Below are 120,003 nucleotides of genomic sequence, written 5' to 3' on the forward strand. Positions count from 1 at the left end.
TTTTAGCCTTCAGGCCTGCCTTCCTTCCTACCTACCTTCCTTCCTTCTGTCAAGTATGTATAAGATAACAGATATAAGTATAAACATGATTATAAATACAGGAAATGGCTACGAATAAATGGGGAGCAGTAAGACAGGGATGGCTGGTGTGCTTAAGCACCAATAAATTAATCATCTTAAATCTTAAATAATTTAATAATCTTAACTGCTCTTCTTGGCACTTCCCCACCCACCCCAAAGTCTCAACCTCTTTTTTCATTGATGGCTGGGTGGCTAAGACACTGAGCTTGTCGATGAGAAAAGTCGGCGGTTCGAATCCCCCTAAGCACGGGTTTCCCTGCCTGAGCAGGGGGTTGGACTAGATGACCTCCGAGGCCCCTTTCCAACTCTTGTTACCCATTCCCCTTCCTCCCCACCCTGGGGTTCAAGGATAGGGCCAGTCACCTCCTCCTGGCTGCCATCTAGGGGCGGTGGGGATATTTGCAACCCGGATCAAGGTCGGTGGGGGGGGCTGGATAAGAAGTCTTCGTCGGCGTCCGCCCCCCCCCATCTCCCTCCCCCATCGCCTTCAGGGAGCTGCTGGGCGGCCCCCCGGGAGCCGCTGCGCAAGGCGGCTGGGGCGTCGCTGCAGCGCGGTCGGCGGGGCCGGAGTTGGCCGACGCTCCCTGGGTTGCTGACAGCTCGGAGCCGCAGCCTGCCTGCCTCTTTCTCTCCACTCTCTCTCCCCCCTCCGCCTTTCTTCCAGGCTGCCAGCCGTGCGCCAAGGCGAGAGCGTGCGCGTTGCGCAGGGCGTCCCCGGACCGGCTCTCTCGCTCCTTCTCCTCTCCTCCAGCTCCGGTCCCTTTTTTTTTTTTGGGCTCGCTGCGGCTCCGGAGCGCGCGGGGGTTTGGAGATGCGCCTGCCCGGCTTGTGAAGCGGCCTCTCGCTCGGCTCTTTTTTTTTTCCTTTCCTTTCCCCCCCATCCCTTCTTCCCTTACCCTCCCCATCCCTCTCTTCCCTTTCCCCGACGGCCAAGATGACGGTGGAATTCGAGGAGTGCATTAAGGATTCGCCCCGATTCCGGTAAGCAAACCGGAGCCGCATCGGAGGGCGCCCGGGGAGGTGGTGGTGGTGATGATAGGGTGGAGAGGAGAAGGCGTTTTCTCGCCTGCATCGCCGGGTTTGGGCTGGCGGGGTTCAAGGTGGAAGGGGTTTTTTTTGGGGGGGGGGAAGGGGGGCGTTGGCAAGGTTCCTTGGGTGGGTGGAGGGGGAGGAGAGAGGGAGGGGGGGGGAGAAAGGGCTGCGGGTTACAGGCGCAACCACACACACTCTCGCACCCGCAGCGCGCTCGCCTATTGTTAAAGGATTCCGTCCCCGGGTCTCGGACGAGCTTGCCTGCCGCCGCGTATTAGCCAACGCAGAGGAGGCGAAATGGGGATGGTGAAAAAAACAACAACCACAAATTCTCCCTCCTCCCCCGCTTTGGCTACCCTTCAACCTGAGCTGGTGTGGGTGGGTGGGGGGATAGATAAGGCATCCTTTAGGGCTCCCACCCCCCTCCATAGTCTTCCCTCTACATCAAGGAAGCTAGTGTGCAGTTGTCTTACAACCTACCCTTGATTTCCCTGGGGAGGGGGGGTGGTAGGTGGATAACCTGTATGCCTCATGAGGTCTAGTCACCTGGCTGGCGTTTTTTGTGTGTGTGTGTGTTTTTTTTGCAGGGGGGCCTGCAGGCCTGCAAAGCTTGGTTACATTGACTTTGCTGGGGAAGGAGGGGGGAGGAGAGAGTGGCTTGCAGGAGCCCCCACGGCCAGATGGATGGATGGATGGATGGATGGACGGAGGGATGGACGGATGGATGGTGATGGACCAGGGGCCTCCGTGTGTCTGTTTCTGTCTCTCTCTGCAGCCGAACCAGCGCCGGCTCTCTTGCCTGGTGGTGGGAGAAACAAATCAAAGGCAGCACGGGAGGGGAAAAATGGGTGGCGCGCGGAAGCATCCCTCGAAAGCCAAATTGGACCCTGTCCAGTGTGTGGTGGTGGGGTGTGTGTGTTTCTGTGTGTGTGTTTCTGTGTGGGAGAATAAGGGGGAGCAGCTTGGGAATCGACACCACCGCTAGTTACAGGTGGGTTTTTGACCCTCTGGCCCTGAGACCTGAGACCTGCGGTAGTGGTGGTGACTTAGCAGTCAGGAAGGAAAGGAAGGAAGGGAGAAATGGGAAGGAAAGAAGGAAGGAAGGAAAGAAGGAAGGAAGGAAGGAAGGAAGGAAGGAAGGAAGGAAGGAAGGAAGGAAAGAAGGAAGGAAAGAAGGGAAGGAAGGAAGAAAGGAAGGAAGGAAGGAAGGGACTGCTGCAATCTTTCCCTCCCCTCCCTTGGTCACATCAAGGTCGTCCGTGGCCGTGCGTGTGTGTGTGTGTGTGTGTGTGTGTGTTAGAAGGGTGGAGGCTGGGAGGGGGCTACAGAGAGGGCCTGCCTGCCATCGTGATACACATGGGCTACTACATGCACAGGCCAGGACGCGCTGGCTCAAAATCCCTTCGAAGGGCAGGGTGGCGCAGAGAAGGGGGGAGCCAGCCCTGTTCCCGAAGCTTGGAAGGGAGCAGTGTGTGTGTGTCAAACGCTTGCTGGCGGATGTGTGAGTGTGCTAATATGTGTGTGTGTGTGTGTGAGAGAGAGGATCGGTACTGTATTGCTATCTATTATTTATTAGGTATTGATTTGAAGCATGACGTCTGCTCCACTTTTCAGCCTGAAACGTTCCCAGAAAGGAATTAGAGGCCTTGGGCTGACGCTGGGAAAAGACACAGCATAGTAAGAGGATAAAAGGAGAGGGCGGGGGGGCGGGGGGGGGGAAGAAAAGGAAGTCCCTGAGCCCCCCTTTCTTCAGAAGGGAAGGGAAGGCCGCTGGGTCACAAGAGAGCTGTAATTTGCTGCTTCTTTCGCGCGCCCCCAACACCCACATACACACACCTGTTAATTTCCTCCGAGAACCTGAAAAGCAGGGGAAGCAAGTGGCCATGTAGTCTCTGAGCATGCGCCGAAGGCTACCAGAGCTGGGCTTGCTAGCTTGTCCAGATGGCTCTTGGATGGCAACGGAAAGCTGCCGTAGGGATGGCGTGTGTTTTTGTGTGTGTGTGTGTGTTGTTGTTTTTTTGCATCTCTGTTTTGGTGCAAGGTGGTAAAAAGAGGTTGGGGAGGGGGAAAGGTTTTTGCTTCGGGGCCCTGCCATCTGGATCGAATTTTCTTTTTCCTCTCGGCGGTGGCTTCCCCTGCCATCCTCCAGGATTAAGATTAGATATTAAAGGACTGGAAGCAACGTTTGCTTATTCAGGGGTTTAGGCGCTTCTGCGTTCTCTTTGGTACCTTGAAAAGGTACCGGATTAGGTAAGATTTGAACGCTTTAATCCCAGGGCTTTGCTGTGCTCTTGATTCTTGTCGGTTCCTTCGACAGAGGATGTTTCTTTTCTCTTTGTACGTCCTCTGCTTGCATCGCGAGCCCAAACCTATATGAGTTTCCAGGACGGGGATGGGCAACTACGGCCTCTTTACGACCAGTGGACCCCAACTCCCAGAATCCTGAGATGGCCGTTCCCGATGAGCCGCTCGGGAATCCTGGAAGTCCACAGGTTGTTGCCTACCCCTGTTCCGGATCCCGTTATTGAAGGACAACTTCTCTCTGGCTGTCGCTGTCCATGGTACTTGGGGTAACCTCCTTTGGATCCCAAGAATTTGGAGAGGTTGCCCCTTTCTTTCTCTTCAGGTGTGGCCGGCTTTCCCAGCCGCACCTTAAACCATGTGAGTACGTAGAAGGAAGAGGATGGTTTGATTTTTTTTGGGGTGGGTTTGTTGTGATCCAACCCCGCTTTTTCAATAAGGTCATACCGAATTTATTTTGCATACTTCCGCACATCCTGAACTTTTCCATCCTCCGTAGATGAGCTTGGGTGCAGGCCGAATTTTTTTCCTAGCCTTATCTGGAGGTATATATCTGTATCTATATATTCCAAACTGCCAGGGACCTTTTGCAAAATAAAATTGTCGAAGCTCACCTTTGCAGCGTGACCTGAGGTTCTTGTGGGTGTGCAAATATGCATTTCCTCCACGAGACAAATGTGGTTTTTGTTTTTGTTTTTTATTTACATTTATATCCCGCCCTTCTCCGAAGACTCAGGGCGGCTTACAGTGTGTAAGGCAATAGTCTCATTCTATTTGTATATTTACAAAGTCAACTTATTGCCCCCCCAACAATCTGGGTCCTCATTTTATCTACCTTATAAAGGATGGAAGGCTGAGTCAACCTTGGGCCTGGTGGGACTAGAACCTGCAGTAATTGCAGGCAGCTGTGTTTTAATAACAGGCTATCTTACAGCCTGAGCCACCACGGCCCTAAGTCAGTTTAAGTTTAAAGTTTAAGTTTAAGGCCCTAAGTCAGTTTAAGTCAGTTCTCAGTTGTCTCTGAGCCCGAGTTACATTTGAGTGGCTTGGAGCCTCCGTTTTGCTCTGTTGGCTTGGAACAGCGAGCCAAAATGACGGGAGGGCTAGAAAAACTGCATTATACTTGTGAAGGATTGGATGAGACCAGGAATGGCCTTATGGACGGAAGGCAACGTATCTGGTGGGATTGTACTGAGACGAACTAATTTGACACAACCTGCTGAGGTGCGGTGTGGTTTTTCCTTTCTGGTTATTCGACGTAGCCGTGCGTTGTTACTCGTTCTTTTTTCCCCCCTTGACGTTCAGTTCTTTGAATATCGGTTTGGGAAGTTGCACTTCACAAGCATCCAACAACAACAACGAAAAAAAATAAAAATAAATAGGCCTGGATTGGGAAAACTGCATTCCGTCGGGATTTACAGAGGCATCTTGGCGCTCTGGATGTAAGTTAGAGACTGTTGCTGGGCCCTGATGAAATCTGGAACTTTTAGAGGGGGGGAGGTGAATCCTCCCTCGGCTTGTGGGGGTTGATTTGCTAAAGCTCGTGGATCTTGCTTTAAGCCCCCTGCCTTTGCTCTGCTTGGGAAAGGAAGTGCTCCGGCTGGGGGGGGGTGTATTTTTTTGGCAGCTGAGCTACTCGGAAACAAGAGACACTCTTCTACCTTGACCTTTGCACATTTCTAAGTTGGCTGGGTGGTTAGCGACGAGAGGCGAAGGAAGCCAAGGGTTCCCCCCCCCCAGACGTTACGAGAAAAGCGTGCAACCGTATAAGACTAGAAAAGGCGAGGGCAAACCGGGGTGGCAGGGGATGTGCAAAAACGAGGCAGGAATTGGAGAGATGGCCTCGCATAATGCTGCTTTTGCACGCAGGGCTCGTTTGAAATTCGGAGGGGAGATCGACACAAGGGGTGTGTGAAACGGGGAGAGGGGGGGAGCAAATTTGGGCGGAGTTTTGACCTTCCCCCCCCTTCTCTTTGTGACCTTCGATAATCTAACCTCGCCAGATCAGTTCCGTAGCACAGAGGAGAGGGGTGGGTGGGTGGGTGGGCTGGAAACGCATCCTTGGCCTTGAGCCAAATCGATGACCTCACTGATCAGATAGCCTCCCCCCTCCCCCCCCGTGGCCGTGTCTCTTTGTGGTGGGACTCCATGGGGGTGTGTGTGGAGGCTTTGGTGTGTGTTTGTTTAACACATCGGCTGTGGGGTTCGCCATCTTTGCGGGGATTGGCTCTTTCCAAAAAAACCCAGGCGCCTGGCGGTGTGTGGTGGCAGCGACCTAGAGTTTGCACTGAGCTCTTCGCGACCTTGGCTGAGTTCGAAAGAGCACGGCCAGGTTGGGGGCTGCTTTAGAAATTGGGTGGGAGATCGACAGGAAAAAAAACACGGGGCAGCCAGGTTGGCCAGGAAGTTGAGAAGACATCCTTAGGAAAAAGGGCAGCAGGAAACGGCTTAACACAACACGGTCCAGAAAAAATAGAGGGACGGGTCTATACCGTAAAGCCGCCAAGAATTAAACTGCTTGCTTGCCATGGGCCGAGACAGATTCAAAATGGACATCGGGTTTTCTTGGTTCAGGATTTGTGGATCTTTTGTTTCTTAAACTTATCCGACGATGGGCAGAAGGAAGAGTTATTTTTTTAAAAACAAACAAACATGGAATGGTTGCTTCTTTTTTTAAAAAAAAAAAAAACAATTGGGGGAGTAACCGGAATACTGAAAGAAAACAAGTTTGAATGATACTCTGGGTTTTTTTCCTAGCTTTAACGCACCGATGATAAATTTCAATAGAATGAATGAGTGTGTGTGTGATGGGTCATTTCTTCTTGTGAGCTGTCCAAGGGATAATGGTGGTGGGGGGATTGTTATAGTTTATGGATCGTTTGGCCCATCGGAAAGTTGGTTTAAAATGTATTGTGCTTGGAAAGCTTTTCAAACTTAGAAGTCGGCTGTTTTGTTAGCAGGCCTCTGGAAACATGGCTTTGGGAAAGGGAGTGTGTCTATTTTTAAGCAGAACTAATATAATATAGGAAGTCCTTGACTTATAACTACGGGCTTCCCCGTTGACTTTGCTCATCCGAAGGTCGCCACCCGGGGACGCTGCAACCGTCATAAATATGAATCAGCTGCCAAGCGTCCGAATCGGAGGTGGTATTGACTTACCTTCGCTACCGGTTTGCAAATGTGAGCCCCTCGAATGCGCAGGGCCTTCCGCGCATGCACAGATCGTCAAAAAAATGGGACGGGATGACGTCCGGGCGGGTGAGCAGGAGCTTCCTGACGCTGCTACGGGTTCGCCCGAACCGGGTAGAACCGGCTGAATGCCACCACTGCTCTGAATTCTGATCAGGTGACGACCACGGAGATGTTGCAATGGATAGAAGTGTGACAAACGGCCTTACTTTTTTTTCAGCGCCGTTGTCACTTTGAACGGTCACTAAGCGAGTAAGTCGAGGACTACCCGGAATGATTCGCTTTCGAGGCCCTATTTAAGCGTTCGTGGAGTGTGAAACTTGCCAGCAGCTTGTAAAATGCCCAACCTCCTTTTTGAATTTAAAAAAAACAGAGCCTTTTTTGCATACTATGTTTCTGGTTTTTCTGCATATTGTTTGTACTTCTTTGTGCAGATCTGTTACTTTGGAGGAAAACAAAAAGCCGTATCCGTAATAGTTGAATTTTATTGGAAATTTGGAAATTTATTTTCAAGGTTTTGTGGGGTTTTTTGGGGGGGGAATCCTTCCCCAAATGGCCTCAACAACTGAAGCCCAAATGAAGATGTTTTGAATGAAGAATGCCTTTTTTTTTAAATTGAACAAAATCAAGGTGTTTTTTTTTCCCCTTTAACTTTCCTGGGTGTCTGATTTATCCTTTGCTTCCTAAAGCATCGCTTTGAAAATGGGCCTTTTTAATTTAACTTTTTCGGTAGAGCAGGAAATGGTTTGGACCCTTCCGTGTTCTCCCATTTGGCAGAGCAGCGGTTTTGGCAGAAAGCTGCTCCTCCTTCACCAGGTCCCCGGCTTTTGAATCGGGCCCTTATTTCCTCTGAGCTTTTCACTGGGCTGGGAGTCGATTTGCAGACCTGATGCCAACAACAACGGACTGATTGGAGCTCAGAAAGAAAAATGGTTTGCTTTGGGGATGGTTGGCTTGCTGGCTGCAGAAAATCATGGCTTTGGAGGGATGCCTCCCTCCGTCTCATCCTATCTATCTATCTATCTATCTATCTATCTATCTATCTATCTATCTATCTATCTATCTATCTATCTATCCATACATCCCTCCATACATCCATAACATGCATGCATACATTCTCTCCTTCCTTCCTTTCCTCCCTTCTTCTGCCTCCCTCTTCCATGACTTTCCTTCTCTCCTCCCTCCCTCCCTCCCTCCCTCCCACCCACCCTATCTATCCAAACATCTATCCTCCTTCCCTCTTTCTTTCCTCCCTCCCACGCTATCTATCTATCTATTTATCTATCTATCTATCTATCTATCTATCTATCTATCTATCCATACATACATCCTCTCCTTCCTTCCTTCCTCCCTCCCCCCTCTCACTATCTATCTATCTATCTATCTATCTATCTATCTATCTATCTATCTATCTATCTATCTGTCTATCCATACATACATCCTCTCCTTCCTTCCTTCCTTCCTTCCTCCCTCCCCCCTATCTATCTATCTATCTATCTATCTATCTATCTATCTATCTATCTATCTATCTATCTATCCATACATACATCCTCTCCTTCCTCCCTCCCTCTCTCCCTCTCACTATCTATCTATCTATCTATCTATCTATCTATCTATCTATCTATCTATCTATCTATCTATCTATCTATCCATACATACATCCTCTCCTTCCTCCCTCCCTCTCTCCCTCCCTCTATCTATCTATCTATCTATCTATCTATCTATCTATCTATCTATCTATCTATCTATCTATCATTTATCTATACATACATACATACATCCTCTCCTTTCTTCCTTCCCTCCCTTCTTCTCCCTCCCTCTTCCATGACCTTCTTTCTCTCCTCCCTCCCTCCCTCCCTCCCTCCCTCCCTATCTATCTATCTATCTTCCTTCCTTCCTTCCTTCCTTCCTTCCTTCCTTCCTTCCTTCCTTCCTTCCATCCATCCATCCATCCATCCATTTACACCAGCCAGGATCTGTGGCAGGCACAGTTCTGCAAAATATCCAGCTGAGGAAGGCTGTTGGGTCAATCTGAAGATAAACAAATCAAAGTCCTATAAACGGCATATTTCCAATTCAGGGCCTTCCCTGCAGCATCCAGGTCTCATCCCTCTCTCCTAATCCTCTTTCTTTTGTAAATTGGTTTTTCAAAACGTGTATTAAAATGTGAACGACAACGGGATTTGGTTAGGAAAGGGAAGGGAGGCCCAGATCCCTAATATTGGACTGGGAATACACGATATGAGTGTGAAGTAACATTTGTGGGGTTGGTTTGTTCATAAAAAAAAAACGTGGGTTGCATAGCTACTTTGAGTGTCGATCTCGATAAGAACAGATAAAACAGAAGAAGGGCAAACAAGTACTTAAAGGCTGATGGGAATTGTAGTCCAGTCCATTTTCTAACCAGGCTGGAAAAAGCTGATGTTTTTGAGGAGGCATATAAAAGTGAATTGAATTCTGTTTAGTTTAAAAAAAAAAAACGACAGAGAAGAATTGACTTAAATCTTGTTGATCCTACTCGGCTTCTCCGCCTGGTTGGTGCAACGTGGACCTTGTAGAGGCAAGTCTTAATTTCTGGAAAACAAACTTTAATTACCTGGAAAGACCTGTTTGGAGTGCATTTTTTCCCCCTATGGTTCTGCTGGCTGCGCTCACCCAATTGGCATTTCTGGTGTCGCCTGGCTGAGGAGTCACAGCCCTGACTGACGTCAGCAGCCCCCCGTGGAGCGGTTTGGCTGACTCACTATCACTATCACCTGTAATCGGGGATGCCCCTCAGATCTACCTTAAGGGAAAGCGGGGAGTTGGGTTTGTATGTATGTATGGATAGATAGATAGGGAGGGAGGGAGGGAGGGAGGGAGGGAGGAAGGAAGGAAGGAAGGAAGGAAGGAAGGAGAGGATGTATGTATGTATAGATAGATAGGGAGGGAGGGAAGGAGGAAGGAAGGAAAGAGAGGAGAGGATGTACGTATGGATAGATAGACAGGAGGGAGGGAGGGAGGGAGGGAGGAGAGGATGTATATATGGATAGATAGATAGGGAGGGAGGAACGAAAGAAGGAAGGGAGGAATGGGGATGTAGGTATGGATAGATAGATAGATAGATAGATAGATAGATAGATAGATAGGGAGGGAGAGGGAGAGGGAGGGAGGGAGGAAGGAGAGGATGTATGTATGGATAGAAAGATAGGGAGGGAGGGAGGAACAAAAGACGGAAGGAAGGAGGATGCATGTATGTATGTATGGATGGATAGATAGATAGATAGGGAGGCAGGGAGGAAGGAAGGAAGGAAGGAAGGAAAGAGGATGTATGTATGGATAGATAGATAGGGAGGGAGGAACAAAAGACGGAAGGAAGGAGGATGCATGTATGTATGTATGGATGGATAGATAGATAGATAGATAGGGAGGCAGGGAGGAAGGAAGGAAGGAAGGAAGGAAAGAGGATGTATGTATGGATAGATAGATAGGGAGGGAGGAACAAAAGAAGGAAGGAAGGAGGATGCATGTATGGATAGATAGATAGGAAGGAAGGAAGGAGAGGATGTATGTATGGATAGATAGATAGGGAGGGAGGGAGGAACAAAAGAAGGAAGGAAGGAGGATGGATGGATGGATAGATAGGGAGGGAGGGAGGGAGGGAGGGAGGGAGGGAGGGAAGGAGGAAGGAAGGAAGGAAGGAAGGTTTGTCCTTCGGAATCCCCTATCACACCAAGCCACCACTTGTTTCCTTTTGGGCTGGTCCTGAAGCCCATTAAAAAAAAAGACACCCAGCATTTTAATTATGTTTTTCAACGGGGACGTGTCCGGAGCGAAACATAGTCAGAGCCTGGCTAGTTGGGCTCAGGGGCTAAGACGCTGAGCTTGTCGGTCAGAAAGGTCGGCGGTTCGGCGGGTTCGAATCCCTAGGGCGTGAGCAGTGGGTTGGGCTAGATGACTTCCAAGGTCCCTTCCAATTCTTGTCACTGTAGCTAATTTCAGTTTTGGAAGCATGCAATTCCCAGGATGGCTCCTGCGTGTCGTCCCTCCCCCACCCCCTTCAAAACAAGGGATGAAAAAGTGACGGCTTCAAATCGAATTAAATCCCTCCCTGCCCTTTGATAGGATTAGCTTGAGGAGGTGAAAATCCTGGTGCCCAGAGTTACATTTTGCAGTGATGTCCAGTGAGGTCTTGTTCTAAACTGTATCTAGTTATAGGGTTAGTTGTGGTTTCTTTTTTCTTTTTTCTTTTTGGTGGGGTGTTGTTATGTTTGGGTCCACATTCTGTAATTTGCTTCTTTCTATAAGGGTTTAATTTCCTTGGGCGAATGGTTTTTCCTATGGTGTTTGCCAACCGATCTTGTATTTCGTTTACTGTACATTCTCTTAGCCAAGAGGGAAAATAATGTCTTCTTTTGACTTCAACAGTCCATGCGAGAGTAGAGTAGATAGAACAGAGCCGAGCCGAGCCGAGCCGGACCGAACCGAACCTTCTTTATTGGCCAAGTATGATTGGACACACAAGGAATTTGTCTCCGGTACGCGACAAGACAAATTAAAGGCCAGTTTGGTCTAGTGGTTAGGACACCAGACTAAGTCACCCAGCTGGCTTTCCTGGCTAAGACGGCATTCGAACTCGCCTCCCACCTTAGCCATGAAAGCCAAGCTGGGTGACTTTTGAGCCAGTCACTTTCTCTCAGCCCAACCTACCTCACAGGGATGTTGTTTAGGGGGGAAAATAGGAGGAGGAAGGCGTGTTGGATAGGTTCATCACCCTGAGGTGGTGATACAAATGAAATAAATAAATAAATAAATAAATAAATAAATAAATAATAATAATAATAATAATAATAATAATAATAAAGGATTCCTATCCCATGGATTTAAAGCATTCAAGAAAGGAATGAGGATGAAATTTATAGCTCTTAAGGGTCCTGGAGGAGGTGTGAGTGTGGGGAATTCTGGGAGTTGAAGCCCCCCACATCAAATGGTTTTTCCACCTAGGGAGGCGCAAAATTGGCTGGCAAAATAGGGAGTTGGGGGGGGTGTTGAAGTGGGGGGGGAGGCTGTGGATTTGTCGGATTGAATTCTCAGCTGCCAATCCCTGCTTCTTTAGCTAGGCCGCCTCCTGAATTCCTGGCTGGGGGATTCTGGGAGTTGGAAGTTTTCAAGCTGCTAAGGTTGAGAAGCTTCCATGCAAACCACAGGAAGCTAGACAGAAGTTACCCGTCTTCCTACTTAACTCGGTTCTCTATTCCGAGAGTCATGAGGACTGGAACCTTCGCTTCAATTTTAGAGACATTGAAAGAGGCAAAAAGTTTCCGTGCTTTGTCCGCGTTACGTCACTTTTTTTTTTTTTAAGTTAGTCTCCGCGCTGCCAAAAGTTTTTTTTTTTCTGGAACTGAGCCAGGCTCAAAACTTTAAGCCCTTTCTGTCAAAACTGATTGGATGGATTTAATTCTTGGGAAAATAAACACAAAAGGTGTCTCTCCCTCCCTCCCTACCCCCCCCCCGTGTGTGTGTGTGTGTTTGTGTGTGTGTGTACATTTGTTCCCCTGGTTTGGATCCCATTTTCAAGCTGGTCTGTTGAAAGGAAAAAAGTCTGTGCGAAAGGAAGGAAGGTGGGCAAACAGTGGATGACGATGGACGGTTGTCTGAATTCAGAGGTGGGCAGCCCCAGGCGGAAACAATTGCTTGGCTATTAAATAAGCAGCCGGTTTTAGCTTAGCCCTAAACAAGATTTGTGCAGTGTTGGTTGGTGAGATAATGTCCCTTCCCCAAAGGTTTCTGTAAGAAAGGATGCAGGTCTGGTGCGAATGACTAACCAAAAGGCAATACTGGGGAACTTTGAGGGAAGGAGAAAGAGCTATTCTCAGTACTTTATATATTGATTTAATTGTTATAATGCAACAGAGAAGAGAAGAGAAGAGAAGAGAAGAGAAGAGAAGAGAAGAGAAGAGAAGAGAAGAGAGGAAAGAAGGCGGAAGGGGAGGAAGGACGGAAGGAAAGGAGGGAAGGAAAGAAAGAAGGAAGGCAAGGAAGGAAGGAAAGGCAAGCAAGGAAGGAAAGGAAAGGAAAGGAAGGAAAGAAAGAAGGAAGGAATGAAAGGCCAGGAAGGAAGGAAGGAAGGAAGGAAAGGCAAGCAAGGAAAGAAGGAAGGAAGGGAAGGAAAGGAGGGAAAGAAAGAAGGAAGGAAGGAAAGGAAGGAAGGAATGTAGGAGAGGCAAGGAAGGAGGGAGGGAAGGAAGGAAGGAAGGAAGGAAAGGCAAGGAGGGAGAGAGGGAAGGAAAGAAGGATTGATGGATGGATCTGGATCAGTGTTAGTATAGTGCAACGGCAATGATACTGTGTGAATCCAGAGAATGGGTTCATTCCATGAGCAGGTTGTTCCCTTGAAGCAGCCTAGAACTACTCATCTCTGACAGGTGGATGCTCCCACCTGACTCTTCAGAAAACAGTTCTTTAAAACTACCCCTGGCTGGGCCGATGCATTGCTGTAGTTCTATAAAACATGGTTTGCGGAGCCAATGACGAACTGGCTACCTGCTTCATCACAGGGTGTTTTAACCACGTTCCGTCGACCGCCCTCGTGCATTCAGAGGCATGGCTTGTCTCTTAAACATGGTTTAAGATAGGGGATAATTTGCAGTCCAACGAATTCAGGGTCGTAAAAAGGGAGTTTCGGGTTCACGCTGCGAAGGCCGGCCAATCAATCACGTCCGGAGGCATTACGGTGTGTGTGTGCGAACTGAACTTGCTAGTCCCCGGACGCCGTTTTCCTTAACCGGCAGCGGCTCTTCGGGCCTATGGCAAGAAGCCTTTCCCATGTAACAGAAACAGAGTTGGAAGGGACCTTGGAGGTCATCTAGCCCAAACCCCTTCTCATGCAGGAAACCTGTACTAGGGATTCGAACCACTGAACTGCCGGCCTTTTGGACCGACAAGCTCAGTGTCTTTCTAGCAGGAACAGACACAGCAGCTGCTTTGTTCTCTCCCTGGGAATCTCTGGGGCCGGCAGGAAGTGGGGGGCCTCGCTCCTCCACCATGGCCGTATCCTGAGGGTGCATGAAGCGGCCTTTTGTAAGCGTCTGGCCAGAAAGGAGAGGCTGGCTCTTTAATCCCTGCCTCTTGCTACGGGGCTGGCTGAATTGTTGTGGTCCGCCAGCTGCCTGCGGAGCTGGCAACGGAGTCGGACGGCGATGAGGCTGAGGAAGAGCGTGGGCCAGTCCTGGAGGCTGGGGAAGGCCCGGATGAGGGCTCTGCGTCGGAGGCAGAGATGGGGGCCCGGGCCATCAGGGAGTGAGGTGCAGACTCCAGAGGCGGACAGTAGTGAGGCAGAGGAACAGGAGGAGCCTGTTCCTAATGCACGCATGAGAAGAGCTGCCAGAAGGCAAGAGCAGCTCAAGCAAAGAGGACGACTCAGGAGTAAGGCCAAGAGATGATTGGCCCCTCCCATAAGGCTTAAAACAGACCAGCAGCAGCGTTTGGGCTCTTTGCCGGAAAACAATGTTGATAGCTTTGTTTTGTTGCATTTGTTTTGTATCAGTGTCTTCTGAACTTTTGCCGAGAAAGGCCTTTGGCAGTTTGCCTAATTGGACCAAGGTTGGTGATAGGACTGAGGAATTTGTGTTGGGAGTGCAGGAGGCCGAGTGCTGCCTGTCACACACCCTGGCCACGCCCACGATGGCCACGCCCATCAGCTGGTCATTAGGGCAGAGAACTGGTTGTTAAATTATTTGAATCCCACCGCTGCGAGTAGCGCTACGGGGAAGGGGAGAGGGGTCCCAAACCGGTGTGAATCCTGATTGGCCGTTTGGGATTTCTGCAACGGAAGTGTACGCGTTTACAGCCGTCCGTTGCCCTTCTACGGATCCCGTATTTCCCGAAAAAAAAAAAAAGGCACATTAAAAACATCCCTTTGCAATATTCAGCCCCGCTCAGCTTGGAGACGGCCCTGCCATTACAGAGAGGGGCCGGGGAGGAGAGTCGATTCGGGGTTGTGTTGTGTTGTGTTGACCCCCTCCGGTTTTCCTCCACATACCACAACCGTCCTCAAAGGCTCCCCTTGTTTGCCATGACCCCGGGAAGCCCCGGGGGCTGCTGATGTGCCTTGGGAGAGGCTGCGCCATTCACTCCTCTCTTTGCCACTCTCTTAATTTTCTTTACGATATTTGGCTTTGCGTCTCCCTCCCACCGGCCGCCGCAAATTCCTGCTGTTTTTTTTTTTTTTTTGGGCCTCCTGATCGGATCCGGGATTTGGATCATCTGGTTGGGTTGTTGGGGGAACTTGTGCGGTTGCTGAGTCTCCCCGGATGCCCTCTCTGACCGCCCCAGGACGAGAACTGGGCATTTTCAAAAGCAGGAAACGAGAGAACGGCGGTTCCAGATACCTCCCCAAAAAAGCCTCTCATTTCCACATCTTTGACAGCCCTCCGGTTCACATGTGACCATCCATAGAACAACTCATTCTTTCTCTTTCGCCTGCCTGCCTCCTTCCCTTCCTTCTCTTTGTGTGTGTGTGTGTGTGTGTGTGTGTGTGTTTTCCGTATTAAACTATACTTTCAAAGTGCCTTGCCAGGAAGGGTACCCTCCCTGCTGGTTTTCAAAAAACAAAAAAACAAAAAAAACCACACAACACACTAGCCTGCTGGATGACACGGCTTATCAAGCAATGCATTATTCCTTTGGCTAGAGAGGGTATGTTTTTGGAAATGTTGCCTATTCAAGTTTCTAGTCCCTGAGTTTTGCATTGTTTGAAACCTAATCCTATTTGAGAAGGGGTTTTTTGGTCCTTCCTTCTGCAATTATATTGGCTTTGTAGCGGTGGCTTTATTCGATGACCGATCGCATTTTCTGTTGGGTTTTATTTATTTATTTATTTTATATTATTTTGGGGTATCTTCGGAACTGACCCTATGGGATGGAAACTCCCACACGGCCTGATGACAGGGCCCTGCAGTTTTGTGCGCAGGCAACAGCACCAGAATGGTTTGTGCCTCTATGTGCTGTGTTTTTCCGTTTCTCGGTTTGGCCTATCACCCTGGGATTTCCGGAGGTCAGAAATGGGCCCGTTTCTGGATTGCCGGAATTTACAGTAGGCCCGTTTTTCACACTCCTAGAGCCTACGCCCGTGCCCTGCACTTACCTGGCATCCAAAATGGGCTGCGTGGAGACTCCTGGGAGGGGCAGGGCAGGGTGGGCGGGGTCAGCCAATCCTTGCAACAACCGGTTTGGCGAACCTGATTAAAATTAACATCCGGTTCGATTAAAATTAACATCCGGTTCGCCCGAACCGGTGCGAACCGGCTGAATTCTACTCCTGGGTTGAAGACGTCTCGCTCCAAGGGTCTGCGATCTTCCTCTCGCAGAAGGACCATTATGACATTAAGAGAACATGATGAGATGAAGAAGAAGAAGAAGACAAAAAATGAGGGATCAAGCCATCACAGAAGAGAACTGGGCTGTCACCCTGGGAGTTGTCAATATACAGGTTGCTTCCAGGAAAAGGAAGAAAATTAAAAAAAAAAATATGTGGGTGAAAAATCCTCCAGGCAAGATAATTGGTGATTTCTATTCCAGGATCATCTCATGATGAATGTCGGAATAATAATTATTATTGCGGGTGATTTTAGCCACGCGTCGGCAACTGAACGAGCCTTTGCAAAAAAATATTTTTTTTAATCCTGAAAACCCATAATTTGGAGCCTGATGCCTCCGCTGGAAACAGGGTACTGAGCTGGAGGAGTGTTGGGTGGGCTGCTGGGGGTTCGGGAGAACCTCTAGCTAAGATTCTGTGCAGTTCGGACAACCCCCAAATCCCACTCCTGGCTGGCCCCACCCACCCTGCCCTGCCCCTTCCCAGGAATCCCCATGCGGCCTGTTTTGGATGCAGGTAAGTGCAGGGTCTGTGTGGAGGCCTCCGGAGGGACTTCGGAGCCTGGGGAGGTCGTTTTTGTCCTCCCAGAGGCTCGAGGAAAGCCTCCAGAGCCTGGGGAGGGCAAAAGCGTCCCCCCCCCACACACAGTGGTGCAGGGGGTCAACTAGGCCAAGCCCACCATGGCCACGCCACCCAACAACTGGGCAGAGAACCCCTTGCTAAAATTTTTGAAGCCCACCCCTGGTAGGCGGCACAGCTCATCTTGTGTAGTCCGGTTGCAACTGGAGCCAACAACACAACTTTCATCTGTGCGTTGGTGGTCATTTGTTGTGAATTTGGAGGTTTGCTTTTGGGTTTTTAGGGTTGCGCAATGCTAGCTTGGCCAGACCGCTAGCCAAGCATGAGGAATTGATCAAGCAACCGTACAGGGCTACAGTTGAATCCTTGAGCCATCCGCTTCATGTCCCTGATTAGTTGGAACTTAATGTACCAAGAGTCCTCGACTTACGACGGTTCGTTTAGTGACCCTTAGAAGTTATAAGTGTTGAAAAAAAATGACTTAGGGGTGTTTTGTTGTTCTTGTTGTAGCATCTCTACAGTCTCATGATCAAAAATTCAGGCGCTTGGCAACTGGCATGTACTTAATGACGGTTGCAGTGTTCCCGGGGTCACATGATCCCCTTTTGCGAACTTCGGACAAGCAAAGGTTCGCTTAACAGCCGTGTCACTGACTTGACCATGGCAGCGATTCACTTAACAACTATGCCCCCCCAAAAAAAGGTTGTAAAATGGGTCAGAAATCACTTAACAAATCTCTCGTTTGACAGCAGAAATTGTTGGGCTCAACAGTGGTCGTAAGTCGAGGACCACCTGTATAGTTAGCGAGGAGCAAGGCCCTTAGCTTCATGGTTTTCCTCTTCCTGTGACTTCTTCTGCGGGAATTGTTTGCAAAGAGGCCGAACTTTGAAAAACGTTATCGTTTTCCTTCAGCAAGGAAAGTCTATAAACTGCCCTCGACTGTTGCCAGAGTAGGTGAGCCAAAATCTCTAGAAAGATTTCCTCAGCCTTTATTCCTGGTTCTTGGGTTGGATTAAACCCTCCATTGCCTTCAATGTGCCAGCACCTACTCTGCACCGAAAAAAAGGCCCTCCATGGCTGGAGACAAGGGAAAGAAAACGGCTTCAGCTTGGGTCCTTCCTAGGATGAACCGAGATAAAAGCCCAGGCGAGCCATTTTGCTTTCAGTGAAGTTACTGCTGTTTGGCCTTGATGGTTCAGGCCCAACACCCGTTTTTCTCAGCCTTGGCTGGGCTTGGCACGGCTTAAAAGGTCTGAGTCTTCTCAAAGCTGGTTTTGAAATTTGCCTCCAGCCTCGAGACTTTGTATCCGAAGCCACCTAACGGGCATAATGACGGCTTTGAATGGTGAGGAGAACGGCCAAGGGTGCGGGTGGATTTTGTTTTCCCCCCTCCGTCCATCCTTTGGTTAGAAGTTCTAAAATAAAAAAATCTAGGGGTGGGAAGATGTAGCTTCAAAACGATGTGCGTGGGCAAAGGAAGAGGGATGGTTTTCGTGTTCCATCACCTGTCTTCGGGTCAGAGAGAGAGAGAGAGAGACTTAGAAAGAGAGACTGAGAGAGAGAGAGAGAGACTAAGAGAGAGAGACACTAAGAAAGAGAAAAAGAGACTGAGAAAGAGAGAAAGAGACTAAGAAAGAGAGAGAGAGACTGAGAGAGACTAATAAAGAGAGAGAGAGAGAGAGAGAGACTGAGAGAGAGACAGAGAGAGGCCAAGAAAGAGAGAGACTGAGAGACTAAGAGAGAGAGAGAGAGACAGAGAGAGAGAGAGAAAGAGACTGAGAGAGAGAGAGAGAGACTGAGAGAGACTAATAAAGAGAGAGAGAGAAAGAGACTGAGAAAGAGAGAGAGACTGAGAGACTAATAAAGAGAGAGAGAGAAAGAGACTGAGAAAGAGAGAGAGACTGAGAGAGAGACAGAGAGAGGCCAAGAAAGAGAGAGACTGAGAGACTAAGAGAGAGAGAGAGAGACAGAGAGAGAGAGAGAAAGAGAGAGAGAGAGAGAGACTAAGAAAGAGAGACAGAGAGAGAAGGAGAGAGAGAGAGAGGCTGAGAGAGACAGAGACTAAGAAAGAGAGAGAGAGAGACAGAGAGAGAGAGAAAGAGACTGAGAAAAAGAGAGAGACAAAAAGAGAGAAAGAGAGAGAGAGGCTGAGAGAGACTGAGAAAGAGAGAGAGAGAGAGAGAGAGTGGGGTGGGTGGGCTGCCTGGCTTGACCCACATAGAGACTGGGCCAGCCCCCTGGCCTTTCTTTGCCCTTCTCTTCCACTCGCAAGGAAATCCCACCCCTTCTCCTCTTTTCAATGACCTGTCCTTGAATTTCCCAGGGAATAAATCCGATGAAATTACAGGAGATGGAAAAGGGGAGGGTGGAGGTAGGGAAGGTCTCCCCCGCCAATCTGTCAGGAGGAGGAGAGGGGTGTGTGTGTAATGTTGGTGGCTGGCCGTCCTCCTGGGAACCAGCCTTGTTTTTCCAAACGGCTTTCGCTCTCTGGAATCCAGGCGTGACGCAACGGCCTTTGGGAAAGGTTTCTCCTTTGCAGGAATTCCCACCGCGGTCCTCTGGTGTTTTTGAAGTCGAGAAACCTGCGGAGCCAGATTTCCTCAAAAGAGACCCGACCCGACAACAAAGCACGGACGCGTGCAAGACTTGGCCGGCATGCCGGCCAGCCTGCCTGCCCCTTTGCAGAGTCCCCATTCCGTGCTCCCCCCCACCCGACTCCCATAGGCTTTCCACCCACTCCCATCTTAATACTCAGCATTTTGGTTGCATTGTGAGGAATGGGAGCGAATAACCTAGGTCAGGGGCCTGCAAACTTGGCTCTTTGAAGACTTGTGGACTTTCAACTCCCAGAGTTCCTCAGCCAGCTTTGCTAAAGTTAAAGTCCACAAGTCTTCAAAGAGCCAAGTTTGCAGACCCCTGACCTGGCTCAGTGTTGGCGAACCTCAGGCGGGAGGGCCTGCCTGCATAAGCGCGGGTGCCAGGAACCGGAAGAGCAGCCGCCTGGTGCACATGCGGATGCCGGGAAGATGATCTTCCGGTTTCCAGCACGCACATGCCCACCGGCCGCCTGGTCTTCCGGTTTCTGCCGCGCTTGCCTCTGTGAAGACCGGCTGGCCAGTGTGCATGCGCGTGCTGGAAACCGGAAGATCATCTTCCCGGCATCCACATGCACATCGGGGGTGGGTGGGAAACTGTTCTTCCAGTTTCCAGCGCTCCTGCACATGTGAAGACCATCTGGCCAGCGCACCAGACCCCGGAAGAGCAACAGGCGACGGCTTGCTGCGTGCCACTTCCGGCACGTGTGCCATAGGTTTGCCATCATGGACCTAGGTTTTAGACTGCGGCAGCTGGCACTAAGCGGCCCAGCATTGAGATACGGAGAGAGAGGGAGAGAGAGAGAGAGAGAGGGAGGGAGGAAGAGAAACAGGGAGGGACGGAGGGAGAGAGAAAGAGAGAGAGAGAGAGGCTGAGAGAGACAGAGACTAAGAAAGAGAGAGAGAGAGAGAGAGAGAGAAAGAGACTGAGAAAGAGAGAGACAAAAGAGAGAAAGAGAGAGAGGCTGAGAGAGACTGAGAGAGAGAGAGAGAGAGAGTGGGGTGGGTGGGCTGCCTGGCTTGACCCACATAGAGACTGGGCCAGCCCCCTGGCCTTTCTTTGCCCTTCTCTTCCACTCGCAAGGAAATCCCACCCCTTCTCCTCTTTTCAATGACCTGTCCTTGAATTTCCCAGGGAATAAATCCGATGAAATTACAGGAGATGGAAAAGGGGAGGGTGGAGGTAGGGAAGGTCTCCCCCGCCAATCTGTCAGGAGGAGGAGAGGGGTGTGTGTGTAATGTTGGTGGCTGGCCGTCCTCCTGGGAACCAGCCTTGTTTTTCCAAACGGCTTTCGCTCTCTGGAATCCAGGCGTGACGCAACGGCCTTTGGGAAAGGTTTCTCCTTTGCAGGAATTCCCACCGCGGTCCTCTGGTGTTTTTGAAGTCGAGAAACCTGCGGAGCCAGATTTCCGCAAAAGAGCCCCGCCCCGACAACAAAGCACGGACGCGTGCAAGACTTGGCCGGCATGCCGGCCAGCCTGCCTGCCCCTTTGCAGAGTCCCCATTCCGTGCTCCCCCCCACCCGACTCCCATAGGCTTTCCACCCACTCCCATCTTAATACTCAGCATTTTGGTTGCATTGTGAGGAATGGGAGCGAATAACCTAGGTCAGGGGCCTGCAAACTTGGCTCTTTGAAGACTTGTGGACTTTCAACTCCCAGAGTTCCTCAGCCAGCTTTGCTAAAGTTAAAGTCCACAAGTCTTCAAAGAGCCAAGTTTGCAGACCCTGACCTGGCTCAGTGTTGGGGAACCTCAGGCGGGAGGGCCTGCCTGCATAAGCGCGGGTGCCAGGAACCGGAAGAGCAGCCGCCTGGTGCACATGCGGATGCCGGAAGATGATCTTCCAGTTTCCAGCACGCACATGCCCACCGCCGCCTGGTCTTCCGGTTTCTGCCGCGCTTGCCTCTGTGAAGACCGGCTGGCCAGTGTGCATGCGCGTGCTGGAAACCGAAGATCATCTTCCGCATCCACATGCACATCGGGGTGGGTAACTGTTCTTCCAGTTTCCAGCGCTCCTGCACATGTGAAGACCATCTGGCCAGCGCACCAGACCCCGGAAGAGCAACAGGCGACGGCTTGCTGCGTGCCACTTCCGGCACGTGTGCCATAGGTTTGCCATCATGGACCTAGGTTTTAGACTGCGGCAGCTGGCACTAAGCGGCCCAGCATTGAGATACGGAGAGAGAGGGAGAGAGAGAGAGAGAGAGGGAGGGAGGAAGAGAAACAGGGAGGGACGGAGGGAGAGAGAAAGAGAGAGAGAGGGAGACAGAGAGGGGGGAGAGAGAGGAGACAGAGAGAGAAGGAGAGAGAGAGGGAGGGAGAGAGAGAGAGAGGGAGGGAGAGAGGAAGGGAGGGAGAGAGGGAGGGAGAGAGGGAGAGAGAGAGAGGGAGACAGAGGGGGGAGAGAGGGAGACAGAGGGAGGGGGGAGAGAGAGGGAGGGAGGGGGAGGGAGACAGAGAGATGGAGGGAGGGGGAGAGAGGGAGAGGGAGAGAGAGAGAGAGAGAGAAAAGCTACCTAGCATTGATGACCTTCTACTACAGCGGCCCCCAACTTTTGGGGGACCAGGGACCGGTTCCGTGGAGAGGTTTTTCGTGGTTTCTTATCCTGCCTGCACCCCACGGGTCAGGGCTTTGCTTGTTTGCGCAGGCCAGTCTCTGGCTTGCCACGGATGGGGTTCCGGTCCACGGACCGTGGATCGGGGACCCCCTGTTCTACTGCGCCCAGTTTGGGGAGGTCCCCGCGGGGCCCACGCTGTGTGAAACCTGGCTTGGATGGGGTGCCACAGGCAAGGAAAACCCTTGCAGAGAAAGGAGGCTTGTTGGAGGACACAGTGGTTAGTGTTAAAAGCACTGACAATCCAGTTCCTGTAGCAGAGGCTGGGGAGAAAGAGAATGTTGTCTGGCAAAAGTTGGAAAAAAAAAAGAAAGAAAGAAAGAAAAAGAAAAACAGAGGGGGAAAAAACCCTCCAGTGTTCTTGAAACAGAAAGCAGTGAGCCACTCGGATCCCGCAAGCTTGGGGGAAAAAAAAGAGAAAAGAAATGAAAATAGACAAAGGACGAGAGAAGGAAGACGAGGGGGAACCGTCCCTTGCCAAATGCTGGCTCTGTTGAGGACAGATGATGGAGTGATGTGTAAGTCAATTGTTGCCCGGTTGATGAAGTCAGGCTGGGGCGGACAATCTCTGGTGTTGTGCGTGTGTGTGTGTGTGTGAGAGAGAGAGAGAGAGTATGCGCCTGCGATTTGCGAGCACGGCGCTGGTCCCTGCCTGCAGACAGAACACCTGCGAACTCTGGCTGGGAAACCGCTGGCTCGGGAAGGGTTAAGGACGCTTCCGCCGCAGCCTCGCTGGGTTTTGAGCTGGTGCCAGCTGCCTGGCACGGTTTATGAATGAGGCTGGGCGCTCCTTCTGCCAAGGACCAGAGAGAAGGAAGTTGGCACGAAAAGCATCTCCGTGCAGCTGTCGAAATCAATGGACGGGGCTCCTTCTCGCCCTCTCTTTCCCCCCCACCCCCGGCCCTCCCCGTACACCCCCCCCCCACAACTCCCTGCGAAAATAAGAGGGATGGGGACCTTAGCAAGAAAGAACTGGCAAGGACTCCTGGCCCCGCTGGAGCAAATGCCAGCTGCAAATAGGCCCAGATGAGAAAGGAAGAAAGCAAAAAAAAAGAAAGTTTTTTTTCCCTCTATACTTATAGGAAGAATCTCTATAGAGCTATAGGTAGTCCTCGGACTTACGGCCACACCCGAGCCCGATACGCCTGTCGCCCAGTGAGAAATTTGTTCAGTGCGTTTTGCTTTTCCGTTGGACGGCCTCTCTTGCCGCGGTTGTTAAGCGACTCACCGCCGCTCTTTTACGTTCGTCAGATAGTTGTTAAGCAAATCTGGCTCTCCCACCCACCCCTCCGTTGACTCGGCTCATCAGGAGGTCGCAAAAGGGGATCGTGTGACACCCTCTCCCCCCCCCCCAACACTGCGACCTTCATAAATACATGCCAGTTGCCAATTTGGATCATGTGACTTGGGCGGGGGGAGGAGGAGAAGGGGATGCTGCCATGGTTGTAAGTGTGAAAAGCTCCGTGCCAGCTGGGGGATTCTGGAAGTTGAAGTCCAGAAGTCTTAAAAGTTGACAGAAGTCGGACATCCCGAGCCTGGCTAGGTGGCTCAGCGGCTAAGACGCTGAGCTTGTCGATCGGAAAGGTCGGCGGTTCGGCGGTTCGAGCATCCCTAGCGCAGGCCTTCTGCCTGAGCAGGGGGGGTTAGACTAGATGGCCTCCAAGGTCCCTTTCCCAACTCTGTTCCTGTCACGTTTATCCCTGGTGTGGAAGCTTGCTGCTCCTGGTTGCTCTTTGAAGGATGAAGAAGCTGGTTCCGATGAAGGAAGAAACTCTCATGGAAGTTCAGTTCCCTCATTTCTTTTGGCTTGGAAGAAGTGCCCCCCCCCAATGTGACCTTCCCCTCCGGCGGTTCCCCCCCGTAGGCCTGGGCATAATTTAACTTGGAGGTTGGTGGTGGTGGGGGGATTCTGGAAAGGAAAGAAGATTTCCGGAGCGCAGCTGACTTTGTGTAAACAACTACCCTGTTTCAGAAGAGGGGTTTTTTGAGGGGTTTTTTTTTTTGGGGTGGTGGTGGTGGAAAATATTTTAAGAATTGCTTCGGTTGTGTGTGGCTGCGCGGGGTGATTTAATGACGGGGCCATTTCTGGGCTATGATGGGAATTTAAAGCATTGCTATTTGAAGGGCATCCCGCAAAAAAAAAAAAGAGTTTTTAAAAAAAAATTTGAAAAAGAGTCCGTTCTTTCCTTTTTGGCCCTTTCTGTTCCAAACTCTTCTCCTGGCTCAGATTTTAGAAGCTTGAAAAGCCACAATAAAAAAAAAGAAGAAAAACACACACACACACACACACAAACACACACACACACACACACACGCAAGCCGGCATTCCATTGCGAACTTGAATGGATTGGTCGATATCCGTCAAGGCTGAGAAGGACTAGGCTAGGAAGCATTAAAATCTTGGTTTTGCTGGTCTGCGTCTTGGGGGTAAGGAGGGTGGAAATCGGCCTTCCCGGTCGGTTTACTAAATTTGCAGCTGGGTTTTGGGCCTGCCCAGAAAAGGCAAGACGAGAAACTTGCTAAGGAGAGAAGCAACCTTGGAACGAAGGAGGCGCTTCCGAACAAGCGGGGGGAAACGATTAACCAGTGGAACGGCTTGCCACTAGAAGTTGTGGGGTGCTGGGGGTTTTTAAGAAGAGATTGAGCAGCCTGTTGGTTTGAAATTGTATGGAGCAGTGATGGCTAACCGCTGAGTGCCGAAAGTGCGCACCCACACACCCATAATGCAATGCGTGCATGCCCTCCGCCCCCGCGCATGTGCCCGACCCATGCATGTGCCCACCCCCCACCCCTACACATGTGCATGCAACCCCCCTCATGCACCTTGCCCTCCCCATACATGTGCACAGGACTCCAGCATTCACCCCATGCATGCACTGCAGAGACCCGAAAACCAGCTGGCGGGCAGGAAGCGCATGCACAGCGGAGCTAAGCTGGGGCGATGGCTCGTGTGCCCGCAGAAAGCGCTCTGCGTGCCACCTGTGGCACAGGCGCCCTAGATTCGCCATCATGGGTATAGAGTCTCCTGCCTGAGTAGGGGGTTGGTCTAGAAGACCTCCAAGGTCCCCTCCAGCTTTTTTGATTGATAGATTGAGGTTAATTCAGTAAGCGGGGTTCTTATGAATGCAGTCAAAGGTTGAACTTATCAGCTATTACTTTTGATTGCAAGGTGAGTCAGAGATGCTTCTAAAGACACTTTTATATCGGTGTCTGTACATTTTTTCAACAGTGAAAAAAGTAAGATTCTACATGTAGGCCAAAAAAACCCACCACAAAATGCACAGGTACCATATATGTGGTACCTTGCTCAATAGTAGTAACTGTGAGAGGGATCTTGGAGTCCTAGTGGACAACCATTTAAATAGGAGCCAGCAGTGTGCAGCAGTTGCCAAAAAAGCCAACACAGTTTTAGGCTGTGGGATAGAATCAAGATCACATGAAGTGTTAAGACTACTTTATAATTCCTTGGTAAGGTCACACCTGGAATATTGCATCCAGTTTTGGTCGCCACGATGTAAAAAAGATGTGGAGACTCTAGAAAGAGTGCAGAGAAGAGCAACAAAAAGGATTAGGGGATTGGAGGCTAAAACATGAAGATCAGTTGCAAGAACTGGGTATATCTAATTTAACGAAAAGAAGAACTAGGGGAGACATGATAACAGTCTTCCAATATCTCAGGGGCTGCCCCAAAGAAGAGGGAGTCAAGCTATTTTCCAAAGCACCTGAGGGTAGAACAAAAAGCAACGGGTGGAAACTAATCAAGGAGAGAAGCAACCTAGAACTAAGGAGGAATTTCCTGACAGTGCGAACAATTAATCAGTGGAACATCCTGCCTGCAGAAGTTGTGAATGATCTAACACTGGAAATTTTTAAGAAGAGGTTGGGTAACCATTTGTCTGAAGTGGTGTATGGTTTCCTGCCTGGGCAGGGGGTTGGACTAGAAGACCTCCAAGGTCCCTTCCAACTCTGTTGTTATTGTTATTATTATTATCATCATATACCCTACTTCTGTTGAAAAGAGAGATGTCAAGTCTACCTCTTCCTGTCAGTGTTACTGTTCATCCACAAAGCAGTCTGTACGCAGGTACGGTAGTCCTCAACTTACGACCGCAACGGAACCCAGTGTTTCTGTCGCTAAATGAGGTGGGTGGTGAAGTGGAGTTTTGCTCCCTTTTACGATCCTGTGTCGCAGCTGTTAACCGTTCTGAAGTTAGGCGAGACTGGCTTCCCCATCAATCAGAAGGCCTCTGGTGGCTCAACAGGCTAATGCAGCCTGTTATTAACAGCAACTGCCTGCACTATTGCAGGTTCAAGTCCCACCAGGCCCAAGGTTGACTCAGCCTTCCATCCTTTATAAGGTAGGTAAAATGAGGACCCAGATTGTTGGGGGGCAATAAGTTGACTTTGTATATAATATACAAATGGATGAAGACTATTGCCTGACATAGTGTAAGCCGCCCTGAGTCTTCGGAGAAGGGCGGGATATAAATGCAAATTAAAAAAAAAAAAAAAAAGGTCACAAAAGGGGATCCCACATGATCCCGAGGACCACTGCCGGTTGCCAAGTCTCCAAATTTTGATGACGGTGCAGCAATGGTCACGTGGCAAATGGTCAGGTCAACTTTTTTCCTTGCCGTCATAAGTTTGAAAGTTTGAACGGTCAATAAAAAAGCAAGGTTGTAAATTCAGGACTTCCTTTATTCATAATAGATTGCAAGCAAGTCTTTTATTCTGTTGTTGTTGTGTTTTAAATAAGAACAACTGAGATTCTCTGAAAAAGAGGGCAAACGCTCTGGAAATCTAGTTTAAATATTTGTGCTAACTTGGAATGTTTCAATCCCTGGTTCTCCCCCCCCCCCGTTTTTTTTCTTCTTAAGCCAAAAATAATGGGGGGCTGGGTAGGAGGTTTCGAGTTCCCTGTTTTAACTTTCTCATGTGCCAAACGGGGTCTAAATCCCGGGGAAGTTTTGCTTACACACGTGGAGGGAGGGAGGGTGGTGGGTTTGTGTATCTTGGCTGGAGGAAGCCAAGCCACAATTAATTCTTGGTTGATCTGTTTTGTCTGCTTGGTTCTGCTTCACGTTCCCACCGGCCTGCAGGAAATGAGAGCAATTCTGTTCCACTCAGGGGTGGCTGATGGGAAGTAACGCTGGGGTTCATAATAATCAGGGAACACACGTAATTATCCCGCAATTTGGAAATAAGCAGCTATTTTGGAGATATGGATCTTTGGCCAACAGCTTCTTGGTGCTATTTGAACAGTGTTTTTCAACCATGGCCACTTTTAAGATGTGCAAACTTAAATGCCCATAATGGATGGAGGGAGGGAGGGAGGGAGGGAGGGGGGAAGGAAGGATAAATGGAAAGAAGGAAGGAAGGATAAATGAGAAAGAAGGAAGGACGGATAGATAAATGGAGAGAAGGAAGGAAGGAAGAATAAATGAAGAGAAAGAAGGAAAGGAAGGAATGACGGCTAAATGGAGTGAGGGGGAGGAAAGATAAACGGAGAGAAGGAAGGAAGGATAAATGGAGAGAAAGAAGGAAAGGAAGGAAAGATAGATAAATGGAGGGAGGGAGGGAAGGAAGGAAGGAAGACTAAATGAAGAGAAAGAAGGAAGGAAAAGGATGGATAAATGGAGGGAGGGGGAGGAAGGATAAATGGAGAGAAGGGAAGGATAAATAGAGAGAAGGAAAGGAAGGAAGGATAGATAAATCGAGGGAGGGAGGGAAGGAAGGAAGAATAAATGAAGAGAAAGAAGGAAAGGAAGGAAAGGTAGATAAATGGAGGGAGGGAAGGAAGGAAGGAAGAATAAATTAAGAGAAAGAAGGAAAGGAAGGAAGGATGGATGGATAAATAGAGAGAAAGAAGAAAAGGAAGGAAGGAAGAATAACTGAAGAGAAAGAAGGAAAGGAAGGAAGGATAGATAAATGGAGGGAGGGAAGGAAGGAAGGAAGGAGCCTCTGGGATGGAGGTACAAGGAGTAAGTATTGTGATGTGTGCCAAATTTTGCAGGTTTGGGTGAGTTTTTAAAACCTGAAGCCTTGTCTTCCTCCTTCTGGACAGTACAGTGAAATATATTCCAATTGCACTAAATGAAATTGATTTTCAATGAATGCTCACTATTACATGGCCTTCTGTGTGTTGCCCTTATACGCCCAAAAGTTTGTGTGTTTTTTTAATTTCCAAGTCAGGATAATAGACAGCACCGAAAAAGGATGCCTCATAAAATGCAAAATTCTGGTTTCAACCGCCAGGGAGAAATCTACTGGTTAGGTTCTTCCTCCCTTACACACACACACACACACACGATAATTTGCAATTTTGACAGCCAGGTTTTTACTAAAAATATACCTCTCTCTCCCTGGCTGCTCCTGGCAGCCTCAAAATCCCAACGCGAACGAGCTGGGTGTCACATTTGACATGCCACGCAAAATCTTACAGCCTCTTTGAGGGATGGGAGCAGATGCCAGCTGCGGTGGCCGGCCCTGGATCCCATGAGCATGGAGACGGTTGCCATGGTGAAGGGTTGCCATGGTGCCGTTTTCTCACATGGGGAGAAAGAGCAAGTGAGCAAGAGAGAGAGAGAGAGAGAGAGAGGGATGTGAAATGATGTCGCAAAGGTGCGGAAGAAGTTTTTTTGCAAGCGTGGGAGGCATGCCATGATTGGTGGTGGTGGTGGGGGATCCTTGAATTTGTGTTGGCTTTGCGTTGTGTTGAATTTGTGTTGGATTCTTAGGGATTGCAAGAATTCCCCGGGTTTTGGTCTCCGGACATGCTTGAAAAGCACAAACAGGCTAACAGGAGGGTCGATCTGTGTTCCCTGTGCTCAATTCGTCGGAAGTGTTTATAATTTTAACTTTCTCACCGGTGGTGGGTTGCTTTAAGCGATGCGAAGGGAGAATTCGCTGAAGATCAAAGGAGAAACGATCTGGGGAATGCAAGCTTTGCTTTGAACCCGAGCAGAAGCGGAGAGTAGAATCCGTGGCGTTCGGCGCTTCAGTTTGCTAAGGAACCAACGGAAGTTATTCGACAGAGAAATTTGATGGTTTTTACCTTACAGGCGGTCCACGGCTGGCAAGTTTGTTTAGCGACCCGTTCAAAAATTACGCGAAAAAAACCGACTCGCGGCCATTTTCCAGCCTGAACGGCCGTGTTCACATCACCAAAATTTGGACACCTGGCTCATACTTACGACGGTTGCAATGTTCCGGAGTCATACGATCCCCTTTTAGCCACCTCCTGACAAAGCAAAGCCAATGGGGAAGCCAGATTCATTTAATGACCGTGTGCCCGACTTCCCCGAGTCACTTAACGAGCGTGCAAAGAGGGCAAAACTCACGTAACAAAATTCTCCACTAGAGCAAGAGAAAGTTTGGGTACCATTGTGGTCGTAACTTGAGGGTTACCTGTAGTATGCCGTCTGGTCCCTATTCTAAGGAGGGTATCGGAGTGCTGGTTATATTTTGGGTTGAAGGGAACTTGAGTTTTAAAACTCTTGAGGTGAGAAAAGAGGAATGATGTAGCCGTAGAAGGGGGGGGGAAATGGAGAGAATGGGATTCCTGTCCACTTTTGGCCCCGAGAAGCAGAAAATGCTACATTTCTAACTGTGAAGCTTAGATAATCGCTGGTTGCTTGCTGGCTGTATATCGATTAGAATAACAGAGTCGGAAGGGACCTTGGAGGTCTTCTAGTCCAACCCCCTGCCCAGGCAGGAAACCCTACACCACTTCAGACAAATGGTTATCCAACATTTTCTTAAAAACTTCCAGGGTTGGAGCATTCACAACTTCTGGAGGCAAGTTAACAGATTAACAGAGTTGGAAGGTACCTTATAGGTCATCTAGTCCAACCCCCCCGCTCAAGCAAAAAACCCTACACCATTCCTGACAAATGGCAGTCCAATCTTTTCTTGAAAATCTCAAGTGATGAAGCTCTTCTGAAGGCAACTTCTGTTCCAATCGGTTGATTGTCCTCACTGTCAGAAAGTTCCTCCTCATTTCCAGGTTGAATCTCTCCTTGGTCAGTTTCCATCCATTATTCCTTGTCTGGCTTTCGGGTGCTTTGGAAAACAGCTTGACCACCACCCCTCCTCTCCGGGGGAGCCCCTCAAGTATTGGAAGACGGCTATCCTGTCTCCCCTGGTCCTTCTCTTCACTAGACTAGCCATGCCCAGTTCACGTAACCGTTCTTCATATCTTTTTGTCTCCATCCTGGCTGATCATCTCTGCACTTTTTCTAGAGTCTGAACTCTTTTTTATAGTCCGGGGACCAAAACTGGATGCAGTGCAGTTGTTCCACGGATTAATTGTTCTCACTGTCAGGAAATTTCCCCTTAGTTCTAAGTTGCTTCTCTCCTTGATTAGTTTCCATCTGTCGCTTCTTGTCCTGTCTTCAGGTGCTTTGGAGAATAGCTTGACTCCCTCTTCTTTGGGGCAGCCCCTTAGATATTGGAGGACTGCTATCATGTCACCCCTAGTCCTTCTTTTTATTAAACTAGACATATCCAATTCCTGCAACCGTTCTTCATCTGTTTTAGCCTCCAGTCCCCTATAATCATCTTCATGGCGCTTCTCTGCACTCTTTCCAGAGTCTCAATTCTGTTGCTTATGAATTTCAGTGCCAAAGTTGAAAAAATACTGTGCTCCATTAATGAAGGCAGAGATGATATTTTGCTTCGGGCCTTTGTGAGCTGGTGGTTTTTTTGTGTGTGTGTGAAGTTATACAGCTCTGCGCTTTCATCCTTTGGCACAACGGGCTGTGAAAAATTCTGCAGCGCTAGCAGAATAAATTATGCCAAACAGGAAAGTTGCAAGATGGGCAGTTAGAAAAATTGTAGAGGCGACGGGTCAGATTTGGGTTTGGGTTCTCGGTATATTGACAATCCAAGCCTGATTATTTTGTAGACAGAGATGTAATTTTTCTGCCTCCCCCCCACCACGGTCCCTTGGCTGCCTGGGGATTCTTCCTTGCTGGCCAGGTGGGGGGTGTTGGGTGGGGTGGGGGGAGGAAAGAAAGCCACAGAAATATCCCCTGTGATCCAACCAAACTCCCTTGTCGAGAACAATTGTGTTCGACGTGGTTACAACTCATTACCGGTCCGTTGGCAAAATGCCACCATGGCGGAGCTCACCAAGAAATTTGGCCAGTGTTAATGTGCTTGGCGCGTGCCATCCCGTGGGAGGGAGGGTGGGAGGGTAGGGAAGGAGGCAACCCTTGGAATCGGTGGGAGTTATCGTTGGTTGGGTTTGGCAACCTGGCTGCGGTTTGTTGTTGTTGTGGTAGTGGTGGTTTCTGCTCTGCCACATCGGCTGAAACGGTGGGGAGGGAGCTCGGGAATTGGATCCAACTGGATTTAGGTGAAGCCCAACCGAGGAAGTGATTGGGGAGGGGGTCGTGGGGGGGGAGGGGGGAAACCAATCCTTCAAATTCTCAATGAAATGTTTCCAAACAGAGATTTGTCTTGAGGGACTTGAAATACGTTAACATTGGCCGGTAAAATAAGTGCAGGAACATCATGCGATGCCCTTATGCGGATTTCAGCGCCGTCCATCTTGTCGTCTTCTCTTCCTCCTTCTCCTCTAAAAAGTCCTTCCTTCCTTCCTTCCCATCCATCACTTCCTTCCTTCCTTCCTATCCATCACTTCCTTCCTTCCCATCCATTACATCTTTCCTTCCTTCCTAGCCATTCCTTCCTTCCTTTCCATCCATCCTATCCATCACTTCCTTCCTTCCTTCCCATCATCACATCTTTCCTTCCTTCCTTCCTTCCTTCCTTCCTTCCTTCCTTCCTTCCTTCCTTCCTTCCTTCCTTTCCCTCACATTTGTGCCTCTCTCTTCAGCCCCTGCAGCTGAGATAAAACCTTTGTGGACGACGGAAACATCGCAGCCAAACAGACAGGGAGAAGATTTCCATGCAGAGCCCACGTGACTTCCAGGCCAGGGGAATTAAAAATAGCAAGAGGGAATCAGCCCAGGAGAAACACGTTCATTATTGTATTTCAGAAAGAGCCAGGCCTTGCCAACAATACGGGGGGGGAGGGGGGGGAGGGAGGAGGGAGGAGGCTAAAAAAAGGAGCCGGCAGATGCAGAATATATCTCTCTGGAGCCAGCCTCAAGAATGATGGATCAAATGGGGTCCAGATTATGGCTCTTCACTGCCAGCGGACAGGGGATAAGTCCTCTGATAGGCCTTCCTTTTATAAGAAAGAAAGGAAGGAAGGAAGGAAGGAAGGAAGGAAGGAAGGAAGGAAGGAAGGAAGGAAGGAAGGAAGGAGGAGGAGGAGGAGGAAGGAAGGAACGAAGGAAGGAAGGAGAAAGAAAGAAAGGACAAAGAGGAAGGAAGGAAGAGAAAGAAAGAAAAAGAAAGAAGGAAAGAAAGAGAAGAAAAGGGAAAGAAAGAAGGAAGAAAGAGAAAAAAGAAAGGAAGAGAAAGAAAGAAAGAAAGAAAGAAAGAAAGAGGAGAAAGAAAGGAAGGAAAGAAGAAAGAAAGAAAGAAAGAAAGGAGAAAGAGGAAGGAAGAGACAGAAAGAAAGAGAAAGGAGAAAGAGAGGAAGGAAAGAAGGAAGAAAAAGAGAGAAAGAAAGGAGAAAGAGAGGAAGGAAGAGAAAGAAAGAAAGAAATGACAGACAAATGAAAATCTTTTTTCTGGAATGATAGAAGTCATTCTGTTTGACCTTGAAACTTTTCAGGTGCTTAAATATGTATAGGTAATCCTCACCTTACGACCTCCATTGAGCCCAAAATTTCTGTGGCTAAGGGAGACATTGGTGAGGCGAGTTTTTGCCCCGTTTCCCGAACTTTCTTGCCACCGCCGTTAAACGAGTCAGTTGTTAAGCGAGCAACGCGGTTGTTCAACGAATCTGGCTTCCCCCTTGCCTCTGCTCGTCAGAAAGGTCGCAAAAGGGGGATTGCGTGACCCCAGCCGTCGTCATTTGAATCCGAGTCAGCTGCCAGAGCGGTCTGAATTTTGATCCCGCGCCCATGGGGAACGCTTACAGCGGTCGTAAGTGTGAAAAATGGTCGTGACTGGAGTCCCTGTTTTCAGTGCTCCTCTAACTTCGAGGGGTTACGAAATGAGCTTTTGTAAACCGAGGCATTCCAAGATCAAAAATGTCCGGGGTGTGTGTGAAAAATCTTCATTTATCCCCCTCGTATAAATTAGCAGGTATATATATTCCTGCGAGCTTTTGTGGGAAACGGAGCCCAAGGCCAGCTGTCCTCCTTGGACCTCAGGGCTCCTTCTTCTGTTTTTGCTTCTTCCAGTTCGCTCTTTCGCTGAACGAAACCAGATCTCCCCTGTCTTATGTAATCCAGAATGGTGATTAACGGCTGGAAACGTTTCCTCTGGGGTTTGTTTTTTTTTTTAATAGTTTTTGTGACGCTTTATTTATTTATTTTTGCTCTTGAAGTTGGGCTTACGTGTCTGGACGCCAAGTTGTCTGGGTGTGAGGGTCTCTCTCTCTCTCTCTCTCTCTCTCTCTTTCTCAGAGGGGAATTCTGGCACCCTGTCGTGACTCCGGGGGCTGCGGCCAACTGGGCCACAGAAACCAAGCGGTGATGGCGTCTGCCGCCCGTCAGAGAGAGAGAGAGAGAGAGAGACAGAATGTCTGACGTAGTAGGAATCGCAGGCCCGAAAGTGCAGCGGGATGCCAAAATCGATCCGGGTTTCAAATGAACTCCCAACGGGCTGCCTGCTAGGTCTCGGGGAGCCAATCTGGGCCTACTTGAGTTTGAAGACCCAGCCTTCAGAAGCCTAAATTGGTACCCAGTTGCATTGGTAGATATCTCTTGGGAAAGCGACTAGGCATTCTTACCGGAATTTCTGACTTTGGGTTTGTGGCGGTTCGGTGCAGTGGTGAAATCCTACCGGTTCGCACCGGTTCGGGCGAACTGGTAGTGATAAAAGCAACCGGTTCGGTGAACCGGTAGTAAAAAAAAAAAAAGCTACCGCTTGGTCCGAACCGGTTTTTGCGACAATCAGCTGGGCCGCGCGATTTAAAATCGCTAGAAAGCAGTGAATCGAAATCACGCGGCACAGCCGTTTCCCCCTCCTCACTGTTCTACTTACCTTCCCAAGCCTTCTTTTTCCACGCGCAGTGTGCGTTTGGTGCACACTGTGCATATGTACGCACCGTGCATTTGGTTTGCACTGCGCATGCACACACAGCATGCATTTGGTGTGCACCGCGCGGGTGGCAAACCGGGGAAGATTTCCCCACTGGTTCAGTGGCCGAGAAGATGGCCCTTAAAGCATTCAGAAGCTTCCTCAAGGTGTCAATTTCCAAGTATCTCGGCTGTTTTGACCTCAGTTGCTACGTCGGAATCTGCTAAGCGAGCAATTTCTCTACACTGTAAGGGATGATTCCAATTCCGGGATTCCGGAAGGCTCATATCATGTGCTATTTTTGACAGATGATATGGTCAGGCCACGTTGGCACCTGGTTTCTTCAAAACGTCTTCCTTCGGGCACTTGCTCACCGTCTCTGGTGTTCCTGTCTACTTGTTCCACTTAGCTTAATCGTTCTTGGAAGCCTCCGCCAGCCTTACAAGAGGCGTCTTTTCCAGCGTGCCAAAGCTTGTTCCTGGTTGGGGAAGAGGTCACGCAAACGCACGTGTCTCTATCTTCCCGCGGATGCCGCGATCATGATTAGGCGCTCTGACTCACCTTCACGAGAGCTTCCAGACGGTGTTCTCCTTGCCCCTGGGCCGCTGTCACGTCTAATGGATTGCAGAGTTTCCCGGGTGCCGAGCAGAACTGGATTCTTCCCCTGAAAAGGTGGCCAGGTTCTTTCTATCTTGCTCTTCTGCCCGTTTCTGTTCCCCGATGGTGGGGAACCAGGCAGATCTTTGAGGTGCCGGCAACTCCACTTGGGATAACAAACAAGGATCCACAGCTGGAAAGGTCTTAGCTGAATCAGATGGGAAATGCGTTCTCCTGTACGAGGTAGAATGAATCTTTGGGGGATGATTGGAGGGGGCAAGGTGTTTTTGAGGTGTCTTTCTGTTTGTGTGTGTGTGTGTGTGTGTGATATGAGAGAGAGAGAGAGATGTGGCTTCTTCTAAACCTGAACTCAGGTGGAGAATGCCAACAGAGATGACGGACACAGAACACATAGACAAACAACGTTCTAAGGCAGGGCTCTCCAACCTTGGCAACGTTAAGACTTGTGGACTTCAACTCCGAGAAAGCAAAGCTGGTTGAGGAATTCTGGGAGTTGAAGTCCACAAGTCTTAAAGTCGCCAAGGTTGGAGACCCCTGTTCCATGGAACAACTACCTAATCCAGCGATAGCTTTATGTTCCTCTCTCTGCTGGTTCAGAAAACAGATCTGTAGTTACACCGTTTCACCTTCCAAGCATGAGAACATCAAACAGCTGAGACAGACAGTCCCTGCGTCCTAGTTTTACTCATTTGTCCAGTTATCTTCTGTGGGATGGATGAAAGTTCTGGATCCACCGCAAATGAACTAGGAAGGTGGCTCAACAAAGGTGGCCATGGATCAGGGTGGCCCTTTTATAAACTGTGGACTTCCAACTCAGGAAGGATGCTGGCTTGGGAATTCTGGGAGTTGAAGTCCACAGGTTGTCAAGAGCCCATTGATTGCTCATCGCTCTTCCTACCAGGGGACGTTTTCATCTGCTTTGAGGCATCCCGTATTCGAAACCACACAGCCCAAGAGATTCCTTAGCTCCCCTGTGAAATTTTGAGATACACACAATGGGGGAACTCCACCTTGGAAACCGGACGAATGATTTGGCTTGGTGTAAAGCATCTTTGACGCGGTGGCTCAGGGGCTAAGACGCTGAGCTTTGTCGATCGAAAGGTCGGCAGTTCAGCGGTTCGAATCCCTAGCGCCGTGTAACGGGGTGAGCTCCCGTGACTTGTCCCAGCTTCTGCCAACCTAGCAGTTCGAAAGCAGGTAAAAAAATGCAAGTAGAAAAATAGGGACCACCTTTGGTGGGAAGGGAACAGCGGTCCGTGCGCCTTTGGCCTTGAGTCATGCCGGCCACATGACCACGGAGAACGTCTTCGGACAGCGCTGAATCTTCGGCTTTGAAATGGAGATGAGCACCGCCCCCTAGAGTCAGGAAATGAGTAGCACGTATGTGCGAGGGGAACCTTGACCTTGACCTTAAAGCATCTTCTGTGTCCCTGAATGAGAGACCCTAAGAAAACCAGCACTTGGACTCCGAGAGACCATCCATCCATGGTGATGGCCCATTTACTCGACAGCCCTCCCTGTTTTCTACAACAGATATTATTTTTTCTTTAAGTTTCTGGGGGCGTGAGTAAATCAAGAAAAAATGACAGGGTTCTTTCTTTCTTTCTTTCTTTCTTTCTTTCTTTCTTTCCTTCCTTCCTTCCTTCCTTCCTTCCTTCCTTCCTTCCTTCTTTCTTCCTTTCTTTAGATTTAGATTGCCGCCTATTCGCCATGGTGACTCACTTTACTTGGTTGGCCAGTTTGAGGAAGGGAAGGAGAGCTACCCCTTCAACAGAAGGGATAATGCACTTGGTGAAGCAAGATTGAGTTTGCTGGAGAAAATAATCACAGGGTGGAAACAAGGGGCGGCGGGTGTGATGTCAGAATATGAGAAGAGAGCAAGCCAAGACATTTCACAGGCTCTCCCACCCACCCACCCCTTCTCTTCTGCATCACAAACCACACAATTAGGAGCTGCAAGCCCCTGGGATTTGGCCAGGCTGGTAGGTGGGTGGGTGGACGGACAAGTTGGCCCCATAGTTTGCTGCACTTCCAGGAAACGGCTTAAAAGGAGCCATTGTCCGATTCTACCACCAGAATGGGTTCCAGAAGAAATATTTATTTTCTCTCTCTCTCTTTTTTGGCTCACCCGTACTTCCAGATTGACTAAATTCTAAATCCTGGATCTTGGCTTATTAATATTTCACACACACCCTCTCTTGAGCGCCTGGCTGTATGTGCATAGTTACGGAGCTGGGGCTGGGGGAGGGCGAGTTATGCTGTAGATTTATTCTGGACTATATTTCTTTCAAAGCAACTGCCTTTCAAACAGAGGAAAAACAGACCCCGACAACATGCTTTGGAACTCCTTCCTCCGAGCCATGGCTAAAGTTCTTCACGTTAGACAGTGTGAAATTTGTGCAGTGCAATGTGAAATGAACTTCAGATACAAAGTGGGAGGGACCATGGAAGAGGAACTTCTTCCTTCCTTCCTTCCTTCCTTCCTTCCTTCCTTCCTTCCTTCCTTCCTTCCTTCCTTCCTTCCCTTCCCTTTCCCTTCATCTCCCATTTTCCCCATTCCCTTTTTTCTCCTAGTAACCTAGTTGACTCAGCTTTCCATCCTTCCGAGTTGGGTAAAATGAGGACCCAGATTGTTGCGGGCAAGAGGCTGACTCTGTAAACCTCTTACAGAGAGCTGTAAAGCACTATGAAGCGGTATGTGCCTTTGCTATTAGACGCACTGAGGTCAGAAGCGTTTTGCACCCTGCTTTCTGCATTTGAGGGTAGAGCTGGATGACCTCTAAAACCTCTCTCCCTGTATTGTGGTCTGCCAGCAGCCAGCGGAGCTGGCAGCAGAGTCGGACAGGGAGGAGGCTGGGGAGGACAATGGGCCAGTCCTGGGGTCCGGACAAGGGCTCTGTGTCAGTGGCAGAGATGGGGCCAGGGCCATCTGGGCAGACTCTGGAGACTCCAGAGGCAGACAGCAGAGAGGCAGAGGAACAGGAGGAGCCTGTTCCTAGTGCATGCATGCGAAGAACTGCCAGAAGGCAAGAGCAGCTGAAGCAAAAAGGATGACTCAGAAGTAAGGCCAGGAGATGATTGGCCCCTCCCATAAGGCTTAAAAGAGGGCTCTTGGGCTCTTTGTAGGAAGGCAATGTTGCTACAATTGTTTCTTGTCTCCTGTTTCTTGTCTCCTGTTTCAGGGTGCCGTCCGCCAGACAATGTCGGCTGGCGGCCCCCAGGGGAAGATCCTTCTCTGTGGGGGCCCCCACTCTTTGGAATGAACTTCCCCCTGGTTTACGTCAAATACCTGACCTTCGGACTTTTCGCCGCGAACTGAAAACATATCTGTTTGTTCGTGCGGGGCTTTCTTAAATTGTTTAGTTTTAAATTTTAAATTTCTCTCTGGTTTTAATTGGGTTTTTTTAGATTTTTTAACTGTTTTAATTTCGGCCACACTGTATAATAAGTTTTTTAATTTTATTTTAACTGTACATTGTTTCTTTTTACTTTGGCTGTACACCACCCTGAGTCCTTCGGGAGAAGGGCGGTTTATAAATCTAATAAAATAAATAAATAAATAAAATAATAACTTTGTGGGGTTCTTGCCAAGAAAAGCCTTTGGCAGGGTGCCAAAGAAGACAAAGGTTTGTGATAAGGCCGAAGGACTTTTTCTGAAGGACTTTGTTTTGAACTTAATTTGGACTAAGCTGGGAATGAAGTAATTCTCAGCTGTTCTAATAAAATATGTTTGTTTAGGACTGACTGTGTCTGGTAATATCTATTTGGGCCTGGGTCACAACACCCTGGGGCCTAACTTACAAAATGAGCCCCAAAATTGATGGAGAAATAGTTCAGAAGTTGAACGGATAAAAACAATGAGATGAAGTTGCTAATTTAACAGCGCATCTCCAACCGGTAATGTCACACAGACTTCAGGCCAAAGAGTGCTCCCATTCCTCTGCTCCCCTCCTGTCTTTCTGCTGTCATAGCATCACTTTCTCCTGACTTAGTAATTGATGCTTCTGTCTGCGATGGCTGGCTGGTGTTTTAATCTCCCTTTCCCCTTTTTTTTTTTTTTTTTTTGCAGGGCGACCATTGATGAAGTAGAAACAGATGTTGTGGAGATAGAAGTCAAGCTTGATAAGGTAAGAAGGAAAAAGATCTTCTCAAGAACCCATAATCAATTGATTAATTAATCAGAATAGAGGTGGAAGGGACCTTGGAGGTCTTCTAGTCCAGCCCCCTGCTCAAGCAGGAGACCCTAGACCAGTGATGGCTAACCTTTTTGCCATTGCGTGCCAGGAGGGAGGCGGGGGGGAGTTGCGCGCGCCCGTGCCCACACCCATAATTCTATCTGCCCAAGTCCCAGCTGATCGGGAGGAAATGGGGATTTTGCAATATCCTTCCCTTGGATTGGGAAGGGAATGGAGATTTTACAGTATCCTTCCCCTGCCACGCCCACCAAGCCACGCCCACAGAACCGGTAGTAAAAAAAAATTGAAACCCACCACTGGTTGGGATCATCCTAGATGTGGAAGGCAGAAGGTTGAGGCTGGGCTGCATGGAAATAACAACAGCAACAACAACAACCGTGTAAGAGTGATGCCCATTGTCATCTTGGTACCACGTCCAAGAATTTGGCAAAAATACATCAAGAGGTTACAGCTTCCTGCGGTAGCGCCAGTGAAGCTGCAAAAGACTGAGCTACTCCGAACAACATACATTTTTAAGAAGATACTTGGTTGATACCTAGGAAGGCTGCCAGCAACCCGTATCGGAGCCAGCCTGATATTTGTGATACATTTTTAAATGTTCCCTTGACTTGAGTTTCATGCTTAATGAATAAAAGTTTATAATAATAATAATAATAATAATTAATAGATGGGTGTGACCAGCCAGGAAACACTCATTCGGCTTAAGTGCAAATGGTCTGTGCGGTAGCTGGCACGTGCGGTTCTTCCAAATAGCGTACCTCTGCCAAAGCCTTCTTGTTTTTTGGTTGTGGGAGAGGGATGTGCCACAATTAGTGTGAACATCTAATTGCATTTTTGGGGCTCTTCTCCCCCGCCCCCCTGCCTCCCCACACCTAAAGAAGAGCTCCTGTTGCAAATAACACACAGCTTTGCTTCACTTTCGGTCAAAAAAAACCCCCAAACCGCACTGCAGAAACTGCCACGTTGCAAGCAAGAGCTTGCCTCCTTCGCTTTTCCAGAGGCTGAGTCGGGAGCCTCCCTACTGCCCATCTGGCCGCCAGATGTGACCGGGAGCTGCATCTGTTTGCTTTTATTCCTTGGAATCAGATGCAACAGTGCGGAGAAGGTTGCCAGCAACTTAGTCTTTGCCTTGGCAGATGCTGGGAACAGAGCGAGCAGGGGTCTGTAGTCAGGATTTCATTCTTCGTCTGGCCCTTGCAAGCCCTTTTTGGCTAAAACCGAACTTTTTGGAAGATTCCAAGCGCTGGAATCAATTTTTCCCCCTGTGGTGGAATTGCAAATCTGCCTTTTTTCCCCCAGAATGCAAGACACAACTGAATATATAATTTCTGGTATCGTTTGTCACTTGTGCTCCAGGGGCAAACCACTAAGAGGTTTAGAATTCCATTTCCTTGAGCAAGGGATTCTGGGAATTGTAGTCCAAACATCTGTACATAGACATTGGCCGGGCAATAAAGAACTCCAGTCCCCCATTCAGCTGCCACCTTACCCAACTGACTCTCGCTGAACTGATGTGGGAACCAAAGCCCGATGGGTTGGATGATGTCATCACCTGGTGGTTTTCTTTCCCTTTTTCAGCTGGTAAAGCTATGCAGCAATATGGTAGACGCCGGAAAAGCGTACATCATCACCAACAAACAGTTTGTCGGCGGAGTCCGAGATCTCTCCCAGCAATGCAAGAAAGACGAAATGATCTCGGTAAGAAATGACAACGTGGGGGAAACAAATTTTTTTTTTGAGGGTGTACGAAAATGCTGACTTGGTGTCGATTGTTAGTTGCTAATATAAACGACAGCAGAGTAAACCGAATGATGGCTGGGGAATTCTGGGAGCTGGAAGTCCCGACAACTCAAAAAGTTTGTCAAGTTTTCGAGAAAAAAACCCGCAGCTCTGCCATTTCTGTCTTCCCGATCTCGCTGGTTTGTCTGTCTCGTTCAGAGGCAACTTTTGAACTTGGCAATACTGTGCTTAGAAGGGACAGAGGTTCTGATTTTGATCACACAGAGACATTTATTACATTGTGGGTTTGTGTGTGTGTGTGTATCTTTTTAAAGAAACTTTGGCCAAAAGTGTTCACAAAAACAGATTCTATGAGGTTATGGTTTCATTCTTCACGTGTGAAATCACAGGAGTTAAGGGGGCCTTGAGATCACCTAACATTTGCTGATCTTGCAAGATTTGGAACGTGCTTCCATTTTGTCTTTACTGGAGAATAAGAGTGATAGAAAATGAGGCACAAGGCAACAAACGGAAGATGGATGTCGAGATAGCCATAGAATAAAAGATATTTTCCTTGCTATTGCTTCGGCTGTCTGAAAGTGGATGGAATAATGTTATCTTTTACGCCAGAGCAGGTTGAAATTACAAAAAAATAATAATAAAGAAATTGATTTTGATTAAGTATTTGGAAGAAGGTCCTCAGATTTTCAGTTCTTTAATAGCAGGATAGAAGCAGGGGGTCATAGATTTATTACAGGAGGGTTCAACTTTTGAGTTTAATAATATAGCTGTGCCCACTTACTGAATTTACTCATTTCCTGTGTGTTGGCACAATGCAGGGAAGCAGACAGATGGATTTTCACAAAGTGCTAAGCTACTAAAGATTAACTCTGGTTAGTGCAACCAAGGTTAGGATGGTGGGTGAAAGCACCTGCTGGGTTAAATGTGTCACGTTAAAAACAACATATGATTTTATATCTGAGGAACAGATTTGATGTTTCGATCCTATTTGGAATTGTTTGAACACAACCCCCACTGGCCAAAAATGAAAATATTATTCGTGTTATTAGAAAGCCAGCAGTGACTTAATAAGCACATTGGAGCTTTATGTTTGTGACGAGTGTTCTAAATAAAGGCACCAAATCAGACCTGAACATTGCAAGGAAAAAATAATAACGACAACAACAACAATTTAAAAAAAAAGGTACAAAACATTCCTAGCTCCGTGCATTTTGGGGCCCGAAGAATAAATAGAAATGAAAATGTCTGGGCTTTTGTAACTCGCAATTAAGCCACAAGCACACACGCACATCCACAAATTCCGCATGTAGCTAAAAATATCCGAGCCATTGGATGTCTTAAGAAATTGTGTTGTTTTCTAAAAAGGCAGAACGCGAAGCTGCTGGCTGCTCTGAACTAGGTCAGTGAGCATCCATTATTTGGGAGAGGGGAGACAGGCACGGGTGTGGGGGGGAGGAGATGAGCTGGGGTTGGTGGTGGCTTTTAGGACAACAGTCCAGGGGAAGCTGGTTTTCATTTAGGCGCAGCAGCTTCCTGTGAAATAACACACTCTGTATGGAACAAGTGAACATCTAACCGCCTTAAAATCAAAGTCTATGGCCTCTGTGAGCATTGATTCCTTGTCTTTCTTTATGGACTGGCTTGGGGTCAGTTCAGTATGGTCTTCCCCTGCAGGATGCAAAATTCCCAGGAAAAGCTCCCTAGAAAAATCCCCTTATGGCTGCCAGAGGGCACCTCTATGGAGATGTTCAATCATCTAGCTCATTGGTTGTCCCAGGGGTGGGTTGCTGGGAGTTCACGGGGGTTCGTGAGAACCTCTGGCTAAGATTCTGTGCAGTTCAGAGAACCCCCAAATCACACTCCTGGCTGGCCCTGCCCACCCCTCCCGTCCCCTCCCAGGAGTCCCACGGTGGCTCAGGGGCTAGGACGTTGAGCTTGTCGATCGAAAGGTCGGCAGCTCAGCGGTTCGAATCCCTAGTGCTGCCGTGTAACGGGGTGAGCTCCTGTTACTTGTCCCAGCTTCTGCCAACCTAGAAGTTTCGAAAGCACGTAAAAATGCAAGTAGAAAAAAATAGGGACCACCTTTGGTGGGAAGGGAACAGCGTTCCGTGCGCCTTTGGTGTTGAGTCATGCCGGCCACATGACCACGGAGACGTCTTCGGACAGCGCTGGCTCTTCGGCTTTGAAACGGAGATGAGCACCGCCCCCTAGAGTCGGCAACGACTAGCACATATGTGCGAGGGAAACCTTTACCTTTTAAGTGCAGGGCATGCTCAGAGGCTCGGGGAGGGCGAAAAACAGGCCTATCGGAAGTTCGGGAAGGGCCTCCAGAACCTGGGGAGGCTGTTTTCGCCCTCCCAGAGGCTGGAGGAAAGCCTCCGGAGCCCAGTGAGGGCAAAAACGCCCCCCCCATAGTGTAGGAGGCTGACTAGGCCACGCCTACCATGGCCACACCCACTCAGCAACTGGGCAGAGAACCCCTTGCTAAAATTTTTGAAGCCCGCCCCTAGGTTGTCCTAAAGGTGTTTGTTTGTTTGTTTTTTTCCAAGAGACAACTGGACTTTTTGGTTTTTCTTTGATGACATTTCGCTTCTCATCCAAGGAGCTTCTTCAGCCTCCGAAGTCCAAGGCGCTGAAGAAGCTTCTCGGATGGGAAGCGAAACGTCTTCAGAGAAAAACGAGAACGGCCAGTTGCCTCTTGAAAAAACGAAAAAGCACCAGAAGAGAACTATTTCCCCCCCCCCTCCCCATACACTACAACAACTAGAAACAAACAAACTGGCTAGGCCAGCGGTCAGCGGACCACTGGTGGTCTGCAAAAAAATTTTGGTGGTCCATTTTATTTCATTTATTAAATTTATAATACCGCCCTTCTCCCGAAGGACTCAGCGCAGAAAAAATTATTTGCATTTTTTTATATTGCACTAAATACTATTTATCTTTTTTTAAAAATTCATATTAGTGGTCCTCGGGATTTAAAATTATGAATTTAGCGGTCCCTGAGGTCCGAAAGATTGGTGACCCCTGGGCTAGGCAGTCTGCTTGATGGGTTTTTGGCCTCCGTTACAATTCACCAGTTCGACCAGAGATGTAGGATGTCCCGATACAAATAACCCTTTCTCTAGATATCTGATTGCGTGGAATTAATAGCTCCTATATATCCTTTTCCCCCCTTCTGCAGGAATGCTTGGATAAATTTGGAGACAGTTTGCAGGAAATGGTCAACTATCACATGGTGAGTGGCGTCGTATTCCCGAGTTGCTTTCTGTGCAGGGAGGGTTCTTGGAGGGGGGTCACAAAACCCGCAGCTGAATCTTTCTAGCCAATAGCGGGATAATGTGGGAGGCGGTATGTAATGAGTGAGCCCTTTTGATCCACATCTGAGCGCTCCGACATTATCCCTAGCTTGAATTTTTTGCATCGTGCGGAAAACTCCTACAGTCTAAAAAAAAAAAACCATCTTGAGCCTGGAATTTCATGAGCTTGTTGAGTGGGGAGGGAATGGGGATTTTGCAGTATCCTTCCCCTGGAGTGGGGTGGGAATGGAGGTTTTGCAATATCCTTCCCCCTGGAGTGGGGAGGGAATGGGGATTTTTCAGTATCCTCCCACCACACGCCCACCAAGCCACACCACGCCTACCAAGCCACGCCCACAGAACCGGTATTTATTTTATTTATTTATTTATTTATTTGCATTTATATCCCGCCCTTCTCCGAAGACTCAGGGCGGCTTACACTATGTCAAGCAATAGTCTTCATCCATTTGTATATTATATACAAAGTCAACTTATTGCCCCCAATAATCTGGGTCCTCATTTTACCTACCTTATAAAGGATGGAAGGCTGAGTCAACCTTGGGCCTGGTGGGACTTGAACCTGCAATAATTGCAAGCAGCTGCTGTTAATAACAGACTGTCTTAGCAGTCTGAGCCACTCAAGGACCAGGTAGTAAAAAAAATTGGATTTCCCCACTGACATCATTCCCTGATTAAGGGATACACCGTTTTTTAAGGTCTTAGGAAAGGGAGGGGGAGGGAAATCAAATTTAACTTTGCGGAAATAAAAAAAACAGCAACCCAGCCTTCGTGCAAAGTGACCTGCGTTGTGTTGCATGTTGAACCTCAGAAGTACATTTGTGTTCACTCACCCATTAGTTCATCAGGGCAGGGCTCGGCGGCGGTGGTTCCGTAGAAGCTGCTGACTTAGCCTCAGGCTGGCCAAAACTCTTGCTTGCAGCCGAACTCCAGACGGAGGGAGTGGACGACTCGGAAGGGTTACGATGCTCTTGGGAGAGAGGGAGGGGGGAAAACGGAGAAGATCTTGCTCCCAGGGGTTGCGAGGTCTGAGCAGGGAGGAACTCTGTGTGTGTGTGTTTTTCCTTGATGGATTGAAATCCGTCTCTGGAGACAGGCGAAGGCTGAGGGCAGGGAAGGGACGGCATAAAATCCGTCCCTGAGTGCTCGAGCGGATTCCAAAAAGGAAGGAAAGGCAAAGCAATGGAGGAAGCTTTTTAACATTTCTCCAGGCCTGTTTTTGCTCTAGCCCGTCTGTCCGTTTCCTCTTGCGACGGGGAGGAAAACCTGAGTTGAAAATTCTTCCCCCCCCCCCAGGACTTCGGAGCATCTGTCATGGCAACGGTGGAGATGCAGAAGCAGAATGCAGGGAGAGAGGGTGGGGAAGCTGTGCGCCCCGCAGGGTGTTATGTGGGTGCATGGTTGAGCGCAAGGGAAGCCAGGATTTTTCTCTTGGTGGGTGGGTGGGGGGAGCTGCTGCAGGAGGCCCTGTCTTCCTCTTGCCTCAAGCCCAAAGGCCAGCCATGTCAAAGAACGAGTTCCAGTGTCCCCTGTTTGAAGATACTGGTTTCACGGCTTCTCTCGCAAGGCCCCTTGTAACCCGAGGTTGACTCGGCTTGGAAACTCTTCAATTGATTAGTTTGGTAGTGGTGAGGGTTCTGCTGCTTCTGCTTTTCTGGTGCTTGCCGGGAGCGCCTCGTGGATGGGAGGTTCTGCTGCGTGTAAATGTATTTTGCTCGTGGCAGCTGCTGGGATGAGGATGGGGCTGGAATGGAGAGAAGAGAAAGAGAAAAAGAGACCTTAGCCGGTCTGGTCTGATATTGTTTTTATTTTTTATTTTATTTTATTTTATGATATTGCTTATTTTTTATTTTTATTTTTATTTATTTATTTATTTATTTATTTATTTATTTATTATTTTATTTTTTATTTTATTTTATTTTATGATATTGCTTAGAAAACTTGGAACTCCATCGCCTTCGACAAGACCTAAGTTTAACTCACAGAATCATCTATTGTAATGTCCTTCCTGTTAAAGACCACTTCAGCTTTAATTGCAATAATCAAGAGCAACCAACAGATTTAAACTTAATGTCAACCGCTTTAATTTAGATTGCAGAAAATATGACTTCTGTAACAGAATCATCAGTGCTTGGAATACTTTACCTGACTCTGTGGTCTCTTCTCATAATCCTAAAAGCTTTAACCAAAAACTTTCTACTATTGACCTCACCCCATTCCTAAGAGGACCATAAGGGGCGTGCATAAGCGCACAAACGTGCCTACCGTTCCTGTCCTATTATTTTTCTTTTCTTCTTCCTATATATATATAGATGCTTATACCTCCTAATATTTACTCATATATATGTTTATATACTATATAATCTTTTTATATGATGTCGTGACAAAATAAATAAATAAATAAATAAATAATAAATTGTTGGGCCTAACATTGCCTTCTCCCCCGCAAAAAAACCTTTCGATGTAGAAATTAGGAAGAATAACAAAGGCTAATGTGGACAAACAACCGAGGGGTGATATAAACACCCCTGCAGGTGAGGAGAACGGATGGCCCCAATACTAAAGGAATCGTTGCATGTAGAAAGTTAGCATGCCAGGAAGAAGGGCTGCAACTTGATGAGCTGGCGGTTCAAGCCAGGAGATCATATTCCATTTTAGACAAGATGGACAATCTCTTTTTAAAAGCCTCCAGTGATGGAGCCGCCCACAGCTTCTGGAGGCAACCCCCTTCCACGGATCGATTGTTCTCACTGTCAGGAAATTTCTCCTCAGTTCTAGGCTGCTTCTGTCCTTGGTTGGTTTCCATCCTTTGATTCTAGTCCTGCCCTCGGGTGCTTTGCAAAATAAGTTGACCCCCTCTCTTCTTTCTGGCTACTTCTCAAATATTGAAACACTACTATCATGTCACCCCTTGGCCTTCTTTTCATTAGACTAAAAAGGTAAAAGTTCCCCTCGTACATATGTGCTACTGGCTCCCGACTCTAGGGGGCAGTGCTCAGCTCCGTTTCAAAGCCGAAGAGCCAGCGCTCTCCGAAGACGTCTCTGTGGTCATGTGGCCGGCATGACTCAACGCCAAAGGCGCACGGAACGCTGTTCCCTTCCCACCAAAGGTGGTCCCTATTTTTCTACTTGCATTTTTGACCTGCTTTCGAACTGCTAGGTTAGCAGAAGCTGGGACAAGTCACGGGAGCTCACCCTGTTACACGGCGCTAGGGATTTGAATCGCTCAACTGCTGATCTTTTGATCGGCAAGCTCAGCATCTTAGCCACCGTGTCCCTTTTTATTATTTTTATTATTTATTTTTATTTATTATATTTATTTTTATTATTCATTAGATTAGACATACCCAATTCCTGCAACAAGTTCTTCATATGTTTTAGCCTCCAAACCCTTATTCATCTTTGTTGCTCTGGACTCTGGAAGAGCAACAAAGAATCTGGTTTAGCCTAGACCAGGGGTCGGCAACCTTAAACACTCAAAAGAGCCACAAAGGCCATAACCGGAAGCTCCCCCCCCCATTCAAATTCTGGAGCCAACCGGAAGTCCGGTTCCACCCACCATAGTGTCTCCTCCTAGCGTGGCATCCTTTTTCCTCTACCTATCCTAACCGGAAGCCCTATCAATTGTGGAGCTGACTGGCGACAGGGAGCCGCAGCAGAGGGATGAAAGAGCCACATGCGGCTCCAGAGCTGTAGGTTGCTGACCCCTGGCCTGGATCAAGCGTGTCCAACCTTGGCAACTTTGGTTGGCTGGAGAATTCTGGGAATTCAAGTCCACAAGTCTTAAAAGTTGCCAAGGTTGGCAACACCCCCGGCGGAATCAGTAAAGTAGGAAGCTATGACCAGTTTAACTCTGGCTTGAGAAGAAGGATAGCAGCAGCATTGCTTCCTGCACTGCTTGCTAAGAAAAGCATCTTCTGCCGAAGGACAGACTGATCATTTCTAGCTTTTACGGACTGTTGCAACTTAGGCAATGAAGCAATGCTATGCGAGACGCCATCACGGAAGCAAAATTTATGCTTCTAAAGCTGAAATCACTAACACTGGGGACACGCACTCCCAAAAGAATGCAAAAAACTGGAACAATTACTTCTACAAAATAAAGAGGGGTGTTTTTTTTTTTTTAATGGAACCGTAAACTTTCTAGTTAATTGGTTCCACTTTCACACACACACACACACTCCTCACTGGAAAAATGTTGTGTGATGCCACCCTGAAATTTTGGCACCCCTCAAGACTGGCTTATTAGGTTGACTTCATAGATGGGCTGGTCTTGGAGCCGAGACTTCATCGAACATCTCCATCTTAGTGATTCACATCCTGAAATCTTGGTGATTACTTTGGAACTGGGTGGGCAGCAAGAGACAGGCGTTCTGGAAACTTTTATTTTATACAATCAGCTCCAAGCCTAGTTGGGAAGCCAAGAAAACGACTTGAGAAGTTTAAAATCATGAGTTGTTTCTTTGTTTTTGTTTTTTAAGGTGAAGCCAAGTTCTTTTTCAATCTAAATATTTCATTCTTTTTTTGGGGGGAAATGAATATTGCACCTCTCTGCAAATAATAATAATAAAACAGAGTTGGAAGGGACCTTGGAGGTCTTCTAGTCCAACCCCCTGCCCAGGCAGGAAACCCTACACCACTTCAAACAAATGGTCATCCAACATCTTCTTAAAAATTTCCGTTGTTGGAGCATTTACAACTTCTGCAGGCAACTTGTTCCACTCATTAATTGTTCTCACTGTCAGAAAATTTTTCCTTAGTTCTAAATTGCTTCTTTCCTTGTTCAGTTTCCACCCATTGCTTCTTGTCCTGCATTCAGATGCTTTGGAGAATAGCTTGACTCCCTCTTTTTTGCGGCAACCCCTGAGATATTAGAAGACTGCAATCATGTCTCCCCTGGTCCTTCTTTTCATTAAACTTGACATACCCGGTTCCTGCAACCGTTCTTCGTGTTTTAGCCTCCAGTCCCCTAATCATCTCGGTTGCTCTTGGTTATCTCTAGATGATCTTATTGATGTTTGAAAGATGATCTTTGTATCTATAAGGATGGATGGGAAATAGGATTTTTTTAAAAAAATAAATAAATCCCATCCTTTTTCACAAGAGACTTCCATGAACTGCCCAAATCCTTTTTCGGACTGTCCCAGAACTGAATTGAATTGAACCAAAGGACAACTTTACCCTACTTGCTAGTTTAAATAATTCAGCCTGGATACCGTCATTCCATTGCGGGATGGAGAGTTCCCACAGGTTGACTGAGAAGTGTAGGTTGACTGTGGCGTTATGGTATTAACTAGGAAAACGTCCTCGGTTTGCCTGGTTGGACTCTTGTGAACTTTTTCCAAGTCACTGTTTTCTTGAATGGTTGTCCAGCGCCGGGGAAATCAGAAGATTCAGATGAGTATAAATATTTATTGCAAGCTTAAGCTCTCTACAACTACTAACGGTCGAGGGAAGTGAGTGGGAATTAAGAGCAGAAAGGAATTCAAGGTGGGCTGGACTAAGGCGCTCTTGTGGGCAAGCGGGCACTCGTGACTGATGACTCAAAAATCGAGTTACTCTCTTGGTTGAGAAGAATTCCAAGGTGGACTTTGGTAGACGGTTCGAATAAAGTTTGTTCGTTTTTTTCACGGACTGAGTTTCCTACTATCTACTTGGGCCTGGGTCACAGCAGGTTGCTAGGAGCTATCGTGCAATTGCGTTACACATCCCTGCGTTGTTTGGAATCTTTGGGCAACACGCTTTGTGTGTATGATTATTATTTTTTCGTCCACATCACCAGGGCAAAAAATGGCAAGCTGGGTGGTCTTTCGTATTTCCTAAATGCTGGCATCTGTTTGCATTTACAACCCACTCAGGACAGGTTTTCAAGCTGGTACGGTCTCTTGGGCTAAGTCCCCTTGGCCAAAGGCGCCGATGGAGCTAAAAGTCTTCCAAGGGTGGGTGATGGCTAAGGCTACCCCTTTTGCCAGCAGGGTGGATGGGTGCTTCAGGCCTCTTGCTTGCCCAAAGGCCGCCTGTTGCAAGGATTTTCAAAGAATAGCGCAGGAAAACCACACTTGGATAAACAAACATTTGGGTTATTTCAAGCGCGGAGGAGGTGAATGCCAGGGTTTTGGGGCGCAGGAGAGGAAAGTATATGCGCCATGCACCCAGGGGAGTTTTCAGAAGCCAAAAGAATTCGTGGGAGGAAAAAGAAGCTACTTTCCTTCTCTTTCTGAGAAAACCCCCACAGATACAACTCGGTGTGGGGACTACCTCTGCGGCCAAGTTGGCCTCATAAAAAGTAGGACTTTAGTTCGGTTTTTGGATGGGAAGCCAACACTGGGGTGCCAAAGAAGCTGCCAAAGAAACAACTTAGAACAAGGCAAATGGGATACCACTTCTATCCTATTGCCAGAAAAATGACAGGAGCCAGAAACTTGATGTGGGGCTGTAGGGAGGTGGGGGTTGGGGGTTGGTTGGAATTTGAAACTGGAGAATTGCTCTCACCTTCTTATAAAAGAAAGTATTTTTTTAAAAAAGAAAGGAACATGATATTAATATAAGAAGCAGGAGAAGACGGGATGGGGCAAATAGCCTTTTTTGAAGTTGCCTAGAATATTAAGATGCTGAGAAAAGGTTTGATGGGTCGAATAGTAAAAAAAAAATATGAAAAAAAAAATGAAAAGGTATTATTAATACATAGTCATCGCAGATTTGAATAAATTAGAAGCAGCTGCTAGACATAAGTTTTCATATTGGTGCCAGCAATGATATGGGCTTGTTGAGCAAGGGTGCCCTCTATAGGAACAAGTGGGGAATGCAACTGGTTTTGCGTTTTTTATTACCTGGTTTGGCTGCCCTTCAGACAGAACAGCAGCCTATCCTTTTTATAAGTAGACATATAAGTAAAATAGTTATCCGGTGTAGCGGGGTGTTGTATATTTTGGGGGGGGACAAAAGGTAGCCCTTCTTTTGCACGATTAACCAACTTATGAGCGTTCTTTTGTGTAAGACAGAACGATGACTGTTAGGCCTGGAACTTCCAGGCTGAGAAGTCCCGTGTTTCCCCCAAAATAAGACCCTGTCTTATATTTTGTTGAACCCCGAAATAAGCGCTTGGCCTTATTTTCGGGGAGGTCTTATTATTTTGGGGCGCCTGGAGCAAGACGGGGCTCCTCTTGCCATCTTACCTGATTTCCAGTTCCAGCTCCCTAACCGGAACCAGAGGAAATGGCAGGGACCGGCTGCGCATGCGGTTAAATATTTTCGGGGAGGGCTTATTTTGGGGGGAGGGCTTATTTTCGTGCATGTGCTCAAAAGCCTGATTGGGCTTATTATCTGGGGAGGTCTTATTTTCGGGGAAACACGGTAGTCTGTCTCTTAAGTAATGATGTGGGGAGATAAACAATGGGCCACTGCTATTGATTGTCCTACTTGTGGACTAGATCCTACTGAACACTTTTGGTGTCTTAGCTAATGGCTTATGTAAAGAGTCTTCCATTTAAAAACCATTGGATTGCTGGAACGATCTGGAATTAAATGCTTTCTGCACTTTTTTCCCTCCTTCTCTGCTTGGTCTTTCCTTCTGTCTTTAGATCCTTTTCGACCAAGCTCAGAGATCTGTCCGGCAACAGCTGAACAACTTTGTGAAAGAGTGAGTATCTGGTTCTACTTATTGGGGCTCTGAATTCCTGGGAAATAATTAGAAGACCCTCCCTTTCACCATTCTGCGATCCTGTTCCTCAATCGGAGCCACGGCTTATTAGTGGGTTAAAAGACAAGCATCTGAACTCGACTTGAATTATTAGTTCAGGCAAACTTCCTGGGCCCAGGTTCACGCCTCCTTCGTGTTGAAGATACCGCATGGGAAAAAGAAGGCGATGGAACGATTTCCCTTCCTTTCGAAAAGTGAAAAATATGGCTAGTTTTAACTTAAAAGATTTTCTCTCTCCTCCACTCTACTGCTTAAATGTTCAGCGTAAGGTAAAGGTAAAGGTTCCCCTTGCACCTACGTGCTAGTCGTTCCCGACTCTAGGGGGCGGTGCTCATCTCCGTTTCAAAGCCAAAGAGCCAGCGCTGTCCGAAGACATTTCCGTGGTCATGTGACCGGCATGACTCAATGCCAAAGGCGGACGGAACACCGTTCCCTTTCCACCAAAGGTGGTTCCCTATTTTTCTACTTGCATTCTTTATGTGCTTTCGAACTGCTAGGTTGGCAGAAGCTGGGACAAGTCACGGGAGCTCACCCCATTATGCGGCGCTAGGGATTCGAACCGCTGAACTGCCGACCTTTTGATCGACAAGCTCAGCATCTTGGCCACTGCGCCACCACGTCCCCCTCATTATTGCTTAGTCTTTGCATATATTTGCATTTTTCAGGGCAAACATTTGACCGGTGCATGCCCCATATACAGGTAGTCCTTCATTTAGTGACCGAAGTTATAAAGGCACTGAAAAGAGTGACTTATGTCCGTTTTTCACACTTGCAACCATTGCAGCATCTCCCATGGTCATGTGATCAGAATTCAGACATTTGGCCACTGAGTCATATTTATGACGGTTGCAGTGTTCCCCGGGTCACGTGATCATCTTTTGCAGCCTTCGGACACGCAAAAGGTCAAGGGGCCAAACCAAATTCACTCAACGATCGTGTTGCTTGCTTCACGGCCACAGGGATTCCCTTAACAACTGTGGCAAGAAAGGTCATAAAAAACGGGGCCAAAACACACCCAAACACGCTTAAGCCATGGAGATTTCGGAGTCCGTCGTGGTCATAAGTTGAGGGCCACCGGTAATGTTTTTCACCTTGGCTTAGAAAAAGTTTAGTATTTTTGAGAAGTTCAGTTTCTCTAATAACGGCAGCCTTATCGGATGCGCCGGCATTAAGCAGACCTTGTGATGATCAACCTTGTCCAATCTTGGCAACATTTAAACCTGTGGATTTCCACTCCCAGAATTCCCCATACCAGCTGGGGAATTCTGGGAGTAGAAGTCCGAAAGTTGCCAGTGGTTGGACACACCCAATGAAGACCAACCTGGCCATTATTGGTATTGAGCGGGCTGCTGAACAGTGGTGAAATTCTCTGAATTCTGCTACTAGTTCTGTGAGTCTGCTACGGAGTGTGCACATGCGCACCTGAGGCGCACCTGCGCAGCGCTAAAAATGGAACACTCCGAGTCTGCAAAGGTAAGTAGAACAGCGAGAGCGGGAATCCTCTGTGCCACGCGATTTAGATTAGCTAGAAAGCAGGAAATCCGATAATTCTAGCTAATACAAATCGTGTGTCACAGCTGATCGTCCCCCAGCTGATCGTCAACATTACCAGTTTGGCCGAACTGGTAGCATTTTTTAACTACAGGTTCGGGAGAACTGGTCTGAACCAGTAGCATTTCAACCCTGCTGCTGAAGTCAACAAAGCTAATGCCCACCACTTTTCTTTGTTCGGCAGGGATGTCCGCAAGTTCAAGGAGACCAAAAAACAGTTCGACAAAGTCCGAGAAGACATGGAGATCGCTTTGGTCAAGAACGCACAAGCCCCACGGCACAAACCCCACGAAGTAGAAGAGGCCACGGGCACGCTGACCATCACCAGGAAATGTTTCCGGCACTTGGCCCTGGATTACGTCTTGCAGGTAGGTGAGCTTTTTTTAAGGTGGGCTTCCTAGAATTAGGCAGAAACGGTTCCTCTAAAGACGAGTCCGATTTAGTTTCTCCTCAAATTTTCATTCTTCGTGCCCACATTTGGTCTGCTTGGGCATTAGGTTGAGCGTTGCTTTGAAAAGAGTCCCTGTTGTGACCGAGGCCCAAGTAGGTAGTAGGAAACTCAGTCAGTGTAAAAACAAACAAATTTTATTCGAACAGCTGAGAATTACTTCATTCCCAGCGTAGTTCAACTAAATTAAGGCAAATTCCTCCCAACACAAATTCCTCAGTCCTATCACCAACCTTGGTCCAATTATGCAAACTGCCAAAGGCCTTTCTTGGCAAAAGTTCAGAAGACACCGATACAAAATAAGTGCAAGAAAATGAAGCTATCAACGTTGTTTTCCGGCAAAGCCCAAATGCCGTTGCTGGTCTTTTAAGCCTTATGGAGGGAGGGCAATCATCTCTTGGCTCTACTCCCTAGTCGTCCTCCTTGCTTGAGCTGCTCTTGCCTTCTGGTAGCTCTTCTCATGCATGCATTAGGAACAGGCTCCTCCTGTTCCTCTGCCTCACTACTATCTGTCTCTGGAGGCTCTGGAGTCCGCACCTCACTCCCCGATGGCCCTGGCCCCACCTCAGCCTCCAACGCAGACCCCTCATCCGGGCCTTCCCCAGCCTCCAGGACTGGCCCACGCTCTTCCTCAGCCTCATGGTTGTCTGACTCCGTTGCCAGCTCCGCAGGCTGCTGGCGGATCACAACAGTCCCAACTTTGTTGGGTGGGTGGGTGGGTGAAACCCCAGGTTTCTCCAATGATTGAGCAAGGGAAAGAAAATAGGGGAAAAAAGAGCACATTTTGCTATGAATTGGGCTGAATGGCGCCTCCTACAATCACTTTATTTTTTCACCCTGCTTCCTCTTATGTGGATCTGGATACGTTATCTTATCTGAAAGGGTTTCTGACGAATTGAGTTTTCTTTTCCTGACTTTCTGCTACTTCACACTGACCCCAAGTCCCAGGCTAATATTGATCCAAGCTTCTTGGTTGCACTCCTTCCCCCCACCCCCCCACCCCCTTATAAAACAGAGCCATCTGCCAAGCCCTTCTGTCTTGTCCTGGGACAGCATATGGAGTTCATATATCCTGTGGATTTTGTAAGAATGAACACAAGCTGGCTCCTGGGGGAAACCGCTGGGAAGCCAAGAAACCAGGAACCTCAAAACCTTTGTCAGCATCTGATGACCTGCTGGTGACCAAAAACAGGGGACAGCTGTTTTAACTCCTGGAAGCATTATTTTTTTTAAAAAAAAAATCACCGTTCAAACAGTCCATTTTAAGCTTAGCCTGCTGGACAAGGTACCACTATCACAACTGCCATCATTCCAGATATCGGCCGGTGCCGGCAGTGGCTGAGGGGGAAGTCGTATTCCAGCCGTGTGGTTCTCTTTTCCGTTTTAAAGGCAGCCAGAGTAGAATTGATTAAAAGCATGTCCTGCTTTTCTTGGTCTCTAGTACTTGTTACTTGGGAGTAAATTGCCTTTTCACCAGGAGACGGTACCATAAAATGTTCACGTAGAATTCTGCCACCTTTGCCTCCTCCTGTTGTGTTTATTATGAGCATCCAAGATTGCACAGTGAAAATGTTGAAGTAGGTTTTTATTTTACAGATGGGGTATTAGATATTTTAATTTATAGAGTGATCCATCTTCTAGTTTATTTCGGGTTTGTTAGTCGTGAAATTTAGCTTCGCCCATTTGTCTTTTGTTCTAGATCAACGTTCTCCAGGCCAAGAAGAAATTTGAAATTCTGGATGCCGTAAGAATTTTATTCATTTCTTTGTCCTTCTTGCTTCCCCACCCTCCTCCCCACAACTACCGTTTTTTTTCGATTATAAGACGCACCTGACTAGAAGGCGCACCTAAATTTAGAAGAGGAAATCAGCAAAAAAAAGTTTTTGGCTTCCACAGGCCCCATTTTCGGGCCTTTGGGGGCCTTTTTCAGCCTTTTTCCAGCCCGTTTTTGAGGCTTTTTTCTGCCCGTTTTTGAGGCTTTTTTCAGCTCTTTTGAGGCTTTTTTTGGCCCACTTTCGAGGCTTTTTTCAGCTGGTTTCGCGGCTTTTTTCAGCTTGATTTGGAGGCTTTTTTCAGCCCGTTTTTGAGTCAAAATTTTGTTGACCCATTTCTGTTTTCAGACCATTTTGTCTGAAAAATTGGCCAAAAAAAAGCCTCAAAAACAGACCAACCCCCACCCCCAAAAAACAGCCTCGAAAACGGGCCAAAAAAAAGGCCCGAAAATGGGGCATGTGGAAGCCAAAAAAACAGCCGGCAGGTGGGTAGGGTTTCGGCCTATAATTTTCGGTCTATAAGACACAGAGACATTTTCACCCCCTTTTGGGAGACAAAAAGTGCGTCTTATAGTCCGAAAAATACGGTAAGCTACAAATGATGATGACGGGTTGGTCAGTTGGGGATGCTGTAAACCGGGTTAAATTTCTCCCACACATGGCAGGAGAGAATGATTTGGGATGCCTTCTTTGAGAAGAGGGTCTCCTGGAGGGAAATCTCATTTCAGCCTCATTTTAAGAGCGAGGCCTCCCTTTCCCCCTTCAGGCAGAGAAAGGGGGGTGCCTCTTTTTATCCATCTTGGAAGAAGCCTTTTCGTTTCTTCCATATACAGAGAAGGCCTGAGATACACAGGAGGGGCCCAAAAGGCCACAGGTGACATAGGAGTGGGTCATGAAAGGACTTCCTCCTGTCTTCCTTCCAGATGCTCTCCTTTATGCACGCCCAATACACCTTTTTCCAGCAAGGCTACAGCCTCCTGCACGAATTGGATCCGTACATGAAGAAACTAGCCACTGAGGTGAGGAAACAATGGGGTTTTTTCTGTGCGTGCATGTGTCTGCGGAATTGTAGAAAACCAAAGAAAAGAGACGGGGAGGAATAAAAGTATGTCAAAGCTGGGGAGAAAGGTGAAGGGAACAAAGACCAAAAGAGAGTTGTGGAAGAAAAGAACATTAGTGGTGTGGCCCATAGCAGAGTCGGAGAGTGAGGAGGTTGGGGAGGAACATGGGCCAGTCCTAGAGTCTGGGGAAAGCTCTGATGAGGGCTCTGCGTTGGAGGCAGAGAGGGTGCCAGGGCCGTCTGACAGTTATTCAGCTGCCTTCGAAGTCAGACGTCAGTGGGGCAGAAGTACAGCCGGGGCCTGTTCCCAGTGTGCGCGTGTGCAGAGCTGCCAGGAGAAGGGAACACCTGAAGAACAAGGGTCGACTCAGGAGTAAAAGCCACAGGTGGATGGTGAATGGCTCCTCCCATAGGGAATAAAGAAGAGCGAAAGGGGAGGCGAGGTTGCAGGAGACAATTAGTTTGCTTCATGACTCTCAGAGACTCCTTGCCAAGTTTTGAAGATATCGGCCTGGCAGCTTTCCAAGCCAGAGAAGGTCTGTGACTGTAAATTCTCCCTTGAAAGAATTTGCTGGATGAGGAATGAGAGGAATTCAGAGTAACTTAATAAAAAGGGTTTTTTGTCGGGACAAGGAGCCTGCTTCATGCTCTTGGGAAGCCTAGGTCAGAACAATTAGAAGACCCATAAAATCTCCTGGCTCAGCCCTTTTTTCATTGGTTGTTGAGCCTTCAGCTCTAGACCTCTTGAGTCCGACTCATGTTCCTCACCTGAGTTCAAGAGATGACGCCAAGAAATCTCGAGTAAGATGGCCTGGTTCTTCAGCTGGTAGTTTTTCCTTGGCAGCCGCCGGTAGAATTCCTGGATTGCTGCTGTGGTCTTGGGGAGGGGGATCACCCAAAGGACAGCTAAGCTAGTTGGCATGCACATACTTGGCTCTGGCATCGTTTAATTAAATAGAAGCATCTTTCAGTACACTTGGAGGTGGGGGGGGGGGAAATCCAGTCAATGTTAATAAGTTGGTTGGGTTTTCTTCAAATCATCTCTTGGTTGTGAATGAGGAGGACTAGACTCTAAACTTTCTGATAGGTGGATGGTTCGTGAGACAAATATGCCTAAAATAAAATGTGGCACTTGGTCTGTTTTCCAGATACTGGTTTGAGTTTGTGTATTTCCTTCCTCCCTCCCTCCCTCCCTTCCTTCCTTCCTTCTTTCTTTCTTTCTCTCTCTCTCTCTCTTTCTCTTTCCCTTCCTTCCTTCCTGTTTCTTTCCCTACATTCTATTGCCGTGATGGCAAACCTATAGCACGCGTGCCCAAAGTGGCACATGGAGCTGTGTCACCTGGCACGTGCGGTATCGCCCGTTCCTCTTCCAGGTTTCTGGCGTGCATGTGCAGGCAACGATCAGGTGGCCTTTTTGCGCGTGGCAGTGCCGGAAACTGGAAGAGCTGGTCTTCCATTTTTCCTGTGTGAGCAGGCGCGCCGGCCAGCTGATCGTCACGTGCGTATGCATGCCAGAAACCCGGAAGACTAGCCGGCATGCGCGGCAGAAACCGGAAGTTCATTTTCGAGCGCGTGCATGCGCCCTGGGCAGCTCTTCTTCCGGGTTGCGGCCCAGACGAGCGTGCGCGCACTCCCTTTTCGGCATTCGGTGCCGAAAAGGTTCGCCATTACTGCTCTATTGCCTGGGGAGAGAAAGAGAGAGAGAGAGAGGATGTGCTTTGGGCTAACTCTACCTATGTGACTTTTAGCGGTCTGGTGTAGCCATTGGGAAAAAGGGACTTTTCTTTGGCCTCAGAGGGAGAAAAGCGCAGAAAACAAGCCTGTCGCCTTCTGCCTTAACGTCTCTTCTCGTTCACTCCCTTGAAGCTGGACCAGTTGGTGATCGACTCGGCCGTGGAGAAGAGGGAAATGGAGCATAAACACGCCCTTATTCAGCAACGGGTGAGTCTGAATCCCGAAGTCACACAAGCGGAGATGCAGCATCCTGCTTTCAAAAATCATCAGCCCCGGTGCCTCGAAGAAACGCAGCCAAGCATGACATAAAAACCTCTGTGGCTGCTCTCGTCTCAGGCCCAGGCATCTGGCTGGGTAGATCGGATCGCGCTTGGGTGGGAAAAGGGGTTTGTTTTCTCTCCTGAACTAGAGTCCCCTTTCAAACAAGAGGTGGCTTCACTTTTCACCAGGGAAAAAAATACATTTTCTTTGTCGCCCCAAGGTAATCAGAATGGTTCAGTTTAGGTCAAAAAAAAAATCTATGTTCTCCATTCAGCCTCCCGTCCATAAAAAATTAAACAGGTAGACAGCTCTCTGCCTCTGCAACAGGGTTTATGACCTGTGGGCTTCAAATCCCAGAATTCCTTACGATATACCCGTGTTTTTCGGACTATATAAGACGCACCGGAATATAGCTTGGAAGGAAAATGAGTGTGTTGCCGACAGAGTCCCACCAACTACGAAGGAGCAGAATTCTTCTCTTACCTTTCTCCTCGCACATCTGCCCAGCCTGCTTCTCCTCTTTTCCTGGCCCAGCCTGCTTTGTCAGCCGGCAGATAATCAAAGAGTCTTGCTGTAGGGTCACATCGGATGGTGGCACTAAATTCCGTTTCCTGGATCCTGAGAGGAGAGGAAGAATCAAGGCAAATGAATTGGCAATAGATTGATATATGCCCATCCTTTTTCTCGTTGCTCAAAGCAGCTTTTTTTGGGTCAAACCCAGAGAATGGACATCGTGGTTAACGGAAGATAACTTGCATGCTTGTTTTAAGTCTGAGCTGGAGCAGAGGAAATGCCCACTGAATCCGTTTTTCTGTCCCCAGTATTAAGGGGATATTACCAAAGAGGGCGGTGCATGCAGAGGTACAGATCATGGCTAATCTGATGCTGGTTGTCACCGTTAAAGCTCTTCATGGCTTGGGACCAGGTGATCTAAGGGACCGTCTCTTGCCGGTCATCTCTTCCCGATCCATTAGAGCAGGGAGGCAGGGGATGTTGCTGGTCCCATCCCCGAGGGAGATACACCTGGTGGGGCCCAGAAGAAGGGCCTTCTCCGTGGTGGCTCCCTCTCTCTGGAACATCATCCCCCCCCCACCATCCCAGAGATTAGAATGGCCCCCACTCTAACACACTTCCGGAAGGCGCTGAAGACCTGATTCTGCCTGGGGTACCCAGAGCGGGATGGAGCCCATTCAGTGGCTTGTGTGATCTGTTGAGGTGGGGGTGGGGGCCAGGGGGTTATTTTATTAATTAATTATATGATTCTTTTATTAGTTTTATTGGTTTTTTAGATGAGGTTTTTATATTATTGTAAGCTGCCCTGGAATGTGGCTCAGGGGCTAAGACGCTGAGCTTGTCGATCGAAAGGTCAGCAGTTCAGCGGTTCGAATCCCTAGTGCTGCCATGTAACGGGGTGAGCTCCCGTGATTTGTCCCAGCTTCTGCCAACCTAGCAGTTCGAAAGCAGGTAAAAAATGCAAGTGGAAAAAAATAGGGACCACCTTTGGTGGGAAGGGAACAGCATTCCGTGCGCCTTTGGCGTTGAGTCTTGCCGGCCACGTGACCACGGAGACGTCTTCAGACAGCGCTGGCTCTTCAGCTTTGAAACAGAGAGGAGCACTGCCCCCTAGAGTCAGGAACAGCTAGCACGTATGTGCAAGGGGAACCTTTACCTTTAGCTTAAGCTGCTCTGAGTTGCCATGTGCGAATAGACGGCAATATAAATTTCATAAATAAATTTCATCAATCAATCAATCAATAATAAATAAATAATCAATCAATCAATCTGTGCTTGAAGAACCAAACTCTCACCATGCAAAACGGCACTGGTGAAGAAAGATGCTGAGCCAAATAATTGCTTTGTTGTGCATTTTATATTTATATTTATATATATAGAGAGAGAGAGATGCTGTAATACTGTGAAGGACTTCTTCCTTTCCTCATTTGTGGCCTTGCCATGGCTTAAATCAAGAGCGCCCAATTTCTTTTTAAGACTTGTGAACGCCTAACTCCCGGAATCCATGCTGACTGGGGAATTCTGGGAGTTGAAGTCCACAAGTTTTAAAGAGTTGGGCATCCATGGCCTAAATATTCACCTTGACCTAAATATTCACCTTTTTTGGTTTTTTTTTTTACAGACGAGCAGATTCCAATAACGCCGTTTTATTTTCTTTTTCTCTTTTCTCTCTCCTCTTTGATGTCCCACCCAGACCCTTTTACAGGTGAGTACCAGGTTAAGTGTTCTCTGTTTGTTTGGCTTGTGGAACTTATTTCTGATGATCGAAGTGCCTCATATCCTGTTCGGTCTTCAGTCAGAATGCTGGTTTAGCTTATTGTTTCGGGGGTTGAACAATGGTGCCCATCGTTAGCGGTGGAAGTTTGTGAAATGACGTGAGACCAAAGAGCAGCCTTAATCGGATCATTTCAACAAACAGCAGTAGCATTGGCAACACAAGAACTGGTGTTGGTTAGCATTGTGTGGTCAGTTTATGAGCTTCGTGTATTTTGTGAGTGAGCTCGGAAAAATGGATAAATTTAGTCAGCAGGTTGGGTGAACGCAACCTGAGTCTCTCGGCGTAACCAACCTTACGGGTTTGTGCCGAGGGATACATTACTAGGTAATCTGCCTTGACCCCTGACAAAAGGGCAGGATGTGATAAATAAATGATGGTCAAATTAGTGATAACTTCCAGGTATGGTTAAAAACGAGGAAAAAACATGGGAGCAGAAGAATTGGAAGGATGTATGATGCCTTAACATTTGCTTATCAGGCAGCGCTCTGCTGTAGACTGCCTCTGAAAGTCTAGGCTCTATTTAGCTGTCGCAGCTCATACTACAATTCACAGCTCTTGGTATATCTGCATAAATGTGCAACATGGGCAGCCGTTACAAAATCCCAACGTTGAGTAGCAGGAGATTCTGTGCCTTCCCCCCCACCCTCCTTCCCAATTCCCAAACAGGGGCAAATTGCTTAAGGAGAGGTGATCCAGATGGATCTTGACAGACTTGAACCCTGGGCCCTATCTTAACAAAATGAAATTCAATGTAGAGAAAAGTAAAGTCCTATACTTAGGCAAGAAAAACCCAAAGGACACATATAGACTGGGTGAAGCCAGGCTTAATAGCAGTTAACTGTGAGAGGGATCTTGGAGTCTTCGTGGACAACCAGCTAAATATGAGCCAGCCGTGTGCAGCTGCAGCCCAAAAAGCCAACGGAATCCTAAATTGCATTAACAGAAGGATACAACCAAGATCAAGGGAGGTACTAATAACCATTCTATAAAGCCTTAGTAAGACCATACCTAGAGTACTGCATCCAGTTTTGGTCACCACACTATAAAAATGATGGTGAGGTTCTGGAAAAAGTGCAGAGAAGAGCAACCAGGATGATTAGGAGACTGGAGGCTAAAACATATGATGAGGAACTGGGCATGGTTAGCCTAAGGAAGAGAAGGACTAGGGGAGACATGATAACAGCCTTCCAATATTTGAGGGGCTGCCACAGAGAGGAGGAAGGGGGTCAAGCTATTCTCCAAAGCACCCGAAGGCCAGACAAGGAATAATGGATGGAAACTGACCAAGGAGAGAGATTCAACCTGGAAATAAGGAGGAATTTTCTGACAGTGAGAAAAATCCACCCATGGAACAGAAGTTGCCTTCGGAAGTCGTGGGAGTTTCATCACTTGAGACTTTGATGCCAGCAGAATCGCACACACATATATAAAAAAAATTAGGGGAGTTGGAGACGTGCCCAGCATGTGAAAGCATGAGAAGAAGAGAAGAAAAGAAAAAAAAAACAAGAGAAAAGGAAAGTAAAGATACCAAAACTGGGCCTGTCACGTTGATTTAGAAGAGAAGATCCTGGAAAGAAAATCGATAAAAGCTGGCCGGCCGCATGGCCTGTTGCACAGCCTCCAACTGGGCAGGAGTAAAATTGGATGGAGCGGGGAGAGAAACCCCCTGTGCTTGCAGGAGGCATCCCACGCAGGAGTTGTGAACCTCGGTAGGAAGGGTCAGGGTTCTTTTGGGTGTGTGTGAGAATGCATGAGAAAGAGAGAGAGAGAGAGGGAGGGAGGGAGGGAGGGAAGGAGAGAGGGAGGGATAGACAGACAGAGATAGAGGGATAGAGGTATAGCAAGATAGATAGATAGATAGATAGATAGATAGATAGATAGATAGATAGATAGATAGATAGATAGATAGATAGATAGATAGATGGATGGATGGATGGATGGATGGATGGACGGACGGACGGACAGACAGACAGACAGACAGACAGATAGATATGAATGCTAGGTAGGTGGGTGGGTGGGTGGATGATAGATGATAGAAAATGGATGGATGGATGGGTGGACGGATGGATGGATGGATAGATAGATAGATAGATAGATAGATAGATAGATAGATAGATAGATAGATAGATAGATAGATGGATGCTAGGTAGGTGGGTGGGTAGGTGGATGATAGATGATAGAAGATGGATGGATGGATGGATGGTTGGATAGATGGATGGACGGACAGATAGGTAGGTAGGTAAGGTAGGTAGGTAGGTAGGTAGATAGATGGATGGATGGATGGATGGATGGACGGACGGACAGATAGATAGATATGAATGCTAGCTGGGTGGGTGGGTGGATGGATGATAGATGATAGAAAATGGATGTATTTATGTGTGGATGGATGGACGGACAGATGATAGATAGATAGATAGATAGATAGATAGATAGATAGATAGATAGATAGATAGATAGATAGATAGAAAAATAGATGCTAGGTAGGTGGGTGGGTAGGTGGATGATAGATGATAGAAGATGGATGTATTTATGTGTGGATGGATGAATGGATGGACGGATGGATGGACAGATGATAGATAGATAGATAGATAGATAGATAGATAGATAGATAGATAGATAGATAGATAGATGCTAGGTAGGTGGGTGGGTAGGTGGATGATAGATGATAGAAGATGGACGGATGGATGGATGGATGGACGGACAGATAGTAGATAGGTAGGTAGGTAGATAGATAGATAAGTTTAGTGGTGTGTAGGCTCTGCCCTCTCTCTCTCTGCCTCCGCTGCTTCCCCCACTTCCATCCAGAGGCGACAGCTGTATGGAAATGAGCTCATGCACTAAAGCTGATTGATTCTGAAAGGGAAGCCATGGGCCCTGGAGGGGAGGATTGAGGGAGGGGGGAGATGGGCAGGTGGTCCTCAGGCCAGCTCTGCACTTGGGTTCACTCTCCCAGCGTCTCTTTTGCGCTGACAGGACCCAGCGGGCCGGTCTTCGAGCAAGGGAGGGGGGGAGGGGGGAATAATAATAATAATAATAATAATAATAATAATAGCAACGTAAGAAAGGTTTTTCAGCACGCACGGTGTGTGTGTTGAGTGTTGGTGGACAGAGGAGGAGGCAGGAGAGAAAAAAAAATCTCCTCACTTAGTAACGCCATGTAGAAAATTGCCCGTTTGGAGCGTGACTTGCTTCTACGCTTGGCAGAGCCCAGCCACACGCGGCACAACAGGGGCATCATGAAGATTTTTGGAAGATTGGAGTATCTTCTGGTAAGGGAAAGGAAGGAGGGGGGGAGGGAAGGGGAGAACAGCATCTCTCGGGGCTGGGAGGAGGAGGAAGCTGGGAAAGGATTGGCCCTCTCCAGCTGGAGGTGCAAAAAAACAAACAAACAAAAAACAGCAGACAAGTGATTTGGGTTTCGGAACGATAGACGGGGCCTTAGTGCAATTGAGTCGGTTGGATTCCCCCCGCCCTTTGTAAATTGATGGCATGGTTTTTTGGGGGGCTCGGAAAACACACCTTGAGCAGGTGAGGAAGCAGAGGTGAGGGTCCCTCTGCTTCAGGGACTGCCCGTAAAAAGGGAGTGAGAGCATCTCTTTGATGCGGGGAAAACTTGGGCTGAGCTGGCAACGAGCGATGGAGACCTAATCCCACCGAGCCAAAAGGGTTCTTCCTGAACGCCAGCTTTGCTCGCTGGAGCCCAGGACCTCCCCAGTTCCTCCCATTTCCCCATGTTGGAGGTTAGCCGATCTCTGCCTTTGATCAGAAGGCCGAGAGGGGAAACAAAAGGATGGTGTATTATGTCATTGTTGGGTGTATTATGTCATTGTTGCGGGGTCCAAGATAACGTGGCTGAACTGCAACGATGGGGAAGAAAGTGACTGAGAAGAGGAGCTTTGGCTCATATTGTCCCAAAAGTGCTTTTTTTTTGTTTTTCTTTTCCAAAAGGCAATTGGACTTTCTTGGGTTTGTTTTTTTTAATTTCCTTTGAAAACGTTTCGCTTCTCACCCAATAAGCTTCTTCCGTTCTAACTGAGTGGTGCAGGATTTTTCAAAGTAAAAAAAAACAAACCCCGACAGAAATTCCAATTACCTTTTTTTGGGGGGGAAAAAGCACCTTTGAGACAACCCTAGACCAGGGGTCTACAAACTTGGCTCTTTTAAGACTTGCGGATTTCAACTCCCAGAGCTTTGCTGGCTGAGGAACTCTGGGAGTTGAAGTCCACAGGTCTTAAAAGAGCCAAGTTTGCAGACCCCTACCCTAGACAATTGGACCTCCGTTGTCTTGATCACATCAAAGGTACCAGCGGATGACTTAATTTCAAAAATAATGAAAATGAACTGCTAATTCCCCTTTTTCCAGGACTGGTAGGGAAGCCAAATGGACCCTCCTGTGCCTTCTCCGAATCCCCTTCTTTGCAATCCTAACACAGAAAACTAGCAAACCAGGTGTTCTCGGCAAAGAAGGCAGGGGTCTTTTCCCTGACAAGCTAGATTTTTAGGTGCAAGGGTCCCCTCCCCGCCCCAGTATTGGGGATGGGTAATATATGCATGGCTGAAACCTGTAGCACCTTTTTGGAAAAAAAAGACACTCTGCCATTTGGCAGTTGTAAAAACTGGCCATGAAAAACAGCGCTAAATATTAAAGGTACAATATACAGAGGGGGAAAATATATATATATATATATATATATATATATATATATATATATATATATATATATATATATATATATAAATATGATTAAATAAATAAATTAAATAAATAAATAAAAATCAGGATCCAGACATTGTTTTCCTCTCTCTTGACAATATTTCTCCATTGCCAGAAATCTCTTTTCGCTTTTGGTTTGGTTTCGTTCTCTCTCCTTCAAGTACAGATTCTGTACTTGAGGATGAAAATTGGAAGGAGAAGGTGAAATTTTAGCAGGGTGGAAGGAGGAACCAGAAGTGGGTGGAAAAATTGTGGTGGGGATAAAAAAATCACCTGTTGCCCTGCTATTGCTATTGCTATTCCCCGCCTGTTCCTCTCTCCTTAAATTTTGCATCATCCCCCCGTCCTCGGATGGCTCTCTTAGAATTTGCTATCTCTTTGCGTTGGCATTTGATGTTTCCATAGAAACAAATGTCCAATATTGTTGGGGAGAGGGAGATGAAAAACAAACCCTTTCTCTATGCAAGACTGTTATATAAATTCAAATCGAACAGGAAAGGGAAGGCATTGGAAACGGGCAGAGGCTGGAGAAGGGGATGTTTAGTGCCTATTTAATGACATAGTGGGGGGGGGAAAGGATTAGCAAAAAGAGGCTCTTAAAACAATGCTTGAAGGGGTGTTTTATGGCCAAGGTCTCTGTACCTGTTGTGGACTATGTGCAATTTTGGCTTCCTCTCCATTTCTACAGCGGACAGTCTCTGCCTTCCTGTCAAATCAAGCTTGTTTTCTTTTCTTTTACTTTCTCAGCTCCTCAAGATAGTTAAGTCTTACATTCCTTGCTCGTCTTGAGTAATGAACAGTTTGTGGGCATGCAGAGAAAAAAAAACAGACATTCCTTGCAAAGGAGTAAACGGCAGGCTACAATTTGAGCCCTTGTTAGGTCTCTTGGAGAGGGACCGGGTGGCTCAGGGGCTAAGACGCTGAGCTTGTTGATCGAAAGGTTGGCGGTTCGGCGGTTCGAATCCCTAGTGGTGCCGCATAACGGGGTGAGCTCCCGTGACTTGTCCTGGCTTCTGCCAACCTAGCAGTTTGAAAGCAGGTAAAAAAATGCAAGGAGAAAAAAATAGGGACCACCTTTGGTGGGAAGGGAACAGCGTTCCGTGCGCCTTTGGCGTTGAGTCATGCTGGTCACATGACCACAGAGACGTCTTCGGACAGCGCTGGCTCTTCGGCTTTGAAACGGAGATGAGCACCACCCCCTAGAGTCAGGAACGACTAGCACAGATGTGCGAGGGGAACCTTTACCGTTACCTTAGGTTTCTTGGGCAGAGATTTTCTGCCCATCCTATGTGGTTGCTTTGTCCATCCAATTCTGATACTAATTTATTACTTGTATGTTGCATTTTGGGGGAGGGCGGGGGGGGGGTAGAGTTGGAAGGCAGCCCTCTGGTGCTTTCAGAAAATGGCTGCGTTGGACATTCTTCCCAGTCAAGATGGGGAAACGGAGGAAGTAGCCGATATGTCAGTTTCAATGATAACCCATCCCCACGAAAATCGAATTAAACAGAGCACTTTAAACCAATTTGGACACTTTGTAAGGATGGGCGTAAGGTGTGTTTTCAACCTCCGAATCAAATTGGGTTTGGTTTGCAATTTGGTTCGAATTGGAATGAGGGGAAAAAAGAGACCCGCCTACAGAGTTTAAAAATTCACAAAAGCAGCCGAACTGTTCTAGATTTTGGGATGGAGCAATTTTCAGAGAAGCTCGGTTACGCTGCGTCGCTCTACCTTGTGACTTGTGCTCATGGCAAGCGGCCACCGATGGGCTCCGGCTGTCACTGTTCCACCGATGGGCTCCGGCTGTCATTGTTCGTGATGAGGCTTCTCTCGGGCTGGGAGAAAAAACTGGGACCGGAATGGCTTTCTGGCTGTCACTCCGAATCTGTGTCATCAAGGCGGAACGACGCGTGGCATATCTTGGTGTCTGCAGCATTTCTCCCCTTATTTTTCTTGGTGGTCTTTATTAAAGCCAAAGGGGAAAAAAAGAAAAAAGAAAAGAAAAAGAATGGCATAATGGAGCGAGCAATTATGTTTTTGTTGTATGAAAACACTCACGTAAAATGTTAAATCGGAAATGATAAATAGACTCTATAAGGTTCCCTTTTGGGCCTCAGGGAACCAGTTCTGTGGAAAGAGGTTTTTCCGTGGACCGGAAGGGGCGTTGTTTCATGTGCTGCCTCCATCCTGCGAATGGGGCTTTGCAATGTTTGGACGGACCGGTTTCTGGCATGCCATGGCCCGGTACTGGTCCACGAACCAGGGTTGGGGATTATATAATGTAAGATTTCAAAGGGGAAGGAAGGGAAGGGAAGGGAAGGGAAGGGAAGGGAAGGGAAGGGAAGGGAAGGAAGGAAGGAAGGAAGGAAGGAAGGAAGGAAGGAAGGAAGGAAGGAAGGAAAGAAAATTGGGCCAAAACAACTCATAGCAGTGCACTGTTGCAGGAGAAATGTGGATTTATCCTTCAAAAATTGATTTTACATATAAGTCATCTCCCACCGAACCTATCTTTGTTGATGCTTTGATAAATTCCAAATATTGGAGATGCCGCAAAGAAGAATATATATATATATAAGTGCCATTCACAAGTTGTGATGCTTCAAGTTAATAATCCTGCAGTTTTGGCCTGGAGCATGGTCATAGTAGGGCTAGCTCAACCCAAAATAGGTTCCTACCATTGAATCTACAACATCACCATTTCATTTTAAGCCATCTCTGAGGTACCCACGATGCATGAATGAACAGCATCTTTCATCCTCTCCCGTCAGTTGAAAATCAAGAGACTAACTTCCCATTTAAAGCAGCCGCAGCCACTGGTTGACAAAAGCGGGACATTCAGGCTTATCCTTCCAAGGTTCTGTCATTCCACTTTTCACAAAATTTCCTTATCGTTCTAGGATGCTCAGCTCATTCCCTTAATATCATTAATAAGTATGGCATACCCTAGAACATAGAATAATAGAATTGGAAGGGACCTTGGAGGTCTTCTAGTCCAACCCCCTGCTCAAACAGGAGACCCTATACCAATTTCAGACAAATGGTTGTCCAACCTCTTAAAATTCCAGTGATCAATCAATCAGAATAGAGTTGGAAGGGACCTTGGAGGTCTTCTAGTCCAGCCCGCTGTTTCAAGCAGGAGACCGTATACAATTCCAGACAAAATGGCCGTCTTAAAAATCTCCAGTGTTGGAGCATTCACAACTTCTGGTGGCAAGCCGTTCCACTGGTTAATTCTTCTAACTGTCTGGAAATTTCTCCTTAGTTCTAAGTTGTTTCTCTCCTTGATTAGTTTCCACCCGTTGCTTCTTGTCTTGCCTTTTGGTGCTTCGGAAAATAAATTAAACTCAAAGGCCGAGGTTTTTTGTTTTTTGTTTTTGTTTTTTTTATTTATTTATTTATTTATTATTTAAATTTTTATACCGCCCTTCTCCCGAAGGACTCAGGGCGGTTCACAGCCAGATAAAAAATACACAATACATTATAAATACAATTAAAAGACAATTAAAAAACTTATTAAATTGGCTAAGATTAAAAATTTAGGATAAAAACCCATTAAAAACCCATAGATTTAAAAAACTAACCCAGTCCAGCGCAGATGAATAAGTGAGTTTTAAGCTCGCGGCGAAAGGTCCGGAGGTCCGGAAGTTGACGGAGTCCTGGGGGGAGTTCGTTCCAGAGGGCGGGAGCCCCCACAGAGAAGGCCCTTCCCCTGGGCGTCGCCAGACGACACTGTCGCGCCGACGGCACCCTGAGGAGTCCCTCTCTGTGGGAGCGCACGGGTCGGTGAGAGGTATTCGGTAGCAGCAGGCGGTCCCGTAAATAGCCCGGCCCTATGCCATGGAGCGCTTTGAAGACGTTCACCAACACCTTGAAGCGCACCCGGAAGGCCACAGGTAGCCAGTGCAGCCTGCGCAGGATAGGTGTCACGCGGGAGCCACGAGGGGCTCCCTCTATCACCCGCGCAGCTGCATTTATATCCCGCCCTTCTCCGAAGACTCAGGGCGGCTTACACTATGTCAAGCAATAGTCTTCACCCATTTGTATATTATATACAAAGTCAACTTTTATTGCCCCCAACAATCTGGGTCCTCATTTTACCTACCTTATAAAGGATGGAAGGCTGAGTCAACCTTGGGCCTGGTGGGACTTGAACGTGCAGTAATTGCAAGCAGCTGCTGTTAATAACAGACAGACTTAGTCTGCTGAGCCATCAGAGGCCCTTTTATTTTTTTATTTTTATTTTTAGCCAAACGCTCAAATCCCAAACGCTAAACTTGTACCCATTGTTGGAAAAAAGAAGAAGAAAACTCAGGTTTAAATGAATAGAATAAAATAACAGAGTTGGAAGGGACCTTGGAGATCTTCTAATCCAACCCCTCTGCTCAAGCAGGAAACTTTATATCATTCCAGACAAATGGTTGGCCAATCTGTTCTTAAAAATTTCCAGTGTTGGAGCATTCACAACTTCTGCAGGCAAGTTGTTCCACTGATTCATTGTTCTCACCGTCAGGGAATTTCTCCTTAGTTCTAAGTTGCTTCTCTCCTTGATCAGTTTCCACCCATTGCTTCTTCTCCTGCCCTCAGGGGCTTTGGAAAATGTTCCAGGTTTGTTTTTGTTTGGGTTTTTTAAAATGGCTACAACCAAAGCAAGGCGGTCATTTCCCATGATGTGTACGTTGGGGTGGGGGGGACCAATTCCAGCGAAGTCAAGGCTTGGTCAAAACGCCAGGAGGTTCCAAGCATCCCTCCCGAGCGTTGGGGACACCGGTCATATTGCTTTTATTCACTTTAATGTGACATGAGCTGGAGTGAGCCAGCTTTATCGTTTGCGTGTGTGCGTGTGTGATGCACTCATCCTAAGCAGAGAGGATGCTTTGTTGCCTAGCAACTGTACATGCCGGAGGCCTTGCGGCTCCCAATGAGCGAAAAGCTTTCAAGCTAATGGTTGCTTGCCTTGCCTTGCAACTTTCTGTTGCTTCGGCCTCCCGTTTCTCTCCTGCAAAGCCAAGGTGGCTTTTCCTTGGGAAGCGGACAGCGAATAGATTCAAATAAATAAACAAATAAACATCTCGAAGGAAGAGGACGGACCCCAACTCGGAAAGGAGAGGCAAGAAGGGGTGCAATCAGGAGAGAAGAAAGAATGCACAGAGAGTCCTTAGCTTGCAACAGTTCGTTTAGTGACCGTTTGGAGGGACTTGTGACCGATTGCAGCGTCCCCGTGATCACGTGTCCCAAATTTGGGCGCTCGGCAACTGGGGTTCATATTTATGACAGTCGCAGTGGCCCTGGGGTCACGTGAACCCCTTTTTGCAACCTTCCGACGAGCAACGTCCACTGTGCTGCTAATTTAACAACTGGAGCGATTCACTTAACGGCGGCAGGCGAGAGGGGCCGTCAAATGGGGCAAAGCTCACTTAACAACTGTCTTGCTTAGCAACCGAAACGGGTTGGGCTCAATTGTGATCGTAAGTCAAGCTTGGCTTCAGTCTTCCAGGAAATTTTAAAGCTTTGAGATGAGAGATTTGCAAAAAATAAAGAAATAAAAATAAAATACCTGTGTTTTAACGGCACACACTGAGCAGTTTCTATCTTGCTTTAAGCCGTGGTTTCTAGAATAAATCATGTTTGGTTGGGTAACCACACTAGGCAAGGCCAGACACTGCGGTTTTCAAATGTGGGATGGCTGGATTCACTCAACACATGTTGACCCTAAACATATGTATTTTTTTTTACTTGCTCTCAATTTATTTGTAGATGGTTTGCTTTACCAGGCCCTTTTTTTTAAAGTAGGACGGACGTCTTATATGTCGAAACAAAAATAAACCAAACCAGACAAGCCACAAGGTGGCTTAAAAAGAACCACGAAGCCCTCTGCTGGCTTTCTGACTTCCACATCTGGATCGCTAGGATTTATCGAAATAAACCCACACTTAATTAGATCAACATTTTCTTTTTTTAAGGGAAGGGGCGTCCGAGCCTTTTTTTTAAAAAAAAAATGCATTTTGATAGAGAGTCATAGGAATATTTTTTGGTGGGGGGGGGGCAAAATGAGTGAGGCTGGGGTTTTCCTGGTTGTTTCTTTTTTTCCTTTCACCATTGTTGTTTCCATTCGTCTTAGACTTATTGTAGGAGTATGGCTACTATTTTTGCATTATTTTTTTCCCCATCTGGCAATTGTGGTTGGGGGGGTTGCAATTTCCTCACTAACCCCAAACCAAACAAATCCGATGATGGCTTAGCATAATAGATGAACGTAGCCAAAGGTTTGCAGCCTGCTTCATTAATGGACTGGCTCAACTTTCATCCAGATTATGGCTAAAATCAGAGCTCGTATTCATCCGGTTCAAGCGAACCGGTAGTGGCAACCTGCGGGACATAATCCCGCCCTATATAGCTGTGTTTTTGATGCTGCATGCATATGTGGACGGTTGTTTGATGTCGCACGCATGTGTGGACAGTGTGCACGAGCGAATTGCCATTTTTTATGACACTGCATGCATGTGAGGATGGCGCGTGAGCGAAGCGAGTGTGCGTGCTCACATTTCCAGTGCTGGGCGAACCGGTTGCTACAGTATTTGAAGCCCACCTCTGGTTACGATCCTACTTCCTTGCTCAAATCAAGACAGCCTGGTTAGCGTAAAGATATTTAGGATAGCTCTGTTGTATCCAAGCAGTCCCAACGCTGGCTCATGGTTTCCTCCTCTCGTCCCTGTACTTCAGGATTTCTCTTACGATGAATCCAAAGTGGAATTCAACGTCGATGCTCCCAACGGAGTAGTGATGGAAGGATACCTCTTCAAGAGAGCCAGCAATGCATTCAAGACCTGGAATCGGTAAGTTATCGGGAAGAGGCCCCAAAATTGACGCATCATGGACGGTTGGGGGTGCTTAGAACCAGGGATGGGAAGAACCAAGTCAAAATATGGACTAGTCCATTTCGCTTCCCTGCCCTGCCCAGATCAATATGGAAGTTGAACCCATTCATGGTTACTCTTCTCCACCCTAGTTCCCCTTCAGATGATTGCTGGGAGATCTAGAAATTGCCACAGGGGTGAAATTCTCTGAACCAACCGCTGCCATTGCTACCGGATCAGGCGATCCGATCCGAACCAGGAGCATTTCACCCTTGAATTGCCACTTCATTGCTTGTAAAGACCTTATGACGTTGTTCAGACAGGAAGCAAACCCAGAAGTACTAGCTCTGACTTAAGGGTATATTAACAGAATTTTGCAAGTCCGAAAATATCTCTCTCTCCCCCACCCTTTACAGTTGAAGAAACTAGAGAGGGTGCCTTCTGAGTTGCTTTCTGCTGGCTCATCTGACTATTGCCTAGTCTGTGGCTCTTCTTCCTGTCCTCCACCTACCCATATACCAGGTTGTGGAAGGCCAAGGCTGAATGGATTTGGCAACTGTTTTTCAAAGCCAACACTGTACCGCAGCTACCTCTAATAAAAGCCTTTTAGTTGTCATTTTCAGAATCTTCTCTAAGTCTCCATTTATTCTGAAAGGCAAGAGGGTTGCTGTCCGTCCTCTTTCAAGCTGTTTTTGTCCTCGTCCTCCCCCCACACTGTTATTTGTTTCTCTTTGCAGGAGGTGGTTCTCCATACAAAATAGCCAGCTGGTATACCAGAAGAAGCTAAAGGTTAGTTCCTTACTAACCCTAACCCTAACCCTAACCCTAACCCTAACCCTAACCCTAACCCATGGGTCGGCAAACTTAAACACTCAAAGAGCCACAAAGATCCTAACTGGAAGCCCCCCATTCGATTGTGGAGCCGACCAGAAAACCCCGTCCCTTGCCATAGAGTCTCCTCCCCCGCAACCGGAATCTCCTCTCAAAATTGTGGTGCCAACTGGCGACAGGGAGCCGCAAAAGAGGGATGAAAGAGCCACATGTGGCTCCAGAGCCCCGGGTTGCCGACTCTTGCCCTAACCCTAACTGAGCTGATTGGTGCAGTGATTCACAAGACTTAAAAACTCTTATTATTATCTAGAAGGGGGATAGATGGGGGCCATGCATGTTTTGACTCAAGCAGAAGCTGTTGCAAACTGTATTTATGTAAACGGACACTCGTTCAGTGTCTGCTACTGAAAGCATTAGCCGTACGGAATCCAGTTGCAGGGAGCCTTAACACAGATGTTTTCTCCTTCTTCCCCATCCAGGATGTACTCACAGTGGTGGTGGAAGACCTCCGACTTTGCACAGTCAAGCCTTGCGAGGACATAGAACGGAGGTTTTGTTTCGAAGTGGTCTCGCCCACCAAGTAAGTTACGGGTTCCTTAGAAGAAGAGAGGTGTGTGGGTGTGTGTGTGTGTGTGTGTGTGTGTGTGAATCCTTGTGTCATTTGTTGTATCATATCAATAGCAGTCTTGAAAAGAGGCGAAGGAAGGAGAAAGGGAAAGAGAGATGGAGGTTAAACAGGGAAGGAAGGTTTTGTGAGACACGTGGTCAGATTTTTTGGGGGCGTGCGGGGCGGGAGAGAATGAATTACTTTGGACAAGTCTAGTCTTCGAGGAAGGGTAAAGTAGCCAGTTCAGATATCTGTGATTATGGGAGAGAAGAAGAAGAATTTCTGCTTCCTTGTAAATCCATACATACATACACACAGTAGTGGCCAAAATTGTGGAAACCTTTTGGGAAAAGTGTATCTTCTAAAACTAGCTAATAACACCACTTTTTTTGGGGGGGGGAGTAATACCATAAAATCATATATCAATGCAAAGATAATTGAATCAAGAATGTAATGCAATAACTTTTATGAAGGTTTTGCTATTAGAATAACGGTTACAGTATAAAGAAGAAAAGTGAAACACGTAGAAAAAAAACGAGATATACAAAAATGATCCCCACATCAGTGAATCCTTAGTTGGGTAACCTTCAGCATGAATGATGGCCTTAGAATGTCTTCCCATGGAGTGAACCAAGTCTTTGAGTTCTGTAGCTGTTACAATGTGAAACCAAGATTGAATGATTGCTTCTATTAACTGGGTTTTATTGCTGGATTAACAAGTTTCTTTAGTCGGCTCCATAGATTTCCAATTGGGTTAAGGTCTGGGCTATTCCCAGGCCATTCCAGCAGTGAAATATGAGTATCTTGAACCTCCCCACAAAAAAAGTGGTGTTATTAGCCATCAAACTTCAAAAATACACTTTTCCCAAAAGGTTTCCACAATTTTGGCCACTACTGTACATCCATCCATCTATCTGCTTTGTCTGCTTCATAACAGTTTCTCCATCTAAACAAGAAACCATGCTCTCACTTAAAAATAAACCCTGATGTTCCTCTATCTATGTTGATTCTGGTTTAGCCCTTACACAATTTGTTAGAAGGATGCCTTTAGAGTCCAGTGGATTTCTCCCTTATTCTGCCTGGCTTTGCTTGTTACAAGTCATGATTTATGGCTTGTTAACCAAACCATTCACACACTGCTCCAAATTCCAGTTTTGGAGGGGCCAGGTGTGGCCGTGAACCGTCCAAGAACTTTTGTGTTTAACCTAAGTAAAACTTAGTTTGCCTCCAAATTTGCTGCTGCTGAGCCAAGCAGTCGTAATCGATAAATAATAAGCAAAGGGGAAATTAATATTTTCTGGTATCAAAAGGGTTGAGAACGGGAGGACCTCACTGGACCAGACTTCGATTCTCTTTCTCCTGGTAAGCAGCTTCTTCTCGTTTTCCCCACTGCAGGAGCTGCATGTTACAAGCCGATTCAGAGAAACTGCGCCAAGCGTGGATCCAGGCTGTCCAAGCAAGCATAGCCTCCGCTTATCGGGAAAGCCCCGATAGCTGCTACATTGAAGTGAGTAGAGCGGTCAGCCAGAAGGCTTGTAGGAGTCATACCCATAAATTTGTCGTAGATATACTGTTGGGGTCATGATTTAAGAGCTGACCAGCCGCTACGATGATGTAATGCTGGGAATGAGTCAGCAAGGTTTTTGGGCCGCTATCACTTTAAGAGACTGTAATAAGAAGAGGCCCTGTTGGGGTATATCTCTCTCTCTCCCTCAGTGTATGCTACTGTGCTGTAATTGCTGTTTGTTTGAGGTCTGACTAAAGTACGTGTATGTATATATTCTTTGTAGATAAAACCACGATTTAAATACAAACCGTTCTTTACTGTATTTGTTCCTGGGTTGTCTCATATAGTTACACTATGCTCATTCTGACACATCTCATAAAATTTTCCTAGAAATTAGAAAACAGATACGAGGCATCCTTTTTTTCCCCATAACGACGGGAGGCATTTGTATCCAATCAGCTTCCAGATTATCCTTGAAAATGGATACCAAAATATTTTTAGTTGCAATTAAGAGAAATCAAAAAGCAAAGGAACCTCCTTGAGGGATGCTTGACAAGCTGTGTCTTTGCTTGATATTTCAATCTTTGGCTTTTCTCTTCCTCCAGAAATTGGATCGAACAGCTTCCCCTTCGACCAGCAGTATCGATTCCGCCTCCGATTCCCGGGACCGAAGTGGGAAAGGGGAAACGATCCTGCAGAGGGTGCAGAGTATCTCCGGCAACGACCAGTGTTGTGACTGCGGGCAGGCCGATCCCCGGTGGGCGAGCATCAACTTGGGCATCTTACTATGCATTGAATGTTCAGGGATACACAGGTATCTTCCACATTATATAAGAGAATATTTGTAGCTCAGGGTTCAACTGTAGGGTCCTTGGTGCACTCTTGAAGAAGTTTCATCACCCAACTAGGTAACATTATCAGTGCTAGAAAGGAGTGGGATGCGTGGAGTGGAGGAAGAGGAGAACTGTGGGATCCTTGGTGCTCTCGGAGTTCAGTGGTTTTCTTGCAGACGTTTTCATTATCCAGCTAGATAACATCATCAGTCTAAGGAACTGTAGGGTTGACACTGATGAGGTTACCTAGCTGGGTAATGAAACGTCTGCAAGAAAACCACCAAGATCAGAGAGCACCAGGGACCCTACAGGTACTTTCATGAATGCCTCCTTGGGTGCTGAGAAGATCAAAGCACTTCCAGCTTCTTAGCTGGCCCAGGAGGCTGTTCTCCTGCCCATGCGAGGCAGTTATTTCAGAACAAATGCAGCAGTTGAGTCGTCAATTGCAATTTGACTTGGCTCAGCAGCAGGGGAAACTGTTGTGTCTTGCCCGCTCTCACCGCAGCCAGGGTCTTCTTATCTGCTTCCGAACGCTGAGGAATGTCCTAGTATGCCTCCCGGCCCCAGCCCTGGCTCCATGCCCAGACAGGCTGAGGAGGAGGGGCACCTCCCGGCCCCAACCCTGGCTCCATGCCCAGACAGGCTGCGGAGGAGGGAGCACCTCCCGGCCCCAGCCCTGGCTCCATGCCCAGACAGGCTGAGGAGGAGGGGCACCTCCCGGCCCCAACCCTGGCTCCATGCCCAGACAGGCTGCGGAGGAGGGAGCACCTCCCGGCCCCAGCCCTGGCTCCATGCCCAGACAGGCTGAGGAGGAGGGGCACCTCCCGGCCCCAACCCTGGCTCCATGCCCAGACAGGCTGCGGAGGAGGGAGCACCTCCCGGGCCCAGCCCTGGCTCCATGCCCAGACAGGCTGAGGAGGAGGGGCACCTCCCGGCCCCAACCCTGGCTCCATGCCCAGACAGGCTGCGGAGGAGGGAGCACCTCCCGGCCCCAGCCCTGGCTCCATGCCCAGGCAAACGGAACAACTAGACCCCTCCCCCTCCCCCACAGCATGTGACTCTGAGGGAGGTCAATTACCAACAGCTGCAGACTGGAGTGACCCTCGCTTCAGAAGAATTGATAGGCGGTGGCGTCAGAAGGAAGGGAGGGGCAGGCCTGGATAAGTGCTGAGTCATGGAGCCACACCCCATGGCCTATATAAAGGATCTGCTTTCTGGCATTCTCTGAGTCAGGCAAAGTCTAAACATATCTTGCTGAAGTCACTTTCTGGTCTCCTGCCTGCCCTGAGGACTTTGCTAGGACTTTGGCAGAGCTGCAGAGGCAAGCCTGATTCGGATTTCCCTGACCCGGCCGTCAGCGGAGGAGTGGGACATGACAGAAGCTGACCACTTCTCTTCATTTTGCCCTACAGGAGCTTGGGAGTTCACTGCTCCAAAGTGCGGTCGCTCACGTTGGATTCTTGGGAGCCAGAATTATTGAAGGTAAAGGCCAAACCCTCACTCGCTAAAAGGGATGTAGTCAGTGGTGGGATGCTGCCGGTTTAACAACCGGTTTGGTGATTGCGCGCTGTGGAGTTTTACAAATACTAAGCTTCTGTGTTACCACTTGGGAGTAACGCAGCTGAGGCGTGGCAATCCGCTCTGCCACGCCAATCAGCTGAGAAGATAAAGTTAAGTAAAGTGCAGGGGGCGGGCCGAGCTGATTGTCAGAGCAAACCGGTTTGCTCCCAGCTGATTGTTGGAGCTACCAGTTCGCCCGAACCGGTCCGAACCGGTAGAATCCCACCCCTGGATGTAGTCAAAAGACGGGGGGGGGGGGAAAGAGAGTCCAAATCACATCTTGAGTAAAACAACAATGCACAGACGCTCTTGAGGAAGAAAATGCGACGTTTCTGACACTCCATTTTGCATTCACTTCAAAAAAAAAAAAAATAGAATAAAAGTAAACCAGTGTTTTTTCCATCATGGCACCTTGAAGAAGCGGGGGAATTCTGGGAATTGAAGTCCACACCTCTTCAAGGTGCCAGGGTTGAAAACCACTGCATTCAATTTTGCAGCTTTGAAGAGAAAAATCGTAGCTTAAAGAACGAGCATCATATATTTAAGTGTGTTGGATTTGAACTGGGCAGAGAAGAACCAGTCCTGGAACCAAAGAAAGGCACCAGGTGCCTCTGTCTGGGGGTCCTATCCCAGAATGAGGGCATCGTCACTGAGAAGCCCCCATGATACGATTTGAAACAGGGTGTTGTACATAAACGGAGAAGCCGAAAGAGCAGCATCGGTTCACACATTATTCTTGTTTTTTCATATATTGTTCAAAAGCTGATGTGTGAGCTGGGCAACGCCACCATGAATCAGATCTACGAGGCACAGTGTGAGGAAATGGGGCTGAAAAAGCCGACAGCTGGAAGCTCAAGGTAAAGCTTTTCCCGCGTCTCCCTGCTACCCATGTTTTAGTACTGCCATGTCTGCTTCCCCGTGAATTAGCAGGCAAGGCTGCCTCCCAGCTTACAGCCAAATTACAGCGAACCAACGGCTTACAACCACAACCGATCCCAACATTTCCCTTGCTAAACGAGAGAGTTGTTCAAGTGAGTTTTGTCCCACTTTATGACCTTTCTTGCCACGGCTGCTAAGTGAATCACTGCAGTTAAGTTAGTAATAACGGCTGTTAAGTGAATCTGGCTTCCCCGTGAACTTTGCTTATCAGAAGGCTGCCAAAGGGGATCACGTGATTCCCCGGGACGCTGCAACCCATCCTAAATACAAGTCAGTTGCCAGGGGTCTCAATTTAGATCACGTGATGCGGGGATGTTGCGACAGCTCTGTGAAAAATGGCTATAAGTCACTTTTTTCAGTGCCGTCGTAACTTTGAACGGTTCACTAAAGGAACGGTTGTAAGCTGTGGACTATTTGTACTGCTGTTGCTGTGTTCAGATGACACACGTAAGCCAGTTAATGGATTAAGCTGTCTTCCTGGGGTATATATCCGTGGTGGGATTCAGCCGGTTCTCTCCGGATCGCCCGAACCGGTAGCGGTGACTGAAGGAAGCTCTGCCCGCCCACCCAGATGTAATGCACGATTACTGTGCATGCACAGAAGGCCGTGTGCATGCGCGGAGGTGGCGCATGCACTCACATTCGCGAACTGGTAGGGAAGGTAAGTGAATCCCACCTCTGGTATATATCAAACTGTAAATCACCATACCAAAAAGAGATTAAAAAGAGATTAAAATCCCTAACTATGATCAGTATTTAATAAGTCAGGCCTGTGGGGTGTGCAAACTCAGACTCTGAACGGCACGAGAAATGGGTTTCCTGGCAGGCAGGACAAAGAAGCATGGATCAAAGTCAAATACGTGGAGAAGAAGTTTCTGAAGAAGCTACCTTCTGGAGAACCCCTGGCCGACAACGAGCAGAAGCCCCGTCGCTGGAGTGTGAAGAAATGCCAGAGGTGCAACAGCACTACGAAGGCGCCCACGACTCGTAGGAAGTATCGGCACGAGGCGGGAAACGCGTCTCCGGCTGCCCACTCTTCAGGTAGGGCGATCCACATCATGAGAACTTGATGGATGGTTTAGACCAGGGGTCTCCAACCTTGACAACTTTAAACCTGGCGGACTTCAACTCCCAGAATTCCCCAGCCAGCTGGCTAGGGAATTCTGGGAGTTGAAGTCCGCCAGGCTTAAAGTTGTCAAGGTTGGAGACCCCAGGTTCAGACAGATGCTGGGGAATTCTGGGAGTTGAAGTCCGCCAGGCTTAAAGTTGCCAAGGTTGGAGACCCCTGGTTCAGACGGTGGAGCTTTTTCCTGATATCCCTTAGAGAGAGGGGTGGGGAAAATGCGATTATAAAAAAATACTGATTTCATCCTGAAATACGCGGAGCTGAGAATGCGGATATAGCCCTCAACGTATGACCACAATTTGAGCCTAAAATTTCCATCACTAAGCGAGGCATGAACCTGGCTTCTCTCTCATTGACTTGGCTCGCTGGGAAAGTTACAGGCGGTGATCGCGTGACCAAAGGACATTGCAACCGCCACAGATACATGGCAATTGCCAAGTGGCCAGACTTTTGATTACATGACTGTGGGGACACGCTGCAGCAGTCATAAGTGTGAAAACAGGTCATAAGTCCCCCTTTTTTTTTTCAGTGAACAGTCGCTAAATGAATAGATGTAAGCAGACCATTATCTGTAATGTGATTCTTTTTTTAGCATATTTAATTTTATAGTACTTCCTGGGACACATACGTCCACTTTTAAGTACTGTAGCTTGTTCGCCCTGATTTCAGGATTTGCCTTCAGTTCTTTCAAACACATTGATACCCAATGAAGATTGTTTTTACATTGTATTGGCAAGCAGTCTTGCCTTTGTGATTGCTTTGAGGTCTCTCATCCAAGAACTAACCAGGTTTGGAATTAGCCAAAGTCACTCCATACGGCTTGGTGGGCTCTGAGGTTTGCCGATTAACAGGTCATTATCAGGAAGCTACCCTAGCACGGTGATTTGTCCAATAAACCACAGTTTAAAAAATCCTGGCTTTGCAATTTTTTTTATATAAATATACCTATTTGTATGTGTTGGTGTCTCTACGTTAGAAAAATACCCTGTTTCCCCAAAAATAAGACCCAACTGGAAAATAAGGCCTAGCATGGTTTTTCAAGATGCTTGTAATATGAGCCTTGCCCCCAAAATAAGACCCAGATAAGATCATCAGACAGACAGACGCAATTAGTACCGTATTTCCCCCCCAAAATAAGACCTAACCAGATAATAAGCCCTAGTGCATCTGGTGCAAAAAATAATATTAAGACCCGGTCTTATTTTGGTGGAAACACCGTAGTAAATAAAAGTTATTTTTCAAACAGCTGCCACTTTGGAAAGGAAGTTCCGGCGAGATTCCCTCTTTTGCCCTGACGAACTGGATTCCCTCTTCTCGTACTTTGACACAGGAGCCGGACCGCGCGGTAAGTCTTTGATCGGTGATCCCTCCTCACACAGCTGTAGCAGATCTATGCTCAGCTACGAGAGGGAGGGAGCGATTAAAGGGAGAAATGTTGATTTTTTTTTTCCTGGACTTTCTCAAATTCAACAGCTGGGTTTCCCCTCCCTTCTCTCTTTGTTTTGTGCCACATTTAAGCAGCTGGTTCACTCCCTCTCCCCAAACTCCCTTTTTCTCCCTCCATGAAGAACAAAATCTGTTCGATGCATTTATTATTATTATTTTTTTTAAAAAAAGAAGAATATAAATTGCAATACTGTGAAAATGGGCTCTGCCTGCACTTTGTCAGGTTTCTGACCTCCTTCTCTTCAGGTGGGAACCAGGCGTCAACTCAACAGCCGGTGGGAGCCAGCCCATGGAGTGAGACCAGCAATGGCCCTGGAGGCAGCGGTTCACCGTTTCTCCTGGATGGAGGTAAGGCTGTAGAACATTACTAGAGGGCAAGAGCTTTGTCACCATGGATATCTAATATCTTACTGTATATCTGGTGACCTCAAAGCAGTGGTGAAATCCAATTTTTTTTTACTACCGGTTCTGTGGGCGTGGCTTGGTGGGCGTGGTGTGGTGTGGCTTGGTGGACGTAGCTTGGTGGGCATGGCAGGGGAAGGATATTGCAAAATCCCCATTCCCACCTCACTCCTGGGGGAAGGATGTTGCAAAATCCCCATTCCCACCTCACTCTGGGGCCAGCCAGAGGTGGTATTTGCCGGTTCTCCAAACTGCTCAAAATTTCCGCTACCGGTTCTCCAAAACCTGTCGGAACCTGCTGGATTTCACCCCTGCCTCAAAGCAAGAGGCTCTGAGGCCCCCAGGATCCATCTTGCCAGAAATACCTAGCTTTGAACAGGCTCGGGGGTGGGGGGAATCCAACTCTGGCTGAGAGACAAGCCTGGTCTTTGAAATGTGCCAAAATGGGCAGGTGAAGCCCAGAGAAGTAAAGAGGGAATCAGGACAGAAACCCAGTTTGATTAAAGTTAAGTGGAACTGAAGTCAATATAATTGGGCTTAAAGTCGGGATGTTTCTCCATCCCTCTGAGATTTCCCTGTGAGACAAAACTTCATTCTTTTGGCAGATTTCTCTCTTCACTCACTGGTCCCCGTCCCTATTATTAAGGAGGTTCCTTGAGGGGTGGGGATAACAGTGGCCCACCCATTGCTCATTCACCGATTTAAAAGGACAAACCGAGCACCGTTCTATATTGTGTCCCTGAATTGTATCGCTTTCCTTTCTGTCAAAAATGGTGTAGGGTCCGCTTCAGCAGGAGGGTTGGACTATATCAGGGGTCAACTGATATAGTTGGCAACTTTAAGACTTGTGATATAGTGGCAACTTTAAGACTTGTGGACTTCAACTCCCAGAGTTCTGGGAGTTGAAGTCCACAAGTCTTGAAGTTGCCAAGGTTGGAGACCCCTGGACTAGATGACCTACAAGGTCCCTTCCAACTCTTGTTAACCTCTTTATCTTTCTGGCTTTTCCCTGTTCCTTCTCTCTGCCAGAGGACCTTTTAATGAAGCTCCCAAGCACCCATGTTTTAAACACAATCTAGAAATCCTTCTGCAAACAAAACCGTACCAGCGGTAAAGGGTTTCAAACGAAACGTGTAGGCCTTGGTGAATTTGGAAAAGATTGGTGGGGCGGGGTGGGAGTGGGGAAGGAAAATGTTTCAGGAAAAGAGGTAGAGACACTTCAGGGCAGATGTGGAGAACCTCGTCTTCTCCGGTAATATTGTACTGCTAACTAGAGCATACAAAACCTTGAATACAGTTCATCTGCCTGGAACCCGCATTGTATATCGGACAATTGAGAGTGGTATTTCACAAGAAGAGTCCTCCGCTGCTCTCCTCACAACAGAATCCCTTCTGCCACCAGACTTGAAATTTTGGGCTCGGACAACTTAGAACTATGCCGCCTTCGGTCTGACCTAAGCGTAGTACATAAAATTATCTGCCACAATGTCCTTACCTGTCAGTGACTACTTCAGCTTCAACCGCAACAATACATGAGCACGCAATAGATACAAACTTAAAGTGAACCGCTCCAAACTCGATTGCAGAAAATATGACTGCAACAGAGTGGTCAGTGCCTGGAATGCACTACCTGACTCTGTGGTTTCTTCCCCAAACCTCCAAAATTTTAACCTAAGACTGTCTACTGCTGACCTCACTCACATTCCTAAGAGGTCTGTTAAGGGGTGTGCATAAGCGCACCAGCGTTCCTTCTCTCCCTCTCCTACTGTCCCCATTTATTTGTACTCATTTCCTGTGTTCATATCCACGTTTATACTTATTCCTGTTATATAATACAGTGGTCACCAACCAGTGGTCTGCAGAAAAATTAATTTCATTTTTTTATATTGCACTAAATCAGGGGTCCTTAAACTACGGCCCCCTGGGACAGATACGTGCAATGAATGTTTATGATGCTGCAAAGAGTCTCCCTCCTTTGGGGTCTTTTTGTGTGGGTCGGAGGGGGGCAGAAATTCCGACTTGGGGTCTGCTTCGGCCTCCTAGTGTGGAGCTTTGGGCAAAGGCTGGAGAGAAACGCCGCTGGTGGCGAAGATCCAGAGGGCCTCGTTCCAGTGGGACTGCATCATGGCCTGGAATTGGCTGACCATCTCAGCCCGCTGAGCCTCCAGGCACCGTTACCTGGCCTTGCACTCCCACAGGTCTTCCCTCTGCTTGAAAAGCCAATGCTCCTAGTCCTCAGTGAGGTGCTTCTGCTGAGCCTCCTTCTCGGTCAGATCCAATTTGAGCTGACTTGTTTTGCCAACTCTTCCTCCTGGTGGCTGCTTAGCTCCAACAACTGCTTCCTGTTGGGGCCCTAAGGAGCCAGGGCAGGGAGGGGAGGAGAAGGGGGGAGGGGAGGGGCAAGTAGAGGTGCCCTCAAGTTGACCGCACCCACCCAGTCACATGATCATCTAGCCACGCCTACCCAGCTGGTCATTAGGCAGATCATATTAGTGGTCTGCGGGATTTAAAATTATGAATGTAAGTGGTCCCTGAGGTCCGAAAGGTTGGTGACCCCTGATCTAACACATGCCTGACAAAATGAATGAATGAATGAATGACTAAATAAAACAAACATCCATACAAGATGTTTACGGGACCGCCTACTGCTACCAAATACCTCTCACCGACCCGTGCGCTCTCACAGAGAGGGACTCCTCAGGGTGCCGTCAGCGAGGCAGTGTCGTCTGGCGACGCCCAGGGGAAGGGCCTTCTCTGTGGGGGCTCCCACCCTCTGGAACGAACTACCCCCAGGACTCCGTCAACTTCCGGACCTCCGAACCTTCCGTCGCGAAGCTCAAGACACATTTATTCATCTGTGCAGGACTGGCTTAGATTTTAAATTTATAGGGGTTTTAAATTGGTTTTAATATGTATATTTATATTTTTAATAATTAGGCATTAGAATAAGTTTTTTAATGATTATCTTAATTTGCATATAAATGTTTTATGTGCCTGTGAACCGTCCTGAGTCTTTCGGGAGATAGGGCGGTATACAAATATGAATAATAAATAAATAAATAAATAAAAAAGATGGGCAACCAGAAAGGAGAGAAGAGCAGGAATCTCGAGCAACCAACATGCGGGGTGGGAAAACCGGTAGTTTATGATACCTATTATATTAAACGTTTACTTGGTTCCTCCTTTGATCCCATAGGTCTAAGCAGCGACAGTGGACTGGGTGGTAGCACTGATGGGAGTACAGACGTCTTGCTGTTTGGCTCGGTGGTTGATAGTGTCACAGAAGAAGGTGAGCTCTTCAGCCAGAGAGGGAGATGGGCCGCAGGAATTTCTGCCTTTGCCCAAAGCAGAGCACAGCCGCCGTAGAATTCCGCTACCACATCCGACAGTCGTGGCCGCCAACCTGAGATCAGGGAATAGAGATAAGATCTATCGCCAGTGGTCACAGTGGCTAGCTGGATAACTCGCGTAGCATAGCCGTTGTAATCTTGCTGGGAAGATACAATGCTTCCAGAGGTCTTTTGTCACCCGTATTTCATTTTTCCAAAGCTCTGTTGTTGTTTTTTTTGAAAAGGCAAGTGGACTTGGGTTTTTTTTCTTTGAAGACATTTTGCTTTCTCCTCCCAAGAAGCTTCTTCAAAACTGAAGAAGCTTCTTGGATGAGAAGCGAACTGGACTGAAGAAGCTTCTTGGATGAGAAGCGAAACGTCTTCAAGGAAAAAAAACCAAAAAGTCCAGTTGCCTTTTGAAAAAATAGCAGCTTTGGGACAACCATAAACCTGGATGACTGACTGACAATCTCCCCAGAAATGGTTTCTCATTCTCTTCCTCTTCCTCCCTGCAGAGTGTGAAGTCTCGGAAGAATCCAGCGGGGAAGTCGAAATTGAGCAGGAGGCCTCCGATTTGGAAGACTTGAGGGAGCTCCATCCCGGTTTGCTAGTTTACAAGGCTTCGAGGGCCCGGAACCTGCCGGTCATGGCGGAGGCCCTGGCCCATGGCGCCAACGTCAACTGGGTGAACGAAGAGGATGAGAACAAAACCCCGCTGATCCAGGCTGTCATGGGGGTGAGCGATACCCACGCTGTCGCCGGGCCAGTTTCGAGATTGCTCCATCGGGGCAAAGCAGGTCTGACTGACGTGTCTATGTGCGGTTAAAGTGGTCTTCATCGGCACCAGATCCCACTAAGGGGATCTCTGCCTCCCACTAAGGGCCAGAAGATGGAGGGGAATCCCAAGTGGATCTCCAAATTTGGAGCAGGAGGGGATGGACTTCCTCCTTAAAGCTACGATATATAATCAATCCTCGGCTTACGACCACAATGGAGCCCAACATTTCTGGGCTAAGTGAGAAATTCGTTCAGCGAGTTTTGTCCCCATTTTATGACCTCGCTTGCCAAAGTTGTTAAGGGTTATCACTCTGGGGTGAAATCTACTTATCTTCCTTACCGGCTCGGAAGTCCACACACCCCACATGCGCGTGCAGACCCTCTGCGCATGCACAAAACCTTCTGAGCATGCGCAGAAGATAAAAACACATTACTTCCTGGTTAAAACCAGGAAGTAATGACCACCCCGGGCATGGGGGTTGTCGGTGGTTCGGCGATCGCTACCGGATTGCCGAACCACCGGCCACGATCGCTACTGGGTTGCGAGATCTGGTCAGAACCGGGAGCATTTCACCATGGGGAGGTTGCAACAGCCATAAAGACGATCAAAAGTCGCTTATTTCAGTGCTTTGTAGCTTTGAACGGTCACTAAACGAACTGTCATTAAGTCGAGGACTGCCTGTATAACATAAGAGAAGTCCAAGACTCCAAAACCCTAACATCTCTTTCTCTGCTTCTTTCAGGGCTCACTAATAGCTTGTGAATTTTTGCTCCAGAACGGGGCAGACGTTAACCAAAGAGATATCCGAGGAAGGGCACCTTTGCATCACGCCACATATTTGGGCCACACTGGGTAGGTCACCTGATGTGCCTTCAGCTACCACCCCCCTCCCCAAAATGGTGGTAGTTCAAAATTCTGAAGCCTGGGGAAGTAAACGGCTGTTTGCAGTTGTGACTCTGCTCTGGAGACACCATTTGTGCTCTTGATTCTGTTGTGGCCTGTCGGCCGCCGGCCCCTCCAGTAGCCGTATCAGATGAGGAAGAGGTGTGAGAGTCAGGGCCAGCGTCAAGGCGACCTGAGAGCTCCGAGGGGGAAGAGGGAATGGAGTGAGAGACAGAGGCGGAGCTTGGGCCGTCCGTCAGCCCTCAGTTGGAGAGTCAACAGCCCCCAGGTCTGGAGGTGGTTGATGAGGAAGAGGAGGAACAGCTGGGTCCAGTGCCTGATGTGCAGATGGCAGAGGAAAGGAGAGTGGTGGAAATCAATGGGCCGGTCCTTGGGACGGAAGAGCCACCGCTGCTAGCGAAACCCCACCCTATCTCTGGGGATAAAAGGCAGGGGGCGGAGATGAATAGATGTAGCAGACAGCTACTCAACTTCCAGCCGGCCGATCTTGTTAGCCTGCGGTGAGAGAAAAACTTTTTTCAGGGGCTGCCGGCGCTTCTAATAAAGGAATCATTGATTTAACTTCAGAGGGTTTGTGGTCTCTGGGGAGCTGGGTCAGAACAGATTCTCTCTGGAAGGTCTGAGGATAAACAGATGAGATATCCTACCTCGCTGGTTTTCAAGCCGCTGGCGCGAGACCCAGGCACGTGCCAACAATAGGACCTGTGGGTAAATGGGGTTGAGAACAAAGCTGCTGACCCAGGTTAGTTCGAAGAGCAACTCCTGATGTATCTGACCCAGGTGGTAACCATTTGCAGGTGGAAAGTCTAAACAAAGGAACTGATCCAGTGTAAAGTAGCTTCCTGTGAAAGTCTAGCATGATACGTTCATGCTTCTTAACCTTAGTGTCGCCCATCTCTTCAAACTTTCCTTCTCACAGCGTATTCTTGGCTGACCTATATTTTCTCTCTCCCTTTTTTTCCCCCTTCCTCTTCTCTTTCAACATTTGGCAGCCAGGTCTGTTTATTCCTAAAGAGAGGAGCCAACCAGCACGCAGTGGACGAGGACGGGCAGGACCCCCTCAGCATCGCTGTCCAGGCCGCGAATGCAGACATCGTGACCTTGTAAGTGTGTCCTTCCTGCAATCGGAGAGGAGCTGCATGTCGGGGCTGGAAGGAGCTGACCTAGAAACTCAACACCCCAGGAATAGGTTGGGCCGGTTATGGCCAAAAAAATAAAAAATATCGTGGCTTAGCTCTGACGGACCACTATCTTTATAAGAGCCACGGTGGCGCAGTGGTTAGAGTGCAGTACTGCAGGCTACTTCTGCTGATTGCCAGCTGCCTGCAATTTGGCAGTTCAAATTCCACCAGGCTTAAGGTTGACTCAGCCTTCGGTCCTTCCGAGGTGTTTAAAATGAGGACCCAGATTGTTGGGGGCAAGAAGCTGACTCTGTAAACCGTTTAGAGAGGGGCTATAAAGCACTGTGAAGCGGTATATAAGTCTTAAGTACTATTCTTCCCTCCCTTCATTCTTTCATTCCTTCCCAGTGATTAGAATGCAGTATTGCAGGCTAACTGCCCGCTGCCAGGAGTTCGATCCTGACCGATTGGCTCAAGGTTGACTCAGCCTTCCATCCTTCCGAGGTTGGCAAAATGAGGACCCAGATTGTTGGGGGCAAGAGGCTGACTCTGTAAACCGCTTAGAGAGGGGCTATAAAGCACCGTGAAGCGGTATATAAGTCTAAGGCCTATTGCTATTCATCAACTGTGCTGCTTCCTTAGTGCCAAAGGGTTTAACTCCCAACTGCCTGTACCATCCCTGCTTGATCCAAGCACTGTTTCTTCTCCTCCCTAACTAACATTCCTCTCTGCTTCTCATCCTACAGGCTGCGTCTGGCTCGGATGAATGAAGAGATGCGTGAAGCCGAAGGTCCCTTTGGGCATCCAGGTCAATATACCAACAATAGCCCTACAGAGCTTCAGTACCGAAAATGTATACAGGAGTTCATCAGCCTTAACATAGATGAGTGTTAGTGAGAACTTCGGCAACTCTGCTGCCCACCTCCGCGTTCGGGTCAAAATTTAAGGAAGCTGAACTGAGCCCAAGAAAAACAAAACGAAACAAAAAAAAAAAGGAAACTAAACAAACTCTAGACGTGTGTTTTGGGATAAGGGGGGATTTGCTAACCGAAGAGTGGATGGATGGGGCTGAAAGCTGCACAGCGAGAGGAGGAGGAGAGCGAGAGAGGACCCTTAAAAACCAACTGGGATCAGATGTTGTTTTTTGCATTTGGTTCAGGTGGAGTGGGTGCATCTGAGCTTAAATCTGCCCTTCGGTTTCCATGCCCCCCCCCCCAAAAAAAGGCAATTGACTGTCTAAATGGTCTCTCCAGGCCTAAAAACAGGTGAAACGCACTTAGCAGGCGGGAAGCTACATTCGGAAAGCCGATCCCAAACCGAACCGAACGGAGGCTTAATCTTAATCTCTCTCTCCCTGCATCTGTCTCTCTTCTTTGTCTTGTGCACAACTCTTGGCCACGCTGACGGCCCTCGGCTTGCGGTAGGAATCCCAGACCGATTGGAGGGAAAACGGACCACACGAGACACACAAGCGTACACGTGTACACAGTAACGCATGGCCGGGAATGAGATAGCCCCGTTTTGAGCGTGGAGCAGGCAGGGGTGAAGTTCAGCTGGGCTGCCAGTTTGGTGTCTTCTCAGCACATGCTGCAGTTCATGGATCAAGAGGCGTGGGGGGTGGGGGTGGGCGAGGGAGACCTCCTTCCCTCCCTCCCTTCCAGGCGCTCAGGTTCCTGCAAGCCAAACGCTTCCTCTGGTGATGACTGATGGAAATTAACCAGGAGGTTAGCTTAGCTGGTTCAAGCCATAACTCAGCCGCTTCCAAGATGAGGACGCAATCCTTGTAGGGCGAAGACAGATGTGAATTCAGGCTAGGTTGGCGAGAAGGAAACTTGGCGCAGGCGGTACCCATGCTCGACTTTGTCCTGAGGAGGACAGACTCCTGCGTCTTTGCAGGAAAGGTTGGCCAGTTGGCTGGCACCAGTGAAGCCAGTGACCCAGATGGTTCCTCCTCCTCCTCCTCCTCCTCCTCCTGGAAAATTCGAAAGAGGTGTTTGAGGTGAGACAACTCCTGGGAGACTTGGTCTGGGCCTTTGTGAGATATCCTCTTGGTCCAATCCTCACCAACGAAAGGCAAGGGAGAGGAATAAACCCATCAGGCAACTGAAGGGTAACCTGATTGTGGACTGTTTCTGCTAGAGGCAATCAACTCGTTTCCAACGACGATCTCGCCGTGAAATCAAACCTCCACGCTAAAAATAAAAATAAAAATCCCTGCACATCGAAAATTAGCATATCTGGGACATCCCTTTCTTCCCCATATGCTGGGGTGTTTTTCCCCCCCCCCGTCCTTGAATTTCCTTTCTGTATCCTGGAGGAAAAAGGATCCAATGCCACCATTAGTGGTTATGGAACGCACCTCCTTTTGTAAACTTGTCTTTTTGTGTGCTACACGCTCGGAGCGTGGGACACCAACTCCAGCGCCTCCAGCCAGGGGGACCAACCTGGCCACGTAATTCTTGAAAGAATTCCTCTGTCTTTGTCCTCCAACTTTTTTTGCGCCCGTCTTCACCCTTGACTTCCAAAAGTGGTGAGGCTTGGAAGAATGCACTCGTCGCCGGCGATGGGTTTTCCCCTCCCCCTTTCCTTTTCTTTCTGTTCTCCCCCCCCCCTTTTTTTTAAGAAAAAAAAAAGAAAAAGAACACACAGCCACAGCCAGGGAGCACCGTGAGGGCTCTCTCTTCTCACTTCTTGAAGCAACATTTAGCTAAGAGAGCTAGATCAAACCTTGGGGTGGGGTAGGAGGGAGGAGGGTTTGGAATCCTTAAGTAACTGAAATTCCCTTGATCAACTCTCTTAGGAAATAGGGAAATTCAGAAATAGTCCTTTATTATTATTATTTTTTGCATGTGCACTCTTAACAAAGGCTGTGATTCCCCTTCTCACCCATGCATGATTGCAGAGGGCTCACAGAATTCCAGAATTCAGGTGAATTGAGGGTGGGCGGGCACTATTTATTTTATTATGGGGTGGGGTTTTGTTTTGTTTGGTTTGGTAGAACAGGAAACAGTTATTCTCGAAACCCACTTCTGGGTTTTTAAGATGGGTCTTGTTCGGAAGACAGATTTTACTTTAGGGTTAGAAAGCAGGCGGACTCCAAAGCAGCCACTGGTTTGTTGATAACTTGGGAGGGGAGGAAGGAAGGAAGATTCCTCAGTCATGGAAAAGCAAAGGCAACGATGGCTTGGGATTGTCCAAGGCAGTTTTCTCCACCTCAATTCTGCGGCATCAAACCATCGCAGTTTTTCATTTTTCGATCTTCTGCTAAGCCATGGAGGCAGCCGCGGGTTTGACTCGTGCAATTTACACTTTTGGGAAACAACCACCGTCTGGGACTTAGAGAGTCTTGCACCAACAGGGGAAGTCAAGTCGCGGCTTTTGAACAAGGGTTTTAAATCCAGGTGGATTCTGGGGTTCAGATTTCCAGCTGGAATCTGACGGTGGTGATGGAACCAGGGAGGTATAGGAAAAAGCTGGCAAAACGCTGGGTGGGAGTGGAATATCCCTTCCCCCCCCCCCCGAGTGGCTTTTAGGGCACTGCTAAAAGCCCTAGGAGGAATAGGGCTTGGAAGAAAAGTAGAACAGGAGCAGTTAGAAAGCCGTATAAAAGTGAGCTCTCTTGTTCCACAGTTGGCAAATTGGGATATTCCAGAACGTCGAGTCGGTTCAAATGTGAGGCTAAGGTTTGGGGGGGGAGGTGTTAGGTTCCCTTGAAGAACAGAGAATCTACTGCCCGCGAGAGTAGATTCTTTTGACTGGAATCCAGCTTTTTTGATATCAGCTTGGCTTCACCTGGCTTGTCAATGCATGTGCGTTCCAAGCTACCTTGCCGTCTTTTGCTTCCTTCCATCTGCAGCCACCAATCCCTTCGGCCAGCTCAGGAGCACCTGAGCATCCAGGTCTTCTCCTGTCCTACTTATCTGACTTCTTGCAACATCTGACTTATCCCATTTGTGTGTAATGACCGTGGCCTCCTTCATATAGGACTTTATCTGATCATAGTCAATCTGGATTATGTAAGTCGTCAGCCTAGCTCTCTCTCTCTCTCTCTTTCTCCACTTGGAGGTCATCTTGGGTGGTTGAGACAATGCGTCAAAAAGAGAGAGAGAGAGAGGGGTGTGTGTGTTCTTTTTCACTATCTGTCCTCTCAACTCCATGACGGGCTGCGGTACTGTCTTGACCTGGGCTTCCGATTTGCATTTGAACCCCTTCTCCAGATAACTAGTATAAAATGTAGAGTAGCTGGCATATTAGAATAGCCGTACGCGCATGGTGTCCAGCCCTTACGCCTTCTCCTTGGTGTACAACTTAACCCTTGATATATTTTTGTAAAAGCAAGAAGCCAGATGCCATTTGCATTCCATTTTTTCTGCTCAGGGAATGGTAGGAGATGGCCTCCCCCCGCCCCAACCCAACATTATCACAACCATCCTGCGAGGTCTGGTTAGGCTGAGCTTGTGAATAATTGGCCTAGACCCGTGATGGCGGACCTATGGCATGCATAGCCGTATCAGTGGGCACGCGAGCTCAGCTCCAGCGTGTGCGGCCCACCAGAAGTAGGGAAACAGGCTGTTTCCTGCCTCCGGAGGGCCTCGGTGGTGGTGGTGATGGGGAAGGCCAATTGTTCTCTCTCCCCAGGCTCCAGAGCCTTTCTAGGAGTCTGGGGAGGGTGGAAACGGGAAGAAAGCCATTTTTGCCCTCCCCAGACTCCTAGAAAGGCTCTGGAGTCTGAGGAGAGAGAAAAACAGGCCTACCAGGCCATCGTGTGCCAAGAGCGTGGGGAGCGTGGGGGGTGGGGTCGTGCATGCATGCATAGGGGCAGGGTGCATAGAATTATGGTTGTGGGTTATGCACATGTGACACCACCCCGCACTCCCCCCCTCCGCTCCTGGCACACAATAGCAAAAAGGTTAGCCATCACTGGCCTAGACTTATGCAAGAAAGTTCATCGCTTCTAATGACTGTGCTTTTCCCAATGGTTATTATTTCTTTTTCTTTCTTTCTTTCTTTCTTTTTTTTTGGGGGGGAGTGGATTTTTCTTTTGACCATCGTCAAAATTTTTATCAATCGTTTGATAAAATAGAACCATTCTTTACAAGCACGTGTTAGCTCAGTCTTCCATCCAAGTGTCTCGTCATGCTTTTTTGCTGAGTTTGATAACTTTGCTCATGACTTCTTGGTTTCTCCCATCTCCTGCTATTTTATTTCTTCTCTCGATTCTTCTTATTCACCGATTCCAAGTCGTTTGAGATCTTCTGGTCTATCGCAAGGTTAGATTCTGCTCCATTCCAGCTGAAAACGTAGAACCAAGAGGAAATATTCAGACGGGTTCCTTTCCCCAATCATCCTGCTGTGAAGTAACCCTTGGATATAATTTTTTTTTAAGGGGTTATGTTTCTCATCTCCTGGGTTAGGCTGTCCCAGTGCCTTTGGAGATCCCCCCCCCCAAAAAAGTCTCATGGGGCACTTAGGCCCACTTTTAGAAACAAAAACGATGAAATCGACAACTTGAATTTTTGGGGCGGTGAGAATGCAGTGCGGAACCCACCGTTCAAGCCAACTGGAAACCATTACACCGTGAAAGTGCTGTAACGGGAATGGACGGTGTTGCAAATTATGACGGCCAGACCAGCAAGCCAATCTGAATTAATCCAGATGTTGAGATGTCTTTCTTTTCAAGCGGAAGGGGAATTTTTACCATTTCTCAACGACCGTTGTGTCCTCTGCTCAGGAAATTGGAAGGAAGACGAGGGATTTTTAAACAGAGGTACCATTCTGGGTTGAAAAGCAGCATTTTCCCTACGCTTCCAAGCAAATGTAATAATGCCTCGGGATTAACAGCTATTGCATGGTATTATTAAAGGATCACAAAAGAGAGATGACCAATAATGAGAGATGTCCTTGGTATTTTAGGCCAACCAACCAAGAGGGGATTAATTGCCCATCAGTTACAAGGATGTATATTCCTACTAATGATGTTCTTATTTTTCTCAAATCATTTCATTTTCTACCTGTCCAAAAACCAATTCTTCCAATCTTGCGGCGATCCCTGTTTGAAACGTCTACATGACCAGATGTTCCTTCTCCGCCCAACCTCATCCTGTTGCAATTCCCGAGGTTCTTGGGAGGAGGCAGGTCCCGGGGCCAGCAGCCGTGATATTTCACCGAGTCCAATTCTGGTCTTAACTCCGTTCGCCTGGCGAACTCTCTCTGCGCCCACGTACAAGGAAAATGGTCGAAACCAGTCTGAAACCCTCCAGAAATGAAAATGTCTACGGTGTATGAAACTGTGCGGTGGTTGGCCTGGTTGGCTTTCTTTCTCTGTCTCGGGGGTGGGTGGGATGCATTTCTTCAGTTTGAGGTTTGGCAAGAAAGGGCCTTGTGTGTGTAGAAAGGCGAACGAGGGCAGAAACGGCACGAGCAAAAGGGAGAGGCCCATTATGGACGCCCGCTTCCGGGCTCTCGGTTCCTATCCTAAGGCAGGAATTGGTCTCTGCCCTTCGGACGTGGTGATTTATGTATTTAAGATGTACTTTCTCTAGATGCAATGTATAAAATTGACTTTGTGCACTTTTTTCCTATTTAACAGTATTGGGTTCTCTCTCTCCTTTTTTTTTTTTTAAAAAAAGAAGATTTTTAACGTTCTTTTTCTTATGAGTTATGTGCCGTCTTTTTAAAATGGGTGACATTGTTAAATATTTAATTTATTACTAAAGATGCCTGGGTGGACCATTGCAAGTATTTTTATTTATTTTTCTTCCATCCCGCCCCACCACCTTCAGTATCCTTTTTTTGGTGTATTTAATGTCAGGAATTTTTTTCCCCCCTTTTGTACAGTTGCTAGGGAGTGTATCTTTTACCAAAAGAAATAATAATCAGCCAATTTATTTCATTCCTTCCTATATATATATGATTATATTATATTTATATAATATATATATATATATATATATATATATATGTAGAGGAGAGAAGGAAATATATATATATATATATATATGTATATATATATAATCTGTCTGTCTGTCTGTCTGTCTTTGGTTATTCGGGTTTTCTCCCATGTAAAATTGGAAGGAAGTGTCTTGGCGACGTTTCGACGAAGTCTCATTCGTCATCTTCAGGCTGGTGTTATCAGCTTGCTCTTAGAAGCACGAAGCTGATAATACCAGCCTGAAGATGACGAATGAGACTTCGTCGAAACGTCGCCAAGACACTTCCAATTTTACGCGGGAGAAAACCTGAATAACCAAAGACCTACATACAAACACCCGCGAAAACCTCAGAATATATATATATATATCTAAAAATTTTCTTTGGCTTTGGTATAAAGCCTTGGAGTACCAGGGATGAAATGCATCACTACAGTTTCCAAAAATCTGCTGGATTGGTTTTCATCCTTTGAAACTAAGTAGGATTGCTCAAGTGGCTAGTGGTTGTGCATCGTCCACTGAGGCAGGTGGGGGTGATGTAAGTTGGAGGCAAAATTGCAGCCATGCAGGGAAAACATTGAGAAAAATAACACTTTTTAAGATCTGAAAGGTTGTGAATAGGTAGAGTGCTGTTTCCATAGGAATTCGGGGGTACCCAGGAATGCTTTTGCCCATAAGACGGCCTTCTCACATGCTACAGACCTAGGTCTGCACAAAGCAGATGATATGTGAAAACTCATGGTGGTCGGTTCCGTTTGGAAAGATGACATGAGTCAGATAATTGGACCTGAATCAAAAAATAGGTTGCTGTAACAGAGAAATGCCCAAAGGGTTGCGGATCTTCAGTTCAGCTTGGGTGAGTTGATGGGATTACATTTCCTAATCTGGTCTCTGGGTAAAAAAGAGAATTGCCCCGGTCCTCTCTTTAGAATAGCATTGCCTCAATTGCGCAATGTCACTTTCCCTGCCTGCAGTACACAGCTGTACCACCAGGGGGCAGGAGCTGACAGCTGTGAATGCAGGAGTGTTTCAAGGAAAAAAAATAAAATAAAAGGATAAACCGAGCCAGAATATTGCCCCCGTTCGGGTTGGTACACCTTGCCTCCCGACAACCATAGTGATGCAAGCTGGGAAAAAGTTATTTCCTTCCCGGGAAATGGGAAGTGCTGTAATCCACTTTCCCATCGCAAAGCAGAGGAAGACGTCAGGCTGAGTCAGGTGTAGCCTCTTCCCACTTTGCGTGTCTTCAGGGTACAACCTTAACGCTGGGACCTTTTAGGGATTTTTTCTTCATTAGATTTAGATTCCCGCCTGTCCTCAAGGAGCTCAAGGCAGCAGGTTCGATTCCTGACTTTCCCCATATCTTCCCTTATGCGGAGGGCCGGACCGAGAGAGAGAGAGAGAGAGAGAGAGAGAGGGAGGGAGTATGGCGGGGCTTAGAGGTGCTTCCATAGCAGAGCCTGAACGTCAACTGGGGGGGTGTCTTCCTACCCATTGTCCTGTGCCTTAACCCAGGGTTTCTCAACGTTGGCCGCTTTTAAGACAGGTGGACTCGAAGTCCCAGAATTCTCCAGCCAAGCGTGCTGTCTGGCTGGGGAATTCTGGGAGTTGAAGTCCACCTGTCTTCAAATGGCCGAGCAGTATAGTACAGTAAACCCTGCGGAAGGGCACCGGGTTTAAATCTGATCGGAGAGACACAAACCGGGGGTTGTGCTCGAATTCTTTCTTTAAGGAACTAAACCGGCTCGTGGGAAACGACACCCTGGACGTTTTCTGCAACGCTGGGTATCCTCACCTCAAGGAAGACGTATTTATTTTTTTATACTAGAAAAGGAAGGCATTTGTTGTATTATCAGAGTTAGAACACCGTATTGAATCCCGGCCCTTTCCCCAAGCCAGGGGTCCTATACTTCCTATTTCAACAGCACTGAATTAAATAAAAGGTGTAGTTGAGTGGGTAGTTCTCGCTTTTTCCCACCATTCCCCTGAGCTAGGAGTTATATATTCAGCCAAATCACTCGATGACCGTCAATGTCTTCGATACCAGGGGAGATTGTGGGAATAAAACCTCGTAGCTTGGGAGAAAAATAGTCGTTTAGTGGAATAATCTGGGTGGGGAGGGATGGAAGGGATGTTTTTTGTACATGCAACTTTCCATCCGTGCACCTGTTTCAGCCAGATGCACAGCAGCCTAGTTCTCGAGTTCCAGAAATGATGGGTTGAGAAACTGTAAATACATTCCTGCATCTTAATCCCTCCTCTTTATCTCTTTAGGCTTGCTTTGAGAACAGGCTTTGTAATACCGGATCCTTTTTAAATTTTTATTTTTCTCCTCTTTCTTGCGGGGGTGGGGGGTGGGGGGGGGTGGGAAAACAACACAAACCCACCCACCCCCACCCACCCGACCTCTTTATAACTTCCTATCTTCCTCCCTCTTTTTTGCCCTTAACCTGGTCTGTCTGCTGAGTGCTGCTTTTGAACTTCTCTGTACGTTGTTTACCTTTGTATGATTTTTAACAGCAAGGAAAGAAAATATTTGACACCTACAGAGAAAAAGCCAGGGGGCCGGGTGGGGGGGGGGCGGGGGCAGGGGGAGAGAGAGAGAGAGAGAGAGAGAAAAAAAATATCTGATGCTCTGGTGTCTTACTTCCTTCCTCTTCTTCCTTCTATTGTCTCTTGAAACACTGTTAATAAAAATCTAGAGTAAACGCTTTTATCTCCTCTTCTTCTTGCATCTTGGTGTTTATTTTGCGATCTCTCTCACTTCTTCCCCCTGCCTTACACCTGCATATTAACACTCAAGCTTTGGGACTCCCTCTCCCTCCCCCCCCTCAAAAAAAAAATAAAGAAAAAAGATTGGCATTAGCCAACAATGCAAATGGTCGTAATAGTGATGGAGCAGGGAGAGGCTTGGATCTTAATGGAATTATGAAAGCCACCCCAGTAGAATTATTCTGTTGTTTTCTCCATTTGCTTGACTTCGAGGAAGAGGTCCCACCTAATCTGCAGCTGGAGACGTGCTTAACTGGGAAGTGAGCCTTGGCGAACTTATTTCCGAATATTGCATAGCATCGTTCAATGCCACCAGAGGTTTCTGGGAAGCTGCCAAGCAGAGCTCCTGTTTCCCAGTGTGACTTCCATAAAGATGGAGGGTTTTCACTCTTCCCATCTGTTTTAAGGTCGTCTAAGCAAAGTCCATCTTGGCTGGGCTTGGAAGCTAAACAGGGTTAGAAACCAGTGGTGCTTGACTGAGGTGGGAGGTGTGTACGTGTGTGTGGCCTGGGATACAGAGTAGACTGGGCAGTGAAGAAAACCTCAAAGTCGCAAAACTATTCAGTGCTGCTAAGAAAACTGTGGAGGGACGCGGTGGCTCAGTGGCTAAGACGCTGAGCTTGTCGATCGAAAGGTCAGCAGCTCAGCGGTTCGAATCCCTAGTGCTGCCGTGTAACGGGGTGAGCTCCCGTGACTTGTCCCAGCTTCTGCCAACCTAGCAGTTCGAAAGCACGTAAATAAATGCAAGGAGAAAAATAGGGAACCACCTTTGGTGGGAAGGCGACAGCGTTCTGTGTGCCTTTGGCGTTGAGTCATGCCGGCCACATGACCACGGAGACATCTACGGACAGCTCTGGCTCTTCGGCTTTGAAACAGAGATGAGCACAGCCCTCTGGAGTGAACGCAGAGAGTGCCGTGAAAAAGGGATTACGTAGGCTGGTGGAATTGGCTACAATTACATTCCAAAACTTAGGCAGGGATTCAAATGACATTCTTGGGAAGAGTTTCTCAAGTCTTCGGGAACCGCTATCTTCCGAAATCAAGCGTGGATTTGCGGGACTGCTGTGTGGCCCACAGCGCGTCTCACCTGGCCACAGTTCTGCCACAGGTAGTTTACGGCCGCTTTCAAACAAACAAAAAAAAAGGACACTAAGTCAAAAGGTTGGGGCTGTTGGCTTTAAAACGTGCCCACTGAGAAGTATCTACCGGCATCAGCTGTGGGCATGATGAGGGCTACACTTCAAAGGAGTTGGGGGAGGGAAAATAGTACTTCACCTAACCTGTCCTTTCATCAGCACTGGCTTCCCCAGAGATAAAGACACAGATAACAAATCAGGCCAAAGCTCCCATTGTCAAGCAAGTTGCAGATAGCCGTTGGGATGAGGCAAAGCCAGCCTCGGATTGAAAGCTCAAAGCTAGGGATGGTTTGCAAAGAGATCTGCTAGCAGGAACCAGCCATCAGAAGCCACTTATAACAAAGGGCTACAGGGGTACTCTGGAGGAAATGTCTTGAAAAGAACGAGCGGCCAAACAAGATGGATAACCATCTGACTGAGATGGTGTAGGGTTTCCTGCCTGGGCAGGGGGTTGGACTAGAAGGCCTCCAAGGTCCCTTCCAACTCTGATGTTATGTTATGTTATGTTAAGAATGTTCCCCTGCTCCATTGGGCGGCCTTGATAAAGACACCACTTTTTCATGCCCGGCCCGTGAATAATGTTACGATTAAGGAAACCTGGGCTTGGCCTGCCTCCTTTTGTTCAACCCAGTCACACAAATGGAAATAACTTGGCTACAACACCCTGGTGATAATGTAGAGACGGACTTCTGCCATATTTGAATAGCAGCAAAGACGACGCAATAACCCCTTCGACGGAGGCGTGAACTGAAGCTCCTACTGTTGTTAACCTGAAAATAACAGGAGGAGTTTGTGTGTGTGTGTGTAAAGATTTAAGTTGAAAGGATTAGTGGCGATTCCTAGAGCCAAGTTTAAGGATGATGATGGTTTTCAATTATCCAAAGCTTCCTGCTCATCACTGGGTGGAGAGCAACGAAAAAGAGATTAAATTTAGCTTTTTCTGCACTCTGCCTAACATTTCATATAAGGATCTCTTTCCTCTTAGTTACCTCTTTCTGCCAATTTAATCTTCTTGCTGCATAAACTACAACTGCGCTATTTCCTTCGGGGTGGTGGTGTTCCTGGCTGCTCTTAAAAAGTCTCAAAAAAGTTGTCAGTCCATTAGATTTGCTTCTCTTTCGCTCCTGCTCTCTAATGGGTCACAGTAGGCCTGCGAGTCAAATCTATCCATTCCCAAACCATGTGCTTCTGCTCCAAACGATAAGCCGGAAACGGGTTGTGATGTGTAAACTACTATCCTTTTATACAACGTTCCTTGAAAGTGAGGTGGATGTAAAGAAAGATGGGAGAATTCACACCTCTTTGGGGCAGAGTCTAGCTGAGTTCACCCTACAGCCAGAAATGCTGGCGGGTTGACATTTTTTGAGGCATTCCAGTTTTCCAAAAATTCTTCTGAGACGTGGGAGTTCCGTATCATTTGATCTTGTTTCCAGCTGGAAAGCAGTTTTTTTTTAAAAAAACTCCTGCTTGGTTTTCCATTTCCATGTCCTATACAAAATTAGGGCTGTAATCATCTGCACAACTGCAACAAGCTGTTGGGTATGAAACATTTTGCTAATATGTTAAAAGAGTAAAACACTAACAGATGGCCCAGCATACACAAAATGTAGCTTCTATCAACGTTTGTTTTCCCTTTTTTGCAATGTTTGAACATTGTGGATATAGGCATCACCGATAAAAATCTGAACTGGGAGATTTCAAAAGCGAAAGAAGGGGAAAAAAATCCAACCCTGCCACAGAATGCTGTGGGAGATACAGTTTAGACTCTCCGTTTGGGATTTAATGCTTGAAATATCCTTTTGATCAAAATTCAGGAGGAAACGGGAGCCAGGAAAAGATGTTAGGATTCCTGGAGAATTTCCCAGTGCAGCTTCTTCAGGAAATGACTCCAGGGTCTTGTGTGCTCCTACAGTACATGATTTTTGGTTTTGCCTTCAAGATTAATTTGCGTGTCACTACCCAGCTGAGCAAAACACGCTTTTCTGCTTGCCTGCAATTTCCATCTTTCCCCCCCAAAATTGTTGGGCTCTGTGGACACTCTGAAATTGATAGTAACGTGCCATGCAAGGAGCTTCGCTTTTGTTTGACAACCTGTGCAGTTTGTGTTGATGGGCCAGTCAAGAAAATTGGTACCACTGATTACATTAGTCCTAGATACCATACTAGGTTCGAATCCCTAGCGCCGCGCAACGGGGTGAGCTCCCGTTCCTTGTCCCAGCTTCTGTCAACCAAGCAGGTAGAAAATGCAAGTAGACAAACAGGGACCACCTTTGGTGAGAAGGTAACAGTGTTCCATGCGCCTTTGGCGTTGAGTCATGCCGGCCACATGACCACAGAGACGTCTTCAGACAGTGCTGGCTTTTCGGTTTTGAAACGGAGATGAGCACCGCCCCCTAGAGTCAGGAATGACTAGAACATATGTGCAAGGGGAACTTTTACCTTTACCTTTAGATACCATACCCTCAGCCAGGGAGACTTACAAGCCACTGTTTTATTTATTTATTTATTTATTTATTTATTTTTCAGATTTATATACTGCCCTATCTCCCTAAGGACTCAGGGTGGTTCACAGGCAATTAAAAGCAAACATATAAATACAATTTAAAATAACACATAAAAAACTTATTCAATAGCCAAATTATTAAAACAATATAAATACTAAAACCCCCATTAAAACGAATAAATTTAAAAAACTAACCCAGCCCAGCAAATAAATAGGTGTGTTTGAGCTCATGACGAAAGGTTCGGAGGTCCGGAAGTTGACGAAGTCCTGGGGGAGTTCGTTCCAGAGGTGGAGCCCCACAGAGAAGGCCCTTCCCCTGGGCGTCGCCAGACGACACTGCCTCGCTGACGGCACCCTGAGGAGTCCCTCTCTGTGGGAGCGGACGGGTCGGTGAGAGGTATTCGGTAGCAGCAGGCGGTCCCGTAAGTAACTGTTTGCCACTTAGCACGTGGCACGGACCCAGTCAATGTGGTTTCTGGACTAAATGGTGGCTTAATGAGATGTGTGAACATAGCCAGCATTCTTGGGCATCTTCCTTCCTCCTTCTTCTCCCGAGAAACTGAGCTTACCCGAGATGTTGTATTTGTCGGGAGGAAAACCAACGTGCATGAAACCCCACCTTCTCCTTTAAACTGGTGTGATCAATGCCAAGTGTTGTGTTTTTCTTTTTCTCACAGGAGATGCCACTTACCTTGACATCTTCCGGGACTTTTCCCACATGGCATCCAACAATCCCGAAAAACTCAACCGGCGTAGCCTTCATTTCCACCCTTCTTACCGATAGCTTTCGCCTCCGGATGGTAACCTCAAAAGAGTCACCGAGAGGATGAGGGGTTCTGTGTGACAAAACACACAAAAACAAAGAAGGGACACACTTGTGAATGGATGGGTCTATCCGAGAGGCAGCGTCTCTACCCATCCTCCAAAACGGATACCCGTTTCGACACACCTCCCGCCAGGAGTTATTTTTTCCCCCAGACTTTCTGAACAACATGGCGCGTCCTTGCAAATACATCCGTTAGCCGCAGAAATGGACCAACATTTCTGGTTTTTCTACAGTTTTCCTCCTTGCTAGCCGGGGAGTCTCCACTAGCTGCTGGCAGCTGGACGCCGGTTGCAAGCATAAGACATACAAGGTCGTAAAGGCTGCCTGAGAGTATTCCCATTTATTACTAGCCTTGGCTCATCAGGGGTTCAAGACCATGATCTAGCTCAGGGGTCGGCAACCTTAAACACTCAAAGAACCACAAAAGTCCTAACCAGAAGTCCCCCCACTCGATTCTGGAGCAATTGGAAGTCCGGTTCCCCCACCGTAGAGTCTCCTCCTAGCGCGGTGTCCTTTTTCCTCTACCAGTTCTAACCGAAAACCCTATCAATTGTGGAGCCGACCGGCAACAGGGAGTCGCAGCAGAGGGATGAAAGAGCCACATGCGGCTCCAGAGCCACGGGTTGCCGACCCCTGATCTAGCTTATTAAAGAGAACAGAATTTGATGGGACGCATTCCAAGGGCAGCTGCATTAGCGTGAAGTCCAATTCATATAATTTGGGGTCCTTCCTTCCTTTTCTTTCTGAATGGATGGGGATGAATGGTTGGAAGGAGGCTGTGGTTGGAAAAAAAATGTAGGTGGACGTGGAATTAAAAAGCTGACTTCTTTGTTTACTTGTTGGCAGATGAGGATTTAGTCCCAGAGCAGGGGTATCAAACTGGATTTCTTTGAGGGCTGGATCGGCATTGTAGTTCGCCTCTGTGGGCCAGCGGGGATGGGGGTGGGGGTGGAGATGGGACGGACGCCTCCTGCTGGCCAAAATGGAGCACGCAGAGGCCCATGAGGCCCCCCGCATGGCCCACTCAAAACCAGCGGGAGGCGGGTTTTGAGTGCTGCAGGAGGCCAGGGAGGCTGAAAATGGATCGCGGAGGGGGGACTGTTTTGGCCAGCAGAGGCACTGCGGGCTGGTCCTTTGATATTTCTAGGCCAGCCTCGTGGGCCAGATTTAAGCACCTTGCGGGCCATATCCGGTCCACGGGCCTTGAGTTTCACACCCCTGCCTGCAGATTAAGTCATTATCAGGTTTCTGTCTTTTTAAAAACTGGAAAGAGAAACGTTAAGGCAATGCCTTCCAGGAACTAACTCTTTTGCCTGGCAAAGTGAAACCTCTTTGGTGAAATCTGAAACTTGATTACGGGGATTTGAATTTCAATTATGCACCAGAACACTTGATACAGCCTTATTCTGGGGGGTATTGAGGGAAATTGAGACGGCTGGCCCGGCTCTCTTAGCCATAATCTGGTAAATGTACCATCGTCACTCCATTGCTTGTTAAAATATTTTGATAATAACTTTTCTTCCTTCTCTCTCTTTTTTTAAATGGCAAGAGTTGATGGACAGTGTTATTTTTATATAAAAAACCTCATATCGTTTCATGGTTTTGTATTTTTTTTTTTAAAAAAAAACAGGGTTATAGGGAAGAGTTTGTACTGGTACAGATCTCTTCTTGCAAGTGCTTCATTTTTTTTTTAGTGTGTATAGAAGTCCTTGTTTAATATGCTAAAAATGTAATATATCTCCAAGCAAAATATAATAAGTATTTGTAAAATCTTGGGGGGGGGGCAGAGAGAGAGGTGGGGAGAGATGGACAGCGATGCCTTATTTACAAGAGTATAAATAAACTTGGGAGAGATTTTTCTTCCAGTAAACCAACTATGGTTTCCTTGTAATTTTTCAGGTTTGGGCCTCTTTTAAATTGGTGAGAAATTATGTCATGCTATATTTTATAGGATAAAATTTATTGGGAACAGTTTTATGGCTTGGGAGCCAGGTGTCCTCTCTTTGGATAAGCTAGAACAAGTACTTTGTGTCCTAAGCCAAAATATTTTCCTTTGAAATGTTTATACTTCTGCTTTCTTAGTAATGCTATTAAATTATATGTTAGGGAGGGATTAATTGCAGACTTCTAAGAGCAAACATTTCTGATGCTTTAAAAAAATGTCCATGCCTAGAAATGCACTCTAGCAACAGACATATGTTCAGGCGGTTGTCGACTCACGACCACAACTAAAACTGGAATTTATGTTGTAACGGAAGGTTAAAGAGACTTGTGCCCAATTGTGTGACCTTTTTTTTTTTGCTGTGACTGTTAAGCAAATTGCTACAGTTGTTAAGTGAATCCTGTCATTAAGCAAATCCCACTTGCTTAATGGACTTTGTCAGAAGCCAGCTGGGAAGGTTGCAAATGGCAATCATGTGACACACACACACACACACACACAGACCCACACGTGCACAAACGGATGCTGCAACCATTGTAAATGTTTCCAATGGATGGAAACTAACCAAGGAGAGAAACAACCTGGAATGAAGGAGAAACTTCCTAACAGTGAGGACAATTAACCGGTGGAACCGCTTGCCACCAGAAGTTGTGGGTGCTCCATCAAGGGAAGGGGTTTAAGAAAAAATTGGACAGTCACCTGTCTGAAATGGTATAGGCTCTCCTGCTCGAGCAGGGGGTCGGACTAGAAGACCTTGAAGGTTCCTTCCAGCTCTGTTCTGATTGATTGAAATACAGTGCCGGTTGCCAAGGATCCAAATGTTGTTATCACATGACTGCCCCAGTTGTAAAGGCGAGGATCGATTGTCAGTCATTTTTTTCAGTGCCGTTGTAAGTCGGAACGGTCACCAAACAAATGCTTGTAAGACATGGGCTACCTCTTCAGCCGTTTTTCTCACCCCTTATCTCTTTGTCATTTCTCAACCTGCAAAGCGGGGGAGTTCTACCTGATGTGATGTGATATGGGTTGTACGCGGGGGTGAAATCCAATATTTTTTTTACTACCGGTTTGGTGGGCGTGGCTTGGTGGGCATGGTGTGTCTTGGTGGGCGTGGCCTGGTGGGCATGGCAGGGGAAGGATACTGCAAAATCCCCATTCCCTCCCCACTCCAGGGGAAGGATATTGCAAAATCTCCATTCCCACCCCGCTCTGGGGCCAGCCAGGGATGGTATTTGCCGGTTCTCCAAATTACTCAAAATTTCTGCTACCGGTTCGCCCGAACCTGTCAGAACCTGCTGGCTTTCATCCCTGGTTGTACTTTTATTTATGCGTGTGCAGCTAGTCCTTGACCTAAAAGTTTGTTTAGTGATCGTTCAAAGTCGCAGCAGCACTGAAAAAAGGGGCTGACGGCCGTTTTTCACAGTTTGCGACCTTTGCCGCATCCCCATGGCCACGTGATCAAAATTCAAACACTTGGCAAACGGGTTCATATTTATGACGGTTGCGGTGTCCTGGGGGTGTGTGTGTGTCACGTGATCCTCTTTTGTGATCTTCTGACAAGCCAAGTCAATGGGGGCGGGAGGGAGCCAAATTCACTTCACAATTGTGTGAACAATTTAAGAACTGCAGTGACCTTTGGCAAGAAAGGTCGTTCCAATGGGACAAAATTCACTTGGCAACTGTCTCGTTTAACCACAGAAATGTCAGGCTCAATCGTGGTCATAAGTCGAGAACTACCTGTATTAAAGGTAAAGGTTCCCCTCACACATACGTGCTAGTCGTTCCTAACTCTAGGGGGCGGTGCTCCTCTCCATTTCTAAGCCGAAGAGCCAGCGCTGTCCGAAGACGTCTCCGTGGTCATGTGGCCGGCATGACTCAACGCCAAAGGTGCACAGAACGCTCTTCCCTTCCCACCAAAGGTGGTCCCTATTTTTCTACTTGCATTTTTTTTACGTACTTTCGAACTGCTAGGTTGGCAGAAGCTGGGACAAGGAACGGGAGCTCACTCTGGTACGCGGCAGCACTAGGGATTCGAACCGCTGAACTGCCGACCTTTCGATTGACAAACTCAGCGTCTTAGCCCCTGAGCCACCACTTCCCTGTATTATTAAGCCTTATTTCACAATATGGGGTTTTGGCAGATCCACATCCTGCCCTGTAAATTTGCTTTATCGAATCCTTTTCCTTTGCTTAGGAGAAAACAGAGGCAGCAAATGTCGTTGCTTGGCTCCGTTTCACATTTGCTCAACCCCATGTCGGCTTCAGTCTGTTCTTTTTTTTTTTTAAACCAGAGCCAAATCAACACAAACTGCCCCAAAATGTGTACACGTCTTTTTCATATATACCCGACTCGAACAGATGCATGTTTTCTACCATGGCTGTGATTTTTCCACCTCTCCACCCTCCGTACCATGTGCTTTTAAGCCAGACTAAATTGTGCGCTGAAGAAGAAGAGGTTGATGACATATTTATTTTGCCCTAGGTTAATGCACATATATATATATATATATATATCTCGTTTCATTGGCTTTTCTTCTTTCTTATAAAGAGAGCTTTGGGTCTCTCCGTGCGGTTCCGTTTTTGCAGAGAAATGACTGAAAAAGCAGGCAGAATTTCAGCCAGGAAGGCAGTTGCTTCTACCGCCTGAAAGAAACGAGCTTCAACAGAATGGACGCTGGGCCCTGCAATTGGCCACTGGAAGGTTTTTTTTTTTTTTTTTATTCAAAAAGTTTTTATTAGTCAAAAAAGGTTTATACAAATACATATCAGGTATGGTAAATTTTCATTTTTCTTATCTAAAATAAGAATTTTACTCAAATTTTTTAACACATACAACAGCCATAAGGCAAGCAGGTGACACGAAGTAGCTAAGTTTGCAAATTTTAAATACGTAATAAAGAAGAGTCAAGAATAAACAGAATATCGTACAAAAGAGAATAAGGAAAACCAACACAAATATCTTTATCACTTCCTAGTTTTGGATCTCAGAACTCTGGGTTCAGCCTGACCCAACTCCAGGGCCGCAACAGCGCAGCCGCTTCAGCCCCATGATCTATAACCTCCTTCTTCAATTCCTGGGTCATCTGATTCCAGGAAGGCTTTGTGTTCCTCCACATAGGCCGTAGCCTCCGCAATTGTACTGATTTTTTCGTAATGCCCTCCCGAAAATCATCAATCCTCTGGCATCAGCCATCTGAAGCCCACCCTTCTGGTACAATTTGCTTGACAAAAATAATATTTCTTTCTTTTTCACGCACCTGTCTGGGAATCTGCCTCAGAATGGCTATCTCCTGCCCTGTAAATCAGTGCCCCACTCCTATGTTTTCTAAGAATTTCATCTCTCGCCTCTTCTCACAAATTTGACATGAACCTCTCTGGGAACTGCATGCGTGCGTGCATATTGTAATTAACTCTATAAACTCGATCCACATCCCAATTCATGAAATCAACACCTCTCCCAAGAAATTCTCCCAACAATTTAGTCACAACATCTCTCAAGTCTTCTTGGTCCACTTCTTCCAAATTTTGAAACCTAAGGAAATAAGACATTTTATCCATCTGTAGTCCAAGCACAGCATTGCCTGTCGCCTCCTCTCTTTTCTGCACTGCCCGATCTCACCCTCCAAACCTTCCACTTTCTGCTTGTTTTCTGCTGAAACTTGTTGAGTATCCTTTAAATCCTTTTGGATAGTCACAATTTCTGCTCTTATTTCATCCAATTTCTTGTCCATATTAGATAACTTTTCCAAAATTCTCTCCATCTCTCCAGCAGTTGGTCTCTGACCTTTGCCATTAAGGAAAAAAATACAAAATCCTCAGGCAGGCACAGTATCCTTGTAATTTCCTCCGGATCCACCAGGGGCACTCACAGGAGCAACGAGTCCAGAGTACAGTTAGTCAACCAGGAAGTCAAGGGAAGTGATGTCATCAAAATTCTCATAGTGAAGGCGGAAGCTGGACGCCACCACTGTTCCCCAGAAGGAGGGGCCTCAAACCTTCCCTCCTAAATTTCTCCATCACCTCTTCTCCAGAGCTCCACAAAACCGTAATCTTCTTATTTTAAGTTCTCCTCTCCAGAATAACTCGTGCTCCTTCCAACCGCAGGGGAGAAAACCCCCGCACCGGAGCACTCCACCACGCCACCGATATTCCCTTCCCTTCTCCTCCTCAATTCTTCTCCGTGCCCTGTTCACCACCAGGCTGCTGCAGTTATAGATCCAATGCCCCGGTGTCACTGGGCACAGCGGCCCAGGCGACGACCAAAATAATGGCCGCGGCCTGTGGCCTCCGAACCCCGCCGAGCCTAGGACGCGCCAGCATCGGTCCCCACAGTCCTGTATGTCGGCTGGGAGACCCCTGGCGAGCCGTCCGTGCGGCAGGTGTCCTTTTCGGAACACCTGGCCCCTGAGGGCCTCGGCGGCGGCCGGATTCGGGCGCTGGAGGCAGGAGAAGCCTTCCAGACGTCCGTTGCCGCTGGATACCGGAAGTCGTCTCCTACTGGAAGGTTTTTGAATTGAGGGTTGTAGGTGAAAAGATGTTTCTGGAAGCAACCGGCGGCTTTCTGGTCACACTCACACACCATTTTCTCACAACGATCCCTTGATTTGACTGTGGAGAGGGAAGACCATGGCTAAGTGCACATATGAGGGACACATATGTTTATATGTGTCCTCATATGTGCTGATATTATATCATAGGGCTTGGACAACTTAGAACTACAGCGCCTTCGGTCTGACCTAAGCGTAATACATAAAATTATCTGCTACAATGTCCTACCTGTCAATGACTACTTCAGCTTCAACCACAACAACACACGAGCACGCAATAGATACAAACTTAAAGTGAACCGCTCCAAACTCGATTGCAGAAAATACGACTTCAGCAACCGAGGGGTCAATGCCTGGAATGCTCTACCTGACTCTGTGGTTTCTTCCCCAAAACCCCGTAACTATAACCTTAGACTGACTACTGTTGACCTCACCCACATTCCTAAGTGTTCCAGTATCTCAGGGGCTGCCCCAAAGAAGAGAGAATCAAACTATTCTCCAAAAGCTCCTGAGGGTAGAACAAGAAGCAATGGGTGGAAACTAATGAAAGAGGGAAGCAACTTAGGAGAAATTTCCTGACAACGAGAACAATTAATCAGTGGGACAACTCGCCTCCAGAAGTTTCTGCGCCTGATTGCTGGGTGGGCATGGCCATGGTGGGCGTGTCCTAGTCAGCCTCCTACACCATGGCGGGGGGAGGGGGGGCGTTTTTGCCCTTCCCGGGTTCTGGAGGCTTTCTTCGAGCCTCTAGAAGGGCAAAAACGGCCTCCCCAGGCTCTGGAGGCCCTCTGGAGGCTGGAAACGGGCCTGTACTTCCGGTAGGCCTGTTTTTCACCCTCCCCGAGCCTCCGTGCATGTCCTGCACTTACCTACATCCAAAATGGGCAATATGGGAACTTCTGGGAGGGGCAGGGTTGGGTGGCCGGGCCAGCCAGGAGTGGGATTTGGGGGTTCTCCGAACTGCACAGAATCTTAGCTAGAGGTTCTCCCGAACCCCTGCGAACCCCCAGCAGCCCACTCCCTGCTTGGGTCACAGAAGCCCTAGTAGTCATGCTAAGCCATAAATTGCAGCTTGCAAACATTAGCGGCCGAGTTCCCACATTGCACAGAGTTTAAATCCAAAGCAAATCCTGCGGTCTGCTTAGCTGGGTTTTTCTCCTCCCCAGTTTGGTCTTCATGCAGAACGCTGTTTTTAATCCGTTTCTCCCGGTTCGGTGCCCTCGTTTAACTTACCACACTTGATTTTATCTCTCTGGGCGTAGAACCGGTAGGAGAGGACTCTGGGGTTGCAGCCGTACATCTCCGCCTTGCTGTAACAACAGTCATGGCTGTGGCAACACCTTTGGGTAAAAAAGAAAACGCACTGCGTCAGATCTTACCTGTTGAGTTCGGAAACGGTAAATGAATGAGCATGGCTCAATCAGGAGTGGCGCGGCCGCCTTCACGCAGAGTTACGTAACGTCTTCAGTTTTGTTTTCCTAACACGCAGCATTGAGACTCTAGGTTCCACAACCATTTTGGCCAAGGACCCTAGAATAAATATAATATTCTACTAAAACGGAATGAGAAAAGAATACAGCTCATTCCCTGCGCCTTTGGTCACACCTCCTCCTCCTCCTCCTCCTCCTCCTCCCAGAACAAACTTCTTGCGTTGCTGGCTAAGTCCTGGTATAGTTTAAGGCAGGGGGTCTCTGACAACTTTAAGGCTTGTGGGCTTCTGTTTATTCCTGTTTCTGTGATTTAAAATAAGCAGTAAAATGCTTATTTTACTGCAGCAGAAGAGAGTTGGAAGTCAATGCTGCTTTTTCTTCTTCCTAATCCTTCCTCACTTCTCTTCCTCCCCAACTGCTTTGCTATTTACTTTGGAATTGCTGTATCTTATTTTATAACTCAATAAAAATGTTAATCTGGGAGAGTTGGGGACTTCAGCTCCCAGAATTCCTCAGCCCACTCACGTTGGCTGAGGAATTCTAGCAGTTGAAGTCCACAAGTCTTAAAAGTGGCTCTGGTTTAGGGAAGATGAAGTTCTTATATAGGTTAAATAAAAATAGCAGTAAAATCAAACATACGACGTGTCTTTCTCACCCAGCCAGCAGATACCTTACAGCAGAAAAAATTCCCAAGAAATGAGATGAAATTAAAGCAGTGTAAGTACCAACCTACTTTAAAATCAACTCCTATATCTCTTAACTTATAAAGAACCATTGCAACATTTAAAGAACGGTTGCTGGAATTGAGTATGTCTAGTTTGATGAAAAGAAGGACTAGGGGAGACATGATAGCAGTCTTCCAATATCTATGGGGCTGCCCCAAAGAAGAGGGAGTCAAGCTATTCTCCAAAGCCCCTGAAGGCAGGACAAGAAGCAATGGATGGAAACTAACCAAGGAGAGAAGAACTAAGGAGAAATTTCCTGACAGTGAGAACAATTAATCCGTGGAACAACTTGCTTGCAGAAGTTGCGAATGCTCCAACACTGGAAGTTTTTAAGAAGCGATTGGATAACCATTTGTCTGAAATGCTATAGGGTTCTCTGCCTAAGTAGAGGGTTGGACTAGAAGACCTCCAAGGTCCCTTCCAACTCTGTTATTCTGTTCTATTCTCAATGCAGCTGAAGGCAATACGGAATGGCGTACACCCGAGGGAGCCGGGCTGGCAGAGTTTTTCACCACTTCTTCACATTGAACAGAGACCTCCCTATATCTGCCAACCAATGATTGAGTGTTTTTTTGCAGGGCAAATAATTCATTTTGACATGGGAGTTATCTGCAAGACCGTACCTGTTCCACATAGATGCCACAGCAGAGAGGAAATATCTGGAATCAGTAATTCATTCCTACTTTGGATCTGGATGTGTAATTCACCCAGAGGCTTCTTCCTTAGTGCTGGCAAATTTTTGGTAAGCAAATGAAATATACCAATTTTAAGAACAGATAAATTCAAAAATGCAGGGGTGAGATGGGCTGAAGTAAACCTTTGCTGGCCCAACATGTGTTCAAACGAGAAGCTCTTTTTTTTCCCAGTTTTAATCTTGGTAACTTTCTTTTCTAGGTGGGTGGGTTTGCATCTTGGGTGAACATCATTAGTTATTTTGTCGGTTTGTTTATTGTGTGCCTATGCGGACGCAATTTGAAGACGCTCATGATACGAAAACGCTAACTGGGGGGAAAAAATCCATGGTGCATCTAATAAAAACATTACAAATCTAGGTACTGAACTCACAAACGAACAAACCATATTAGGACTTATCAAAAACGTCAGGCAAAAAAAAAAGAGTAAAACCAATAACAAATGAATTTTAACTGGATCACTCCCTGAAAAAAACTGAGGTTTTTTAACATACTTTTGAAAGTCCTCAGGAGTCAATTTGATTGTCTTTGGAAACTATTCCAAAGCACGGGCAATTCCACTGAAAAGCAGGACTTCTTGGGATTAAAGTAAAGATAAAGGTTCCCCTCATACATACGTGATATTTGTTCCCGAAGAGCCAGCGCTGTCCGAAGACGTCTCTGTGGTCATGTGGCCAGCAGGACTCAATGCCAAAAGTGCACAGAACGCTGTTACCTTCCCACTAAAGGTGGTTCCTATTTTTCTAGTTGCATTTTTTAAATATGCTTCCGAACTGCTAGGTTGGCAGAAGCTGGGACAAGTAATGGGAGCTCACCCTGTTATGCGGCACTAGGGATTCGAACTGCTGACCTTTCGATCAACAAGCTCAGCGTCTTAGCCACTGAGCTACCGCGTCCCTACATTCTTGGGATTAGCTCCCTTCAAACATGGTACAAATCTAGAAAACGGGCTAATTGATAGCCAAGTTAAACGTGTGTGTGTGTGTATGTGTGAATGGAGTTTCTAAAAACAGTAGATGGAGTTCAAGAAAAAAGAAGGGTGTTGCCCCAAAGAAATCCACATGCCAGCTCTGATTACACCCACTCATTTCTCATTTCTCCCACTCCAGTGAAATCCTTAGACGTTCCACCAGTATTAGACCACTATTTGAACCTATATTTTTCTGCATGAAAATCCAGATGCCCCCCCCCCCAGATTTTAGGCAAAGATGGATACATTCAACCTGTTGGATGAAAAAAATGAAGATAACCCCTCACCTGTCGATGGCGTCTACGGGAAGGCCTTGAGTCCCAGGTCCGCAGTGGCACCCGTAGTTGGTGAAGTTAGCCAGGCCGTAGGTGAGGGTGCTGAGCTGGATCATCTCGTTGAACTGAGGTGGTGTGCTGGTCACAAGAGCCAATCCTGAAAAAGAAGAATTGTTCGTTTTAGGGAAGCAGAAAGAGCTTTGGAAGGAATCCCAAGGCCATAGAGCCTCTCCTATGCCTTAGTTCAGGAGTCGGCAACCTTAAACACTCAAAGAGCCGCAAAGCCCCCCGCTCAATTCTGGAGCTGACCAGAAGTCCGGTTCCCCCACCATAGAGTCTCCTCCTAGAGCGGCGTCCTTTTTTCTCTACCTGTCCTAACCGAAAGCCCTATCAATTGCGCAGCCGACCGGCGACAGGGAGCCGCAGCAGAGGAATGAAAGAACCACATGCTGGCTCCAGAGCTGCAGATTGCCGACCCCTGCCTTAGTTAAAGTCTGCCCGTTTTCCCTTCCCAGCATGCTTCAGGGTGTCGCTTGAAGCCATGCCGTCGCTCCAATTTGGTGCCAACGATGGAGCCAACTCAGAATCAGGGTTACTGTCTCTCCATCCACGGAAGCTTTATGGGAACCAATTTGTACCGCCGGTCTAAAAAGGACATAATTGCAACCGCCGAATGAAGCACACATTGAGAAAAATCTCTCCGCATCTCCCGAAACCACAATTTTAAATAAGAGACACGGTAAAGAGTACCTACAATCGCACTCTTAAAAAGAAGAATGGCAGAGGAATTGACTTACCACAAGCCAAAACCAGCACGGAGATGATAAGAGGCTTCATTTCTGTGATGGAGCGATGTAAAACGAATCTGGTTCGGCTGCGGGAGGGCTGGTTTTGTGCAATTTTTCTGGAACCACCTATCGCCTTTTATAAGCATCCAGGCAATCAAATCCTTGGATGAAATGACCTGTCCCTCCAGCCACTGTTTGTAATAATTATACCCAAAGACCAAAACAAAACAAAGCTATGGACCATAATTACCAAGCAGGTCTGTAAACACTGGGATAATTTTGTTGGATGGAACCCAAAGGATGAGGGCAGAGTCTTTGTCCAAGCATTATTATTATTATTATTGGCCACTGCTTTTTATTTATTTAAAACCTCATGGAAAACAACAACTTGAGACAAGGGCTACCTTAGTTTAGTGGATGGGTCGGCAACCTTAACTACTCAAAGAGCCACAAAGGTTCTAACTGGAAGCCCTCCATTCAATTCTGGAGCCAACCGGAAGTCTGGTTCCCCCCACCATAGAGTCTCCTCCGAGTGCGGCATCCTTTTTCCTCCACCTGTCCTAACCGAAAGCTCTATCAATTGTGGAGCTGACCGGCGACAGGGAGCCACAGCAGAAGAATGAGAGCCACATGCGGCTCCAGAGCCGCGGTTGCTGACTCCTGGTTTAGTGAGAGGCAAATCAATATATATTTTTGGTCAATATCATGCCTGTTTAAGCGCATGCAGAGGTCCATTTGAGACTAATTTATATTTCTTTCCTTTTTTCCTTTGTAAATAATGTGCCTGAAAAGTGGGCATGGCTAATTTAATGAAAAGAAGGACTAGGGGAGACATGATAGCAGTCTTCCAATATCTTAGGGTCTGCCCCAAAGAAGAGGGAGTCGAGCTATTCTCCAAAACACCCGAAGGCAGGACAAGAAGCAATGGATGGAAACTAATCAAGGAGAGAAGCAACCTAGAACTAAGGATGGATTTCCTGACAGTTAGAACAATGAATCAGTGGAACAACTTGCCTGCAGAAGTTGTGAATGCTCCAACAATGGAAGTTTTTAAGAAGATGTTGGACAACCGTTTGTCTGGTGTAGGGTTTCCTGCCTGAGCATGGGGTTGGACTAGAAGACCTCCAAGGTCCCTTCCAACTCTGTTATTCTATTCTAACATGGTTTTCTCCAGTGAAGGTTTACAAGTTAATTCCGGAGTTCAAAAGAAAAGAGGGAACAAAAATAAGGAGCAAAATATTATTATCTAAAATAAATGGATGGTTCTTTCATTTATCTACACTTGAAGACATCTTCATCACATCGGAAGGAACAGGGAAGTTTCATCATGAAAACATTCCTTTGTTTTCTCTTCTTGTCCACTGATTGTCCCTGGCTCAAGCGTAAACACTGATGAAGAACGAGATGATCTTAGGGTAGTTATCAGCTGAGGTCATGGGCCATTTCTAGTCTCGAGGAACGGAAAACCACCCGCAAAGGCGGCAATTTGGCAACCAGAAGGAAGAGTTTAGTCAGCGGGGAGAAACTGCGGAGGAGACCCAGAAGTGAAACAGACACTTAACGTTTTGTCAGGCTAGTTAAGCCACAATGGCATGAGAAAGAGTCAGCTTGCCTGCTGACATGGGCTGATGTCCCAGAGATGAGGAAATAGTTTGTTTATTTATTTATTTATTTATTTATTTATTTATTTATTTATTTATTTATTTATTTATTTATTTATTTATTTATTTATTTATTTATTTATTTATTTATTTATTTTATCACATTTATATACCGCCCTATCTCCCAAGGGACTCAGGGCGGTTCACAGGCAAGTAAAAAGTACATATAAATACAGAATAAAATAACAGTTAAAAAACTTATTCTACATGGGTGAATTTTTAAAAGAACAATATAAATAATAAAACCCATTAAAACCAATATAAATTTAAAATCTAATCCAGTCCTAAGCAGATGAATAGATGTGTTTTAAAGTTCTCAAAAACTTCCGTTAGATAAACTGGTTTGATCAAAAGTGGGGGTGGTATAATAAAGTAAGGCAACCTTTTGACCTGTTAAAGGGTTTGGGGTGTGTGTGTGTGTGTGTGTGTGTTTTAAAAGACTTCTGTAATCAAAATCCATTGGGTTCAATGACATCTTCTATTCAAAAGGGGAATCTGAAATTATTCATTGTCTTGGATGACTCCAGGTGGCATTTTTTAGTAGCCCGGGCAAGTAGGTCATGATCAAGTCATTCCATTAGCAAACCAGGAAAAGAAACTAAGATCGCTTGACCCCAGGTCAAATGCTGAAGGAGGCTGAGCCTCTCAGAGCAACCAGTGGACTCCACAGAGTGACTCACCCTGTGGAGTGTTATTGCCCCATTTGTCTTTCGCAGAACGCGCACACGGAAAATTAAAGAAGGGGAATATATATATATATATATAAAGACACGCCCAAATTTTTCAATGACCTTAGGAGATGACCCCCTTCCCTTCCATGCAAGTTAATGATTTGTTTCAGAAGGAACAACGCCTTTTGGAATAAGATGTCCTGGATCAGGAATGCAAGACGCGGGACCAAAGTAATGCAATTTCTGGGCTCCAGCTAGGAGTTTCATCCAGATGGCTTTCTCTGGGACACAGCGTTCCCACTCATCTTCCTGTTCCTTTTCTGCTTTTCTTTCCTTAACAGGGCAACCATTCCATTGCTGGGACGATGTTTCTCAACTTTAATTTATTGGGAATTCCGTCTCTTCCAGTGAGTTTTTAAGTCATCCAGAACGAACCGGTTAAGAGGCTTAAAACCACACCCGTTCCCCTTTTTCTGTTCTGTCTTGGGGGAAATTTTATTTATTTATTGTATTTATTTCTTTGTCAAGCATGTATAAGATAACAGATATAAAGTATGAACGTGATTACGAATACAGGAAATGGATACGAATAAATGGGGGCAGTTGGACAGGGACGGCAGGGATGTTGTTGCGCTTATGCAGGCCCCCTTACAGACCTCTTAGGAATGGGGGGAGGCCCACAGTAGACAGCTTAAGGTTAAAGTTATGGGGGTTTGGGGATGAAACCAGGGGTGAAATTCTAATTTTGCTAATACTGGTTCTGTGGGCGTGGCTTGGTGGGCGTGGTGTTGTTTGGTGGCCGTGGCAGGGGAAGAATACTACAAAATCCCCATTCCCTCCCCACCCCTGGGGGAAGGATATTGCAAAATCCCCATTCCCTCCCCACTCCTGGGGGAAGGATATTGCAAAATCCCCAGTCCCATCCCACTCTGGGGCCAGCCAGAGGTGGTATTTGCCAGTTCTCCAAACTACTCAAAATTTCCGCTACCAGTTCGCCAGAACCTGCCGAATAGCACCCCTGGATGAAACTACAGAATCAGGAAGTGCATTGACCACTCTGTTGCTGAAGTCCCCCCAGTTTGAGTTCTGTAACCCCATCCCAGATGCAGCCAAGCCTACACCATGCATGCCCTTCTGCCGAAACCGAGAAGTTCTGTAACGTGGGAAGCTTCCGTATCAGTTTGCTGACTTTGATTGAAACTGACTTGTCTCTCTGGCCAGTTTTAGTGCTGGAACAGGGAGCAGTAAATTACAACCTTGGGTAATAAATGGCTACGTAAGGCTTTCGTAAGCATACGCAGACCAAAAACAAAACAAAAGTAGGTGTTATTTATAATAAAAAAATAAAAAAATAGATTAAGACCTCACCGAAGATGCTTGCAAAGCCAAATCTCTCCATTGTGGCATGTGAGGGACCTTCATATTGTTCTATCCAGACTGTAATGATATGCTCTTGGTTTGCCTCCCAATAAAGCTGGCTGGATTTTGATACTGCTGGAATCAATAAAATAAATTGGTCACAGAGAGTTTAGCAGAATTAAGTGCAACTTAATTCAAGAGAATTAAGAGAGTTTACTGGGGATCTAACTTAATGGATAGGTTCTTGGATGAAGAGGTGAAGCTCAAACAAATGAAGCACATTATGGGTTATTGTCACGGTTCATACAATGGCTGAGCTTCCACAATACATCGGCTTGAAACTATCCCACCCAAACATACTCAACCTATATGTTTCACGCAAACATACAGTAGTTATAAGGGGCTGAGATGGGGAGATCTTGTTTCAATTATGGGAGTTTTTTCCTATGGAGGGAACTGCTACCCCATGCTCTCTTTAGCTTCTTAAAGAGATGGACAAAATAAATTAACAACAGTGGCCATCTGGATAATTTTCTGGCAAGAAACAAAGACAGCACGTTCCCCCCTCAACATTTTTTGATTCTAACTTTTTGATGCCATTTTTTGTGTAAATTAGTCAATGATATGTGAACCTCTCCTTGAATTTCATAGGGTTTAGAACTGAACAAGAACTTAATTGAGAACTTAATTTACCGGTAGTAAAAAATTTGAAACCCACCACTGGTGCACCACACATCTTGACCGAGCTAGAATTGTAGATGCACAGCAGTGGAAGAGTGAAAACACCCCTTCAGAAGAAGCGACAATAAGGAAGATACTGGTCTGTGTGGAAATGGACAGACTAGCGTTAAAAATAAAAGATAAAGGGGATGCAGAATACTATGCTATATGGAATAGATTCTATCCATGGTTGGAAGCAGGAGCTGGAAGTTACAATGCGATAGAATCAGGTTAGGTGGAAATGGAAAGCGATACTATATATGTATTAGAATGTAGGTGTTAGAATGAAAGATAAATTTGATACTCTAGAATATGGTGGTCAGAAATAACTGTACAGCACTCGCACCAGTGGTGGGTTTCAAATTTTTTTACTACTGGTTCTGTGGGCGTGACTTGGTAGGTGTGGCAGGGGAAGGATACTGTAAAATCTCCATTCCCTCCCCACTCCAGGGGAAGGTTACTGCGTGCGTATGTATGTATGTATGTATGTATGTATGTATGTATGTATGTCACCTGATTCCCAGTGACTCTGGGCTTGTCGAGTTCAAAGAATGATTTCATTTTGCTTGGGCAAGCCCGATCAGAGATTTTTAAAAATGACACACACCTACAGTATATACACCTTTCTAAGATGTTTGCCACTTCCAGAGGCTCCCAAGCCCAGCCCACACTTTGAAGCCCCGTGGGTTATGGTATTACAGAGGGATCATACATCATTTAGTTGGGATGCGCCAAAGCTGAGCACGGGGATAAAGTCAGCATTTGACTCAGGGGCTCATGGTAAGTGGGGGGGGGGGTGAGTCAGAATTTCCCTGCGGAGTTTAGAGGCCTGTATTTGAGTCCAAAGAGAAAAGCTGGATGATCTGAGGCCAGAGGTTTGGCTCTTCTGTTTATTGTTTTCATGCTACAGAACCATTGCCTACATTTTTTCACTCGTCCGTTAAGTCTGTTCTCTGTGAGATCCCTTGATGCTCTCTGAGCTCGGCTGTTTTCTTGCAGATGTTTCATTACCCAAGTAGGTAACATCATCAGTTGGGTAAGGAAACTCTCCTCCACTGATGCGTCAGTTAAAAGTAAAGGTTCCCTTCACACATATGTTAGTCATTCCCGACTCTAGGGGCGGTGCTCATTTACAGATCCCTCACATCCAGGACATGAACTGTTTCAACTCCTACCCTCAAAACGATGCTATAGAGCACTGCACACCAGAACAACTAGACACAAGAACAGTTTTTTCCCCCGAAGGCCATCACTCTGCTAAACAAATAATTCCCTCAACACTGTCAAACTATTTTCTAAATCTGCACTACTATTAATCTTCTCATCATTCCCATCACCAATCTCTTTCCACTTATGACTGTAACTTTGTTGCCGGCAATCCTTATGATTTATATTGATATATTGATATATTGACCATCAATTGTGTTGTAAATGTTGTACCTTGATGAACGTATCTTTTCTTTTATGTACACTGAGAGCATCTACATCTAAGACAAATTCCTTGTGTGTCCAATCACACTTGGCCAATAAAAATTCTATTCTATTCTATTCTATTCTATTCTATTCTATTCTATTCTATTCATCTCCGTTTCAAAGCCATCCAAAGACGTCTCCGTCGTTATGTAGCCGGCATGACTCAACGCCAAAGGCGCATTGAAAGCTGTTACCTTCCCACCAAAGGTGGTCCCTGTTTTTCAACTTGCATTTTTTACCTGCTTTCGAACTGCTAGGTTGGCAGAAGTTGGGGCAAGGAAAGGGAGCTCAACCCATTATGCAGCGCTAGGGATTCAAACCGCTGAACTGCCGACTTTTTGATCGACAAGCTCAGTGTCTTAGACACTGAGTCACCGCGACCCAAACTGACGCATAGCGTGCGGGTAAAATGTTGACCCTATCTTGAACTGAGAGTTTCACCAAATACAACAACTTTTTGTTTTTCCTTTTCTGTTCTTCTAGCATGGGGCTTCAACTGAAGGAGGAGGAATTTCATTACACCATAACAGCCGTTACTTCTACTCTACAAAGCAAGCTGATATCAGATTGGGGAGAGAGATGAGTTACTTTGTTATGTAGATTTTGCAGGGACCTTTTATGGCTGCGCTAAAGTATCCATCGCTCAAGGGCATGGGTGTCGATTTTATGGTTTTGTTGGCGAATATTACGAATTTTATTACCTGACCCTAATATTTCAGTCGGAATCCCAGACCACGATGGCCACTCGCGGCGTTCTCCATTACATGCGACCAACTCTTGCATTCGGTCCACCTATTTCTCATTTGCGTGTCAAACGTTGCGACTGTCATTGGCTTCTCAAATCATTTTATAATGAAAAATCTGCTTCCCCAGGCGGAGCTATAGAATCCCTTCCGTCCCTTCTCTGCAGATATCGAAACTGGCAGCTTATGCCAGGTAGTCATGCCAGGAAGATCAGAGAGCACCAAGTGGCACAAAGCAAAATGACCTTGACTGTTTCCAGGGGTGAGGGCTGCAAATGGGTTTGCAAGCGGGGTGGGGGGAAGAGGAAGGGGGTCTAATTCCCTGAAGGAACAGGTGGGGGCAAAGACAAGCATTCAAT

General features: G+C 47.1%; 2 protein-coding genes across 2 annotated transcripts; one reads left to right on the forward strand and one right to left on the reverse strand.

The window, feature by feature from the left end:
* The first annotated feature begins 573 nt into the window (after nucleotides 1–573).
* ACAP3 (ArfGAP with coiled-coil, ankyrin repeat and PH domains 3) lies at nucleotides 574–103,415 on the forward strand. The gene is made up of 26 exons (XM_058160879.1): nucleotides 574–1,062; nucleotides 38,540–38,597; nucleotides 40,245–40,364; nucleotides 43,588–43,641; nucleotides 51,301–51,359; nucleotides 53,155–53,338; nucleotides 55,118–55,162; nucleotides 56,114–56,209; nucleotides 58,117–58,191; nucleotides 60,452–60,463; nucleotides 71,967–72,079; nucleotides 72,838–72,889; nucleotides 73,411–73,511; nucleotides 74,934–75,045; nucleotides 75,651–75,859; nucleotides 77,291–77,360; nucleotides 78,201–78,295; nucleotides 79,204–79,418; nucleotides 80,750–80,848; nucleotides 81,196–81,297; nucleotides 84,548–84,640; nucleotides 85,196–85,416; nucleotides 86,201–86,310; nucleotides 87,354–87,464; nucleotides 88,229–88,290; nucleotides 101,500–103,415. The coding sequence occupies exons 1-26, from the start codon at nucleotides 1,016–1,018 to the stop codon at nucleotides 101,604–101,606; spliced, it is 2,622 nt and encodes an 873-aa protein (XP_058016862.1). The 5' UTR covers nucleotides 574–1,015; the 3' UTR covers nucleotides 101,607–103,415.
* A 4,322-nt stretch (nucleotides 103,416–107,737) lies between these two features.
* Nucleotides 107,738–111,772, reverse strand: LOC131186925 (group IIF secretory phospholipase A2-like). The gene is made up of 3 exons (XM_058160890.1): nucleotides 111,602–111,772; nucleotides 109,371–109,477; nucleotides 107,738–108,198 (listed from the first exon to the last, which is right to left on the reverse strand). Exons 1-3 carry the CDS (start codon nucleotides 111,652–111,654, stop codon nucleotides 107,894–107,896), a joined length of 465 nt encoding a protein of 154 aa, XP_058016873.1. The 5' UTR covers nucleotides 111,655–111,772; the 3' UTR covers nucleotides 107,738–107,893.
* Nucleotides 111,773–120,003: the final 8,231 nt, after the last annotated feature.

This window comes from Ahaetulla prasina, chromosome 18 (assembly GCF_028640845.1).
Source record: "Ahaetulla prasina isolate Xishuangbanna chromosome 18, ASM2864084v1, whole genome shotgun sequence".
NCBI classification, from domain to species: domain Eukaryota; kingdom Metazoa; phylum Chordata; class Lepidosauria; order Squamata; family Colubridae; genus Ahaetulla; species Ahaetulla prasina.

Excerpts from the sequence above, each read along its gene's own strand:
- LOC131186925 (XM_058160890.1), bottom strand. The coding sequence starts at position 111,654 with ATGACCACAGAGACGTCTTCGGACAGCGCTGGCTCTTCGGGAACAAAT. Across the intron at positions 109,478-111,601 it reads TCTTCGGGAACAAATATCAC|GTGTTGCCACAGCCATGACT; the intron begins GTATGTATGAGG and ends TTTTACCCAAAG. Across the intron at positions 108,199-109,370 it reads GAGAGATAAAATCAAGTGTG|TCAAATCAAGGGATCGTTGT; the intron begins GTAAGTTAAACG and ends CCCTCTCCACAG.
- ACAP3 (XM_058160879.1), top strand. The coding sequence starts at position 1,016 with ATGACGGTGGAATTCGAGGAGTGCATTAAGGATTCGCCCCGATTCCG. Across the intron at positions 43,642-51,300 it reads AAATGGTCAACTATCACATG|ATCCTTTTCGACCAAGCTCA; the intron begins GTGAGTGGCGTC and ends TTCTGTCTTTAG. Across the intron at positions 56,210-58,116 it reads TGAAGAAACTAGCCACTGAG|CTGGACCAGTTGGTGATCGA; the intron begins GTGAGGAAACAA and ends ACTCCCTTGAAG.